Source organism: Grampus griseus (assembly GCF_964374135.1).
Source record: "Grampus griseus genome assembly, chromosome: 8".
NCBI lineage: Eukaryota > Metazoa > Chordata > Mammalia > Artiodactyla > Delphinidae > Grampus > Grampus griseus.
In genome coordinates, this window is record NC_139002.1 from 105,122,241 (window position 1) to 105,230,315 (window position 108,075).

General features: G+C 56.2%; 11 protein-coding genes across 15 annotated transcripts; 4 read left to right on the plus strand and 7 right to left on the minus strand.

Annotated features, from left to right (window-relative positions):
* Positions 1 to 797: 797 nt before the first annotated feature.
* On the plus strand, positions 798 to 6,431 carry RPS6KB2 (ribosomal protein S6 kinase B2). Of its 2 annotated transcripts, none has more exons than XM_082659154.1 (15): positions 798 to 946; positions 1,309 to 1,349; positions 1,446 to 1,566; positions 1,916 to 1,984; positions 2,524 to 2,671; positions 3,737 to 3,794; positions 3,910 to 4,010; positions 4,089 to 4,179; positions 4,264 to 4,354; positions 4,472 to 4,579; positions 5,124 to 5,186; positions 5,331 to 5,408; positions 5,492 to 5,599; positions 5,699 to 5,850; positions 6,021 to 6,431. In XM_082659154.1, the coding sequence occupies exons 1-15, from the start codon at positions 869 to 871 to the stop codon at positions 6,322 to 6,324; spliced, it is 1,611 nt and encodes a 536-aa protein (XP_082515280.1). In that variant the 5' UTR covers positions 798 to 868; the 3' UTR covers positions 6,325 to 6,431. The 2 variants fall into 2 exon arrangements, with proteins under 2 accessions (XP_082515280.1, XP_082515279.1); XM_082659153.1 differs by having other exon boundaries at positions 815 to 946; positions 5,699 to 5,811; positions 6,011 to 6,431.
* Positions 6,432 to 6,543: 112 nt separating this feature from the next.
* On the minus strand, positions 6,544 to 8,919 carry PTPRCAP (protein tyrosine phosphatase receptor type C associated protein). Its single transcript, XM_082660529.1, has 2 exons — positions 8,869 to 8,919; positions 6,544 to 7,393 (listed from the first exon to the last, which is right to left on the minus strand). Exons 1-2 carry the CDS (start codon positions 8,869 to 8,871, stop codon positions 6,779 to 6,781), a joined length of 618 nt encoding a protein of 205 aa, XP_082516655.1. The 5' UTR covers positions 8,872 to 8,919; the 3' UTR covers positions 6,544 to 6,778.
* Positions 8,920 to 9,261: 342 nt separating this feature from the next.
* Positions 9,262 to 14,661, minus strand: CORO1B (coronin 1B). Its single transcript, XM_082660600.1, has 11 exons — positions 14,599 to 14,661; positions 13,591 to 13,790; positions 13,069 to 13,191; positions 12,835 to 12,964; positions 12,487 to 12,668; positions 12,279 to 12,398; positions 11,481 to 11,585; positions 11,254 to 11,399; positions 11,015 to 11,072; positions 9,912 to 10,190; positions 9,262 to 9,738 (listed from the first exon to the last, which is right to left on the minus strand). Exons 2-11 carry the CDS (start codon positions 13,786 to 13,788, stop codon positions 9,613 to 9,615), a joined length of 1,467 nt encoding a protein of 488 aa, XP_082516726.1. The 5' UTR covers positions 13,789 to 13,790; positions 14,599 to 14,661; the 3' UTR covers positions 9,262 to 9,612.
* A 4,594-nt stretch (positions 14,662 to 19,255) lies between these two features.
* Positions 19,256 to 20,692, minus strand: GPR152 (G protein-coupled receptor 152; the record flags this gene model as incomplete). Its single annotated transcript, XM_082660718.1, has 1 exon — positions 19,256 to 20,692. Exon 1 carries the CDS (start codon positions 20,639 to 20,641, stop codon positions 19,256 to 19,258), a length of 1,386 nt encoding a protein of 461 aa, XP_082516844.1. The 5' UTR covers positions 20,642 to 20,692.
* Positions 20,693 to 22,709: 2,017 nt separating this feature from the next.
* Positions 22,710 to 25,513, plus strand: CABP4 (calcium binding protein 4; the record flags this gene model as incomplete). Its single annotated transcript, XM_082660133.1, has 6 exons — positions 22,710 to 23,066; positions 23,459 to 23,489; positions 23,571 to 23,714; positions 24,765 to 24,874; positions 25,225 to 25,372; positions 25,485 to 25,513. 6 exons carry the CDS (start codon positions 22,710 to 22,712, stop codon positions 25,511 to 25,513), a joined length of 819 nt encoding a protein of 272 aa, XP_082516259.1.
* A 6,100-nt stretch (positions 25,514 to 31,613) lies between these two features.
* On the minus strand, positions 31,614 to 36,517 carry TMEM134 (transmembrane protein 134). The gene is made up of 7 exons (XM_082661140.1): positions 36,288 to 36,517; positions 35,280 to 35,344; positions 34,720 to 34,809; positions 34,489 to 34,565; positions 32,342 to 32,386; positions 32,073 to 32,126; positions 31,614 to 32,000 (listed from the first exon to the last, which is right to left on the minus strand). Exons 1-7 carry the CDS (start codon positions 36,459 to 36,461, stop codon positions 31,918 to 31,920), a joined length of 588 nt encoding a protein of 195 aa, XP_082517266.1. The 5' UTR covers positions 36,462 to 36,517; the 3' UTR covers positions 31,614 to 31,917.
* Positions 36,518 to 39,370: 2,853 nt separating this feature from the next.
* AIP (AHR interacting HSP90 co-chaperone) lies at positions 39,371 to 45,742 on the plus strand. Of its 2 annotated transcripts, none has more exons than XM_082659309.1 (6): positions 39,371 to 39,518; positions 42,520 to 42,699; positions 44,033 to 44,221; positions 44,611 to 44,787; positions 44,889 to 45,022; positions 45,363 to 45,570. In XM_082659309.1, the coding sequence occupies exons 1-6, from the start codon at positions 39,420 to 39,422 to the stop codon at positions 45,433 to 45,435; spliced, it is 852 nt and encodes a 283-aa protein (XP_082515435.1). In that variant the 5' UTR covers positions 39,371 to 39,419; the 3' UTR covers positions 45,436 to 45,570. The 2 variants fall into 2 exon arrangements, with proteins under 2 accessions (XP_082515435.1, XP_082515434.1); XM_082659308.1 differs by having other exon boundaries at positions 39,387 to 39,518; positions 44,889 to 45,030; positions 45,363 to 45,742.
* A 113-nt stretch (positions 45,743 to 45,855) lies between these two features.
* On the minus strand, positions 45,856 to 59,516 carry PITPNM1 (phosphatidylinositol transfer protein membrane associated 1). Its single transcript, XM_082660541.1, has 24 exons — positions 59,255 to 59,516; positions 58,308 to 58,426; positions 56,604 to 56,818; positions 56,397 to 56,518; positions 55,969 to 56,193; positions 54,176 to 54,502; positions 54,003 to 54,098; positions 53,811 to 53,918; positions 53,030 to 53,091; positions 52,686 to 52,936; positions 52,179 to 52,368; positions 51,972 to 52,079; positions 51,578 to 51,735; positions 51,285 to 51,490; positions 50,661 to 50,831; positions 49,827 to 49,991; positions 49,450 to 49,598; positions 49,214 to 49,324; positions 48,660 to 48,776; positions 48,298 to 48,446; positions 48,062 to 48,211; positions 47,798 to 47,981; positions 47,376 to 47,504; positions 45,856 to 46,742 (listed from the first exon to the last, which is right to left on the minus strand). Exons 2-24 carry the CDS (start codon positions 58,383 to 58,385, stop codon positions 46,479 to 46,481), a joined length of 3,735 nt encoding a protein of 1,244 aa, XP_082516667.1. The 5' UTR covers positions 58,386 to 58,426; positions 59,255 to 59,516; the 3' UTR covers positions 45,856 to 46,478.
* Positions 59,517 to 60,723: 1,207 nt separating this feature from the next.
* CDK2AP2 (cyclin dependent kinase 2 associated protein 2) lies at positions 60,724 to 63,061 on the minus strand. The gene is made up of 4 exons (XM_082660839.1): positions 62,409 to 63,061; positions 62,003 to 62,103; positions 61,783 to 61,915; positions 60,724 to 61,253 (listed from the first exon to the last, which is right to left on the minus strand). The coding sequence occupies exons 1-4, from the start codon at positions 62,488 to 62,490 to the stop codon at positions 61,186 to 61,188; spliced, it is 384 nt and encodes a 127-aa protein (XP_082516965.1). The 5' UTR covers positions 62,491 to 63,061; the 3' UTR covers positions 60,724 to 61,185.
* Positions 63,062 to 68,264: 5,203 nt separating this feature from the next.
* Positions 68,265 to 73,340, minus strand: CABP2 (calcium binding protein 2; the record flags this gene model as incomplete). Of its 3 annotated transcripts, XM_082659612.1 has the most annotated exons (7): positions 68,265 to 68,290; positions 68,894 to 69,041; positions 69,153 to 69,262; positions 69,966 to 70,100; positions 70,961 to 70,991; positions 71,568 to 71,741; positions 72,302 to 72,358. In XM_082659612.1, the coding sequence occupies 7 exons, from the start codon at positions 72,356 to 72,358 to the stop codon at positions 68,265 to 68,267; spliced, it is 681 nt and encodes a 226-aa protein (XP_082515738.1). The 3 variants fall into 3 exon arrangements, with proteins under 3 accessions (XP_082515738.1, XP_082515739.1, XP_082515740.1); XM_082659613.1 differs by lacking the exons at positions 71,568 to 71,741; positions 72,302 to 72,358 and adding an exon at positions 73,176 to 73,340; XM_082659614.1 differs by lacking the exon at positions 71,568 to 71,741.
* Positions 73,341 to 79,269: 5,929 nt separating this feature from the next.
* On the plus strand, positions 79,270 to 81,830 carry GSTP1 (glutathione S-transferase pi 1; the record flags this gene model as incomplete). Its single annotated transcript, XM_082660719.1, has 6 exons — positions 79,270 to 79,286; positions 79,409 to 79,444; positions 79,877 to 79,983; positions 80,086 to 80,173; positions 81,189 to 81,478; positions 81,642 to 81,830. Coding segments are annotated over exons 1-6 (711 nt in total). The 5' UTR covers positions 79,270 to 79,285.
* Positions 81,831 to 108,075: the final 26,245 nt, after the last annotated feature.

Genomic DNA, 108,075 nt, shown 5'->3' on the forward strand with positions numbered 1-108,075 from the left:
CCAGCCTGGAGAACCTGAATTCTGTCCATGTGAACTCATATCTAGCCTCCCCTGTCCAACTGGAATGCACACCCAGACAGCTTCCAAAAATTAGAACTCATCCAAGGCCTGGTCTGGCCCAGTTCACACTCTCAGAGTCCCATCCAACAAGAATCCATCCCCAAATCTAAACTCACGGACTAGGTTTGGTGTGTTCATTATTGTCGTGTCACCAAACACGAGTTCGTGTGTCTGACGCACAGCACAAGCCCATAATTACGGGTGGATTAGTGAGACCCAAACCCTTTCCGGCAGGAATCTGTCAACAAAGCCCAGCAGTGAGCTGAGCACGGAGCAGTAAATGCTGACTTGAGGGTCCTCGAGCGGGAGGCACGTTAGAGACCGTGATGCAGCAGCCGGCTCCCTTTCAGAGGCGAACAGAGAGATATACTCGACCCGCCTCTCGCCACCACCCAGACAACCTGGCAGCGTAGGGCTCCAACAGGGCTGGGAATTGCATTTACACTCACACCTGCATGCACTTCGACTCTGCCCCGTCCAAAGTCAAAGTCGCCCCAGAACCAAAATGGTCGGCTTCCAGGAGGCCCTTGTCCTGTGCCACCCCGGAGGAAGCTGTGCTGGGAAGACTGAGGGGCCCGCGGAAGAAGGTTCGGCGGGCTTTAGCACCCCGGCACTCAGGAACTACCATGCCCGAGATGCCTTGTGACGGACGCCAACTTTTCTCGCCGCCAGCTCGCGGGAGGGGCAGTCTCTTGCGTCATCGGCGCGCGAGACCGCAGTCGCGGAATGATGACGTAAGGCCCGGGCCGGTCAGTCAGTCAGAGCGCTGCTAGGTAAGCACCTGGGAGCCCGCGGGGCCGGTGCGGGCATGGCGGCGGTGTTTGACCTGGACCTGGAGACGGAGGAAGGCAGCGAGGGCGAGGGCGAGCCAGAGTTCAGCCCCGCGGTGAGTGGTCCGTCCGGGCGCAGCTCGATCCCGGCTCGATCCCATCATCCAGGCGGTGGGATCGCTCGTGCGCCCCCCGCCCCGCCCCCCGCCCCCAGAGTGGGCTCCTCTCCTGCAGACCCCGGTCTGTCTAAGATCCCGGCCACTATTAGGTTCTGATCCTACCTTCACCCCCACCTGTCTTGCAGGCCCCCAGCCCTTCCCCTGCGTCTCCCTTTCCTGCCCTCGCCTCTCCTCCGCAGTCCTGGCCCATCGCCTGCCAGCTCCCATTCGTCACCCTTTCCACGCCTGGGCCAAGCAGTCCAGCTTGGGGGGAGGGAGCCTGGCACCTCCCTTGGCTCTTACCCCTCGGTTTCTCACAGGACGTGTGTCCCCTTGCCGAGTTGAGGGCGGCTGGCCTGGAGTGAGTGAGGGTTGTGTTGGGGGAGGAAGGAATGGGCTGGGGAAGGGGACCTGAGGAGCATTGGAGCTTGCGCCCGTTAACTTCTTGTGTCCACAGGCCTGTGGGGCACTATGAAGAGGTGGAGCTGACTGAGAGCAGTGTGAACCCGGGCCCTGAGCGCATCGGGCCCCACTGCTTCGAGCTGCTGCGCGTGCTGGGCAAGGGGAACTATGGCAAGGTACCGGCCCTCCTCCTTCCTCACTGGCCTCACAGCCTTAGTCTTGCTGCACCAAAGGGTCTCAAAACAAATTAGACTTATAGAGACTTCTGTGGCGGTCCAGTGCTTCCAATGCAGGGGGCGGGGATTCGATCCCTGGTCGGGGAACTAAGATCTCACATGCCCTGCAGCCAAAAAGTTAAAAGAAAAATAGTTCGACTTGTAAATCCTCTTAGAATCGGAGGATTTGAAATCTTTACCGCCCCACTCCTGGGTGGGCCTCTTGGTCCCAGTACCAGAGCTTCAGGGTAGGGCTTTTTGAAGATAGAATATGGAGAGGGAGGTTGATCCTGTCTCCCCTGCCCTGCAGGTGTTCCAGGTGCGAAAGGTGCAGGGCACCAATGTGGGCAGAATATATGCCATGAAAGTCCTGAGGAAGGTGAGTCATTCGTTCAGCCGGCAGATCCTCACCCAGTGGCTGCCATTCCCAATGTACTACACCGGCCTTTGGGAGACAGCAGTGAACGTAGTGGAGGGGATGGTCGCTATCTTGAGCACTTGCTTGTGTATTGTCAGTAGCAATTATATTGTTCTGCAGTACATTCTCAACCATGGGCAGTACTGCCTCCCAGGCAACGTCTGGCAGTGCTGGCGATGTCGGTGTACATTTCTGAGTCACGACTAGAGAGGGACTGCCACAGGCATCCAGTGGGTCGAGCCCAGGGATTCTGCTAAAGGTCTTACAATGCAAAAGACAGCCCCCCACAGCAAAGAATTATCTGCCCCAAATGTCACGAGTGCGGAAGTTGAGAAACACGGTGCTGCTGGAATAAACCAGTCCCTGGAAAGGATGGTTGCTGATAGCTGCAGAATTATGGAGAAATACAATGCGGTGATAGAGAATGGCTGAAGGGTAATGGCTGGAGGGACTGAGGGAGTCCTGGGGGCCCACCTTCTAACTGATCCCTGCCTCTGCAGGCCAAAATTGTACGCAACGCCAAGGACACGGCACACACGCGGGCTGAGCGGAACATTCTAGAGTCAGTGAAGCACCCCTTCATTGTGGAACTGGCCTATGCCTTCCAGACTGGTGGCAAACTCTACCTCATCCTGGAGTGCCTCAGTGGTATGAGTGCGGGCCCATCTGGGGTGTGGGCAAGGCCAGGGAACCAGCACAGGGAGCTCTGGGGGGAGCTGGGAGAGACGTGGTATGTAGAATGGCCAGGGGGGCCCCACCTCATCCATCCCTCTGTCCGTTCGTTCATTCATTCATTCATTCATTCAGCAAACGTCTGTCCAGTGCCTCTTGTATCCCTCACCGGTGTTGGGGGTGGATGGGAATGGTGGGAGTTTGTATAGATGTCCAGAGGGTTGTTTTGTCCATTTCCAGTAGCCCTTCATGTGCTGGTCCCCCCTTCTGTGTGCCCTGCATCCAGTCAGATCCCAATCCAGATGGTTCATTCTCTGCAGTGTCCTCTATCCTCTCTACTCTCTTGGGCGGAGGGGAGGCGTCACAGTTGTTTCTTAACTGGCCTCAAAGCCTCCAGCTCACCCTCTTCCTAGTGTCTCCTCCACCAACTTCCAGGGTCATCGTCTCAGAGCACGGGATTGCCCCCAACACTCCTACTCAGAATTCCATGGCTCCCTGCAACTGCCCGGATCAAGCCTGGCCTCCTTGGCCTGGTGTCCCCTGCTCGCCATGAAGCGATCCGGGCCTGCTTTTCCTACTGACCCCATCTGTCCCGATGAGCCCTGGGAGCTTCATTTCCTGCGCTCCATCTCTGCATCCCCTTTAAGTCTCACCGCTGCCAGGGACTTTCTCTGTCCCCTCACGCTGGGGTTAACTGTGTCCTCCTGTCTCCTCTGTGAAGGTTTTGGTAGGCTCTCAGGGCCGTTGCCTCAGTCTGGCACATTGGAGCAGCTGTGTGCGTGTCTGTCTCCCCAGTAGACTGAGCGTCCTGCGGGCAGTGGCTGGGGCTCCTCATCTCTGTCCCCAGCTTCACCCAGCACAGGGCCAGGCACCGAGTAGGCGTCGGTAGACGTTTGCTGAATTGAATTGAGTCCCCACGGCAGCTCTGGGAGGCAGGTAGGGCGGGAATTACGAGCCCCACTCTCCCCGAGAAGAAACCAAGGCTCGGCGAGCAGAGGAGCTTGGTCCCAGCACACAGCTGCTGACATGTTTGTGTCGCAGGCGGCGAGCTCTTCACACATCTGGAGCGAGAGGGCATCTTCCTGGAAGACACGGCCTGGTGGGTGTTACCTCCAGCCTCTCTCCTGAGGGGGTCCAGGGACCCCTCCCCGCCAGGGCCTGGCTCCACCCCCCCCCCACCCCCACGTTGCCTTCACCCTGTCCTGTCTCTGCAGTTTCTACTTGTCAGAGATCACACTGGCCCTGGGCCATCTCCACTCCCAAGGCATCATCTACCGGGATCTCAAACCTGAGAACATCATGCTCAACAGCCAGGGTGCGCATGTGTGGGGAGGGCTGAGCCCCGCGGGGTGGCCTGGGGTCCTGACCGACCCGCCCTAACATTCTTCCTCAGGTCACATCAAACTGACGGACTTCGGCCTCTGCAAGGAGTCGATTCACGAGGGTGCCGTCACCCACACCTTCTGCGGCACCATCGAGTACATGTAAGCGGCAGCCGGCTGGGCCCAGGGGTCGGGAGGACAGCCAGGCAGGGCTCGGCCTGACTGATGGTTCCACCTGGCCCCCAGGGCCCCTGAGATTCTGGTGCGCAGTGGCCACAACCGGGCGGTGGACTGGTGGAGCTTGGGGGCCCTGATGTACGACATGCTCACTGGATCGGCAAGTCCAGCCTCCTCGGGAGGGTGGGCATGGGGGCGGGAGGAGGGCCCCCTCCCGGGGCAGGGGCGGGCCCGGTGGGAGGCCCGCAAGGCTCCTCTCACCCTCTGCCTTCTCCAGCCACCCTTCACTGCAGAGAACCGGAAGAAAACCATGGATAAGATCATCAGAGGGAAGCTGGAGCTGCCCGCCTACCTCACCCCAGATGCCCGGGACCTCGTCAAAAAGGTGGGCTCCCTCCTGCCCTTGGTACGGCCCCCGTCTCTTCTCCCAGGCCCTGCATAGGCTCCTGAGTCTCCCTGGGCCAGGGTTGCTGGAGCTCCCCACTCCCCTTCCCCCACCTGTACGATGTCCCTTTGGGACGAGGAGCATTGGCTGTGAGGTGTGAGACGTCAGCTCTGGCGCGGACCAGCTGCCGACCTTGGCCAGGTCCCTAGTCTGAGTCCTAATCAGCGAGGCCTGCACCATGCACTAGCCGCTCTCCTCAAAAAGTCGGTCACTGGGGATCAAAGTGGGAGGCTAGGCACCCCATCCAGATTGTGAGTTGGATCCCCACGAATGTGCCCTGGGGTGATGCCAGCAAAGGCTTTGTGGAGAAGGGGCCATGGGACCAAACCTTGGAAATCCTGAGGGTGTCAGTAGGTGGAGACCACACTCCAGGGCCCCCACCGCAAGCCACGACCCCTTTCTCACCTTTCCCCACCCCCTGGGGCCACTCGGAAACAACCGGTACCTCCGCCCGAGACCCTCACCCCCTGCCCTTATCCTGCAGTTTCTGAAGCGGAATCCCAGCCAACGTATCGGGGGTGGCCCTGGGGACGCCGCTGATGTGCAGGTGGGTCTGGGACCATTACGAGGGGGCAGGGCTGAGCCCCCAAGGGTGTCTGGGTGCAGGGGACAGGGCCCTAGAGCAGAGGGGGTTTCTGAGGGAGCCATGGAGGGTGAAATGTTGGCACGTTTGGGGGCACTCTGCCCACAGAGGCACCCCTTCTTCCGGCACGTTAATTGGGATGACCTCCTGGCCCGCCGAGTGGACCCCCCTTTCCGGCCGTCCCTGGTGAGTGGAGGTCCCACTGGCCTGGGGGCGGATGGAGGCCCCTGTCCTGGACACCCCTGACTCTCCCCCCGGGGTGCCCACAGCAGTCGGAGGAGGACGTGAGCCAGTTTGACTCCCACTTCACGAGGCAGACGCCGGTGGACAGTCCAGACGACACGGCCCTCAGTGAGAGCGCCAACCAGGCCTTCCTGGTGAGGTCTGGGGGCCTGAGGGTTACAGGGACACGGGCAGGGGTGTGGCCAAGGAGCGGTGGACCCTGAGCTTCGCCTGGCCCCGCCTCTGCCCCCTAGGGCTTCACGTACGTGGCGCCCTCCGTCCTGGACAGCATCAAGGAGGGCTTCTCCCTCCAGCCCAAGCTGCGCTCCCCCAGGCGCCTCAACGGCAGCCCCTGGACCCCCATCAGGTACCGCGGGACGGGGGCCGTTCTAGCTTTGGCTCTGCCGTCAACCCCAGGGCTGCCTTGGCCGTCTCTGAACCAGCCTCAGCCTCTGTTTCTCCGTCTACCATGGGAACTTCTATGGCAGGGGCCGCCTGGGTGGGCACTTGACTGCATCCTGGCCCCGTGCCAGGAAATGCTGACTCTGCCTCGGTTTCCCCTGCAGCCCCCTGAAGTTCTCGCCCTTTGAGGGATTCCGGCCCAGCCCCGGCCCACCGGAGCCCCTGGAGCCCACTCTACCCCCTCTCTTGCTGCCGCCGCCGCCACTACCGCCGCCCTCGAGCACTGCCCCCCTCCCCATCCGACCCCCTTCAGGGACCAAGAAGTCCAAGAAAGGCCGTGGGCGCCCCGGGCGCTAAGAGAGTGGGTAGAGATGAGGGCAGTGGGACCCCGGGCCAGTTCCAGAGACCTGGGGCTGTGCCGAGGGGTACAGGAGCGAGTGTGCGTGAGTGTCTCTGCTGGGGGTGGCCGTGCCCCTGAATCATGAACACGAAGGACTGCAGACAACGGCTGCCAGTCGAGGGGGGCTGCCCCCCGGCCTCCCGCAGTTGAGCTGTGCCCTTGGATTATTAAAGTGTTCAATCATGGCACTGACCTGGTTTCTCCTTTGGACTTCTGGGGCAGGGGCGGATGGGGTCGTGCCGGGAGGAGTCCCTGCTAAGGGATGGGAGGGGCCGTGACAGGACCACAGAACGGCGGTGGGCCGGAGGGGTTTTATTTCAGATGGCTGCCCAGTGCCCCCTGGGGACGGATGGCCTTACTGGAGGGGCCAGGGATACACAGACTTGGGGACTAGAACTCGTTGCGGGGAGTGACTGTCTGAGGCTCTCCAAGCGGGGGTGTGGGTCACATGCACCCAGGGCAGGCTGTGTCCAGCCGTGGCAGCTCGGGAAGCAGAGGCACAGTGACCAGGATGTGGCGCCAGGGCTGGCTCCTACAGTGCGGTGACATGGAGGCCCCGGCTCCCAGCTGCCCTAGTGCTGTCGTCCCAGGCCGCGCTGCCGGCAAAGGCGTGCAGCTCACTCAGCAGGGCCTCGGCGCTGCCCCCAGAGCCCACCGGCCCCTGGGAGCCGAGGCCCAGACCCCCTTCGGTGTCATCGTCATAGGCTTCCTCGGCCGGCTCCGGGGCCTGCTGTGGGCTGGGCCCCTCTCCACGCTGCCCCTCTTCCTGGGATTCACGCTCCTCTTGGCCACCACCCAGGTTGCAGTCATCTTCCACGTCCCGCTCATCCTCCTGCCGCTCCGGGTCCTCTTCTGGCGACCCCAGCTCAGCCCGGAGCCAGCGGCCTGGCGGGCTGGCCCAGAGCAGGCGGCGAGTGCGGCCCCACAGCGCGGCGCCCAGGCGGGCCGGGTGGTAGTAGCCCCCCGAGTCCCGGCTCAGGCGGCACCAGGCCAGCGCCAGGCCAGTGGCCAGCAGCAGAAGCAGCAGCAGCAGCAGGACCACGGTGACTGAGGAGCTGGAGCCCGGGCTGTCCTCGGCGCTGCGGCCCGAGCCCAGGGCCCCTGGCAGGGCCAGCAGCGTCCAGAGCCCTAGGACACAGCGCAGGTCCTGGGGGGAGACAGGAAGGGGCTCATTGCCTGCGGTTGGTGGCCTCTTGGGTAAGATGGGGACAGTCAAGCAGAAAAGCCCTTGTCAGTAAGGCCTCTCCTGGCTCTGTGATGTCCGCCAGCGATGCGTCCTCCTGCCTCTCGCCTCCCTCTCTCCCACTGCACCACGTAAGCCGGCTCCTGCCTGGGGCCTGTGCACCGGCTGTCCCCTCTGTCTGGAATGCTCCATCCCCCCCGAGAGCCACATGGCTCCCTGCTCACCCTGGCTCAAGGCACCTCAGTGCAGCCTAAGCTGGCCTGGATTAGTACCCTGACATTCATCCCCACAGCCCAGCCCTGCTTTACCCTCCTACCCCCTCCCCGACACAGGAGATAACTGCCCGTTTAGTATGCTTATTCTTTTCTCTTCCCCCCAGGAAGATGGGGTTCTTTTTGGCTTAAGCACCTAAACAATTCCTAGCGCAGAGTAGGCGCTCAAGAAATATCTGTAGGGACTTCCCTGGTGGCGCAGTGGTTAAGAATCCGCCTGCCAATGCCGGGGACATGGGTTTGAGCCCTGGTCCGGGAAGATCCCACATGCCGCGGAGCAACTAAGCCCGTGCGCCACAACTACTGAGCCTGCGTGCCACAACTACGCGCCTAGAGCCCGTGCTCCGCAACAACAGAAGCCACCGCAATGAGAAGCCCGCGCACCGCAACGAAGAGTAGCAGCCAAAAATAAATAAATTAATTTAAAAAAATATATATCTGTAAAGACTCTGCCCCCAGGAGGAGGGGACGGAAGGGAAGGAAGGCACCTGCAAGGCTGGTGTTGGAGCTGGCTCTTCCTGAGGCCCAGGATGGGGGGACCGAGCCCGAGGCAACTGTGTAACCTCCATTTGGCCAGGTCCCAGGATGGGGGTCACTGAGACCCCTCTTCCTCCCTCGCAGCCACGGGGACTGCCCCATGGGGACTGCCCTAGCTGCAGCATTTCCGTTCAACTCTCCGTCCCTGGGGCCTCGGGCCTCGCAGGGCCAGGGGCTGGGGCAGGCGGGTGCAGCTGCCAGAGGAAGCCTGCGGTTGGAACAAGGCAGGTGGGGGGTGTGTGGGGGGAGGGGTGCCGAGATGTGAGCAAGCCTTCTCCCACCCCACTGTCTGCCCAGGCTCCAGGGATGCGAGTAGAGGCCGTGCAGAGTCCCAGCTCCCGAGCAGAGCAGGTGAGAGTCCACCTGGGGGTCTTGAAGGGGGGTCGGGCATGGAGTGGGGCACTGGGTAGCCACCTCCTGAATCTGAGGGAGGCCCAGGTCTGATGTGAGGTGAGAGGAAGGCCCAGCTTATGCCCTGGGCTCATCCCGGGTGTCTCGCCTCTGTCCCCTGCCTGGCTGCTCCTGCCCCCGGGCCCGCGGGGGGTCCTTCCTTAGCTTCTGGGGCCTAGACATTCCAACCCTGACCTCCTGTGGTCCCCACCCCAAGGACCCAGCAGGCTCCAGGCTCACCATCGGTCTGCTGGCCTCTCAGCGCCGGGCGCCCACCTCCAGCCCTGGCCGTGTGGAGCGAGAAATGAGCTTGCGCTCTCGATGCACCTGGGGTTAACTCGGCGCTTCCGCTTCCTGCCCACAACATCCCGCTCAGCCCTCCCTGCAACAGGACCCTCGTCGCCCCCCCACCCCACCCCCGACCCCGGGGCCTCTCAGAACCACCCTGATCCACACCAGATCCTCACTGGCCTCTCCCCGGGCCAGGATGGGGCTATGGGGGGCAGTGCGGGGGATGTTCACAGTCCCCCAGACCTTTCTCACATTTATGATCCATGGGGGCGCCCTATGTCCCCCCCCAGGGGTCCAGACTTCCTTTCCCAGTCCCACCCTTGCAGCAGAAGGGCAAACCTGGCTTTTAGAAAGAGAATTTTATTTGGAATGAAAATATAGAGCCCATCCCTCCTGCTTCCTCAGGGGAGGGAGCAGGGGGGCTGGGTGGGGGTGGGGGAGACGGTGCCTCAGAGTAGAAGCTCTCCTGGGTACAAAAACCCTCCCCAGTAACAATGCCCAAAGCCAGGCGGTGGCTCCAGCCTAGGCCCACAGGATGGCTCAGGGTGTGGACTGGTCCCTGAACCTGCCCCAGAAACCCTCAGCGGGGGCAGGGGCAGCCAGCCGGAGTCAGTGTGACCCGCCAGCAGAGGCTGAGTGAGAAAGGGGTGGGCGGAGGAGGTGAATGGGGAGTGTCATCCACTGGGCCCAGTTCTAGGCGTCTCCATTTTCCACGCGGCCGAGCTGCTCCTCCAGGCGGCAGATGCGATCCCCCTGCTCCTTGACCAGCGCTCTCAGTGCTCGCAGCTCCTGCATCACCTCCTCCAGCTTCCCAGCCTCCTGCAGGGACATGAGCAGGGGCAGGGGTTTCGGAGCTGCAGCCCTCCCCAAATCTACTATCAGGCAGAGGGGGCCTGAGGCCCAGAGAGGGGCAGTGAGTGGTTCAGGCAGGCACAGCAGACCTGGGCAACACCCGGGCTTCCCAACACCACCCTGAGCTGAGGGGCACCTACCCCGGCTCCAGCAAGGCTGCCGCCAGGGGCGGCAATACTGGTGAAGGCAGCAGGCGTGGAGGCCCCCGGGCGGGGGGAGCCAGGGGCCGCGGCGGGCCGGCTGTCTGATAACACGTTGCGCCGGTTGACCTTCAGGTCCCGCTGTTTGCTGGGCACGTAGGCTTCCCGCAGGGAGATGAGGATGGGGTTGGCATCCCGCCCGCTCACCCACTCCTCTGCCTCCAGGGCCGCCTCAGGCCCAGCTGTGTCGGGGTACAGATCATCCTGGAAGAGGTCCGACTGGGCCGGGGGGAGGTCTGGGTCAGCTGGGGCCCACCTGCAGGGTCCTCTCGTCTGGACCCTGAGTGGCCACCTCCTCAACACTCTCCTGGCCTCCAGGCTTGCACCCTGTCAACCCATCTTCCCATGGCCTGACCCCTAGTGACATTTCTAAAGCTCAAATCTGTTCTTTCACTTTCTTCTGGACACCACCGACAGCTCCCTCTGAAGATTCCCCCCACCTTCCCAAGCAGGGGCCACCTACGTGGCTCTGTGGGACTCTGGGAGCCACGTCTGTGCCCTGTGGACAGTGAGTTCCTGGGGCTGGCCCCGCTGAACTCGCCCTCAGCTCTGCTCCCTGGACGTGCCTGGCACGCTACCCTGTGCCCTCAGTAAACGCTGGCTGGAGAGAAACGAAGCACGTTCAAGGCTCTCAGCTGGGGCTCTGAGGCCGAGCCACATGTGGCCGAATCCCCACCTCACAGGAGCCTCCACTGCAGCCAGACTCCCCGCTCCTTTCCATTCCCACCTCTGTGCTTTCGCCTGGCTTACTACACACCCCTCATTGGAGGCCCGGCCCCAGCCATGCTGTTGCTCCTGCCTTGCCTCCTACAGGGAGACTCCAAGGCTGCCCAGTATCTGCCTCCTGTGGCTCACGCAGAGCGAGGCCTCCGTTCACCCTGTGTCTCATCCCTGCCTGGCCCTCGCTGGGCACGCTGGCATCTGTCCAGCCTGCTGGCTACACCCACTCGGCCATGTCCCATTCACGAGCCTCACCTTGGGCACCCCTGTGTGGTCTGTCTGCTAGAAAGGGAGTGGGTGGGCAGGGAACCAGGTGGCCTCACCTTTCGTGGCACTGTCATGACAATGGGCTCACACTTGCGCTCGTGCAGTTTGTAGAACCTGGGAAAGGGCGGGGAGGGAGGACCCATGGGTGGAACCTGCCCCCTACCAGCTCTCCCAGCTCCCTCTGCCCTCCCCTTCCAGTCCTTACCCTGGCCCCTCCCACAGGCTGACCCCTGACCCCGGGGCCCCTCTGGGCCGGTTCCTGCCCCCGAGCAGCTCCCTACATCCACCTTCTTACCGGGCAATCTCGCACTTGCTGACCTCCAAGCCCCTCTTGGGCATGCTGCCCATGCCCCTCTGGGGCTCTTTGCTGGTGAACGTGTTCAGGAAGTGGATGTAGGGGGACTCGTCTGTGATCTCAAAGTACCGGATGCTGGAGTCACCCTGCAGGGCGGGAGGGGCCAGGGGTCAGCACCTGGGCCTGCCTATCTCTTCCTTGTCCCCAGCAGCCCTGCCCAGCTCTACCTTGCCGCAGACGTAGACCACGTTGGTGTCAGGGTCGTAGAAGGGCAACAGAGCCCCGTTGCTAGAGTCCAACTCCTGCAGGGCCATGGGCTCCCCGAAGTTTTCCTGGCACATGGGTTGAAGGGCAGTCAGGCCAGGCCAGAACCTGCCCTCTCCCCTCACTGTCCTAACCCCTCACTGGGACTGGCCCCAGCTAGCCTCACAAGCTGGCTGGCACTGCCCCTACCACTGCCACCCTTTGCCCACACGGTGTAGCCCCGCCAGGCCCTCCTGGCTCCCCTCCCTCCACTCCCACGGTCCCATTTTCCCCGCCTACTCCAGGCCTTCAGACTACCGCCAGGCCACCAAGCAAGTACTGAGAAAGCCCCCACCACGCGGGAGCCAGGGGTGCCGGGCAGCGCTAGCTGCTGTCTCAGAGGGGCCCCCGGAGGTCGCCAGACAGAAGGTTAAGCCTGTGGGACAGAGCACATCACAGGAAAGGCTGGAAGCCTTCCTGGAGAAGGGGACCTCTGCACTGGGCCTCGAAGGACAGCCGAGTGTTAACAGACAAGCAAAGGAGGGAAGGGCCTTTCAGGGGCAAGAACACTGTGGGCAGACACGGAGGCAGGTGGAGGCGGTGGGGGAGGCCAGAGAGCAGGGGGCAGGGAGAGGAGAGGCTGGCAGGGCTGCAGGTCCTGGGTGCCTCAGGTGCCAGGCTGAGAACCTGGGAACGACAGGCCTCTCCAGGTGACCCCGCCCTCCTCGCCCAGGGTGGAGCCCGTCTTGAGGCCACCCGCTTGGGCCGGCCGGGCCACTCACCGGGTCCCAGAGCGCCAGCTGCCGCTCACTCATGCGGCTGAAGCCCGTGGTGAACACCTTGCCGTCTGCCAGGAAGATGGCCCGCATGGGCCGGGCCCCTTCGTGAGCCTTCTCCCGCTCCTGCCGGGGAGACGGAGCGGTCAGTGTGGAGCCCCAAGAGAGCCCCTCGGCCAGTCTGCAGCCATCCTCACCCTCCAGGGCCACGTACCGCCACCAGAGTCCCGCGGCGGGGGTCAACGATGCGCACGCTCTTGTCCTTGCACGCGGTGCAGAAAAGACTGCCGTTGCGGTTCCAGCTGACGTTGTAGATGAGGTCGGGGTGCAGGCTGTCCAGGCGGTACAGCTCCTCCGCCGTGCCCACGTTCCAGATGAGCACCACGTTGTCGCAGCCTGCCGAGCGGGGGGCCATCAGCAATGACCACCCTCCTGGGACCCGACCCGGCACTCGACCTCTGTGGGCCTCAACCTTCCTGGGTGTCAGACGGGCCTGGGAGAGGGTGTGGGATGCTGCGGAGCTGTGCGCATCGAGGGGCAGGGCAGGGGCAGCGGTGCAGACCTGCGCTCAGCAGCACGTTGCGGGCCGTCGGGTGCCAGGTGATGATGCCCACTCGCTTGCTGTGCCCCTCTAGCACCACCACCGGCTCCGTCAGAGGGGAGACCAGCCCGTTCTCCGGGATCTGCCACACCTGGGGAGGGGTGGGGAGGGCAGATGAGGCCCCTGCTTGGCCCCGCTGCCAGGAGCCTTGAGCCACATCTGCGACCCCCGCCCCATCACAGCCCCATGCCTCACCATGACCGTGCAGTCCTCCGAGCCGCTGGCGATGACTTCGTCATTGTGGGGACACCAGTCAATGTCCAGGACAGGTCCTGTGTGTCCGCACACTGTCGGGTAGGCCTTGTCAATGCGGCCGGTCTGCAGGCATGAGGGGGGCAGTCAAGGGGGACCCAAGATGCCCAGGCTCCATCTCTCCCAGAACTTCAGCCCTCCCCTCGGTGGACAAGGAATGATGTGGTTGGCCTGGCCCACAGGTGGCCCAGATGTGACTCTCACCCTGCCTCCTCCTGACCCACCTCTTCCTCACAGGTGTCACCAGATGAGCAGGATATGTTTGTTGCCTCTGACCCTGACTCTGTGGCAATAAAAAACAGGCTTTCCCTATCTGTGCTAACACCTCCCAGGCGGTAAATGTGGATTACGACAGCTGCCGGGCAGTGTGGGGATGGGCAAATTATGGGTTGTGAAGGGAGCAGAGAGACCTGGCAGATGCGACCAAGCTGGCTCCAGTCCCCTCCCAGCCCCGATGGGGCCCACCTTGCTTAGGGGGAGCACCAGGAAGGCGCCTCCACCGCTGGCCTCCACAATCACTGCCAGGAACTTGGGGTTGACGGCGCAGAAGGTGCTGTCCCAGGTGACACGGGACACTCGAATGTCCTCATAGCACTGGTCATTCTTGACAGGCTGCCCGAACACATGTCGGAATTTGCTCTGCCGAACCACTTTGCGGAACATGACTGCAGAGTGGAGAAGTGTAGGTCAGCCGCTGCCCATCCCAACAACCCCCAAGCCTCCCAGGGCTGCACGAAGGGAGTGGGGAGGATGCAACAGGGCGCCTGGGCCTGATAACCTGCCTGGCTCTCGGTTTCCCAAGTTACAGGATAGGGTCACAGGGCTGACCTGGCCGCCTCTCCCCAAGGGGGGATCTGAAGGCAGAAATGCATTGACCTCCTGCAGAACCACTGCTGAGTCCTGAGGGGCTCTGCTGGACGCTACCCAGGGCGTCTCCCCGGCCTCTGGTATGCGTGTGGAGGAGGGGGGAGGTGCCCGAGCCAGTGCAAGCTTAGCTCCTTGGTGGGTCCTAGTCAGTTCCCAGCAGGCTCCTTCCTGCCCAGGATTTGGAAGCAGGGTGATGGGGAGGACAGACAGAGGAGGCCAGAATGATCTCCGTTGTGGGTCCGCGCTAGGCCACAGTTCTGGGTCCCACGGAATGTGCAGTGCCTGCAGGAATGTGCAGGGAGCCCCAAGCCGGTCCAGGGGCCCTGGCAGGACTGGGCGGGGGTCGGGACGCCGCTCCCAGCCACAGAGCATCCCAGAGCGCCCTCAGAGCGGGGGTCCAAGGTGAAGCAGGAGCCCAACTTCAAGGATCCCGGTCTGGCAGGGGAGACGCTGAGCGGCCAGGGGGAGTTGGGACTGAGGGTGGGGCGCCACGGAGGGGAAGGGCTCTTCGGACTCGCGACCCCCACCCCAGCCCCCTGCGGCTCTGCCCCCGAAGTCCCGCCCAACCCCCCGCCTGCGCCCCCAGCCCCGGCCCGTCGCGCTCACCAGGGACGCCTGGAGGCTGCTGCACTGTCCTCGGGTGGCTCCGTATCCCAGTCTCTGGGAAGCAGGAAGAGGGAATCAGGAAGTGACAGAGGAGAGAGGGGCGGGGGGCGGGGCGGGGGCTCAAGGGGGCGGGGCCTAGGTCACGCGCGGAGGGGCGGGGCGGGAGGCTGTGAGCTGTGGCCTGGCAGGCCGGAGCCAGGAGTGCGGGGTCGGAGCCTCACGGGGCTCAGGGGCGGGGCCTGGGCGGGGCCTGAGAGAGCTCCGCCCCGCAGCCCTCCAGGTCCCTCTGGGGCAAAGGGTCAGGGGCAGCGGCAGGGGCCGGGATGGGAATGGGGCAGTGGTGCGGCAGCCTGGCGGCATACCCGGACCCCTTCCCCATCTTGCTCCTCCTGTCCGTGTCCTCAGGAGTCTCCAGGGTTGGGTGGAGCCCGCCCTCCCAATCCCCCACCTCAATGCATACTTCCCGGTCGAGTCCACCTCAACTCGAAATATAGTATCTATTCGGACAGGCGATATATTCACGTGCCTCAAGTTACAAAGGTACGTGCTCTTGGTACAATGTAAATAAAACAGTGGTGTTTTAGGGGGCGAGTGGAAGGCCCAGCCCTCTCATTCTCCCCGATGGACACCTTTGGGTCCTGCCTGGCCTCCTTATTAAAAAGAGAAATAGGGCCATGACCTCCAGACCCCTCAAACCTTCCTTGCTTTCCTCAACCATCTCCCACCGAGGCCTGGAGGTCTGTCCACAGATGTCTCCCTCCTCCTGGCCAGCTCCTGAGACAGGCTGGCCCACTGGATCTACCCCATCCCCATCCCACCCTGGCAGGCTTAGGTGTCCCTGTAGGTCCCACAGGCAGAATCTGCCCCCTCCAATCTGGCATTCTGTTTGACTCCAAAGTCCTTGCTTTTCCCACTGCTCCATAACCCCTAGGACAGGCCAATCCTTCCAGCCCAGGACCAGAATGTGGGTGGTTTGGAAAAGGAAACGCAGCCACAAAGCTTCCCTCTCTGTTGTGTCCCCCAGGCAACAGCCAGGAGTCTGTCTAAAGCCCACACCAGATCCCCTACCCTGAACCCTCTCCCTTTGCCCTTCATCACATCAATGACCCACCGTCATTGCCCCCTCCCCCACCTGTTACCTTCCTCCATCCTCCTCTCTTCATGTGGCCCAGTGACACTGACCCTCCTTATCCCTGAAATACACCACCTCCCTTCCCACCCCAGGGCTTTGGCACATCCTGTTCCCTCCATCTGGAAGCGCTTCCCCCACATCTTGAAAAGGCTCCATCCCTCACTTCCTCCAGGTCTCTGCTCAAATGTCACCTCCTCTGGGGGCCCTCCCTGACCATCCCCCTTACCCATCACTCTCTGGCCCTTACTTGTTCCCCCTGTACGTTCTTAATCACTACCTGATGTTATATTGTATAATTATTTTGTGTATTTGCTTTATTTTTGGCCGCACTGCACAGCTTGTGGGATCTTAGTTCCCCAACCAGGGGTCGAACCTGTGCCCTCAGGAGTGACAGCTCAGAGTCCTAACCACTGGACCACCAGGGAATTCCCTAATTATTTGTGTATTTGCTTTTTGTCTGCCTTGTCCCGCTAGGATGTCCGCAAATTGAGGATTGCACTTTGCCTTGTTTCCCACCGTATCCCCAGTTCCTAGAACAAGACCTAGCATACAGTATGTGTTCAATTAATGTATACTGAATGAATAAATGAACAGCAGCCCTGAATGTGGAATTGAAAAATGTTCATAGTCATAGCTCTCAATGTCTGGTGCCTATGAAGGAGAGGGAAGTGTGTCTCTCACCTGTGGAAGGGATGAATCTTCCAGAGGGTAACAGGAACCCAGCCCCATGGAGTGTGTTAGGGGTGAGGGGAGGGGCTGTGGAATGTTGGGGGTAAGCCCTCCCTTCATCCTCTCTGGCCTTGGGTGTGCATGTTTCCTCCGATACAAAACCCTCCTCTGTGGGCCGGGAGGAGAACTCCTCTTTATCTCACAAAACCCTTCATGGCACTGCTCTTTCTCCTGGATGGCAAGTACCCATTATGAGTGGGGTTCCCATCTGGGACCTTGGAGGTGGGGCTGGCCCACTCTCCAAGAGGTAGGGTTAGTAGCATCTTTTTTTTCTTTTGGCCGCACACTGCGTGGCATGTGGGATCTTAGTCCCCCAACCAGGGATGGAACCCACACCCCCTGCAGTGGAAGCACAGAGTCTTAACCACTGGACCGCCAGGGAGGTCCCCCAAGAGGTGGGGTTAGGAGTATGGACCAGAGTTGAAGGCAGGTGGCTGGCACTGAGGATTTAGTCCCTGATCTGCCTGCCATGTGAAAAAGCTTCGGGGTCCCTACCTGGGAGAAGGAAGAGGGGCACTCTGCAAGGGGGACATCAGTCCAGACCCTGCCCTAAGGAAGTATGCAGTCCAATGGGGTGGGGAGTGTGAAAGCATTTGGAAAGTGGAGGAGGAGGCTGTGTGGTGGGGCGGGGTGGGGGGGGGCAATGCCTGGTGGGCAGGATGCTGCCATGTGGGCTCTGGGGGGTCAGTGCTGTCCCAGGCCTGAGTGAGACCTGGGGGTGTCCACTGGCATAATTGAATGAGTGGCTAACAATTATTAAGCACTGTGTGCCAGGCAAGGATCTGAGCACTTCACAGGGATTAACACTTAGAAAATGGAACCATGATTACGATCCCCATTTTACAGATGAGGAAACTGAGTCTCAAAGAGGCCAAGAGCCTTGCTGAAGATCACACAGCTGGTGAGCTGTGGAGAACCAGGATTCAAACAACCTCTGAGGGGCACTAGAGGCCATGTGCTAACCCCACCCAAAATGGAAGCCTGGCTGAAAAAGCACCTAACAAGTGCTCAATAAATATTTGCTGGATGAATGAATTCAACAAATTTGTGCCTGTCCAGAAATCTCTCCCACCAGCCTCGGTGCCCACAATTGCAGGAAATGCTATGATTATGCTGCTGGTATCAGCAACACCACCACCCAGCATGCTTCCATCCCCGGGTTTGGTTAATGATCACAACAGCCACACTTGCAAAGGGAATGTTATCACCCCATTTTACAGAGGAGAAAACTGAGGCAAAGAGCGACCTGGGAACCAGAATCCAAATCTGACTGCACCACATCAGTCTGCCTATACAGCAAGCACCCCTGGGAAGGGTAGCACGTAAAATGTCATTGTCATTTACACCTACTGGTAAGGACATCTCTCAGCTTCTAAAGGTCACAACGCTGAGCTAATGGGAAAGGGTGGGGGGGGCAGGGGGGTGGAAGGGGAAAGGGTTCATGATTTTGGAACCCTGGGGATTGGGTAGGGTGAGTGCCAGTAGAGAGTGATGTGTATGAAAAGGAAGTGGTGTGGGGGGTCTGAAAATAGACCTTCAGCACTTCCTAGTTTTTCTAGCAGTGTCTGCAGCTTAAGAGGGAGGAGGTTGGCTCTGCCCTAGAGACACCGTGTGACCTCCAAGGAGCCTGTGCTATCTCTGGAGCCCCTGGTCCCCAGAGTTCTCTGCTGGGACATCTTCCCATCTCTGCATCTGGGCTGAGTGTATAGAAGGGGCTCAGGCTGAGGCAGGACAAGGGCACTCTGTACCTCCTCCTTGGTGGGGGATGGGCAGGTGAGCACTCGAACCCTTAAACGTAGCAGAACTTGAAGTCCCCTGGAGCTGCCCGAGGCACGGAGGCGGGCACATGCTCTCTCAGGCCACCTGGGTGTCTGCAGCCCAGAGCTGGTCATGGGCACCATGGTCTGCCCCGAAGTTCACAGGATCCCAGATGCTCAGGCCAGGTGGCACCTCCTCCAATCCATGCCCAGCCCCTGCAGGGACATCCCTGGATGTCCGTGAAGGAAGAGCCCCTGTTCACCGAGCCCCTACTGTGTGCCAGTTCCTGCCAGGCACCTCACACACTTTCTCATTTAATCCTCACAATGCCAGATGAAACAGGAGCTCGGAGGGTGAATCAGCTTGTCCAGAGTCACCCAGCACCGGATTTGAATCCAGGCTTGCTAGCTCTCGCCTCTGCGCCCACCACCTTGCTGAGGGAAGTCCTGCCCCAGCCCCACTGCCTGTTGGGTGCAGGGGGCTGGCAGAGAGGGTTTGGCCGTGCCAGGCCAGCTTGTGGGCTCCTAAGACCCTGGGCTCCTGATGAATGGCTCCCTTCTCTGCAGGGACTTCCTCTTCGGCTCCTCGCATCCAGGTTAGAGGTTGGGACAGGAAGTGGGGCAGGGAGGGAAGGATCAGGGGAGGTCAGATCAAGCCCGGAGAAGTCACCCTGCCAGTCTTTCTCCTGCAGGACCGAGGCTAAGGGGAGACTGTCTGTGGGGTCTGGGGGGCATCGGAGGGCAGAGCCCGGCAGGGCACCATCAGCTGTGGTAGCTCAGGGGACCGTTGGACCACCGTGTGTGGGCCAAGCACAGAGGAGCTTGCTGGGATCCGGCAGGGACATGACGCTCACAACAGACTGTCCGGGACTTTTGGCTGCTTCGTGTTCACGTCGCCCAAGTCCGTCTGCCAGGCCAAGGGGCTCGCTGGGGTTTTCCATGAGGACTTCCTCCACGGCAGCCGTCGTCCTCTGACCAGCTGGTTCCTCTGTCTCCCCAGCTCTTCTGCTGCCCTGGCGGCCCTGGCTTTCCCAGACTCTCACGTGGGGCCTGCACCCGGGGCCTCCTCCTGGGGGGCGCTGCTGGGGCTTTCTCCCTCAGAGGCAGCAGGTTCAGCCAGGTTCACAGGGGCCTCTGGGGTGGAATCCGTGGAGGGGGCAGAGGAGGCTTCGTCACAGGGGCTGGGGGCTGAGCTGGCCGGGGCTCCAGGGGCCTGGGCCTCAGGGCTTGCCTGTGGCTGGGCCCCAGCATCCGGCTGGGGCTGGGCCTCGTGGTTCTCCTGGGGCTGGGCCCTGGGGTTCAGCTGAGGCTGGACCAGAGAGTCTGACTGTGGCTGGGCCGCGGACTCCAACAGTGGCTGGGCTGTGGGGTTCACCTGTGGCTGGGCCTCAGCCACTGGCCCTGGTAGAGTCTGATCCCCAGAGGCCGCTTGGGTCTGTGGCTCAGCCGGAGTGAAGCTGCCCGGCCGCTCCTCACAGAGAGCTGCGGCAAAGGAGGAGAGCACGGTGTGCAGCAGGGCCCGGAGGTCGGCACTGGCCAGGAGGCAGAGGAAGGGACTGAGGCAGCTGTCGAGCAGGATCAGGTAGTCAGAGTAGACCAGGGCCTCCCAGAGCAGGTAGCCGGGGTAGATGTCCCACAGGAAGGCCAGGTACAGCAGCTGCGCCAGCTGGTAGGGCAGCCTCAGGACCACATAGGCTGACAAAATGGTCTTGGCCACGCGGGCAAAGCCTCGGCAGGCCGTGGAGCCGGGCTGGCGGCGGCAGGTTCTGCAGGTGGCAGCCTGGGTGAGCACGTGGCAGACGAGCAGCAGGAGGAAAGGCAGGAAGCCCCCCAGGATCTCGAGCATCCGCAGCGGCAGCTCCTCGCTGTCCCAGAAATCCAGGCAGATGACCAGGTCGTACCACCAGACGGCGGCCTCGGGGAAGACCAGCCAGGGCACACTGAAAAGGGTGGCCAGCACCCAGACCCCGGCACAGACCCAGAGGGGCAGGCGGGCTGGGCGGTGCCCAGGGTACCAGCGAGGGCACAGCACAAGCAGGCAGCGGTCCAGGCTGAGGGCTGTCAGCAGGAAGAGGCCGGAGGAGTAGGACACACCCCACAGGAAGTAGTAGAAGCGGCAGGCGGCCGTCCCCAGTGGCCAGTGCCCTCCATGCTGGATCTCCAGGATCTGGAAGGCTGCTGCCGCCAGGAACAAAAAGTCAGAGAGGGCCAGGCTGAGCAGAAGCAGGGCGAGCCGCGTGCCCGCTCCCTGCCGGGCCTGCGAGCCGGCCAGCCATGCCATGAGCCCATTGGCTGGCAGCCCCAGGAGCAGCAGGGCCACCAGGAAGACCGTGTCCCAGCCACCCTGGGGGTAGTCCTCATCGTCGAGCTCTGTGCGGGGCCCGTGGCCAGCGGCACCCAGGTTGATTTCCATAGCAGTGTCCATCTGAGGTCCCCAGTGTCCCACTAGACGTAGAGTGGGTGCCTGGTGAATCAATGAAGGCACGAATGACTGAAAAGAAGAGAGAGGATGCTGTGCATCTCCCTGCAAGTCGCTGTCCCTCTCTGGGCCATCATCATCACCTTTGGGGTAGTTGACCTTTGCCAGGGACTTTAAACAGATGACCTCACCTAGTCCTCATACAATCCATTCTACATGTGAGGAGAGGAAGGTTCAGAGGATCAGTGGCTTGCCCAAGGGCAGAGGTAGGAATGTGGGCACCAGGACTCTAACCATTCTGCTACACGGAATTCTCATGGCGTCCAAGCAGACCAAACCAGAGACTTTCAAATATATTTCAGTTAAAATATTATAGCAGAACTCCTATGTGAACTCAAACTGTGTGCTCAGGATAACGGAGGGAGAGCACTCTTAGGGCTCCAGGGAACACAGTCTAAAAACCACTTGGGAATTCTCTGGCAGTCCAGTGGTTAGGACTCCGCACTTTCACTGCCATGGGCCCCGTTTTCATCCCTGGTTGGGGAATTAAGATCCCTCCAGCCGCGTGGCATGGCCCAAAAAACAAAACAAAACAAAACAAAAAAACCCACTTGGTCAGAGCATCACAGGCTCCTTTTAGTCGGTATCCTGGGTTCAAAGATTTGGACTCCCCTGGCGGTCCAGTGGTTAAGAATCCACTGCAGGGGGCACGGGTTCCATCCCTGGTCAGGGAACTAAGATCCCGTGTGCCTTGTGGTGTGGCCAGAAAAAAGAAAAAAGATTCCAAGAAGGAAGGGCTCAGGTCCCCTGGGCCCATAGGAATCCAAGGGTGGACAGGGAGTCTGGGGCAGAGAGTGGCCCCCATTTGTCCCCTGGGGCGACTAAATAGAAAAGGGGGCAGGGGACTCAGCCGTGTGATGAGGATGAGGGTGGCTGGGTCCCAAGAGGCTCGCCGCCCTCACCCCACCTTCCCTAGATGGGGGAGGGTGGTTCCCTCTGAGGGTGGAGAAACTAGATGTCCAGGAAAGACTGGATCCTGCCACGTGGCCCATGGCTCCAGCCACTTGACCTTTTAGCCTGCTTGTCTCCCCACCTCCAGGGCCCTTACTCAGGCAGACCCCACTCTGCAAGCTCCAGCCCCTACTGGATCAGAGCCCTGGGCTCCCCTTGGGCCCGGTTGGTGAGGCCTGGCTTACCTGTAAGGTGCAGGCTGCTGGCTGGAAGGAGCAGGGCGTGCCTGCCTGCCCAGAGGTCCGGCCGTCCGCACGGCCCCACGCCGGGGCCTGATGCATGGCTCCCGGCGGCACTAAGGCGGCCGGTGTGAAACCCAAGCTGGGAGGACATCAATCATTCATGGGGCTGCTCGCTGGGAAACCCTAACCCCGGCCCAGTAAGGCCAAGTGACCAGCCAGGCCCCCCTATTCCTGACAGGGCCAGATGGCTGAAACCCCTCGCCCTGGGCCCCTCCAGCTCAGGGCAGGCTCTGGGTTCCCACAGGGTCCACCTCCTCCGAGGTCACCCTCAATCATCTGTGATTCAAGGCCTCTCTGGTCTGGCCTCTCTTCCTGAATTTCACAAAGCCTCTGCTCCGGCCAGGATGTCGCCCACGTGGGGGCTGCGGTGGGCACCTCATCCTCTCCTTTCCCACCTCCCAGCCTTTGCCCACACTCTTCCTCCTGCTTGAGATGCTTCTCCGTGTCCTCTTAGCTAAATCCTGCCTGTCTCATACAACTGGGCCGTCTTTGACGCTTCAGCGATATTGCCTCCGTTTTATAGATGAGGCAACTGAGGCTTAGAGAAGTGAGTTTGCTGGGTCTCCCAGCTCATAAGCCGCAGAGCTGGCGTCCAGAGCTCACTGCAGCCAACATGTCCTGGCACTCTGTGCTGCTGAGGATGGTCCCCCTGACCCATCTGGCTCTGCCTTGGCCACCCCCAGGCAGAGGGCTGGGATTAGCGCCTGGGCTGCCTGCCTCACTTACCCTAATCCCCCTCAGGGCCCGATCCCTGGCCATCAGCTCTCAGGCTGCGGGTACATAAGCAGCTTTATGGGTCCGGAGAGGCAGGGGTGCTCCGCATGGCCACAGAGCAGGTGAGGGCGCAGCATGGCCCAGACCCACCCCCCGGACCCCAGCAGCCCCCTGTGGGGGTCATGGCTTCCAGTAGTGGTGCTGAGGGGCTCCCCTTGACCAGGAGGAAAAGCAGCAAGAGGACGAAGGGGCTCCGAGGGTCCCGGAAGGGCACTGGCAGCTCTGGGGAGCAGACCCTCACGCAGGGCCCCAAGGCCCTGGGGGGCAGCGAGGACCCCTCCAGGACTGGAGACGGGCAGGAGGGGCCAGCCTCTCGTCGCCAGTCCCACCGGCATCGTCCTGCCCCCCGGCACGATCCTGCTCAGAGGACATACGGGCCCCTGCTCAACCGCATCTTTGGGAAGGTCAGGTGGGGCTGGGGCAGGGCTGGGGGGCCTGGGGGTGAGGTTGGGGACTCATGGGCTCAGGCTCAGCCCACCCTGCCCCTTATACTCAGGCCTCCTCCAGTTTCTGCTCCAGACTCAGGAGCCTGGGCTGAGGGGGTAGAGTTTCTGCAGTTTGGGGGTGGCCTGGGCAGTGGGCAGAGCCAGACCCCAAACCCAGGGATCTGAGGCAGCGTGGGGCCCCAGAAGCAGGAAGGGGGTCATCTCTTCTCCTGGGGCCTGCGGGACTTCAGTTGCCTTCTCCTGCCCTTGTGGGATGGGCCCTGCCAGGCCAGCGTGGGCTGGGGCTGGAGGAGGAAGGGCGGCCAGAGCCCTGGCCGGCCCCAGGGACATGCTGGACTGTGCCCCTGCAGGACCGCGAGCTGGGCCCCGAGGAGCTGGATGGTGAGTGGCCCATGCTGGCGAAGGTGGGTGGGAGGCGCCCCCAGAGCCTGGCTGCCTGTGCCTGACCTCCCTCCCCTGCAGAGCTTCAGGCTGCCTTCGAGGAGTTTGACACGGACCGCGATGGTTACATCGGCTACCGGGACCTGGGCGAGTGCATGCGGACACTGGGCTACATGCCCACGGAGATGGAGCTCATCGAGGTCTCCCAGCATGTCAAGATGCGAAGTCAGTGCTTGACCACACCTGCCTGGGGGCGGGGCGGGGCAGGACGGCGAGCCACCTGGGCGGGTCCTCTCTCGGCCTCGTGGTTCAGGGGAACGAGAGGTGGTGGGAGGCGGCTGTGGGGTGAGGCCCCGGTGACGGTGGCGTGAGGGGGTGACAGTTTCCAGGACAGTTTGACATTGGCCCCCGGGGGCACAGGGGTCGAGGGTGACAAGGAAGGAACCGGGTGACCCAAGAGAGCCCCTTGGGGCTCAGGTCGAGGACCCCCGTCTCTGACTGAGGTAAAGTGGTCCATGCTGGTACCAGCCACCAGGGCTGTCTCTGTCTCTCTCTCTGACCCTCCTGAGGCTCCTGAGAGAGCCTCCTGAGGTTCTGTGAGGCCGAACGTGACAGACCCTGGCCATGCCTTGCGATTAAATGTCTGATGGGCTGCCCTTGTGTGATTATCATTAGCCAATTTGTCAAATATCAGATTCCTTTCATCCCAGAACTCCCGCATTTGCTTTTTCTTTACAGTTTCCAAAATGGGATGTGATGTACAATTGACGTGAATATTTTCGTGTCATGCTTCTTTCTTCTCCCCAAAGCTGCTAGTTGACCATTGGTGCTTTTTATGATTGACGGCACCTTAGAATCCAGGGACAACCTGGGGATGCTTCCTGGGGTCTTTGCTGCCACCCGTGGGGCTCCGGCACTTTACAGCCATGAACCCCAGCCCCATCAGCACCCTGTCCCCAGATGAGGAGGGAGGCTCTGTAAGTCACCCAAGGCCACACCATCAGTGGCAGAGCCAGGGGGCTTTGAACTTGGGGCCTGTCTGGTTCCACAGCCTGGTCTCTTTCCCCCACACCCGGGGCTTCACTGAGAACACCTGAGCACTTTGCCCCCATCGGAGCCCCGGGCTGTAGCCTCCTACCCCCCCGCCCCGCCCCTGCCCAGGGACGTGGACACCGGTGTCCTTCCTGGATGCAGAGCCGGGGAGGGGCTGGCCCTTGTGATGCCCCTCCTCGGGCCCCAGCCCTCACCACTGTGACCCTCTGCCTGGGTCCGCAGTGGGTGGCCGCGTGGACTTCGAGGAGTTTGTGGAGATGATGGGCCCGAAGCTGAGGGAGGAGACGGCGCACATGCTGGGGGTGCGGGAGCTGCGCATCGCCTTCCGCGAGGTGTGGAGCGTCCAGATGGGCGGTGGGTGGGTGGCTGGGTGGCATCCTTACTGGCTTCCCCCCCAGGAGGCCAGGGGAGACTGGGAGCCTCAGCCTCTGGAGGCCCCGGGCCCTGCAGCTGGTGGGACTAGGGCTGGGGAGGGGTTGGAGAGGGTTTGGCTCACTCCCAGCTGGGGGTCCACCCAGGGAGCCCTCCTGGGGCAGGGAGCCCACGGCCTCAGCCTGGTAGAAGAAGGAGTGTGTGGACGGACGAAGGTGTGGGCGTCCAGGCACAGGATGTGGCAAGGTGGAGGCGGGTGCAGGCAGAGGCAGCTTTGGGTAGGAAGGGCTGAGCCCTGCTGGAATCCCAGTTTGACAGGGACAGGGATGGGCGAATCACGGTGGCAGAGCTGCGACAGGCAGCACCGGCTCTGCTTGGGGAGCCACTGGTGGGTCCTGAGCTGGACGAGATGCTTCGAGAAGTGGACCTCAATGGGGACGGCACCGTAGACTTTGATGGTGAGTCTCCTACCTAGACAAACGCGCATCCCTCCGGCTCCCAGGCTGAGCTCAGTGTCTCCTGGCACGGCTGACCTGGACTGGCCCAAGCCCTGCCCCTTCTCCCCCGCAGAGTTTGTGATGATGCTTTCTACCCGCTGAGGCTCCAGGAGGGAGACTGTTGCCCCTCTGGCCTCAGACGCCAGCAGGGTTCGTGCTGCACACCCTCCCTACAAGGCCCCAGGATGAAAGAAACCCAGCAGCCCCAGGCTTCTTTTGCTCCTGATACCCTCTGGCTGGAGAGCTGGCTTGTGATGTCACCTGCCCAGCCTCATCCTCACCTCCCTTCCACCCGAGCTGCCTGGAGGAAATGTGCCCTCAACCACCCATCATTCCCCGGTGTGAGCAAGGTTTGAATCTCTCCAGACACTTGGGAGGTAGGGAGCTCCCTGGCACTGGCAGCATTCAAAGACGGGTCAGTGTAGGGCTTGGTTCTGGTAACACGGTGAATTGAGAAGGTGGCTGGACACCTCCCACTCTTTATATGTGGAAATGTTTTGGGTTTTGTTTTTATTTAAAGCTGAACGTGAAAGAGAGGGATGACCCCAGGTACCAAAGACAAAGAGAGAACCCAAAGCTGGGTGGTGGGAAGGAGCAGATGCCATGGGGGCTTCAGAGGTGGAGAGGTTTGGGAGCCTGGGCTCTGACACCCAGGCGGGACAAAAGACCTGTAAGAGGCTGGGGAGCAGGGCATGACGTCAGTACACTCCAGCGTCTCAGCGGGCTACCCTGTTCTTGAAAAGGCGACCCAAATATACCTCCACCCACCAGCCTGAGAAAGTGATGAGGTACAGATGTTCAGGACCTTGAGTGGAAAAAGTTACCCCAGTGAACCTGCAACTCAGGTGTGCATGTCAAGCAGGAGTGCGGTCTATCTCTGTGGTGTGCAAAGCAGAAGAAATAGGAAAAAACTGCTGAGAAAGGCACTCTTTCAACCCAGGGCACATAGGACTTAAAAAAACCCAAACAACCCTGTCACTTCTGAAGATGAACTCATGACAAAGAGTTACAAATCACATAAGGAAACAAATCACCATGAGGGAGACTAGGCAGATGCGGTAAACAGAAGAGTCAGCACCCAAAGTGTAAATCATAAAACAATGTAAAAGAGGCCATTAAGGAAACGCAAAAACAAACAGAAAAAACTGAGGTAAAAGAAAGGAGACCGTTATCAGTAACAGGATGGTACGAAAACAGAACAGAAAGATTTAAAAAAATAACCCAAAGGAACTTCTAAAAATAGAGGATATAGCCATTGGAATGAAAAAACATCAAGGGGTAAAGTAAACAGCATATTGAACACAATTTAAGAAAAGATTAATGAACTGGAAGCTATATATGAGAAATTACCCATAAGGTAGCATTGAGGAATGAAAGACAGAAAATATTAAAGAGTAGTTAAAAGTCATTAGGAATCTCAGAAGAAGAAAATGTAGAGAACAGGCAGGAGGCAATATTTAAAGAGATGATGATTGAAAAACTTCCATAAAGACTTCCACAAACAGGGACTTCCCTAGTGGCACAGTGGTTAAGAATCTGCCTGCCAATGCAGGGGACACGGGTTCGATCCCTGGTCCAGGAAGATCTCACATGCTGTGGAGCAACTAAGCCCGTGCGCCACAACTACTGAGCCTGCGCTCTAGAGCCTGCATGCCGCAACTACTGAGCCTGCGTGCCGCAACTACTGAAGCCCCCGCGCCTAGAGCCTGTGCCCGCAACAAGAGAAGCCACCACGATGAGAAGCCCGCGAACCACAACAAAGAGTAGCTCCTGCTCTCCGCAACTAGAGGAAGCCTGCGTGCAGCAACAAAGACCCAACACAGCCCTAAATAAATAAATTAAAAAAAAGAATTCCACAAAGGCAAGAGTCTAGATTGAAGGAGCACGTTGGAGCCAGAGAAGGATATATAAAAGTAAATGTATAGGGACTTCCCTGGTGGCGCATTGGTTAAGAATCCGCCTGCCAATGCAGGGGACATGGGTTCGATCCCTGGTCCGGGAAGATCCCACATGCCACGGAGCAACTAAGCCCGTGCGCCACAACTACTGAAGCCCGCGTGGCTAGAGCCCGTGCTTCGCAACAAAAGAAGTCACTGCAATGAGAAGCCCGCACACCGCAACGAAGCAGAGTAGACCCCGCTCACCGCAGCTAGAGAAAGCCATGCACAGCAACAAAGACCAACGCAGCCAAAAATAAATAAATAAGTTTTTTTAAAAAATAAATGTATATCTAGATGCATGCCAGTGAAACTGCAGAATACAAAAGGAAAATCTTGTAAACAGCTCGAGAAAGAAGTCAGATTACTTACCAAGGATTAGCAATTAGACTCTCCAAAGACTTTTTTCATTGACAACAACACATGCAAGAGGAAAATGGAATAAATTGTTCAACATGCAGAGGGAAAAAAAATGCCAACTGAGAAGCCTGTACTTAGCTCATCTTACTCAAGAATGAAGATGAAATACAAACTTTTTTCAGCAAACAAAGGCTGAAAGTTTTCCCACCCACAAACTCTTGTTGAAGGGATGGCTTCAGTGGGAAGGAAATTGAAAGCAGAGTATGTACTAAATAATAGGAGAGAAATCAGTAAACATATTGGTAGATCTAAAGAAGCATGAACTGTAAAAAATAATTTGGGGGATTTTAAAACCAGGAGGGACTAAAAAAAATAATAGACAAAAATAAAATGGAAGATGGGAAGGGATACTCTAGACATGCTTGTTTTTCCTAGAGGAGGACAGATTCATTGATTAACTTTAGATTTTGTTAATCATGTAAGGGTAACCATTAATATAACAGAAATAGAGATAGAATGTTCCATTCTCTATAGTCAAATCAACAGAGGAGGAAAAGGGAGAAAGTGAAGAATTCCTCATTAAGCTAGCAGAAGGCTGGGAAAGAGGAAAAAAGCAAAGAAAAACAAAGTCTACAGAAAACATTAAAACACAAGGTAGAAATAATCCTTAAAACAAAACAAAAGAGGGCTTCCCTGGTGGCTCAGTGGTTAAGAATCCGCCTGCCAACGCGGGGGACATGGGTTTGAGCCCTGGTCCGGGAAGATCCCACATGCCGCGGAGCAACTAAGCCCACGCGCCACAACTACTGAGCCTGCACTCTAGAGCCCGTGAGCCACAACTACTGAGCCCACGTGCCACAACTACTGAAGCCTGCGCGTGTAGAGCCTGTGCTCCGCAACAAGGGAAGCCACTGCAATGAGAAGCCTGCGCACTGCAATGAAGAGTAGCCCCCGCTCGCCGCAACTAGAGAAGCCTGCGCACAGCAACGAAGACCCAACGCAGCCAATAAATAAATAAACAAATAAATAAATAAATAAATAGGGGCTTCCCTGGTGGCGCAGTGGTTGAGAGTCCACCTGCCGATGCAGGGGACACGGGTTCATGCCCCGGTCCAGGAGGATCCCACATGCCGCGGAGTGGCTGGGCCCGTGAGCCATGGCCGCTGAGCCTGCGCTTCCAGAGCCTGTGCTCCGCAGCGGGAGAGGCCACAACAGTGAGAGGCCCGCGTACCACACACACACACAAAAAAAAACAAACAAAAAAAAACCCATATATATATATATATATATATATATATATATATATATATATATATATATATATAAAGGCAGATACCAGGCTCTTCCCACAGCTAAGTGCACATATAAGAGACACATTCAGGATTTCCCTGGTGGCGCAGTGGTTAAGAATCCGCCTGCCAATGCAGGGGACACGGGTTCGAGCCCTGGTCCGGGAAGATCCCGCATGCCACGGAACAGCTAAGCCTGTGTGCCACAACTACTGAGCCTGCGCTCTAGAGCCTGTGGGCCACAACTACTGAGCCTGCGCGCCTAGAGCCCGTGCTCTGCAACAAGAGAAGCCACCGCAGTGAGAAGCCTGCGCACCGCAACAAAGAGTAGCCACCGCTCACCGCAACTAGAGAAAGCCGGCGTGCAGCAAAACGCAGCTAAAAATAAAATATAAATTAAAAAAAAAAAAAGGACACATTCAAAGCATAATGACAGCTGAAGGGCTGAAAGTGATGGCTTGGAAAAAGACTTACTAGGGGAGAATTAACCAAAAGAAAGCTAGTATAACTACAGACATATCAGACAAAATGGGCTATGGGGCAAAGAGCATCAGGGATAAATTGAGTCACAATTCACTAAGGAAATCTAATGTTCTTAATCTGTGTGCAACTATTAATGCCTTTTCCAACTAAAAATAAATCATATTTAGAATTTGGGTATTCATCATTTCCTGAGGATGGTGTTGCTGTCAATCCAACTTGGATTACATAAATTAACCAGCAAAAATCAAGCACATTGGTCACATTAAAACTTTAAACGTTGCGATTCAGTGTTCTGTCAACATGTTCATATGGACCAAGGGTTGGCAAACTTTTTCTGTGAAGGGCCAGACAGTAAAGATTTTAGGCTTTGGGGACCATATGGTTTCTGTTGCTCTGCTGTAGTAGTTTGTATGGCTGAGCAGCCAAAGTCAATACAGAGTGTGGCTGTGTTGGAAATTCGATAAATAATAATTTAATTAAACTTGACTTATTGACATCAAAATTTGAATTTTATAAACTTTGTGTCACAAAAGCTTATTATCCTTTGACTTTTATCCCAACCATTACTAAAATGTGAAAACCATTCTTAGTTTGGTGGCTATATTGGGCCTGTGGGGTACAGCTTGCTGACCCCTGAGATAGTCTTATAATATGGAGAATCACCACTTTTGGGATCACTTGCTGTTTAGCTAAGATTGTGAAGTGACAGAAAGTTACGAGCGTAGTAGCAACTCTATGTTAATTGCTAATTTGCCCACTTTCAATGAATGGTGTTCATAATTTTTCTTCTTTCCATGTTTGTTCTGATTTTATCTATTGAAATGTAATTTTATGTCTGATTAATCTGATAATACAAACTGTGGGCTTATATTCTGTATCTTTGTTTTTTTATTTCACTTTTTTAGTTTTCATTTTACCTTACAAAATTATTGGTCCATGTTGCATTAGAAATGAAAACTGGTCCCCAGCTAATTTGAGAATCACTCATTTAGGAGTTCCTGCATCTAACTGGTACCCCCCAAAAGTGCCTTGATTGGTGGCTGAGGGTGGGAAGTCTGGCTGGGCCAGGACATCAGGAGCGAGAGCGGGGGTCTGGGTGCTCATTCTTTCAACAAAATCACAGAAACCTAAAGGCACTGTCCTGGCCGCTGCAGATACCGTGGAGGCCGAACACCTTAATGGCACTCGCGTCTCACTGGGGGTGGCAGACTGTAAACAAGAAGTATATGAACAGGGTCTCCAAGGCCCACACTCGTTCGGCCAGCCCCTCAGTTGGTCAGCTGGGGACCAGACCAGCTTGCTGACCCCCACCCCCTCTGAGGCACAGAAGCCCTGGGTTGTGTTCCTCACTCTGCCCTCAGCCAAGCCAGTCTCTCTGGGCCTCAGTTTCTATGGAGGGTGACCAGAAAGAACCTGTGTCAAGCGCCTTCTAAGAATCTGATAAATGGTAGCTATTATGACCTCAGCTTTCAGGGTTCTCAAAGATTCTGTTTCCTGGTTGTTGACATCCTGAGATGCTTGGACCTTCCAAAATTCTGCAGTGGTCTGTTTCCAATGTTCTGTGGTTCTAAGAGTCTTTGATCACTGAGGTTTTCTGTTATACAGGCCTGCTTCCTATGTCCTTTGACCCCTACTTCTCCCAACCTCTGGGCCTGGGAAGTAGGGCAGTGGGTGGAGGAGGCTGGGCTGCTGCGTCCTGGTGGCCCACATTCAGAGCCGGCTGTGGCAGCCCAGGGCCCCAGAGCCAGGCTGGAACCAGGATACCAGCCTCCAGGCCCCAGGCCTGTGTCATCTGAGTGCCCTTGGCCAGGGCCACCAGGGGAGGCACCAATGCTGCCTCTCTGAGTGGAGACAGGGGCAGGACTGACTCTGCTAAGGACTGGGAGGGAGAGTCTCCTCCAGGCTTGCAGGGTAGAAGAGCCCCAGGCCCAGCTCTGCCCCTGACGTGCTGTGTGACCTTGGGCAAGTCATGGAGCATCAGGACTGTCATGTGTACCATGGGGAGACGGACAGTCCTAGAGCCCTTCAGCCCCAGGGTCAGTCCTTTTCTCAGCCTTTCTGAAAGGGGGCTGTGGCCAGGCTGATGCGCTGGTCAGGGCAAGTGGGAAGTAAAAAGCAATTGTGGGCTGGAATTAAGCATTACCCTTTTATTAGCACAAAACACCACCAACCCAGCAGCCCCCCAAGAATAAGTTAAGGCACGGAGCACGGAAGGGGCGACTTTCCCAGGCCCAGGTCGTGGCCTGAGGCCCACTGCCCCAAACTTCCGGAGCAAACTCCTGAGGGGACTGGAGCCTCGAGGGTCCCGCAGGGTCTTTTCCCTTGAGATGAGGGTACCGAAGCGGGCGCGGGCCCCAGGGGCGCCCCTAGGGACGCGAGGAGGCCGCGCGGGGCCTCTCGGCGCCGACGATGGATCCCGCCGTCTGCCGCCGCCTGCTCACTTCTCGAAGTAGGGCAGGTAGAAGAACTGGAAGCCCCGGTGGCCCTTGAGCGCGCAGCAGATGAAGGTCACGTGGTAGACTGCAGGGCGGGGTCTGTCAGCGCCGGGGGCCCGCCCCCGCCCCGCCCCCGCCCCGCCCCGCCCACTCGCACCTCCCGGGACCAGCAACAGGAAGCCGGGCACGAAGAAGATGGCGCTGGAGACACCTACGAGAGGGGAGGAGGGGCCGGGTCAGGGCAGGGAGGCTTCCGGGCGGGACTGCGGGGTCACTGCCTGGGCAAGTCTCACTCTCCGAGGTAAAAGGGGCCGTTTTCTGCCGGGAGGGCGCTGAGCGCTGCGGGAGGTGGAAGGGCTTGCCGAGGGCCTCTGGGCACACGAGGGGCGTGACCGCTGCCCGCGGAGGTAGGAGGGGGTCGCTCACCTGGCGAGGGGGCCACCTCCAGTCCCACGCCGGTCAGGATCAACACTGCACACAGATGGAAACACGAGGGTGAGGGCAGGAGCAGGGGGCAGCAGCTGGTGGCAGGGTGGGGACCTCCACCCGCAACCCCCAACATGGCTTAGGCCTGAGGAATGGTGTCCCCCACCTAAGCTGAAGGTCCCCTGGGCAGAGAACCGCCAGGGGAAGTTCACCAAGCTCTGTGTTTTCAGAGCAGGGCACCTGGCAGGCCCTGGGAAATGTCTGTCCCTGCCCCCATGGCCCTTTCCTAGTGGAGCAAGCAACAAGAACCTCCAAGCTACAACCCTGGTGATCAGACAGCTCGGGAGCCTGGGGTATCAGGAAGAGCTTCTTGGAGGCAGTAGCATCTAAGCTGAGCAGGGACAGCAGCAGCAGTAGCAGTTACCTTTTAGTGACCACCTACCAGCTGCTGCCAGGCACTGGGCTAAGTGTGTTACATGCAGGGCCTTATTTAATTGCCACCTTGACTGAGACAGATATTACCATCCCCATTTCACAGCAGAGGAAACTGAGACACAGAGAGGGGAAGTAACTTGCCCTGCATTTAGAAGGTGGAGGTGATCTGACTCCAGAGGCTTTGCTATGGGCATGGCACAGGCAGAAAGGGAGAGGAGTATTCCAGATGGAGGGAACAGCCTGGCAAAGGCCCAGCGACTGGAGGGAACTCAGGGCTTTCTAGGAACTTCCAGTTTTTGGCGAGACAGGAGAGGCAAGAGTCCAGGCTTGAGGAGTTTGGCAGGATCTGTAGGCCCTGGGGAGGGATGTGGACTTTGGCTAAGGACAGTGGGCACTGGGGAAGCTGGGGTGGTCATAGCTGGATCACTTTTTCAGATGCAGAGAGAGTCCTGGGTCCCCAGTTAGAGGATGGGATGGCGGGGGGGAGATGGGGGACCGTACAGCACAGAGGCTTGAAGGGCCACCATGGACTGTTGTGTGGTTTGTGCCCTGCACAGAGCACCTCAAAAAGGGTACAATGGGGGCTGAAACTCACTCCCTGTACCCTGGCTTAGGGCTGTGGGCTCTGCCCACTCAGAGGAGGCATCTTTTTCTAATTCCTGCAAAAGGCCTTTATGGGCTATGGTGGCCCACAGGCCTGGCAACATCACTGATGTGGGTTTAAATCCCAGCTCATCTACTTCCCAGCTGTGGCTCTTCTGCAGCGTCCGTGTCCTTACTTTTGAACTGGGATAGTAATAATGCTTGCCCTGTCAGGTGTTGAGGATGAAATGAGATAAGGCAGGTGGCCAGTGCAACTCGCAGGTGTTGGGGAAGCCGCAGCTCCCTCCCCTGCACACAGACACCCAGAGCTGAGGCAAGGATGCTGCTCAGCTTTCCAGCTAGGGGACTCTCACCTTCCTGGAGGAGGGAGAGCAGGTGCCACAGTTGGGCCCTCCCTAAGGGCTCCCCTTGATCCCAACCCTAGATCCCTTTTGGGGACTCTGACTCCTCAGCCCCACAGAATGAGGAGCGTGGGAGTTAGAAAACAGCTGGCTGTGGTTTCTGCCTGCTCTGGGCCTCAGTTTCCCTATCTTGAGTATCTTGGGGGTGGGAGAGAGGTCCTTATCAGCTCTCAGACTCCAGAGGAGGGGAAGTGACAGGTGCCCTGTGGATTGGGCTGGCAGGGCACTCTGCAGTTCTGGCCACTGGGCTGGGCATATCCCTGAGCACTGCCCCTACATATAGGTTCTGGGTTGTGGCCCTACCTCTCGCTTGCTGTGTGACCTCTGTACGGAAGGAAAATAAGCCTGCCCTGCACCTGGCTCGAAGTAGACAGAGAATAAATAGTAGCTGTTACTCTCTGTTCCCTGATGGATTAAACAGGATAAAAAAAAAAAAAAAAAAGGAAAAGTTTGGAGCATGGAACCACGTTCCATTTTCAACTATGTGTGATTTCTTGACTCTGTGACCAGGAGGCTGGACCTGCCCCTCCCAAGGCCTCAGCTTCCTAACCTGTAAAATGGGGGTGGGGTCACGGCAGCCAGCTGCGTCCTCAGGATGCTGGGAGGCTCAGTGTGCCAAGGGGGATGCGATGCAGAGCCCGAATGAAAGGAGGGTGGACCCTACCAAGGGGTAGGCAGGGTATGCAGGGGGCCCTCGGGGGCACTCACCCAGCCCCAGCAGGAGGAGCAGGAAGGAGGCCAGCACTACCCTGTGGTTCTTCTGGATCAAAGGGTGTTGAGTCCAGCTGGATGGCAGCAGAGCAAGAGGGGTGTGAAAGAGGCGACAGGAGGCCCACCCCTCCCATCACCATCCCCCACCCAGAGAGCCAAGGGGAAGTAGTCAGGGCTGCCTGTACTGGGGCAGGGGCCCCAGGTGGCAGGAGCAGGGCAGGGTCTCACCTGCAGCAGGCATTGTAGGAGCGCTGAGTGCTACTGCTGATGGTGCTAAAGGACCACTGGGAGCTGCGGATGGATGTTCGGCCAGAATCCCTACAGGACAAATGGGCCCGGCGAGGGGGCAAGGGGAGGTGAGCAAGGGGACCCTTTGGGATAGGAGTCGTGATGGCATCCTGGGGGATGGTGCAGAGACTGGAACTAAGTGCTCCTGCAGAATAGGGGGCACTGAGAACGGACGGGGTGAAGAGGAATTCAAGGGCTGGGGGTTTCTGCAGGACTGGGGGTTGAGGAAAGCTGGGGATTCCTGTAGGACAAGTGACCTGTGACAAGACAGGGGCCAGACCAGGCTGGGGGTTTCTGCAAGATAAAGAGCCTGGAGGGGTGCGTGGGTGAGGCTGGCACTAGGGTAGGGTGCAGGACAGGGGACCCCGTGTAGGAGTCTCTCGTAGGACAGGATGTGAGAGGGCTGAGTGAGGTGAGCTGGAGGACTGAGCAGGGGCCTGGGAACAGGAGACAGAAGCATGGGGCTAAGAGTACGGGGTGGGTCCCCACCTGGCCCTGACCTGGTGCCGGCTCCCCCATCCGGCTCCGGAGAGGTCTGGGTTCCATCCTCATCGTTCTCCAGGTTCTATTCCAGAACACAGGGCTCAGAAGGGTTACTGGGCTCAGGCCCTTCCTCCCTCCCCTCTGGTGGAGAGGAAGAAAGCGAGCGCACACAGCTGTTTGCCTGGACACACAGCTGTTTGGTCGCTTGACAGCTGCTCCCTCTGCCTTCCCCGAAGAACGGGTTTGATGATTCACAGAAACTGAAACCCAGGTAGGAGGTGGGTGCTGGGGGCTTTGGCAGGGAGGAGCCAGCAGGGGCTGGTTGAGGGTTCCCAGGGCCAGGAGATCTCCCAAGCTTGGGAATCAGGGTGGAGTTGTCAGGATGGTATTTCAGGGGCCCAGTGTGGAGGCCTTGGATTTGCGGTGCCAGGGAAGGGCAGGCCAATGGTTTCCAGGTTTGGGGCATAGGAATCTAGTTCAGGTTGCCAAGAAAAGGATTCTAGAGTTGGTGGAGGTCTTCTGGGAAAGGGGGATTTCCAGTTTAGTGGGAGCCAAGGCATGGGCAAGGACTCATCATGTGAGTGGGGACCTCCAGCTCTGGAGGGAAGGATGGGGTGGGGACTTAGAACAGAAGAGGGGGTGCTGGTTCCCGTTGGATTATCTGGCCTGGGGCTCAGGGGAGTCCTTCTGAATATGGACAAAGTCTGGTTCAGGTACAGAAGAGTTCCCCATCCCTGTGTGCTAAGGGGAGGGAGGGTCAGTACCCAGGATCGGTGGGGACTCCAGGTTGGGATCTCCAGCTGGGGGTGAGGGACGAGCTGCCAAGTCTGGGCTCTAGGCTCTCCAGTAGTGGCTGGGGACCGAAATCAGAGCTGAGAGGGTCTGGGCAGTGATTTGGCTCCGGGGGGCGGTCTCCCGCTCCGGCTGAGGCCTCTAGTCAGATTCTCCCGAGTTGGGGTTCTCCAGGGTCCGGCCTGGGGTCTGCCCAGACCCAGGCGGGGGGTGAGGTGGGCCGGGCGGTTCACCTGGTAGCGCAGCCGGGACTGCTTGTCCTCGTCGGCCACCTCGAACCGGGCCCGGCGCTCGAAGTGCAGCGGCCCGAAGCGGGCGACCCCGCTGGACTCAGGCCCAGGGCCCGCGTCCTCCAGGGACAGCTCGAAGGCGTCATCGATGCTGAACTGGGGCCGGGCGGCACTCATGGCCCCGGCCCGCTCAGACGCCCAGCACCGTCGCCATCCGCTCCCGCCGGCCCCACCCCCGCGCGCAGACCCCGCCCCGTGCCGTCGTCTAGGTTGCTCGACAGTCCGGCGCCCTGGTCGAGGCCCCGCCCTTACGTAACGGCCCCGCCCCCGCCCGCCTTCAGCAGGCCAGAGCTGCCGAGCGCCGAGCAGACTAGTGACCGCGCCTTCTCTCGTCCGGACCGAGCTGGGCTCGCCGCGCCGCCCAGCGGCCGCCTCGGCGAGCGACAGCGGGTGCCTCTCTCGGAAGCAATCCCTGGGTCTGTACAAGGGCCTTGCAGGGGCTGCCACTCGCCAACCTTTCAGGCCCGAGTTGGAGCCGTCTGCATCCCAGCCCGCTCCTCGAGTGCTGAGGAGACTCCTGGGGACCGTTTCCCCACCCTTACTCACCACGGCCCTGCACGGGAGGGGGATTGTCGCCACCGTGCAAATGTGGAAAAAGGCTCAGAGAGCTTATGTGGCTGGCATTCTCCTCCAATTCTGTCTCCACGCAGACGGCAAAGTGGTCTTTTAAAACATCTGATCCTTTTCTTCTGTTAGTCTTAAATAAAACTTTTTTTTTTAAATTAAAGTATGCTGCCAAGTCACTCCTCTGCATAAAACCATCCCTTGGTTTTCCACTGTGGTTAGAATAATATGTGAACTCTTGACTAAGGCCCACAAAGCTCTGGTCCCTGCCTACCTCTCCCAATCGCATCAAGTCCTTCTCTGGCCCTCTTTCATCTCACTCAGCCACACAGGCCAAGCTCGTTCCCATCTCAGGGTCTTTGCACGTGCGTGCTTTTTTCTATGCCTGGAAAGCACTTAACCTTGCTCTTTCACAGGGGGATCTTTTCATCATCGGTGTTCCTGCTCCAGTGTCACCTCTCAGAGAAGCCGTCCCTGACTATGCAATCTAAAGTCAGTTTCACATCACACAGTGCTTACCCGAAATTACCTTATTTTACACTGTCTTATTCACCACTGTGTCCACTGTGCCCAGAACAGTGTTTGGCACTAAGTAGGTCCTCAATAAATATTTGTGGACCACATGAATGAGCGCTTCGCCCAAATCCCAAATGCTTTCAAGTGCGAACTGGGATTTGAACTCAGGTCCACCTAGCTCTAGGGGTGCTCATCCTCCTGCACTCACCCGACCCACTTCATTTTATGACCTCGTGTACAGAGCTGAGTCAATCCTGCTTCTCAGTTTATGACACATCATCACTATGAGCAAGGCCCCTCTTGAGTTACGTTTATTTATTTTCCCTCCTTCTCTCCACCGTTTTCCTCCTCCCTTTCGTCAGATCCCACATCAGTGTGCTCAGTCAGCTGCCTTGAATTCTGTCTGGCCCCCTACTCCACATGGCATTGGCTCGTATGTGGATGTGTTTGCAATTTAAAAACATGGAGTCATGTATAAAACTCATTCTATTTACATTTTTTTTTTTTTTTTTTTTTTTTTTGCTGTACGCGGGCCTCTCACTGTTGTGGCCTCTCCCGTTGCGGAGCACAGGCTCCGGACGCGCAGGCTCAGCGGCCATGGCTCACGGGCCCAGCCGCTCCGCGGCATGTGGGATCTTCCCGGACCGGGGCACGAACCCATGTCCCCTGCATCGGCAAGCGGACTCTCAACCACTGCGCCACCAGGGAAGCCCTGAGGTATTTTTATATATACTAGTGGATTTAATTAGCTGAACATTCATTTAGGATTTTTCATATTTATATTTATTAGTAAAATGGGTGTATAATTTTCTTGCCTTATGGTATAGTTATCTGGTTCAGAATCAAGATTAAAATAGCCTCATAAAATATGTTGGATGGCTTTCCCTCTTTTTCCATTTTCTGGAGCAATCTGTATAGGATACAGACTACTTGTTGCTTCAGAATTTGGCAGAAGTCGCCTGAAAAACTTCCTGTGTGGGTAAAAAAAAAAAAAGCTAAAAACAAACAAAGCATGTTTCCCTTTCACCCCAGAGGTTCCACCTCTCTCAGGGGACTTTTTGGGGGGGGGGGAAATGAACCAGCATAAATATCTGAAGCCCTTAGCACGTGGGGCAAAGGGGACGGACAATAATTCTTCGCAGTTATGAGGATGGAATGAAGACAGTGCACAGGTCCCAAGACATTCCTTTATTCGGTTACCTAAACCTCGAAAGTGGGAGCAGAAAACTCTTACAGCTATTCTTCACAGCTAGTTTCCAGAGGCGGAGAGAAATGTTGTACTACCCCCGAAGTGCCTCACTTCTATCATTCCTATATTTCCTAATACTATGTGCCAGACACCGCGGAGGATTCCATGGTGACGACACATCCAGCCAGGACCCCACAAGGGACTGTCAGTCTCTTGGGGAGTTTACGGTTCCCACAGGAACACAGAAACCCTCCTTCCTCTCTTTCTTACTCCTAGTTTTACTTATTTATTTATTTATATTTAAAGAGAAAAATCCAGGATGCAAAAGTCACGACTATTGTGCTAGGTATGCTAAAAGAAAAAACCCAGAAAGGAATACACAAAAATAGTAGTTTTAGGGGGTGGCGTTACCGACGGGCCCCCAGCCCCCGCTCCATCCTAGTTCTGTAACGCTGTTATACTGTTCCTACAACTTAAAATAGAGTGGCACACGGCCACTTGGGAGGGCCCAGTCTATATCAGTTCAATGACACAATTGCTAGGGACGCCCCCGCCCCGCCCGGCCGACTCTGGCCCCGCCTCTCTCACCTCCCCTAGACAGTCTCAGGCCCCGCCCCTGGTCAGACCCGCGCGCTCAGCCGCAGCGCAGAGAACCAATCACTGTCCGTTTCCACGTTCAGGCCCTTTACGGCGTCTGCCCTTAGCCAAAATGGCGCCAGCTCGGAAGTTGCCGAAGTTGACGAAGCAGGTCCGGAAGCTGCCGAGCGAGTCCGGAAGTTGCCGAAAGAGAGCAGCGGGGAAGGAGGATGGCGGATATCATCGCAAGACTCCGGGAGGACGGGATCCAAAAGCGTGTGATAGAGGAGGGCCGAGGAGAGCTCCCTGACTTTCAGGATGGAACTAAGGTTCGTGTTTATCCCCTTCCCTTAACCGTCCGTGGCGCGGTGCGCATGCGAGGCGGGAGGAGGCTGTAGGCGAGAGATTGCGCATGCCCAGATAGCAGTGGTCGGTGACCCTACCTCTCACATGCCGAGCTCGACGCTGATTGGTCTGGATTTAAGTAGAGGGTGAATTCGGATGCGTCTGCGCCCGCCCCCTGGCTTGGCCGTGTGGCCACATTGGTTGGGGAGGCCGTCAGTCATTATAAACAGGTTGCGGGAGGTGCGAGGGTTGGCCCTATTGCTTGCACAGACCCAGCGCTGGAGAAGACCCTAAACCGGACACTTGGGCTCTGGGAGGGGCCCCTGGTTTGCAAGGCTCAAAATCTATAGACGGAAGGGTCTTCTGAAAACACAGACCAGCTCCATTTCTTAGATGGGAAAATCGAGGCCCTGGGACGACGCACCAACCGAGAGAACAAACAGGCCCAGAGGTTGGGTCTGCCAGACCAGAATCCTTTTGGCAGCCTTCCGAGTGCTCTTCGTGGCATTGCTCGGGACAGATAAGGGCTGGGAAATAAAGAGCCTCCCATCTTCCTCCTTTGCACATCCAGGCCCCCACCTCCAGCCTCTCCGGCCCCTTCCCCCAAACAATGTACATCTCCAGGCTTACCTGCTTCTGCTTATGCAGTTCCCTCCTCCTGGAGGGCCTTTCCCTGTTGCCACTTGCCTGTAGAGTAAGGAGCTTCCTGGGGGCAGCCCCTGTGCCCAGCAGAGCAGTCACATAGGACACGCATCTTGAGCGAATGAGTAAAGATCCTGGCCCCCAAAATAACTGAAGTGACATACCTTGTTGATGACTACAACAGTTTAACATTTAAAACATACTGGGGCCGGGCTTTCCTGGTGGCGCAGTGGTTGAGAGTCCACCTGCCGAAGCAGGGGACGCGGGTTCGTGCCCCGGTCCGGGAAGATCCCACATGCCGCGGAGTGGCTGGGCCCGTAAGCCGTGGACGTTGAGCCCGCGCGTCCGGAGCCTGTGCTCCGCAACGGGAAAGGCCACAACAGTGAGAGGCCCACATACCGCAAAAACAAAACAAAACAAAACATACTGGGGCCACCAAAAGTAAGAGCTACTGCGCCGAGATCCAGCAGGTAAAGATCCTAGCCTCTCTCAGTGTGAGTGATTTGAGGCAGAGCTGCACAGCCCTAGTGATCAGTGATACCAAGAGAGATCCTTTCCCAGATGCGAGAAGGGAGGTGGATGTGGGTGGATTCCCCCATGGGCTGGGGGGTTGGTGGCCTTGAAGAAGGACCTGGCAAGGGAGATCCTGGATGGAACAGACACCAGCTGGAGAGAACACTGTAAAAATAGTGAAGATCTGTGAACAATGACCCTGAAGGAACAGGTACAGGTAAATTAAAAAACCAATCACCAGCATTGATTGAGGGCTCAGATGAGCACCGTGCTAAATGCTTCACAAGTTTATTTTCTTTCCTTCTCACGAGAGGAATAGGTACTATTGTTGACCCCATTTTACTGATGTGGAAACAGAGCTCAGAGGAGTGGCTAGGGGTGGTGGCAAAGAGTGTGGGTTCCTCTAACCATATCCTGTGGAGGGTTCAGTGTTTAGACCTCTTCTCTCTTCACTCTCCCTGAGATGATCTCATCCAGGCTCATCTCTTTTAAAAAACTCTCCATGCCTGGGCCACTCCCAGATGTCTATCTCTAGCCTTCCCTCTCCTTTAAAGTTGATATCCGGCTCCCTACTCACCATCTCCACCTGGATGTCTGGTTGGCACCTCAAACTTCACCTGCTCCCCCCAAGCCTTCCCATCTAAGTTAAGGGCACCTCCAGCCTTTTGGTTGTTCAGGCCCAAAACCTCCCAGTCTCCATGGCTCCTCCTGTTCTCTCACTTCCCACAGAAGATCCTCAGAATACACCGGTGGTCTGACCACTTCTCACCACTTCTGCCACTACCACCCTGGTCCAGGCCGCCATCATCTCTCTCCTGGGTTATTGCAGTAACCACCTTCCTGCTTCTGTCCTCCCTCCGCTCCAGCCTGTTCTCATCCCAGCAGCAGCAGAACCCACGTCAGATCATGTCCCTCCTCTGCTTGGAGCCACCCGCTGGCTCTCAACTCAGAGTGAAAAAACAAACTCCTCACCACTGCCTGCAGGCTCTGTGGGGTCCATCCTTGCTGACCTGGTGACCCCGTGATGCACAACTCCTCGCCCTTGTTCACTCTGCTTCTGCTACACTGGCTTCCCATTTTGTGAGCACCCCACACACTGTCCCTCTGCAAGGCTTTTGCACCTGCTATTCTCTTGACCTAGAAAGTCCCCACCCCTTCCTACCCCAGCATCTGCCTGGCTTGCTTCTCCCTTCAGATCTCTGGGGTTTTTTTGGCCACAAGCACAGCTTGTGGGATCTTAGTTTCCCGACCAGGGATCGAACCCAGGTCCCGACAGTGAAAGCACTGAGTCCTAACTACTGGACCGCCAGGGAAGTCCCTCAGATCCTCAGATCTCTGCTTAAATGTTGTCCTCGCAGAGACTCCTGCCCCCTGAACTCACCCTGCCTTACCCTGCTGCATTTTGTTTTCTGACCCATAGCACTTAGCTCAACCTCACACAGCACATGTTGAGGCCCATCTCTTTCCTCTAGAAGTTCCATGTGAGCTCCACGGGGGCAGGGACTTTTGTCTGTTTTGTTCACTGCTGGGCCTAGCACAGAGCTCAGGCATGTAGTAGGTGCTCAGTAAATATTTATTGAAAGAATGATTAGTGCCAGACTGCTTGGGCTCCTGTCCCAGCCCGTCCACCCACTAGCCATGTGATTTGGACCCCTTCCCTCTTGGTGACAGTATCCTCACCTGGGTGGTGCGGTAAAGCCAGGTGTAAGGTTGGGCGGTGACCCCTGGGAGAGCCCTGTCCCTTGTGCCATCTGCAGGCTGCGAGCTGGGCTTGTCCTTGGGGGATGGGGGAAGGCTGTGCCCTTGTCTGATCCCATTTGCGGCCCGCAGGCCACGTTCCACTACCGGACTCTGCTCAGTGACGAGGAGGGCACCGTGCTGGACGACAGCCGCGTGTGCGGCAAGCCCATGGAGCTCATCATCGGCAAGAAGTTCAAGCTGCCCGTGTGGGAGACCATTGTGCGCACCATGCGGGAGGGCGAGATCTCTCAGTTCTGCTGCGACGTCAAGGTACCCGATGCCCTGTGTCTGCCTGCATCTGTCTGCCCGCACCCAATGGCTAGGCCACCACCGACTCCCTCCAGGGCACCACACCACCAGGACACTGGCGTCCTGGCCCCTATTCCACCTTTTCCTCTCCCTTAGCCGGACTGCAGCCAGGGACTGGCTCTCAAATGCAATGACCCACACAACTCCTTACTTCAAACCCCTCTGGCTTCTGGTCACTGTCGAGCTAAAGTGTAAGCCATAGATGCTCACATGGCCCTGCAGGGTCTCCCTCCCACTCACCTCCCTGTGTTTCCATCCCTTTCTTGGCCAAGATCCTCCCTCCCACTTCGAACTGAATTCCTGGGTCACCACCCCCAGGAAGCCTTCCCTGACTACTGGTGGTTGACTTGAACCCCATCTCTGGGTTCTCCAGCCCCTCATGCTCTGCATGGCCAGGATCTGGTCCTCTGTCTGCATCTAAGCTACTTCAGGGCAGGGATTGGGCCTGTTTACCTTCAAAGTGCGCAGTGTGGGCCAGCCCAGAGCCAAGACTCAGAACACATCTGCTGGCTGGATGAATGTTAGCCGAGCAGTCTGCCCTGTGCAGGGTCAGTGAGAGGAGCTGGTTAGACTGGGGTGAGGGTGGTCTGGCTCCCACCATCCCAGCAGATGTTCCTAGTGAAAGGTCAAAAGCTAGGTCCCCAGGAATTCCCTGGCGCTCCAGAGGTTAGGACTCAGCGCTTTCACTGCCGTGGCCCCGGGTTCAATCCCTGGTCGGGGAACTAAAATCCCACAAGCCTTGTGGCCAAAAAAAAAAAAAAAAGCTAGGTCCCCTATGCCTGAGGGTCTCCCCTGAGGGTCTCCCCTGAGGGTTTTGAGGTTGCTGCCCTAAACCCACCTCGGAGATAGGCCCTGAAAGGGGTGGGGATGGGGCAGCACAGAAGAGACGCTGGGAACAGAATGTGGAGGGACCCCAGTGATGGGGGGGAGCCCAGCTTGTGGGCTGCAAGCCTGGGAGAAGGAGGAGGGGCGGAGGTAAGAATTCCACTGGGCTCGTAAGGACAGGGGAGACCGGTTGACAGCGGGAGTGTGTGTTTGTGTGGAGGCTGGCGGGGTAGGCGCTTGGCTTGGGTTGGTGGCCAGAAAGTGTGGCAGGAGCTGAGGCCCGCACCGGGCTGGAGGGCTGGGAGGCTGGAGGAGTCCCGAGGGAAACGCCCTCCTGTGTTTCTGCTGAACCAGTTCCTGCCCCTCTCTGGGCCTTAGTGTCCTTTCTCAGGTGGTGATGGGGGCAGGGGGCTGGGCCTCTTGGGCTGGTGGCCAGCCAGCCCATTGGTGCCCACTCACCCTCCGGCAGCATGTGGTCCTGTATCCGCTGGTGGCCAAGAGTCTACGCAACATTGCAGCTGGCAAAGACCCCCTGGAGGGCCAGCGGCACTGCTGCGGCATCGCCCAGATGCACGAGCACAATTCCCTGGGCCACGCCGATCTGGACGCCCTGCAGCAGAACCCCCAGCCTCTCATCTTCGACATCGAGATGCTTAAGGTGAGGGGCCACCAAGCTCCAGGCACCTCGCCAAACTCCCACTGCCCAGCTTCAGAGCGGGTGCTGGTCCCACCTGCCTGCCCAGAGTTGGTGGGCCCACTGACTGTTGGTTGGGCTTGGGGTGGGGCAGGCACAAGGACACCTTTGTGGACCCCCTGGCAGTGTCCTCCCCCTCCTTCAGGTCACTGCAAGGGCAGGGATTTTCACCATCTTGTTCGCTGCTCTATTTCTAGAACCCGGCACAGTGCCGGGCCTGTAGGAGGTGCTACATAAACAGTTGTTGAATGGTCAGAGAATGAACAAGTGATTCTGTTTCCGGTGTCCAATGTCCCAGGCCCGGCCAGCCCAGAGGCTGGCCCTCGGCCCTGACTTGGCCTACACCCCGGCAGGTGGAGAACCCTGGCACGTACCAGCAGGACCCATGGGCGATGACGGATGAGGAGAAGGCAAAGGCAGTGCCGGTCATACACCAGGAGGGCAACCGGTTGTACCGCGAGGGCCGTGTGAACGAGGCTGCCGCCAAGTACTACGACGCCATCGCCTGCCTCAAGAACCTTCAGATGAAGGTGCCGCTTGGAGGCTGCAGTGGGTGAGTGGAGGGGCTGAGGTGGGGCCAGGGGGCCCAGGTTTCAGCACTTTTGCCCTCTCCCTCCCCCCACGCCCCCAGGAACAGCCTGGGTCCCCTGACTGGATCCAGCTGGATCTGCAGATCACACCACTGCTGCTCAACTACTGTCAGTGCAAGCTGGCGGCCCAGGAGTATTACGAGGTGCTGGACCACTGCTCCTCCATCCTCAACAAGTATGATGGTGAGCACTGCGCGCTGGGCCGCCAGGGTGGGCCAGCGGGTGGTCCGTAGAGCAGCCTCCTCCGTAACCCCTGGGCACCGGGGCACGAAACTGAGCCTTTAATATCACCCCCACTCTGAAGTCCCGTGGGAACCCGACCAAATATCGCCCATCCAGGCAGGACCATGGGCCCTGTTGCGCCAGTGAGATATGAAAGGGGGTTCGGGGTGGAGTTGGCCTCCGCATGGGCTCCGTCCCATGATGGGCCCCTGGTGCCAGAAGTCAAGCTAAGTAGCTGGCTGGTCCCCCCTTCGTGCCCTTGTGTGCCTGCTGCCCACTGGCACCCCCTGCAGACAACGTCAAGGCCTACTTCAAGCGGGGCAAGGCGCACGCGGCAGTGTGGAATGCCCAGGAGGCCCAGGCTGACTTTGCCAAGGTGTTGGAGCTGGACCCCGCCCTGGCGCCCATCGTGAGCCGTGAGCTGCGGGCCCTCGAGGCAAGAATCCGGCAGAAGGACGAGGAAGACAGGGCCCGCTTCCGGGGCATCTTCTCCCACTGACAGGGCCCTGCTGGCCCAGCCACCCTGCCCAGCTCACTGCTGCTGCTAGCAGCCCCCCCGCCCCCACCGTATCATGCTTCTCTGTATATAAAGGCCTTATTTATCTCTCTCTCTCTCTCTCTCTGGGCCTGCTGAGCCGATCCATTGGCAGAGCTGGGGTCATCACCCCTCATTTCCTGGTCCTTGGGTGGTTTGGGGAGGCAAAGAATTGGGGTTCTAATCCCAGCTCCCCATTCACCAACTCACATCTTTTTGGGCCTCAGTGTCCCTGACAGAGAAGTGAGGGTGGTCTCTGTCACAAAGGAAGTGTTTCTCGCTGGCCAGGGCTAAGCTGCCTGGAAGCTTTCAGTCTTAACGGGGAGACGAAGCAAGTGCAAGCCAGGGGGCCTAGTGTCCGGGTGAGGCAGGCTCCCCTCCGATCCCATGGCCTCAGCTAATGCAGGCAGAGGTTCCAGTGAGAAGCCAAGTGTGGCCCCTGGGAACTGAAAGGCCAGCCCAGGTGGTGAGCGGAGGGCGGGGGTAGGCTGGCTCTCCAGGCCCCAATCCTGGCCCTGTCCTCTGACCTGCTGCATGACCCTGGGCACATCCTGACTCCTCTTTGCCCTTCAGCATCTCTCTTGAACTGGAAACTGGGGGCTGGGCTGCCCTGTGATGCCAAGCAGGCGGGCGATCAGGTGGGATGCAGATGGTGTTTATTTTCATGGATTTACACACACTGGAAAAGCCTCTGGGCCCTTGCTGCTCCCTCCTCCCACCCCCACGGCTGGGTCCCCCAACATGAAAGGGAACTAACACCGAGGGGCAAACAGAGATGCAGGATGTGGGGCTGGGGGCCCAGCCTTCCACATGCGGCCACGTGGGCCTCTCAAGTGTGTGAGTAAATAACCCAAGTCCAGCCACAGTTTGGGCCTCACTCTTCGCCGTCTAGCTTGAGGCTGATGCTTCGGGCCTTGCCTCGCGCCAGGGTGGTGGGCGGCGTCCCTGGGCCCTCCCGCTCTGCCTGGCTGGGGCCCCTCGAGCGAAGCAGCTGGCTCTGTTTTCGGAGGAAGTCCACAGGGGCAGCCCCGCCATAGCTGCTCTTGGCCAGGGCGGCCCTCGAGGGTCCCACGGGGGCATGAGGGTGGGAGCTGGCCTCCAGTTGGCCCAAGTGGGCCACATAGCCATCTGACAGGAACTGCGGGCAGAGGTGGGCAGGGATGAGGGGATGGCTGGTCTCAGGCCCACACACTGCCCTCACCTGTCCTCCCCAGGGTCCTGGGCAGTGCTGGCTGCATTATAGGCCTGGCACAGCCTGACCAACCCCAGGCGGAGCCAGGGCACCTTTATTCCTGGCTCTGCCTCTCTCTGGGTCTCATCTTGAGTTTCCTCATCTGTAGAATGGGATTTTGGAGGAAAACAACAGCAACTAACGTTTAGCAAGCACTTGCTTTGCGCCCAGCCCCGTGCACGCTGATCTGCAGTAAATCACGTGCTCTTCATGATAGCTGTTGAGGTCTGGTCCATCTTATCATTTCCATTTTGCAGATGAGAAATTGAGGCTCAGAAAGGTCAAGGCCTATGCCCAGGACCGTGCCAAAGTGGAACCAGTACTCAAGGTCTTGAGCATAGTATCAATCCTGGCCTGCCCAGCACCTCCAAGCTGCTTGTGACCCCCATCCTAGGAGGAGCCCAGGTTCCCTGATGCCAGCCATCCTTCTCACAGCCGCCTGCCTTAGGTGCTTCTTAACACATGGGTGGTCCTTCCCGCCCAGACCCAGGCTCCCACTCCCCAGCTGGCTCGCAGTCCCCACCTTCACTTGGTCCTCACCTGGCACTGCGCCTGGAGCTTCCGCACAGCGCGGCCCACGATGTAGGTCTGGCCCGGGGGTAGGCCCAGCGCCGCATATACGGCCACATCTTTGGGGGACCCGTAGCCGGCCACGATGTTCAGTTCCACCTGTGGCCAGAGAGGCCAATCAGCAGCCCCGGGGGGCGGAGTCGTGAGGCAGGGGGTGGGGTCTGGTGGGCATCCGGTTCAGAATGTTTCGGGTCGAGGCCATATGGTCTACCTCACCAGGTCCGGGTGGGGTCGGGACCGGCCGTATCTCTCTAGTTGGCCCCAAGGACAAGGGGCCCCTGGGACCACGAGGGCCTTGGCGGTCTGTTAGGTTCGGGGGCCGATGGGGGTGAGACCGGATGGGCCTCCTCCCAGGGCGACGGCGGGGACGGGACCCTCCCCAGCCGCCGCACCTCCTGCACCAGGCTCTGCAGAAACACCGCCTTCTGGCGCAGCGGGTCGTGGGTGAGGCCATCGCAGAAGGAGACTACGCCGTGGGGGAAGTTGTGCTGTGACAGCCAGGCCACCACGCGGTGCTTCTGCATGTCGGGCCGGCCCGTTACGTACACGATCAGGTAGCCCGCGTCCTGCCAGTGCCTGCAGGGTGGGGCGGCGGTCAGCTCCATGCACCAGGGGTGGAGACCAGTCACCACGGCGAGCCGGGCGGCCGCTCCTACCTGACCACGTCCACGGCGCCGGCGCGCACCTTGGGGTCGCTGCCCATGATGGAGACGCTGGCGGTGAAGGAGCCGTCGATGCTGAACACCACGGCCTCCGTGCTGCGGGCCACGACCGTCAGGCAGCACTCAGCGTACGTGTGGTCGCCCCTACGGCCCAAGGGCTGCTTGAGCGACATAGGGGCGGGGCCCAGAGGAGCCCCACCCCGCAGAGGCCCGGCCCACCCCGCGCTCACCTGACCACCATGCGCACCGGGTAAACACCGATACCCAGCGCACGCTCCACGGGCACCGGGAAGGTGAGGCGGCCCGAGCTGTTGGTGACCTCGGTGCCAAAGTGAATCCACTTGCCTGACAGCGGCTGCGTCATGATGTAGATGTCCACCTAGCAGGCAGAGGGGGTGAGAGGGTCCCCCCGACGCTGAGCGGAGGAGGGCCGAGGCGGGCCTGTTGTTGGGGGAGGACGGGGTTGGGGGCTCAACCTAGTGTGACTGGGAGCTATCCGTGGGACAGGAGGCAGCACCCGGACCTCCCGCTTGGGGCGAGTTCGGCCCGAGGGCGGCCGGTCTACCCGGGACTGAGGCCTCTGTGTCCTGACCTTCTCTCCGGTGAGCGTGACCACGTCCAAGGGCCCGTACATGAAGCGCCCGTTCAGCACCTGGGGGCGGCCCTCGCACACCACCGTGTCGCTCGCCCGGTGGTTGGAAGTGACGTTCTGGTGGGAGGAGACGGCGTGAGCCCGCAGCAAAGAGGTGACAGGGATGCGGGAGGTGCTGGTGAGGGGGACCCGCTGTCAGACTGGGGTGCTCGGCCTGGAGGAGGCGGGGTCGCTGCGAGAGAGGGGCGAGGCCCGAGGGGTGGGCGCTTTTGCTGACCCCGATCTGAGGTCATGAGGGCCTCTGTGTGGAGGGCGGTTCCGAGGGGCCGGAGGCATGACAGGTTGGGGTGCAGAGGATGAGGAGGTGGCGGGATGGTTAAGGGAGGAGACCAGTTGGTACCCAGGGGCGGGGCCGAGGCATGAGGAGGTGGGGCCAGGACCCAGGACCCAGGGTCAGCGGGCGGGATTGGACCCCGGCAGGTCTTGAGGGGCGGGGATCCTGGGGAGAGTAGGCAGGGCCTCGCTCTTGAGGGCTCGAGGGGCAGGGCACGTACCCGGATCTTGACCTGGGTGCGTTTGCGCTGCCACTTCTCCCTGGGGAAGGCCGGGCTGTAGATGGACGGCTCCTCGCACTCGGCCAGCTGCGGCTGCTCCTTCTCCATCACCTGCGAAGAATCGGACCAGCAAGGCCACGTGAAGGGGGGAAGGGTGCCTGGGGCTGCCCCTCCCCCAGCCCACGGCTCCCTATCATTGTCCGGTTCCCCCTCCCACCCCGCATCCCTGGGCCCACCTGGCGCAGGATGAAGGCCACCACATCCGCCGACTCCCAGTAGCTGGCGTGGAAGAGGTGGGGCAGCGAGACGGTGGGGAAGGCGGTGAGCGCCTCAGGGCAGTACAGCGAGTAGTCAATCCGCTTGGTCCCCCACCAGCGCTCCAGGACTGTACGGCCACGGCGGGCAGTGAGTCAGGGGTGGCCTCCCACCCCATGCCCACCCGTCTGGCCCCTAATGCTCTTCCCTCCCTCTTTTCTGCCAACCCTGCTGAGTCTGGAGTTGGGTGCTAGGGCGCACTCATCCCAGAGCAAACGCTTGGGGCAAGGGTGTTTCAGCTGGGCTTTGAAGGTGGAATAAGGATTCCCTGCCCAGGCTGGGTGGCTGGCTGACTTACTCTTAACCACCTCACTGGTGGTGCTGGGGGCAGCTGGCTGGGCTGGCAGATCACTGCCTAGCTCACTGCCCTTCCAGAAGGCTCCGCTGGTAGAGGTGGGCGTTGAGGGCACCAACATCTCCAGCTCCTCCAGAAAGAGGCCTGAGTGGGTCTGCAGAGTGTCAGCTGTGGGTGGACGGGCGACCTCAGTGGCGGGCTGGGCCAGGCCACCCTCCTGTTTTCCCACCCAAGGTTCCAGGACAGCCTGGCCCCCATCCCTCCCCCATCCCCCCTGCCAGCCCTCCCTGGTTGGGTCTTGGCTAAGGCTGAAGTGCCCCACATCTGGGTGGAGGTGAAGGGTGGGGGCAGCCTCTCCTGTTAGCTCACCCCAACAGCCAGCCGCATTCCTGCCAGCATGACTGCCGCCACCACCTGGACCCAGGCCCACTTGTCTCATGGGGCCAAAGGGCTACTCACTCGCATGCACATGAGTACACACCCCAAACCAATACACGAACACAAGTGCATGCGGAGACACAACGCATCCCTACACACAGACACAGCAGCCCCTCTCCCCGCCGGCGGTGGGCGGCTGCTCTCAGTGTCACCACCTCCTCCCTTCAGCCCAGTTGTCACCACTGCCCCCAACTTCTGGGCAGAGAATGTTAGAGGGTCTTGGGGATCCAGACTGCCCAAGGGGCCAGGGGAGGGCTCCCTGGTCCTGGGAGTGGTGACATGAGAGAGTACCAATGATGTGGGAACTACCTCATGTCTTCTTGGGAGAGGGGGGCCCACACCCATCCCTCACTGTTGGTGCCGTCCTCTTTCTCCCCTTTATCTTGGTTGGCGGCATACCCAGCAGCAGGGATGAGCCGTCTCCCAGGGGGAACTTCTGGTAGCGCGGCACAGCCAGTGGGGCGATGGCCTGGAACTTGGGGGCCAGCAGGGGCTCAAGGCGGGAGGCGCAGGGGTCGGCCGCATGGAAGAGGTTGTAGATCTGCTCACAGGCTGGCCGCATCTGGGCCACTGGTACCCAGAAGATAAAGGGGGGAGGGGATTCATCTGGGCATACTGGGAGGCAGGGGTTGTGGGAAGCGGCACCCTGACATGCTGTGTGACCCTGAACCAGCACTTCCCAGACTCTACTCCCTGGGAGGTCCCTGGGAGTGCTTAAAAGTGAGACAGGTCTCTCGGCTAAAAAGAGATCAGAGCCTTCGATTTGCTGATGTTCAAGATGAAGCGTTCCCCATGCCTGTTGGACCCCCTCTCATGAAAGCATCTGTGGGTATGCGTTCCTCCTGGTGCCCTTTGGGACACTTGGCCTTGGCAAGTCCCTTCTTTCTGGGCCTCAGGTTTTCCCTCTCTAGCCAAGCCATTTATTTGTACAGTGGGGAATGGTATAAACACCCCCATTTCAGATGAAACAAAGCGGAGATGGGGGAGGGGCAGGTGAAGCCCACCCCCACCCTGAGGGCTCACCCTCCAACGTGGGCATCACGGTTTTCCGCAGAGCCAGCACCAGGCCCAGAGGGGAGCCAAAGAGGAAGAAGCCGGAGACCTTGAAGTCAAGGCGGGTGGCACTGGTGAGACCATCAGGAACCTCAGAGGCGGCAGCGGGTGGACAGGAGGCTGTGCTTGCCCGTCTGGGCTCCCCAGAGGAGGTGGCTGAGGGGACCGTCTGCAGGCTGGGGGAGGGCGGGAGGGTGCTCAGTGCTGCTGCTTCCGCAGCCCAGCACAAGCCCAGTTTGGGGTTGATGGGGCAGGAATGTCACCTGTTTTGAGAGCCCTCGGGCTCAGGACTGGCCATGTCGCTGTGGGTGTGCTGGGCAGGCAGCACTGAGGGCTCTGGGCTGGCCCGGCCCAGTCCCTCCACCCCATCTGCCAGGGGATCCCGCACTGGGCCAACCTCCGGGGAGAGCAGCTCATTGTTCTAGACGGAATAGGGGACAGAAACAGCCTTAGGACTGGAGACAGTCGATTTCTACTTATTTGGAAGTGAGGAAAGAGGCTTGGGGGTTGGGCAGGGACTTAAACAAAGAGTAGAGCCCCAGAGGAGGTGGAATGAGGCAGCAGGGGACAGGCCGGAGAGAGGTCATATTCCAGGGGCAGAGAACTAGAGCCGGGGAGACACCGGCCTCCTGGGGAGGCAGGTCCAGCCACACTGACCATGCTTCCGCGGCGGCTGCTGCTGCGGCTCCCAGTGCCCGCGCTGGCGCTGTGGCAGAGTGCATCAAAGCCCAGGATTCCACCGACGCCATCCCCAATCAGCACCACCTGGGTGGAAGGGCAGCGCCATCAGGAGGGGCTGCAGCAGAGGCAGGAGGATGGGGGGCTCCCGCAGCAAGTTCCCTGGGAACATCCCTAACTCCTGACCTGCCCGCAGAAGCCGACACCCTCAGACGAGCGCAGGAAGGCGGCGTAGGCCTGGTTAGTGCGGGCAATGACCGTGGCCACAGCGCCCTGGTATCGGGAGGATGAGGTGGCCAGCAACGGCAGGGCAGCCAGTGGAATGTGGTCCTGGGAGCGGGACAGGCTGTCACCGTCATGGCTGTAGGGGCTCAGGCTGTAGGAGGAGGGGGTATAATGGATGGGTGGGGGGCCTCCAGGCCCTCCACTGCCCCCTCTAAGTCCCCTTGACCTGTTGGCAAGTCCTAGCACTGGAGGGCCTTTGTGGGGACCGTCAGTATCCCAGAGGCCTTTGTGATGGAGCCATTGACTAGAAACTGAAATCCAGCTGGGTAGGTGACTAGCCCAGGTGTTTGGCTTCCTGGCCTCCTCCCCCTCCCCCCATGGGGCCTCTCTGGTCTCAGGAGCCCCCAAGTGGCTGTCCACACCTTGGGGACCCTGTGTGTCCCCCACCCTCCCATCCCTGACCAGTACTTGGAGACAAGGGCATAGGCAGCGGCGCAGATGGGTGGGCAGGGCACCAGGCGCAGCGCCACGTGGCCCAGAGCCTCGGGGAAATGGACGCGGGTGATGGCCTCGAAGGCCAGGCTTAGCGTCTGCACATCCGCCTGCTTGGAGCTGGTGTCTCCAGGGCCTGAGTCTAGGATGTTGCCGCTGTGCAGGATGAGGAAGAGGGCGTGGACTGTGCATGTCTCCGCCCCCAGTTCCCCCGCTCCATCCGGGCCCTGCGGGGCACAGGGGGGGTGCCAGGGATGTCAGAGCAGTGGCCTGGCCGGTGGGTGGGCAGAATGAGACGCGGGGTGGCCGACCATACTCACTTCTGGGTCCCTGGGTGCTCGGGCCCCGTCCCCGATATCTTTGGTGGACTCGGTTCCAGGGTCTGCAGGATGGGGAAAGCCAGTGAAGGGGACTGAGGGGTCTGTGGGGATCCCCTCATCTGGTACTTCAGGTACCCCTGCTCTGCTGTCTGCCTGAGCACCCGCCCTCGCCCCCCATCTTCCTCTGACCTTCTCCTCTCACCCGACTCTCCCAGGTCATTTCACGTTTCTGCGTCTTTGCACATGGCCAGTCCTGCTGCTGACAGGCATGCGTCTCCGCACAAGCCCTGTTTGCCTGGAAAATTCCTTCTAATCCTGCCCTGTCCAATATGGTAGCCACTAGTCACATGTGCCTACTTAAACTGAAATGAATTAAAATAACAATACCAATTTCAGTTCCTCAGTCCCACTTGCCACATTTCAAGTACTTGCTAGCCACATGTGGCTAGTGGCTAGAACATTTCCATCATCTCAGAAAGTTCTTTTGGACAGAGCTCGTCCAATCCTTCAAAATCCAGCTTAGACATCACCTCCCACGTGAAGCCTTCCTGGACTCCGAATGAATTCCTCCATTCTCTGTGCTGTGTCTGAACCCTGAATACACGCCCCACATCCATCCATCCACCCATTATCTGCTCATTACTCGTCTGTGTATTTAATGAGCACACTTTCTGGACTGACATTCATCTCAGGACCCCATTAAACTTAGGAATGAGTTGTTCTCCAAGTCCCCACCGCATACGGAGTGCTGGTGGCTGGCAACTGGATGTGGGATCTTTACCTGGCGCCCCTTCTGCCTCCATGGGGCAGGCAAAGGCGTCGATGAAGTCATTGGAGTTCCACTTGGTCATCTCCTTGGGGAAAACCTCGTCACTGTCCGAGAAACCTTCTGAAGGGACGAAGGGCTGCGTCATGGTTTGGCGGGAGCTGCTCAGGGACCCCCCCCTTCCCCTAACAGGTCTGGGGTGCTGACCGTGGGCATCAAAGAACTCCTCCTCAGAGCTGTTCTCAGAGTCTCGGGCGATGTTCTGCATGCGCCACTCGGACAGAGTCTGGGGAGACACGCCCCCTGCAGGGCCACATTGGCCTCAGCCTGGGAGTCCAGCCTGAGGGCCGCTCCCTCCCGCCCCTCTGCCTCAGCCTCACCTCCATGCTGGGACGAGTAGGAGGAATGGGAGGACGAGGACCACTGCTTGCCGAAGCTGGCATCGGGCGAGGCATCGGGGCCTGGGGGCACCTCGGGCCCATCGGGGGTGCCAGCACGGCTGGTCCCAGCCCGGGCCTCAGTGCTTGGCTTCCCGGGGGGCTGGGCCTCGGGCCCCTCACTGCCTGTGTTGCACTTGGCCATGCGCTGTGCCAGCATGCGGGCCGTCTCTTCCTCCAGTGCCCGGATGTCAGCCATGCTCAGCTCTGTCCACTCGTCCTGCCAGCACCAGGCCTGGCGGTGGGCCCGCAGCATCACCCGACGCAGACCTGTAGGCGCCCAGGCATCAAAGCCATGCCCTCCCCACCCACACGCCCCAGCCCCGAGTTTCCCTGCCACTGCAGCCACATGCCCAGCCCGTGAGTTCAGGTAATGGCTCCCCTGGGCACACCACCCACCCAGGGCCACAAAGTATGGCAGGGTGAGCACTGTCCGGGAGACGGGAGTGGAAACTGGCATTTGTCTTCCTGCCCCACCTCCCTCCCTGCCCACTGCCTCTTTTATCCCTCTGGACACCCCAACTCTGAGCGCTGAGCCCACCCCGACACCCTGGGAAGCTGGGAGCAATGCTTGTTCTTTCAGCTGGCTTCCTGCTGATTTCTTCACAAGAGTTAACAATTAAGGCGTTGATAGTTAATGAAATTGTTGATGGTTAATGAAGGTGTTAAGAGTTAATGGAAGTGTTGGCACTTAATGAAGCAAAACATGATACCCATTCTGGGATATTTTCATCCTAAGCAGAGGACTAAACTTAGAGACTTCAATATCTAGGAAATAAAGTCATAATGATTGAATTATTGTTATAAACTTCTGGAAGGAAATACACCAGAATCTTAATAGTGGTTACATGTGGGTGAGTTCCATTTTTCTAATTTGTGCTCTTTGGCATTCTTCCAAATTTAAGATACGGTGCCTGTATTACTCTCTGAGTCAAATTTCCTCATCTGTAAAATGGCAATAATAACTGTCCTTACCTTGAGGGGTGTTGGGGGTGTTAAAGGAGATCTTGCATGGGAAGTGATTAGCAAAGAATTGGGCATGTGGTGATCAATACTAGCTTTTTACTATCTGGCCCAAACTCTTCCTCATTTACCGAAGGGAAAATTAAGGCGCAGAGATGGGAAGTAGCTCCCTGGAGGAGAGTTTCCATGAGGGTCCGTGGTGGAATGGAACCCAGGTCCCTGGACACCCCCATCCTTCTACCTGCAGGTAGTCTACCCTCAGACCTGGGAGGTGGGGCAGGGCTGAGCCACAGGAACTGTGGGGTTAGTTTTAGGGGGGGCATGAAACAGGGCCTCCTGGATAACAGGGCCAAAGGATGGGACTCGGAGAGAGCGACAGAGTCACAGCTTTGGCCTGCACTCCTTAGCGTGTTGCAGGTTAGAGCTGGTGACCCGCCTGAGAGCCTCTAAGTCTCGCTTGACCCACAGAACACTGGAGAGTCTTAGAATTTTAATGGATGAGAAGCAGCATCTCTGAATGTCAGAACCGGCATGGACCTCAGAGATCACGTTGTCAGCTCCTTGCCCGCCTGACTCTCACCTGTACCTCAAGGCTAGGCTCCCCCAACCCCTAGCTAGGCTGTGCGGCTCCCCTCTGCCTCAGTGCCCACCACATCAAACGGAAATGACGGCTTTATGTTTCTGTGTCCCCAGTAGACTGAGAGCATCCCTGGCTCAAACGCGCGGCCTGGTGCATGCCGAGTAAATAGAACCTCGCAAGGCTGGGCACTCACCGACATCGTGGATGAACTGCTCAATCTTGGCCTGCATGCCCCAGTAGCGGAACTCAACCTTGCACAGCTTATAGGCGCACATGAGGGGCCCCGTCTGGGCTGCTGTGCGTGCCCAGTCATCAGCCAGTGGTCCTCGGCCTGTCTTGGCCGAGCGGTACAGCCGGGGGTCTTCTTCCGCTTTGTACTCGCCTGGGGCCACTGCATCCCGCACAATGTCGATGGTATCTGGGGGGGTTCCGGCAGCGCTGAGCAACAGCAGCCCCCTCCGGCCCCTGCCACTCCTCCCACACCTCGGGATTGGGGGGGCAACTTTCCATGCACAGGAAGCCTAGACCGGGAGAGAGCTGGGACTTGTCAGAGGCCGCCTGTTGAGGTGGCAGGTGTCCTGAGAGGGGCTCCACGGTCCCCCCGCTGGCTCCAGGCCTCACCCAGGATGCGCTGTCTCCGCTCAGCCCCACTCAGGTTGAAGACATTCGGCTGCTGCCCCCCATCAGGCAGGTAATAGGTCTCTATTTCAATGGAGAATTTCTCCACAAAGGGGCAGGTGTACCTGGGCAGAGGGTGGGGGTGAGGGTCACGGCTGTGCCCACCAGTGCTGTTCCCCTCCTGGCCCCAGACCTGCCCCACCCACTCACCGGGTGCGGGTGTAGGGATAGGCATTCCAGGATTCCTCCTCCACCTGCAGGGCGGCCTTGGGCAGCAGTGCCCGGAACCAGCCTGGGATGTGGGAGCCCACGTGGTACACCTTGTGTGTGTACTGCCCACTGCCACCGGGCCCATCCGTGTAGGGCCGGTTGGCCAGGATCTCCACGCCACTGCCCTCACCACTTGACTCTTCTCGGCTCTTTTTCTGCAGCCCAGGGCAAGAGTAGAACGGGCAGCTCAGCCCCAGATCAGCTCCTGGGATGGGATCCCGAGCTAGGCCTGGTCCCCTGTGTAGCTCTGAGGCCCTAGTCCCAGCTGTTCTAACTCTCTGAAACCTGACCCTGGTCCCCTGTAGCTCCTGGGGTCAGTATTACAGCCGCTGTCCAGTCCCCTATGGGGTTCTGCAAGCCAGGACTCATTCAGTCATTCAAGTATTTGTTGTCTGCTCTATTCCAGACATTGTTTGGGATTATGTTAATTGGGATCTGTTGATGTACAGAACACAGACCCCTGCCTGCCCCTGTGCAACGTATGTTCCAGTGGAGGGAGATAGATAACACACAGAAAACAAAAAAAAGCAAATTAGAAGGTGCTAAGTGCTGTGGTAAAAAGAAAGCACAGAATAGGGTAAGGCGGATAGGGCTGGGGGTTGCAATTTTGATGGGATGGTCAGGGAAGGCCTCATTGAGAAGATAACATGACCTTGATCTGAAGATGACCTGGGGGAAGGGAGGGTGCTGAGCAGGTGTGAGGTGGGGGCACTATTTGAGGCAGAGGGGAAGCCAGTGTAAGCTCCTGAGGTGGGCGCATGCTGCGTGTGCTGCTGGCACGGGGCCAGGGTGGGTGGGCTGGAAGAATCCAGGAGAGTAAAAGGGGCCCCCACCTTTCTAGGACCCCAACACCAGCTCCTGCCACACCCCTCCTAGTCGGAGAGCACTCAGATCCCGTCCTTACATAGCTCTGGAGTTTGAACCTGGCCCACTTAACCCTCTGAGGCCAGATCCCGGCTCCCTTGCCTGCTCAGACTCTGGTCCCACATTTCTGGGGAGCACGTCTGGAACGGGCACCAACCCTCTCCCCTCCCTGAGAGCCTGCTCTGGCTCATTCTTCCCGACGTCCAGGGCCTCTACCCCCTTCCTCTTAGCCCAGACCTCAGCATCTGGGGTCCCTGCCTGCTCCTCTCTATGACAGATTTGGGGCCTGATCCTCAGCCCATCTCCCTGACCGCCTGGGGCTGCCGAGGTCCTGCCAAGGCCCTCTGGGAACCCCTCCCAGTCTTTCCCTACCACCTGGGACCTGCTCCTCACTTTCTGCCTCCCGCTCCTTTGCATCCTCCTGCGCTCCTTTGCTTACTCCCAAAGGATTACACATTCTAAGAAGGATTAAAGGAGGTCAGATGGGGGCTGAGCGCCCAGGAGGGGCTGGGCACTTGGGGTGGGGAGGCACCACTAGGCCGTTCTGCCGCTCTTCCCACAGACTTTAACCACCACCACCCCTCCCCCACATCCGACCGGGGAAGCTCTCTCTCCTCCTCTGGCCTGAGCCCTTCCAAGCCCCAGAGCGGGACTGGAGGGGAACTGAGCTGGGCCCAGCCCCTGGTCCCAGGTGCGGCCTGCGCGCTCCTGCGGACACCCAACATGAAGCATACCTCCCCCCACCCCGCGCCTTGGTCGCCTACTTCCCACCGCCCTCACCTGGATCATGTAGAGCTGGGCCACCTGGTACTCGTCCAGGCTCATGGGCAGCAGAATGTGGTACTCCTTGATGAGCATCCTGAAGGCGCTCGGCCGGCAGTGCGCGGCCTCCGCTCCCGCTGGTGCAGGACACCGCGCGGCCGTCAGTGCGGGGCGGCGGCGGCGCGCGGCCCCGAGCCCTGCGCGAGGGCCGAGGGGCTCGGGCCCGGCGACCCCATGCCCGGGCTCGCCGCAGGGGAGGCAGAGGCGAGCCCAGCTCTGCAGCCAGCGCCGCGGGGGGCCGGGAGCCTCGGCGAGGCTGAGCGCTGACCTCTTTTCCGCGCAGCCCCCGCCCCCCGCCCGCCCATCGCCACGGCAACCGCGCGCTGACGCTGGCCCCCCGGAGCCGCGGGCTCAGGCCGGCGGGCTGGCTGGCCAGCCTTGCCTCTTCGGCCGCGTCCGCGTCCTAGCCCCTCGGAACGGCATCCCTCAGGGACCCGCCCCCAGGAACCCCCGGGCCCCTCCTTCCGGGCCCGCCTTCCACAACCGGCCCCTCGGGGCCCGCCCATTGCATCCCTTTCCCCGAGTCGGTCCCGTGTCCCCCACTCTTGGACGTCCACTTAGAACCTTGTCCCCTGGGGTGTCTCTATGCGGAGCAGCCCCGTGCACCCCTCCTCAGCATCTCTGTCAGTGTTCCCCACCCCCCGCCCCCAAACCTACCTTCAAAGACCAGATAACTAACACCTCCGGCCGCTAGACCTGCCTTCCCCACCCTGGCCGGCAGCCCAGTCCCCAACTCTCCCCTTCCCAGCATCCTTTCTGGACCCCCGGCACTTGTCTACGCAGCCGCCCCAACATCCTTCCCGAGGGCTGACCCCTCTTCGGGCTGAGGCAGAAGTATCCCACGGGCCCCCGCCCTGAGAGACCCCCTCCGTCCACCTGCGCCCCGGTTTCGCCGCAGCCCCTACCTACACCTCGCACCCACTGAGCAGGCGAGAGGCCCCCGTTGTCTCCACTTCCTTCCACTCCCCGGCGTCCCCGTCCCTCGCCGTGCTCTTGGCCCGCCCGCCAACGTCCCGGCTCACCTCTAGTTTAGGGCGGGCGCCCCTCACCCGTTACGGGCTGGGGCGGACGGGCGGCGGGTCAGAGCCCCTAGCGCCCCGAGCCCCGGCCTCGGATTCCAGCGGTGGCCGGACCCCCTGGAGACGAAGCGCGGGCCCATGGCCCCGACCTTCCTCCAGGTCTGCCCGCCGGTGCCCCTGCTGTCCCTCCCCGTCGCCCGCCGCGTCACTGCGGCCGCCCCGCCTCCTTCCTGGGCCCGGCGGCCCTCCCCCCCACCCGGGCCGGGTCCGGGCAGCCCCGCCCGCGGCGGAGGAGGGCGGCCCCATTCTTCCTTCCCCTAGGCGGCGGGGGAAGAAGAGGCCCTTCTCCACAGGCTGGCGCTTCTCAGTCCCGCTGTATTCTTTGGGATCCCCAAAGCACTCTGGGTTCCCACCTCCACCCTGGCCCAGCCCTCCTGTGTGCTATGGAAATATGACAGAGTCCCATTCCCAACTTCCCAGGCCCTTGGATCCTGAGGCCCAGGGCGGGGGAAATGCCTCCCCGTCCAAAGTGCAGCCAGAAGCTGGTCTCTGACTTGCCTCTACCTAGCTGGTGCGGTTCCAGTGCCCCAGACCTCTAGGGTCATTCTGCCACACACACAGGCAGAGGCCTGCAGTCACTCCAAATCTTTGCGCTAGTCCCTGAATGGGGACCCGTGGCTTTCCCCACCTATATCTTCTGGGTCCACAGTCCGGTCAATGGCCACCAGATCCTGCGCAAAGGCTGAGACAGCCTAGGGTTGGGCTCGTGGGACCACACCCAGTCAGCTACAAGGCACTGGGACAGTGTATGGCAGCACCGAGCTGGGTCTCACCCATGTTGGAAACCAGTTCTCTCTCCTTGACTGTTTCTCAGGTCCTGTGGGGAGGGAAGCAGCAATGCTCCCTTTCTTTCCTCTCTGAGGACTCAGAGATGGGGTGTATTCAGAGCCTCCAGGGCTGATTCCGAGCTTAGGATGTTAGGGCATTAAGGCATGTGAGGGTGTGGCTTAAGTGAACTGGCATTTCCACCAGCTAGGCACTGCTAGTCCAGGGAAAGAACCCTCTAGGCTCAGGCTGGAGACAGTGCCCTCCAGCCGTGGAGGCAGCCAAGGCCCTGCGCTGCCCCCTGGTGGCATCACGTGAAGGAGGGCAGGGCGCTCGGCTACTGGAGCTCAACCCTTTCCACTACTTACAGCTGGAAGGCTGAGGGCCAGAGAAGGGCAGGGTTCCACTCAAGGTCAATGGACAGTGGAGGCAAGGCAAAGCCAGGCTCCGTGGGCCTCTCTCCCACCCACTGCACCCCACCTTCCGCCCATCCAGGCTTAGCAAAAGCACCAGACTCAAAAACTACGAGCTGAGAGAACAACTCCAAATTATCTTTTATTCATACAAAAAGGGCATATTTAGCAAAAGACACACTGAGAAAAGAGTCGCCACGGCCCAGGAGACAGGGCAGGGAGGCGACAGGCCTTCTGAGGCCCTGCTGGGGAGAAGGGGTCTGGGAAAAGTGGTGAGAAGTCCTGGGTAAGTGCTGAGTGGTGGGGGCCACAGAAAGGAGGAAGCTCCAGTTGGATCAACACTGTTGGCAGGTCATGGGTGGGATTCACAGTGACCTCGCTGCTAACTCTTTTGGGGGTTTCCAGTTAGTGCTGCCGACTGGAGCGAGAGCCGCCCACTGGTTCCTGGAGGGCACCCACCAAAGGACACAGAACAGGAAGCCCAGGATGGGAAGTGCAACTCGGGGTGAAGGCCAGGGAGAAGCAGGTGCTCTGCAGTGGCCAGGAAAGGTCCAGATGCTGAGGCGGAGTCGAGTCCTGTTACGTGCGGGCATTCCGCTCTGTCTCTGCCAGGCACTCTCTGACTAGCGCCCGGGCATGGATGATGCCTGGGGTGTGGATGCGGAAGTAACATACAGGATCTCAGCGACCCTCCAAGTCCCAAGTTCACCCGCCAGTGAAAAACACCCTCCCTCTCCATCCCCTTCCCTTTCAGTAAAAGGGACTATAATCTAATGAGGGGCTGGATGAGATTAGAGGTTTAGAGGTTAATCCTCAAATATGCCCTGTTGAAATACAAACTCCCAGGTCCTTCCCTGGAAATTAACTCAATGTCAATTCAATTTAAAACGCCTCTCTGGGGGACTTCCCTGGTGGTCCTGTGGTTAAGACTCCACGCTCCCAATGCAGGGGGCATGGGTTCGATCTCTGGTCGGGGAACTAAGATCTCGCATGCTTTATGGCGTGGCCAAAAAAACACACAAAAAAACCCAAAAAACCCCGCCACTCTGGATAGTGATCCTGGCCCGAGTCCAGGCTTGGCTCAGGTGGCCTCCAGATGTCTTTCCTTCCCTACCTAGTGAAGCACTGTCCAGTGTTTGTCTCCCGGGCAGGGGCGGTGGGCCTGGCTTCACTTACCTCTCTTCAGGCGCTCCATGGCGCTCTTGCTACCAGCATAGGTGGGCCGGATCTCTTTGCCCATCTCCTCTATGACCGACAGCAGGTCGGTGTAAGTGCTCTGGGAGCCCTGGGCGCCAGGTGGTTTCATTGCCTATGTCAAAAGAGAACAGGGCAGTGAGCTCAGGCCAAGAAGGGGCCCCCAGTCCCCGTCCATAGGCAATCCCTCGGCTCCACTCACCTGCACATAGCCCATGGAGGGCGGTCCAAAGTCGTTAAACAGTGGTCTGAAAGGGGCAGCGGCTCCTGGCACCGAGCCCGACGGCGATGGGACACTTCCGGCTGCAACATGCGCCAGTAAGAGGTCAGCGTGGGGCAGGGACGCCTCGCCCCGACGTTCCAAGCCCCGGACCAGATTCGCCCGATTCCCTCCAAAGGGCTTCATTCCAGGCTGCTAAACTTCAGGACAAACCCCTCCCCCTGCGCTTCACCAACAAGCCCTTACGTGACCACGCCCACTTCACAGGCCAGCGAACTGAGGCTCAGCGAGGGTAGGCGGCAGGCCCAGTATTGCAGAACTCAGGCCGTCTTCTCTTCGAGACCTCGACCGCCCGGGCAGGCAAGCAGGGGTGGAGCTGGATCCTCACCTGTAGGGACCGGGGTGCCGGGCCCAGGGGTGCTGGAGCCGGGGGTGCTGCTGGGGGCGGGGGCGATGGGTTTGTAGGACATCCCCAACTCCTGGGTGCGGCAGACGCCGGCCGGCCGCTCCTCCCGGGTTGGCTGCCTGGCCGCTCAGCCGCGCTCTGATTGGCAAGCCGGCAGCACGCCCCTGGTAAATAGAGCTCAGGCCGGAAGGGCGGGCGGGCACGAACGCTCCTTCACTCCCGATTGGCGCGCGAAGATGTCACTCGGGCCTTCTCATTGGCCGAGACCGGCCCCAACAGGCCGCAACCGCTGCTGATTGGTCTCCGCCTTCCGGACCTCGCACCTGTCTGCTTCGGATTGGGCGGTGGCCGACGCCCTCCGCAATTGGCGAGTTCGCGGCCCGGGCCGGCGCGCTCTCAATCCGATTAGTCCCAAAACCCGAGAGGCGGGGCCTCGGAAGCCTGGACCTGGGTCTGGTCCACCGCGGTTCGCGCCGAGCCGGGCTTCCCGGGCTTGGGTGCCGCCCTCGCGCCTCACTCACGTTGCTTCGTACGTCAGCTTCCCGCTGCCCGGTCCCGGTCCAGCTGGGCTGCTGTCGCCAGCGCCGCCGCCGTCGCCGCCGCCGCGCGCGCGCGCGCGCGCCTTTCCTCAGCTCTGAGTGCCGGAGGACGCAGGGCTTTGACGTTCCCAACCCTGCGCCCCACCCCGTGCGCTTTTACGTCACCTTTCACCGGTTCAGCAACCTGTCCTCGATCGGCGCATGCGCCCTCCTGAGGCCTCCGTCTGTTCCCATGGCAACGGGTCCGTCACCAACGCTGTTGATGCGCCTCTTCCTCCCAATTGCCTGGACCTCGGGTCTAGGCTGGTGTAAGGTCCAAGGGCGACCTCAAAGGCTCCTCAACCTGCACCCCACCCCCCACCCCCCTAAGGCCCCACGCCGGTGCCTCATAATGACAATAGCAGGAACAGCTAACCTTGAATACTAAACTGCAGGCCGGGCCCTGTACCATGCGCCGTCCTGGATCATGGACTACAGCACCATCTGGAGTCAGACTGACTGTTCGAATGTCACACCACCTCAGCTAGCGATTTGCCCTTGGGCAAGTTACCTCAATAGGCCTCAGCTTCCCCGTCTGTAAAATGGGGACGCTAATAATAACTATCTCTTAGGGTTGTTGTGTGGATTAAGTGAATATTCATAAAGTGCTTACTGTTTCATTCTCCTCTTAAGCATTTGTCAAAGAGTGAGCTTCAATCACGAACATTTTTTTAATGATTTAAAAAATCATTTAGGAGGTCAGGGGATCCCAGGATGGAATGCAGAATATGGCAAAAGAATCAAACTGTATCACAAATGTATGAAACAGCTTCAGTGAAGGGAGTGGGGGAATAAGGTGCTAGTCTGAAAATGAGGGGTGTCTGTAAGAAAAAGACTAAAAGCACTGCACATAAGCACTGGACCCTAGTTGATGACGTGGTTTCCCATGGGGGTGCGGGTTAACAATTCGGAAACCACTACACATGTACACTGGAATCAAAAATTATGTCAGTGTAGAGTGGATGATTTCTCACTGTTGGAATGAGAAGTTACAGGTAAGCGAGGAGGAGGCGGCTAGAATGATCCATGTGGTAACGGATTAGAGTTGGAGGTATCAATAGGAACTCATGTTTAGCTTGATATAAATACAGTTGGTTACATACAGAAATATTTTAAAATTTCTATGTTCACAGGTGAGTATACATATATATCTCATCACTCTATCAGCTGAGAGGGCCTAGAAGCAAGCTTGCACCCAGATCTTGGTTTCGAATACCATTCTCCAATAAAATGAAGCAGGGTTCCTTGGAGAAATGGCAGATTCTAGGACTGGGGCAGGAATAGACAAGATGATTCCGAAGCATCTAGTTGTGCCAGAAAGTAAGAAAATGCTAAAATGAAATAAAAACCCCCAAACCCAAACACCCACAATAATGGCGGTATGTCAGAGGGACACAGGAGCCAACTGAAAGAGCTTCCAATGGCCCAAGGTAGAGCAATTTGAGCAAGAAAATAAAATAATAGTACTAGATTATAACTTGTATAAAATAAATATCTATGAGTCCATATTGATGTAAAAATGATTGCGCAAATAAATAAATGGAGAAGAGACAAACTTCCCGGACAGAAGAATTTCAAGTAATTTATGTAGAAACTCAGCCCTTAATGAGGTGAATTATAATGCTCCACCCCGCTTAAGCGCGGGCCGTGTATAGTGACTTCCTTCCAGAGTATAGTATGTAACAGGAGAAAGAAAAAGAGTAATTTTACAGTACAGAAACCTGACAAACACTACCTTAAGCCAGGTGATCAAGGTCAACAGCATCAGTGATATCATGTTGATAGTATGCACCCTTCATATGTTGGGATGAGAACCCCATTCTAATCGTGAGAAAAACATCAGAAAAATCCCAATTTAGGGACATTCTATAAAATACCTGACTGGTCCTCCTCAAAACTGTCAAGAGGGACATCCCCGGTGGCGCAGTGGTTAAGAATCCGCCTGCCAGGGCAGGGGACACAAGTTTGAGCCCTGGTCCGGGAAGATCCCACATGCCGCAGAGCAACTAAGCCAGTGCGCCACAACTACTGAGCCTACTCTCTAGAGCCTGCGAGCCACAACTACCGAGCCCGCGTGCCACAACTACTGAAGCCCGCGCACCTAGAGCCCATGCTCTGCAACAAGAGAAGCCACGGCAATGAGAAGCCCGCGCACCGCATCGAAGAGTAGCCCCGCTCGCCGCAACTAGAAAAAGCCCGTGCGCAGTAACGAAGACCTAACGCAGCCATAAATAAATAGACAAACAAATAAATAAAAATTTTTAAAAAACTGTCAAGATAATTTCAAAAAACAAGGAAATTCTGTAAAACCATCATGACCAAGAGAAGCCTAAGGAGACGTGATGCCTAATGTAACATGGTGTCCTGGATGGCACTCTGGAACAGAACAAGGGAAAAAGTGATAAAATCTGCATAAAATGTGGACTTCAGTTAATGTGCCAGTATTAGTTCATCAGCAGTGACAAAGGTACCATTCTGACGTAAGATGTTAATAGAGTGTCGTGGTTAATTTTGTGTGTCAACCTGACTGAGTTATGGGGTGCCCAGACCTTCGGTCAAACATGATTCTGGGTGTGTCTGTGAGGGTGTATCTGGATGAGATTAACACCCATTGAATCTGTGGACTAAGTAAAGCAGATGGCTCTTCCCAATGTGGGTTGAAGATCTGAATGGAAAAAAAAAAAGGCTGAGCGAGAGGGAACTTTGCCTGCCTGACCTTTGAGCAGGGTCATCAGTCTTCTGCTCTCAGACTGGAACTTACAACATTGACTTTTCTGGTTCTTGGGCCTTCGGGCTTGGGCTGGAACTGTATCACTAGGTCTCCTGTGTCACCAGCTTGCTGAATGAAGATCTGGGGACTGCTCTGTGTCCATAATTACCCAAGCCAATTCCTTACAATAAATATCTTCACACACACACACACACACACACACACACACACCCCTCCTATTGGTTCTGTTTCTCTGGAGAACCTTGACTAACACATAGGAGAAGCTCGGTGTGGTGTATTTAGGAGCTCCCTGTCCAATATTCAAAATAATTCTGTAAACCTAGAACTACTCTAGAGTACAATAAGTGGATGTAATATCTTCATCTGGGTGATGGTTACCCGGTGCATACACATGGAAAAATCCACTGAGCTTTACACTCGTATACATTACTGAATGTATATTATACTCCAACTATTTAAAGTGGACTTACGGTAAAAATCTCAGCTGACAGCTTCTCTTGGAAAACCAGAAGATGCCGTAGCTCCAGCCTGCTCCAGCTGGCAACAGTCAGTGGAGTTGGGTGGCAGGTGCCCCCTTTAGGCGGGGAAGGGGCTCTTGGCTTGCACAGTCGCTGCCTGCTTCCTGTTCCTCCCAGGCCTGCTGCCTGCTCCAGCTGTGTCTGTTTGGAACTTCTGAGCTAACAGCCTTTCTGGGGTGGGAGGGCACGTGTGAGATTTGGGGGAACTGTGGGCACTTCTGATGCCAGCAGACACACGGCAGCCAATTAAGGTCATCCCCCCAACCATCCCCCCTCCCTTGCTCCAGGCACAGGGCCTGACAAGCTGGGGCCCGTGGGAAGGTGACCTTGAGCCTGCTCTGGTCTTCCCCTGGCACCTGTCCGTCACTCTCCCCAGCCCCTGCAGAGGGGACAGACCTTTCAGGCAGCAATGCCATCTGTGCCGGCCAGTGGAGGGTGGTGGGAGGGAGTGTGGGCCATGGCTCCCGGACAAGCTGCAGGGCTGGGGCAACTCCTCCTCAGCCCCAAGCCTGCCAGACTGGCAGGAGAGATCACCCAATTGAGGATTAAGCATTAATTGTGATCTGCCAGGCAAGTGGTGCTGAGGCTGCGGCAGCCAGCCCTGGCACCTCGGGGTCCAGGCTCCAGGCTGAGCAGAGTGCCGGTGGCTGCCCGCCTGCTCTGTCTTAAGGCCACCTTGTTGGCAGTAGCCATGCTGAGGACCAGCCACGGGCACTGCAAGCTCCTCCCCCTTCCTGACCTGGACATCAAGCCCATCACGCCTCCCGGCAGGTGGGAACGGCGTCGGGTCAGGCAGTGCTTGAGGAGGCTGAGGCCTGTCCTGGGTCTGCTCTGACCTGGAGGCGTCCTTTCTTGTTGGCACTGTGATTTTAGAGTCCCCAGGCCTGGGTGAAGTCCCACCTCTGCTTCATCCTAACCTGTGTGACTGTATGCCAGTTCCTCCCCGGAGCCTTCTGGTGCCAGGCAAAGGGGCCAGCTCAGCCTGGGGGCAATGAGGGATCATGACCAGTTTCTAGAGTGTGACAACACGCAAATGGCATTTCAGGAAGAAAAATCTGGCAGCACGCGCTGCATGGCCTGGAGGGGAGAGATGGCAGTGGAGCTGCGTGACCTCTAGCAAGTCACTGACACCCGGCCTCTGGGGTTCCTCAATATGGCACATGGGGTTACAAAGACCGTGGCAGGGCTGGAGTGAGGAGATGTGTCATGTGGTCTCCCCGGGAGGCAGACACTAAGCTGAAGTTAGGGACGCAAAAACGAGGACGCACGGTGAAGCAGGATTGGGCAGACAGCTTCCGATTCGAGGCTGACCTGACCACACCTCGGCTAACCTGGAGGGGAGCTCGGAGCGGAGACCACCTATGTGCTCGGTCAGTGGCTGGGGGCTCCCGGGAAGAGTGAGGTATCAGCCCCAAAGCTGAGGTATGTCCTGAAGAGGCCTGTCAGCTCACTCACTCCTCACAGCCGACCAGCAAGTTCTTTTTTTGGAGGGAGCACCGCGCAGCACCCTTCTAAGAGGAAATGGGATGGAGCTTGGGAAAAGCCCTCAGGCACGTGCTCCTCTCATGTCATCCTGGGTCCGGTAGGAGCCCTTCACAGGATGAGGGGCCACCGCGCACCCAGCTCTGGGAGAAGCAGGTTGGGTTTACTCATCCGGGGACGTTTCCCAACACTTGCTCTGGGCTGGGTGCAGGATCCGGGGAGGGCCCCTACCCACCCAAAGTTCACAGTCGAGGGGACTTCACTTTTGGGGGCCAAATACCTGCAGGGTGAACAAGTGAGTGGTGAAAGCTGCTCAAAGATGCTTTATTGTCAGAGAAATAGAGACGGGCGAGGGGGCTTGGTGGACGAGTGGGGGTGGAGGTGAGGGCAGGCAAGGGCATTGCACACAGGCCGGGGCAGGGAGGAGAGGATGAGGGTCCCAGCTGGAGGCGAGGGGCTCCGGGAACACACTGGCAGGCAGTGGCTCTGGTGCCAAGTCCTGTCTGCTGCCTCCAGCTTCTGTATAGGCTCAGCGAGACATCATTCGCACAAACTCTGCCAGGACAAAGCCAACGTTTTCTGGTCTGCTCTCTGGACTCCCCAGGAGTGAGGCTAATATACTGGCCTTGAGGTGGGAGGGAGTGTGGTCAAGACAGGGCGTGCAAGGGAGTCCCCTGAATCTGGTAGGGAATAGGCCAGGAAGAGGGGCTTCATCTTACAGGGAAAAAAAACCAAATCTTGTAACTGAACCTATTTTCCTCTTTGCTTTGGCTGCTAGGAAGCCAGGAACACTCTGGGGCCTACCTTGGAGAATTTCTACACACTGATTTTCCTTGGCTTCCTATTCTTATTTAATCCTTTTTTCCCTCTTTTGGGAATGAAGCATAGAGAAAGAGCTGGGTTCTGGGTAGGCTGCCCGCATGCAGATCTTGACTCCATCCACTTCTTTTGCTAAGCACTCACGCTTCCCTAAGAACTGACTTTCTTCTCCTGCTTATGGGGATAAGAGTTCCTTCCTCCCGGGTTTTCGTGATGATTACCTAGGAGAGGACACAGGCGTGCTTAGCACAGCGCCTGGCACACACGGATTAAGGCTCTTCCTCCGTTAAAACCCTCCCAGGGCGAGCGGTCCTGAGCTTGGTGAGCGGTGGACGGTACCTTCAAAGTCGACCAGGCCGTCCCCGTTGAGGTCAATGTCATGGAATATCTCGTCCACCTCCCGCTGGCTGAGCCGCTCTCCCAGCAGGGCCTTCAGAGCCGCCCGGAGTTCACCCAAGCTGATGCAGCCGTCCCTGTTGGTGTCGAACTGTGGCGGCGTTGGTTGCGGCATCAGGTCACAGACCGAACCGTTCATTCGTGCAGCCCCTCACTCACAACAGACAAGCAGCCCCGCCCCCTCCAGCCCCGGTGACCCCACCTCCCGGAAGGCGTCCCGCAGCTCCCTGACGCCAATCATGTCCGCAGTCTCCGCCAGCAGCTTGGGGCCCATCAGCTCCAGAAAGTCGTCAAAGTCCACCTTCCCGCCACCTGGGGGCCACGCCCATCAGAGACCTGGGACCATCAGAGACCCCTGCCCAGCCCTGGCGCCCTCTGCCTTTTGTCCTTCCCTTCTGGCCTGTGTCCCTCTCCCCTGCCCCACTAAATGGGCCTTTCCCTCCCTCTGGGTCTCACAGGCTGGGTTATCTGTGTCTCCTGAGGGCTTTTCTTAATTTTTCTGAAGAGTTCAGTTGGGTTCAAGTCCTGGCTCCAATGATCTGACTTTGTGACCTTAAGCAAGTCACTTAACCTTTCAGAGACTCAGTGTGGAGAATTTCTACACACTGATTTTCCTTGGCTTCCTATTCTTATTTAATCCTGTTTTCCCTCTGTTGGGAATGAAGCATAGAGAAAGAGCTGGGTTCTGGGTAGGCTGCCCGCATTCAGATCTTGGCTCCAACCACTTCCTTTGCTGAGCACCCACGCTTCCCTAAGAACCGACTTTCTTCTCCTTATGGGGATAATAAGAGTTCTGCCCTCATCTAAAAAGTGGGCATGATGGTCCTTGACTCACCCACATCCTAGGGGATGGTGAGATTCTCTGGAGGCAGAGAGCTTGCCTTGAGAATGACCAAGGTCCCGAGCTCTGGGGGCCAACCTGTGTAGACACCTCTGTTCCCTGGGCTGCCCAGCTGCCCTGGCCATGGGCGTGGCCTCTGGAGAACTGGGGGTGGGGCAGGTCTCAGGCACATACTGATTTGCTGTGAAATCTCGATGAGCTCCATCTCCGTGGGCATGTAGCCCATTGTCCGCATGCAGGCTCCCAGCTCTCCGTAGCCGATATAGCCGTCCCGGTCTCGGTCAAACTCCTGGAAGGCGGCCTGCAGCTCTGCCAGGCAGGGCAGAGTCAGTCCTTCCCCCACGTCACCCTGGACCCCATCCTGGATTGGACCTTCTCCCCTTGGTCCAATCATTTCCTCTTTCTAAACACCCATTTCTCTTTGCTGCCTCAGGGCCTTTGTACATGCTATTCCTTTAATTCATTCTGCAAATATTTAAGGAACATCTGCTATGTGCCAAGCTCTGCTCTAGGTACTGGGAATATGGCAATGAAGAAAGAAAAAAAAGGAAAGAAAGAAAGAAAGAAAGAAAGAAAGAAAGAAAGAAAGAAAGAAAGAAAGGAAGGAAGAAAAGAATGAATGAAAAAGAGAGGAAGGAAGGAAGGAAGGAAGGAAAGAGGAAGGAAGGAAGGGAGAGGGAGAAACAAATCCTTGACCTCATGGAGCTCACATTCTGGACACTCTCCCCTCCTCTTTGGTCCTTAAGTCACCTAATCAAGGAGGTCTTCCCTCTCAGTTCAGTCCCCTCTGGCCCATTTGTTCACTTCCTTGAGAGCACTTAGCACCATTTGTACTTGTAGTTGACTTATTGACGTCTGACTCCAGAGGACACAGGCCATATCTGTCCAGTTTGTCACATTTCCCAGTGCTCAGCACTGGGCCAGGCACACAGTGGGCACCCAGGAAGTGTTCGCTGAATGAACAAATAAAAAAAGGGGACCGTGACCCACCTGGCAAGTGGGACCAGGGAACTGACAGCTGGGGGTTCTCTCAACCCCTCCCTGCTCAGTCTTGTCCCCATATTCTCGCACGGATCCCCTGCGGCCTTCCTGCTCCTCCTGGAGCCTGCTCAGGCCCCCACCCAATGCCCCGCACTCCGGAAATTCTAGTTCTTTCCCCAACCCTTTACCTTCAATCTCCTCTGGCCGCAGCTCCCGATCCTGAGGGGACACAGAGGGGTTAAGAATTCCCTGGACCCCCCAGGCACCTGCATCCCTTCCTTCTTGTCCTTTGGGGCCCCCTACAACATGCAGGCACAGGACCAGCAGCGACACTGCTCCGACCTATTCCTCCCACCATTCCTGTTGATGGACCTGGGCACCTGGCCCCTCTTCCCTGTTCTCCGTGCCCACCCTCCTCTAGGGCCGGAGCTCCATTAGCCAGAGATGGATCTGGGGTTGGGCAGAACCTTGGGCTTGGCCATGGGGGCCTCAGTGTCAGCATATGTCCCTCTTGTTCTCTCTGTCCCTCTCCTGGAAGCCCTGTCCCCTCCCTGACCATCCTCTTGGTGGCTGTCTCTGCCATTTCTCTGGATTGCTCTCGGCCCCCTCTTCTTTCTTTCCTGGCATGTTTCCCTGGGTCTCCCCCGTGTTTGATCCCATGTCTGTTTCTCCACTCCTCTCTGCCCCTTACACCCCTGGGTCTGTGTGCTTTGCTCTGAGATCCCCACTCAATCCTCTCCCTCCACTCAAGGAGAAGGTAGGCACGGGCGGCAGGCAGGTGGTGACCGTACATACGAGCTGGGTGGCGGTGATGCTGGGCTGCAGGAAGACGCAGGCAGGCCCCACCAGGCTACTGAGTACGGAGTAGCAGCCCTGAACACCCGGCCCAGGGCTCCTCTGCTCCTTGGGGCTGGGGCCCAGGCCATGGCGGGACCCCCTTGGCGGGGAGCCAGGCCACTGCCAGCAGTCCTGCAGCAGAGCCGGCCATGAGCTGGGACAGTGACCCCTCTCCCCCCTCCCTCACCAGCCTCTCCCGTCGTTAGAACCCAGCACAGAACAGTGGACCCTCACCATCAGCAACACTCTATGCTGGAAGGGTCCACCCCCTCACTGTTCAGTTGGGCAAACCGAGGCCCAGAAAAGGCAAGAGACTTGGCCACGGTCACTCAAAAAGCCAATGGCAGAGTGAGACCCTGAGCTCATGTGCTGAGTCTCCCAGGCCAGGACTGACTAGCAGAGGGCAAGGGTGGCAGCAGGGATGGGGCAGTCGAGTGGGCAGCTGGGGGCCCTGACGAGCTTTGGCAGGGGAAGCCCAGTGGCCTACAGGAGCCAAGACCAGGATGGGCCAGAGTCTGGGGGCTGCCAGGGAAAATCTCGGTCTAGGGTGGTGGGAACCCACCCCTCCATCCCCCAGCTGCGCTGTAACCCCAGCTCAGCCTCTCACAGGGCTCTGCACCACCCCCCCCCACCAGAACCTTTCAGGGTCCAGCCAGCCTCCTGGCCTTGGCTTTCCCCCTTGACACTCCTACCTTAGGCCCCCGGTGTTGGGGCCGCTTGGCAGAGTTTCCCATGGGCCCTTGAACCATGCCAGGCCTGGAGTCCCGGGGGTGGCCCAGGGCTGGGCCTCAGAGGATGCTGTGGGCTCCCCCCAGCCCCCAGCCACTCCCAGTGAGAGTCTGGGAGCACTGCAGGGGATTTTCCTAGGGTTTTGTGGGGAGATTGGGCGTGGGTGGGCAGGCGGGGAGCCTTGGGCACAGGGGCTTGGGTCCTAATCTGGGATTATCTCTGAGCATCTCTGCTGGTGAGGGGGGCCACTCGGGGCATAAGGCCCCCCTGGAAGGCACAACCTCCCCATGCTCACTCCTGAGGGTCTTCCAGACACTCCCTCTCCAGGACCCTATCCACCCCCCACTACCCCTAATCTCTTCTAATCAGGAGAGATTTAATGTCTTCAGAAGCAGGGCCCGGACCTGGGAGGAGGAAACCAGGTGGCTTCTGTGCTAGAGCAGGCTGGGTCATCTCTCCCCAGAACAGCAGACCCAGGAAGGCCCTGGCCCTCCCTGTCGGACCCTTGCTCTCACCCCAGAGCATCCACCCAGCCAGCCTGCTCGGCACACCTGCCTGGACCTGCCCCCTGCCCCTTGTACTTGGGCAAGGAGCCGAGGGCAGCTGACTTTGGGCTCTGTGGGCTGGAAGCAGGCCTCAGTGAGGGCAGAGGTGGGGAGGGATGCCAGCCTGGGCAGCCGAGTGGCTGCTGCCCCCTCTGTCACTGTGCACGTCCGAGGTCCCCTCCCTGGGCTCAGCCCTGGGTTGGCCCAGTGGGCCGCGGTTGGGGTCTGGCATCCCCACTGTTCCCTCACGACCCCCCAGCTGAGGATGGCTCCGCACCCCGGCCCCCTTTACCTGCCCGTAGGCGGCCTGCACCTGGGTCTCCAGCTCCTGGAGGAGCGCCCGCCGTCTGGTGGCTGCTGGGTTGGCAGGGGCCTGGCTAGGCCCTGGAGTGCCCTCGGAGGGGCTGGGGTCCCCCGTGGGGAGGCTGCCATCTGCCGGGCCCTGGGGAAGGGCCATGGAGACAAGGGCTTGGCACCTCCTGCTGGCTGCGGGGCACTGCCCCACTCCGCTGTCCAGGGTCCTGCGGAAGGACAGCTTAGTGGGCAGCTGTGGGTGTGGTTCCCCACAGGGTCCCTGCTACTCTTCTCCCTGTTCCTCGCTCCGCGGGCTGATGGCCCCCAGGTCCTCCAAGGCTCCTGTCTTTCCTAGCTCCCCAGGCCCCTCACACAGCCCCTCCCTGAAATCCTAGCCTTCCCCTGAGCTGCCGCCCTCATGCTGGCCACAGGCTGCGCCCCGGGGCCCCTCCGCATCACATCGGCCTCTCTGGTTCCTGGGCTCTGCGTCTCCCCACATCCTCTTCCACCTCTGATTCTGTGTTGTTCTCTGTCCCCCTCTGTCCCATCTGCTCCATGGGTGTCTCTCTTTGTCCGTCTCACCTGCCCTCCCCTCTCCACCCCCTGCCCTCTGTTGACAATATGTCCAGCTGTGTCTCTGTGGGTCTCTCTGCCCACTCATGCCCCATTTCTTTGTCACTTCCCTCCCTCTGTTGTGTGAGACTATTTCTCACATTGGTCTGTCTTTCTGTCTGTCCATCCTTGCCCTTCCTATTCTCCCCACCATCTCCCTTCCCAGGAAGGCTCCTGGATTCTGGAAAGACCATCCCCCCCAAGTCCTGCCCCAGACCTCCCCCCTTCTCCCCACCCAGAGCCCCGGGGTACCTCTGCACCTCCCACTTAGCTTCTGCTAACCTCGTAGGCCAGGCAGCCCGCCGTGGCCTCTTGTGCCCCCTTGTTATGCCCCGGCCTACTTACCGCGCAGCTGCCTGCCCCTCACCTCTCCGAATGAGGTCAGTCATCCTGCCCCGGCCCTGCTCCAGGCCCCTCATGATTTATTCACCTGCCCCCCGCATCAACCTTTGTCCAAGGGAACCAGATCCCACCAGGCACCTGCCATCTGAGCTGGTGGCTCTGGCCTCTTTCGGCCACTCACGGCCATCCATTCACGTATTTCTTTTGCAAACATCCGAGGTCTGCCGGGATCCAGCCCCGGGCCGGCTGCTGGGGCCACATGACAGACCCCGTCTGCCCTGAAGGCCCTGCTCTCAGTCACATCTAATTCAGAAAAGGGCCAAGAGACAGCCTCCAAGTGCTTGGGGGCACAGACTCAGGCATCAGCAAGGCTTCCTGGGGGAGAAGGGGGGATGGGCGGCATTCTAGGCGCTGCCCACCAATGTTTAACTTGGCCCTGGGCAAGCGTCAGCATCCCCGGCAGGGATCAGCTGTGAACGGGCACCGGCATCCAGCAGGGTCTGTGGGTGGAAGCCCTCAGGAGGGAGGCAGGGGTGGAAGTCCCTGGAAAGGGTGATGGTGGCAAGAGGCTGGAGGAAACTTCAGAGACTGAGTCTTCAGCAAATGTCGGTGAAGCCCCTGCTGTGTGTGTTCCCGGGTGCTGGGAACCAGTCCCTGCCTCAGGCCGGCTGTGGAGGAGCAAGGGCAGGGGAGGGCCCGACAGGCAGTCAGGGGGACACTGCGGTGACGGGGGCTGAGGCAGTGACCTGTGAGCCAAGGTCAGAGGGATGAAGGGAGTGACCGCGTGAAGACGGGTGGCCATGCAGGCAGAGGGGACATCTTCCACAAAGCCCTGGGCAGGGCTGAGGGTCTAAGGAAAGGCCAGGGCTGAGAGGCGAGTGGACGCCGGCCGGCGGTCTAGGGTGGGAAGGGCTCGTTGTGACCATTCACGTCGATCCTCTGGAGACTCAGCTTCAGCATCCTTCAGCCCCTCTGCACCCCGGGTCACGTCTCCTCCCGGAGGCCAGGAGTGCACTGCACCCCCGGAAGCACAGCAAACATCCCTCAGAGACAGGGATGCTCCTGTTTTCTGCAAGGTCATACAAAGGGCCTGCAGGCCTGGCTTCACCCCATGCATTTGCTGTGTGACCCTAGGCAAGATATTTCACCTCTCTGAGCCTTAGTTCCCTTATCTGGAAAGTGGAGGTGGACCTAGTATCTGTCTCATGGTGCCTTTGTGAAAATTAAATGATAAAAGGCCTAGCAGGTTCCCAGCGCATAAGAAGCGTTCAAAACATGGTGGATGTCACATGTGATGAAAGATTCCACGTCTAAATAACCATCTAAGAAGGTGGGGAGTGTTGAGAAATGTGTGTCCCAAAGTATAAGCCACAGGAGTGGGAACTGTAACTGGTCAGGGAATAGTGGGCAGAAGTATTTTCAATGAAGGAGCAAAGCCTTCGTGTCCAGCTCCAGTGTCCAGGATGGCCAGGTGGATCAGTGGTGGACAAATGAATGGACGGATGGTTGGGTGGATAGGTGGGTGGTTGGATGGGTGGGAGGCTGACTTGATGGATTGGTGTTTGAATGGTTGGTGCTTGGAAGGATGGATGATTGAGTAGCCGGATGGATAGATGGACAGACGGACGGACGGATGGATGGATGAATGGATGGACAGGTGGGTTGCTGACTGGATGGAAGGATAGGTAGGTGATGTGACAGGCTAGTGGTTAAACGGTTGCATAGACAGATGGACAGTTGGCTGGCTGGATGGGTGGGTGAATGAAAAGATGGATGGATAGACAAGTCGAGGATGATTGGGTAGGTAAATGAGTAGTAGGTGAGTAAATGGAGAGGTGGATGTCTTTTGTTCGTTTTTTTTTTTTTAATTTTTATTTATTTTTGGCTGTGTTGGGTCTTCATTGCTGCGCACGGGCTTTCTCTGGTTGCGGTGAGCGGGGGCTAGTCTTCGTTGCAGTGCGCTGGCTTCTCCTTGCGGTGACTTCTCTTGCTGCAGAGCATGGGCTCTAGGCACGTGGGCTTCAGTAGTTGTGGCACGCGGGCTTCAATAGTTGTGGCTTGCGGGCTCTAGAGCGCAGGCTCAGTAGTTGTGGCGCACAGGCTTAGTTGCTCTGCAGCATGTGGGATCTTCCCAGACCAGGGCTCAAACCTGTGTACCCTGCACCGGCAGGCGGATTCTTAACCATTGCGCCACCAGGGAAGTCCCGAGAGGTGGATGTTTTGATGGACTGCTGGTCTAATGTTTGGTTGTTGGATGGCTGAACGATTGGGTAGATGGGTGTATGGATGGACAGATAGATAGGTGGAGGTAGGTAGATGGCTGGGTGGATGGACTGCTGGTGTAGGTCTTTACAGTCTTCATTCAAAGAGTCCATTAGGCTGGAGACCATATCTTATCTATTTCAGTGTCTCCCATGATGTCCAGCCCACTCATTGCTGAGACACACTAATTAATGTGTGAATAAAGACTTTTTCTTTATTCACCTATCCACCCAGGAAGTGGGGGCTTCCCTGGCGGTCCAGTGGTTAAGACTCTGCGCTTCCAATGCAGGGGGCTCGGGTTCGATCCCTGGTCGGGAAACTAAGATCCCACACGCTGCACAGCACAGCCAAAAAAATAAATAAATAAAAATAAAAACAAAACCCAATAAGAATTTCTAAAAAAAAAGATGTGTCTATTTATCTCCTCCTACTCTGAGCTGAGCTGTGATTGCTCTGATGGCAAACGACGTCTCCTTCTCTACTCCGTTCCCTACAAGCCAAACCCAGGCTTGGCACCTGGTAAACACCATACACAGATCCACATTGAGACACCACTTCACACTCACCAGGACAGCTAGAGTGAAAACAGACAGACAATCACAACAGGTGAGGATGTGGAAGCTGGAACCTTCACATGCTGCTGTTGGGTTTATGAAATGGTGCCGCCACTTTGGGAAAGAGTCTGGCAGCTCCTCAGAATGAGTTACCGTATGACTCAGCAACTTCAGTCCTCAGTCCATACCCAAGGGAATTGAAAACGTCAGTGCACACAAAAATTTGTACGCAAATGTATACAGCAGTGTTACTCATAGTCAAAAAAATGAAACAATCCAAATGTTCATCAGTGTATAAATGGGTAAGAAAAATGTGTCTATCCAACCAATGGGATATTATTTGGCCATAAAAACGAATGAGGTACTGACACGTGCTACAACACAGATGAAGCTTGCAGACACTCTGCTAAGTGAAAGCAGCCAGACGCGAAAGGCCACATAGTGTATGATTCCATTTACATGAAAAATCCAGAAGGGGCAAATCCACAGGGACGAAACAGGTTAGTGGTTGTCAAGGGATGGGGGAGTGGGGTTGAGGAGGGATGGCTAATGGGCACGGGGTTTCTTTTCGGGGTGATGAAAACGTTCTGAAATTAGTGGTGATGACTGCACAACACTGAATATACTAAAACCCACAGAATGTACCCTTTATAAGGGTGAATTTTATGTAGCAATAAAGCACTTATAGATATTTTAAAACCCACCAAAGACAGGTGCCGATATATACGAGGACTGGAGGTGGGGGTTGGACACAGCGAGGAGTCTGCTCCATTTGGCTTCTCAAGCTGTGCTTCTGGGCCCCAGAGCAGGAGGCCATAGGGTGGCCACAGAGCTAGACCACAGGCTGGGCCGGTGGAGCCAGAGGGCTGTGGGTAAAAGCAGTCACTGAAACACCACAGCACAGCATCAAGCCAGCCTGGCGGACAGCTTCTCCAGGGGACCTGAGGAGTATCATAGCTGGAGGGTGTGTGAGCTGGCAGGAGGCCGGCCCGCTGGATGGCAGGGTGCCTCCCACGCTCCCAGGTCTGGGATGCTGGTGCACAAAAGGAGCGCATGCGTGCTCCAGGCCAGAGCAGGTGGTGGAAACTTTCTGAACCTTGGTGTCCTCTTCTGCATAATGGGAACAGGAATCCCTCCCTCCCTCCCTCCCTCCCAGGGTGTGATGGAGATGACGTGAAACCATTTATACAAAAGCTCTTTGTAAGCTGCTAAGTGCTGGGTAGATGTTACTCCAGCTGTGAGTCAGGGATAGATCCTGGCTCCTGGGCCACCTCCCGCATCCCCTTCCAGCCCCAGGCAGCTGTGGGCTCCAATGAGGCTAAGAAGCGTTCCTGATAAACTGCGTTTGGTGTTTTCCCATGATTGCGGTGGATACTTCTAAGCCTGGACACCTTCCTCTTTCCTCGTGGCTCTGACAGGAAAACCAGGCTGAGACGGGCCAGGCTCAGTCAGGTCCCAGTTCCCAAGGAGGACCGCCCCCTGCCACCCCCCCGCCCCTCTGGTACCAGGAAGGGGCAGCCAGAAGAGGGCTGTGGGTGCAGAGGGGACCGCAGGGAGACAGGAACGGGCTCTGCCTGGAAGGACGCAGCCGTCCCAGGTCCAGGAGGTCCTGCTCATTCGTCTGTCTCTTTCCAGCTGCCGTATCCCCAGGCTCAGGCTGTATTTGAAGAGTACAGAGCACTTCGACTCAGTCAAAAAACGGTTTGGAGACTACAAGGCCTTGCAGAAGAAAGAATGAGGGTTAAAAGTGAGGCCCCTGAAGCCAACCAGACCTGTTTCCTAGCTGTGTGACCTTGGGAAAGTCGATCTGTGCTTCAGTTCCCTCCTCTGTAAGATGGGATCTGAACAGGACCAAGTCTTAGGGTTGTAATATGTGTAAAGTTCTCGAGGCAGCCCTCAGTCCCTAAGGGTTTGCTATTATTATCAAGGAGAGAGGATGCGGAAATGGGTGTTTATTGAAATAAACACCATTCAAGCCAAAACCATTTACGGAGCACCTACTGTGCGCTGGTGCTGGGGTGCTCAGTCCTGGCCCTCTGGGGGCCCTGAGGATGCTGTGTGTTCGGGGGCGGTGAGCAGGTGTAGCGACTGTGTGCTGCTAAGTGTGGGTGCCTCTCGTAAAGCCACTACGCGTCAGGCAGGGTGCACCCCAGCAGAGGGCTGGTGCGCCCCTCCAGCCCTGCTCCACCACACCCACACCTCGCCCCGACCAAGATCGAGATCCGCTCGGTGGTGACTTGGCGGATTCCTGGGGTGGGGCTCGGGGTGGAGCAGGACCTTAAATACGAGGCCTGCGGGTCCTCCCCACTTCCTGCCGCACTTGCACTCCGCCGCCGTCAGTGAGTACGGTCTGGACCGGGTGGGGGGAGGGGCGGCTGAGACACCCCCTCTCCTAGCAGTCCGACCCCCAGACTGCCTGCGGGGGTCCTCCTTCATCGTCCTGTCTGTCTGTCTCTCCTAGTGCCGCCCTACACCATCGTCTACTTCCCGACCCGAGGTGCGGCCGCTGCTCCTCTAGGAGGGCGAAGGGCACAGACAGGGGTCCCAGCAGGACCTCCAGTCTGGACAGCCCGCGGCGGAGGCGGAGGCGGACGCTGAGACGGAGGCGGGACCCCCCCGGGGGGCGGGGCCGGGATCTCGGGCTCGGGCCTCATCCTCTCTGGGGCCAAGGGTGGGGCGCTCTATCCATCGTCTCTGGTCCCTTCCTGGGGCGCTGTGGGCTGGGTCAGCCTCCCTGTCCTCCCCCCCGCCCCCCCGCAAGACACGCCGGGGGCTCCACCCTTTCTCCGCGGTCCATCTGCTCCGCAGCAGGCTCGGAGGCTAGAGTTTGTCCTGTCCCTGAGTCCAGTTCCCATACTCCTGACTTCCCCAGGGCGCTGCGAGGCTGGGGTCTCTGCCCAGCCCCACACCCCGTCCTCCCCTCCCCCAGGGCGCTGCGAGGCCCTGCGCATGCTGCTGGCCGACCAGGGCCAGAGCTGGAAGGAGGAGGTGGTGACCAAGGAGTCCTGGTTGCAGGGCCCACTCAAGGCCTCCTGTGTGAGTGGCTGTGCTGAGGCAGCATTTGGGCCTTTACGGGGCAGCACGAGGGTGCGGGGCAGCTGAGCTCAGCGTCCCTCACCGAGCCCTTCCCCCTCCCAGCTGTACGGGCAGCTCCCCAAGTTCCAGGATGGAGACCTCATTCTGTACCAGTCCAATGCCATCCTGCGACACCTGGGCCGCTCCTTTGGTGAGTCCTGAGGTTAAAGGCAGCCCAGTCCAGAAAAGCACCTGAAGGGTCCCGCCAAGATGTCCTGGGGCCTGAGTTGCTGCCACCGGTCCTGTGGCTGGAGGGCAGGCCACGTGGCCCAAGAGGAAGGGGCAGGGCCTGGGTTAGGAGGGCTCTGGGTTATTGGGCTGGGGCTGCCGGTCCCCCCGGGCAGGGACCATACAGGTCTGGCTACCCTCTAGCCAGTCAGCACCACATGGGTTCACTGTGCCTGTTTCCTGGATGACAGCTCAGAGGCAGCCACCAGCCGCCCCGTGTGTGCTGCTATAGGCTAGAGCCACTGTGGGTGTGCCCAGGAGCTTCAGAGTAGACCTCCTGCCCGTTTCTTCCTGCTCTGGCCTCACCTGAATCTGGAAAACCCATGCACACAGTGAGCAGGCCTGTGGCCTGTTTCAAGGGTGGTGGGAATGTGGCTTAGGGAGGTGGCTGCGTCTTCATTGGCTATCTTGGTGGGGAGGGGGGTGTCCCAGGAGGACAGAAGACCAGTGGGATGAGCCAGGCCCAGGCCCACCCTAACTTCTGCAGCCCCAGGGTGAGAGGACAGAGGCCTCCAGCCGCGGCCTGCTTCCCCGTCTCTCGCCCCACGCTCTCCTGCACTCCGAGGGACACACCAGTCTGCAGAGCCAAGTGCTGTCCAGGCCCCGCAAGCGGCCACTCCTCTGGCCTAGGGAAGCATGATCAGAGGCTTGGCCCACACTTGCAGGGGGACAACCTGGAGGAAGGGCTTGGGGCGATGTGGGCAGGGAATTTCTGACTCCCAGGGACCCAGGGTGTGGTCTCAAAGACAAGCATGGGCTTCTGCTGGGTGTGTTCCTTGGGCTCGTGGAGATGGGAGCAGCAGAGTTGGGCAAAGACGACCCTCCAACGCAGGGGACCTGGTTTCCCAGCCCTGAGGCCTGCAGGCTTTTGGGGGAGAGGGGAGCAGCGGGGCCCCAGCCTGGACAGAACCTGACCCTCTGCCTGGCCGCTGACCCAGGGCTCTACGGCAAAGACCAGCGAGAGGCGGCGCTGGTGGACATGGTGAATGACGGTGTGGAGGACCTCCGCAGGCACTGCAGCCGCATCATTCATCGCGGCCACGTGAGCAGGCCGGGCTTGCACTCAGGGCCGGCGCTGGGGGGCTGCCCGGGCCGCCACGGGCAGCGCTCCCTTTCACAGGAGGAGGACAAGGCCCAGTATGTTCTGGAGCTGCCGGGGCACCTGAAGCCTTTTGAGAGCCTGCTGTCCCAGAACCAAGGGGGCCAGGCCTTCATCGTGGGCGACCAGGTGAGTGCTGGGTCCAGCCCGTTGTAGGTCCATTTCTCAGAAGGGCAAACTGAGACCAGAGCAGGGACCTGACTGGTTCACTGGAGTAGTCAGAGTTCTGACCCCCAGTAGCCCCCCTCTCTCTTGACCCCATTCAAACCCCCTCCCGCCCCCTGTCCTGCAGATCTCCTTCGCAGACTACAACCTGCTGGACCTGCTGCTGAGTCACAAGGTCCTGGTCCCCGGCTGCCTGGACTCCTTCCCCCTGCTCTCAGCCTACGTGGCCCGCCTCAGCGCCCGGCCCAAGCTGCAGGCCTTCCTGGCCTCCCCGGAGCACGTGAACCGCCCCGTCTTTGGAAGCCGCAAGATATGAACCCGCTTGGCCTCCCCTGGCAGACGGGCTGCCCTTGGGACCAATAAACACGGTGAGAGGAAAGCTGTGCTGTGCTCACTGAGGGACCGGGTGGCCACAGGGGGCCCTCTGCCCCTTCCCAGGCTGCGTCTCGGAAGGTGAGGGCTGGGCTGGGCCCTGGAAAAGCCGCAGGTCCCCAGAGCTGCCGGGAGACAAAGAGGAGTTCCAAGTCCAGAGAGGAAGATGAGATCCCAAACCTCAAAGATCTACCCTGGACAACTTCTTGCAGGAGGGGGTTGACCCCCCCCCCCCAGGGGTACTCATGGTTATGGCAACCTGGGAACCATCTCCATCTGGGAGAAGGGCCGCCGTGCAGGGAACAGACAGTCCCTGACGTCTGTGTGATGAGTTCTGTCGTCTGCCACAGGCAGGGCACTTGGTCTCTGCACACTCAGGTGCTGTGCACACGTGCCGCTTGGGAGTGACACACACGCTCAGGTGTTTCACCCGAGTGAGTGTTGATGTTGTCCATTCTCTGTGTCCCCCACAGTCACCTGCAGGCAGGGCCCAGGTGTAGGGCTGAAGGCAGACCTGGGAGCTCTGGGCTCATCATGCTGCTTGGGAAGCCGGGAGTGGGGGGGGGGGCGCGGTCAAGGGTCTCCTCCAGCTCCCAGAGCCTCTGTCAGCCCTTGGCGGGAGCACCCTGCCACCTGCCCGATCCCAGCCCATCTCTCCCCTCCCGAAAGACTGTGACTGCCTCCTGCCTCCTGTGGCACCGTCAGCCTGTCCGGCCCCTCCCGCTGGCTCTTTGGACAACGTGGAGTCAGATAATTCCAGAATGCCTGGCACTCCCAGTGCAGAGCTCTCATGGCTTCTTGCTGCAAAGTCCGCAGCCTGAGGAGCCCGCCAGGCCCTCCTAGAAATGAACTCTTCGGTCTCCAGAACATTCCCCACCCCCTTGCCCGGTTCACCCTTAGAGCTGCTCTCAGCTCTCCGGACAGCCCAGCCCTCCCGCCCCTGCCAGCCTTTGTCCCTGTGGTCTCCTCCGGCCCCCCACTCTCCCGCCACCCCCATGGCCACGCCCCTTCAGCCCTCAGCTCGCTGCCCCTCCGCTGTGGCCAGGTGCCCTGGGCACTTCCCCTTCTCCTGTAGCTCCACTCTGTGGAGTCTGGCCTGCCCAGTGGTCTTGGCTCCAACCCTCCTCCTTTGAGGTCAGAGAGCCGATCAGGTTAATTTCTGTCTCCCCCGCCCCCAGGTGAGGTGCTGACTCACCTTTACCCGTCAGGAAATGGGTGTGCAAACACCAGCAAGAGCTGCCTCTTTGTGTCTGGGACACTCTACCTCCATGGGGGAGGCTGCAGGGCCTCAGTAGTGCCCCCCTCACCCCCATCAACTGAGCCTGTTTCATAAGGGTCTCCTATCACAGGCCTGTCCCAGTTCACAGACCTGGTGGCCCTGCTCCATTCTGGCCCCATACTGGGGACTTCTCACACTTAACCCCCTCAAGGGAGGAAACCCAGACTCATAGAGGGAAGGCAGCTTGTCCAAGGCCACACAGCTTATCAACGGGAGAGCTGGAATTCAAACCCAGGGCTGAGGAACTCCTAGGTGGTCCTCGGAAAGGGAGGAAGGGAGGGGCCTGGGGCCGAAGGAGTGGGCAGGCGGCCATTTTCAGGAGCAAGAGTGACTTGGGCCCAGGCAGGTGCCAGAGGCTCCGGCGGGTGGGCAGCGGCACTGGTGGCCACTGTGGAGGCCTTGCCTGCCAGGCCAAGGACTTGGAGTTGACCCCGGGGCACAGGGGTCACCGCAGGCTTTTGAGCAGAAAGGAGGACTCTTAGAAATCTGAGCCTGTCAGCGCTCAGGGAGCCTCAGGCATCACCTAAGTCTACACACTCACCTTACAGACAGGGAAGCAGAGGCCTGGAGAGCGGAATGACTTCCCGGGTTCATGGGCAAGTGAGTGGGTGGGCCGTGGGGATGTCCTGGGCCTGATGCTCCTGGTCTGGGTGCCTGGCTGCCCCTTAAAGGAGCCTCTGCCTGAGACACTCCAGCAGAAGCCTGGGGAAGAGGGTCTTTTGTGCATTAGATTTTGGGGGCTGGTGGGCAGTTTTGGTTTCTTTGGGTGGGAAACCCCCAGGAAGGCCCACTGGTCTCCAAGAGGACAGCATAGAACCTGAGCCCCCATTGCCCTGGAGGCAGAGATTGGGCCACGGGGGTTCACGGCACAGGTAGAGGGGACAGTGGCCAAGCGAGTCCACAGAGCAGGCTTGGGGGACACGCAGGCGTCCTGCAGGTCTCGGGACAGTGGGAGGAAAGTTACTCTTTTGAAAACTTCCTGGGGCTTCCTTGGTGGTCCAGTGGTTAGGACTCCACGCTTCTACTGCAGGGGGCGTGGGTTCGCTCTTTGGTCAGGGAACTAAAGTCCCACATGCCGTGCAGTGTGGCCCAAAAATAAATTTAAAAAAAAAAGAAAGAAAAAAACCTTCCTGCAACCAACTGCTTCCACATTCTTTGGGGTGACTGGGCTGAGTGTTTTTGATTGTGCGGCTCCGTGACCCCAAGAAGGTGGCTAGAAGAGGCCCCTGCCGCTGAGAGGAGGGACTCCGGGGACTGGCAGGGCCCCAGTTTGGGCGTCTGGTGTAAGCTGGGGCAGCAAGGATGGGGGTGATGAGATCACCAGGTGGGGGAGAGACTGGGAGCCCCTCCAGCTGGAGAGGTGACAAGTGACCCCGGGACTGAGCTTCCTCCAAGCAATGCCCCAAGCATTTTACGTATATTTACTCATTTAATCCTCACTAAAGAATCCACCTAGTGGATGCTATTAATATCCCCATTTTACAGATGAGGAAATCGAGGCAGGGAGAGGTGAAGTAACCTCCTCAAGGACATGCAGCTGCTAAGGAGGCCAAGCCAGGTTTCGAACCCAGGCTCTCCTGATTGCAATCAAGTCAAAGCCACGGGAATTTTAGAAGCAAGAGTACAGGTCACGTCCAGCCACTGGCCTGCTTTGCTGTTTGCTTTCACGGCTGAGAGGCTGGAAACCAGCTCCGCAAACATGCGGAGATGAAACCAGGGGGAGCGTGAACACCTGGGAGGCTCCACTCACCGACCCTATGGAGACGTTTACCCCCAAGAACTGCTGAGGGTTTGTCCAGGAAGTGCTTTCGGCAACAAAACTTGAACTCCACATCTTCCCATTGGAAGACTTTGTTTGGACCGGGGGTGCCTTTGCATCTCCAGATGGGATCTTCCACAAGGTCAGGAAGGTAGCCCAGGATCCCGCGAGCTTTGCTTGCTGTCCCTTCAACCTATTTGCATGAGCCGTGTTCTTAAGAGAAGCACCCAGGGGAGAAAATAAAATGAAGACTTTTGGCTCACCCATCGGCCGCACCCATGACTGGTTTCTGGCTCAAAAGGGTGTCAACAGTGAGAAAGTGGTGGCTTCTCAAAGGTTCAGGCTCAGTACGTTTAAGTGTTCAGATAGACCTACGGGTTAGGCCACACCTATGGAAAGTTACCATTTTGAGAGTTTGCGCAGTGGCTTTTTCCTGTTATTCCAAAAATAGGGCAACTGGGACTTTGGCTCATAAATTCGACCAAGGCAGAGTTAGACACACAACTGGGATGGCCGCTCAGCTCTGACCTGGCAATGTCCGTGTGCATCTCCTCCTCCAGCCCTGCCAGCCCCCATCATCCCCTGCCGGTACCAGGCCCTGTCCTCCAGACACATGTGACCCGAGCCCAGCTAGTCACCAAGCCCCAGCCCCAGGCACAGTGCGTGGTCCAAGGTGTGAGCCCTCGCAGGGAGCTGGGCCCATCAGAGTCCCTCCCGACCCAGCCTGGACAGCGCTGGCCAGGCGCCAGGAGCTCCCTCTGCGACCAGAGCTTGCTTTTCTGTACAAGAGTCTGTGAGGATGTGACTTTGGAGCAGACTGTGGGGTTGGTTACAGCTGAGAGAGTGGAGCGTGTGTGCGTGTGTGTGTGTGTGTGTGTGTGTGTGTGTGAGTGTGTGTGTGTGTGTGTGTGTGTGTGTGTGTGTGTGTGTGAGAGAGAGAGTGAGAGAGAGAGTGAGTTTTTTTAGGCCACAGTTCCAGTCCCCGAGAGGCCAGATCCACTCTCTCCTTCCCCTGGTTTGTTTATGTGACCCCAGACATAAGTTGAGTTGAGTTTCTGTGACTTCAGCTGAAAGAGACTGTGATAGTTTCCAAATATGTACACAAACCCCTTGACAATTTTCCCCTCAGAATTTGGAACCAATCTCCTGCCCCTTGAGTGTGACTGGACTTAGTGACCTGTTTCTAATCACATATGTGGAAGAGATGGTTGCGGGATGTGCAGGACGAGGTCGTGGAAGGTTCTGTGGCTTGCTCCTGACTCCCGCTCTTGGGTCACCAGACACCCATCGTGAAGACACTCAAGCAGCCCTGGTGATAAGGAACTGAGGCTTCGTGCCAAAGCCAGCACTAAATCACCATCCATGTGAGCAAACTGTCTAGAAGGGACTCCTTACCCTGCCTTGCCCGTTTCTTTCCATGGGAACCACAATAAAGGCTTCTGCCCACAGTTCCCCATCTTTCTCTGCCTCTTGATCGACCCTGGTGCGGCTTCAGGCCGCCAACCCCCAACCCCAGCGTGGCAATGCCTCGCTCTCCTGGGATCTGTGAGAAACAAACTCTCTTTTCGATGGTAGTTGCCTCTTGATCTGTCGGCCTCGTTATACCTAATCATAAAACCTATATTTAAAACAGAGACCCTGGGCAGCAGCTGCCCGGCCAAACCACTCCCAAATTTCGGACTCAGAAATGGAGATAATAAATGCTTACTGTTTTAAGTAGCTGAATTTTGAGGTCATTTGTTAGGCAGCAATAGATAACTACTACAGAGTTGGTACCAGGCCAGCACCTTCCAGCCCCAGCGTGGGATGAACGTGGAGCAGATTTTAAGCTTCACAAAGCAAGGCAGGTGCTCTGAGGTTTAATGAGCTACTTTCCAGAGGTTTTCTGGTTCCTTTGGTTGAGGTTTGGTGTCTTCTCTGAGGCCACTCAGAAGAAGTGTTGATTAGTGCTCGGGACAAAGGCACATCCTTCAAACAGGAATCTTTCCTTTGATGATCCCAATTCCTCATTGCAAACCCAGCGTGGCCAAACACCCCCATGTACATTCCAATGATTAGTTTTTCCACGCAGCTCATTCATGTTGAAGAGCAGCTGATGAGCTCGACCTGCCCCTTACTTGCTGTGTCATCCAGATCTTGATACCCCAACAAGAAAATACATCTAAGACATTTAGCTCAGTGCCTGGCCCATAATAAGTGCTCAATAAATGGGTGAACACAATTTTTGTAAGAACCCAGCTCTGCAGATATTATTGCCACCCTTAGCTTCAGGGCTATCTCAACATCTTGAGAAAGTGGCATGTCTTCTTTCACCATATATTTTGTACAAATAAGCAACTGAACAAGACGAAAAAAAAAAACTGATGGTCAGTTGACCTCTAGCAAAACCTGAAGTTTGACATTTTCAGCCAGTCATCGTTCTGCACTTGTGTGTAGAATGAAACAAAGAAATATTACTCCGTTGCGATTTTCTCTCCAAGTAAAGATTTTTAAATCGAGTTTTTTATTATTCAGTTTTTAAGATCAACACGTTATTTAAGAATGAAAACCAAATGGATTGTTCTAATCACAACAGGTTGAAAAGCTATCTTCTCATAGACAGCCCTCGATAGGTGATTCTTCTGTTTAAATAGTGTATTAGTCAGTGTTCTCCGGAGAAACAGAAGCAGTAGGAGAGATATACATAGACAAGATTTATTACATGATTATGGAGGCTGAGAAGTCCCACAGTCTGTCGTCTACAGGCTGAGGCCCAGGAAAGCCAGTGGTGTGGTTTGAAGGTTTGAGAGCTGAGGGCTGATGCATTGCGTTGGCCAAAAATTCATTTGGGGTTTTCCGTAATAGGTTGATTTTTTTTTTTTTAGAAGATGTTGGGGGGTAGGAGTTTATTAATTAATTTATTTATTTTGGCTGTGTTGGGTCTTCGTTTCTGTGTGAGGGCTTTCTCTAGTTGTGGCAAGTGGGGGCCACTCTTCATCGCGGTGCGCGGGCCTCTCACTATCGCGGCCTCTCTTGCTGCGGAGCACAGGCTCCAGACGCGCAGGCTCAGTAGTTGTGGCTCACGGGCCTAGTTGCTCCGCGGCATGTGGGATCCTCCCAGACCAGGGCTCGAACCCGTGTCCCCTGCATTAGCAGGCAGATTCTCAACCACTGCGCCACGAGGGAAGCCCATATATTGATTTTTTGCCCAACCCCAATATTATAGATTCCAGTCCAGCTCAGAAGGCGTGAGAACCAGGAATGCTGAGGGCAGGAGATCGACGTCCACCTGAAGCGATCAGGCAGGAAGTGAATTCAACCTTCCCCTGACTTTTTGTACTAGGGAGGCCCTCAATGGATCAGATGAAGCCCACCCACTTTGGGGAGAACCATCTGCTGGAACATCTGTCCTTCCCCACACACGGCATTCCTACACCTGAACATCTTTTCTCACATAGCGAAGTTCTTCCATGACTGCCCCGATGCCCTCTGACCTAGAACACCACTTGGTCTTCCTACAAGGGTTGATCCCAGCAGCCTGGCACTGGCCTGAGCTGTGTTCAAGTGACCAATGCAGCCGCTCAGCATTCGCTCTGGTCAAGGTGTGAGATGCACAGATTGACAGTGTCACTTTGTAAACCAGCAGTTTGTACCAGCTCTCAAGGTGGCCCTTGCTGCTCCACTCTATGCATCCAAAGCACTGCCTGGGCCTCCGGTTTTCAAGGGCACATTTTATTTTGTGTTAGGATGCTCGTTTACACATCTGCTTCCCTGTTCTATGATGTGGAGCCTTTGGAGAGAAGGGGCTGCATTATTATTATCGTCTTCTTCTTTTCCCACATTTATTTTTTTTTTTAATTTTTTTTTATTTTTTGCGGTACGCGGGCCTCTCACTGTTGTGGCCTCTCCCGTTGCGGAGCACAGGCTCTGGGCGCGCAGGCCCAGTGGCCACGGCTCACGGGCCCAGCCACTCCGCGGCACGTGGGATCCACCTGGACCGGGGCACGTACCCGCGTCCCCTGCATCGGCAGGCGGACTCTCAACCACTGCGCCACCAGGGAAGCCCCTGTAGTAGGATATTTTAACACACTTCTCTTAGTAATTGATAGACCAGGCAGAGAAAACAATCAGAATGATATGGAAAAGCCAAACAACCACAGAATACACTTTCTTTTCAAGCACACATGCAACATATACAAAATCAATTGTATAGAAATGTCAACACATTCAATGTATTGACATTGTAGAGTCCATTGCCTGCGCACAATGCAAGTGAGCTAAAAGACAATTCCAAAAGAAGAAGTAGGATCTCTGTTGTTATGGGACTATTTCGGAAGCTGAGAGTAATCTGATTTATTCATTGTCTACCGATTTATTTATTTGTTTGTTTGTTTTAAAATTTATTTATTTATTTATCTGGTTTTGGCTGCTTTGGGTCCTCGCTGCTGCACGTGGGCTTTCTCTACTTGCAGCGAGCAGTGGCTTCTCTTGCTGTGGAGCAAGGGCTCTAGGCGTGCGGGCTTCAATAGCTGCAGCACGCTGGCTCAGTAGTTGCAGCACTCGGGCTCTAGGGCACAGGCTCAGCAGTTGTGGCGCACGGGCTTAGTTGCTCTGTGGCATGTGGGATCTTCCTGGACCAGGGTTTGAACCCGCATCCCCTACATTGGCAGGCGGATTCTTAACCACTGTGCCATCAGGGAAGTCCCTCATCTACTGATTTAAGTGTTAATCTCATCTAAAAAAAATACCTTCAGAGAAACCTCTAGAATAATATTTGACCAAATATCTGGGTACTGTGGCTTACTCAAGCTGACACATAAAATTAGCCATCACAAATATATACCTAGGAGTGGAGCTTCAATAGTTAAGACAAACAATGTTTCAGAGTGGTTGAGTCATTTTAACACTCCCACCAGGAAAGGACGAAAATTCCAGTTGCTCTGTATCCTTGCTAACACTTGGACTTGTCAGTGCTTCAGAGTTTTCTAATGAGTGTGTAGTGGTAATCTAAAGTTATTGTGGGGACTTCCCTGGAGGCACAGTGGTTAAGAATCCGCCTGCCAACGCAGGGGACGCGGGTTTGAGCCCTGGTCCAGGAAGATCCCACATGCCACAGAGCAACTAAGCCCGTGCGCCACAACTACTGAGCCTGCGCTCTAGAGCCCGCAAGCCACAACTACTGAAGCCCCCGTGCCACAACTACTGAAGCCCGCGCACCTAGAGCCCGTGCTCTGCAACAAGAGTAGCCCCCTGCTCTCCGCAGCTAGAGAAAGCCCAGGCGCAGCAACGAAGACCCAACGCAGCCAAAAATAAATAAAAAAATTTTTTAAGAAAATGAAAAAAAAAGATATTGTGGTTTTAGTTTTCATTTCCCTGATGACTAATGATGTCACACATGTTTTCTTATGCTTGAGGGTTGTGTAATATTACCACATGGTGTAATCAAGACAGAAAACACTTTTTTTCCTTAATTTTATTGAAGAATAGTTGATTTACAATGTTGTGTTAATTTCTTCTGTACAGCAAAGTGATTCAGTTGTACATACATATATTCTTTTTCCTTATGGTTTATCACAGAATATTGATTATAGTTCCCTGTGCTACACAGTAGGACCTTGTTGTTTATTCATCCTATATATACAGCAAAAACTTTTTTTTTTTAACTTTGAGGGTTGGACTGTGAAATATGGACACAGGTGGCTAGTAATTTGCTCCCCCTTCAAACCAGTCTTTAAATATTTAGTCATCATGTATTTAGTTGGGCCATATAGAAGCTGCTTTAAAAAAAACAAAAACAACATTGTTTATAGAAACAGATTCACTTTCAGGGGCTGAAAAAAAACCCTTGTAACCATTTCCTACTTCTCTGTAGTTCTCATTCTTGCTTCAGGTTGTGTACTAATTGGATATAATTTCAACTGAAATTACAAAGCCTTCAAAAAGAGCGGCTGAAACAGGCTAGAAGTTTTTTCTCACTAGAAGTCTAGAGTCATCTGGACAGGTCTAGTATCCGCTGTCCGCGGCGTTAGGGACCCAGGCTCCTTCCAGCTGACTCTGTCACGCTAAGGCTGCTGTCCTGTCTCCTCTGAGTTCCAGCCAGGGGAAGGGAGTTCTCTGATCCACACCTACTGGGGAGGCACATTCTAGGGTTTACAATGTAGATGATAAAATAAGTTACTTGCGGCCAACACCCAGCACAACTCCATGCAGCTTTTGGTTTGCAATTTCTGACTTTCAACTGACAATGACTTCTAGTGAAAATGCCTTGCAAAAATACTCAGCAAAGACAGGCAATGTTATCAAGAAGTTCTTTTTTTCTCCTTTTTCAGCGCTTCAGGGGGTGGGCCAATTCATACTTAACCAGTTATTTAAGGAATCAAGGTGGGGAGTATACTGGCTGCTCTATAACTGGTTGATTCCAGTTCTGTTTTATATAATGGCCTCCGGGGAAACTCCTGGTGGCCTCTGCCTAGGCCCTGCTCTGATTGTGGTGACAAGTCCCTGGTTTGACAGCGGAGGTTCTCCTACACTCTACCAAGCATCTCGTGAAGCCCGCAGATGTGCCACCCACCACAAGGGTGGAGGGCTCACTCCTAATACTGTCTCCTCCCATTTGTGTTAGGACGATTTTGACTGCAAGCCACAGAAACCCCACTCAAACAAGAGCGAATGTCTTGACTCGCCCGCTGGGAGGTGATGGATGCTTCTGACTGTAGGCATGCTGGCTCATCTCCAGTTCCGTCCCACTCTCCCTGGCTCCCCACACCTGCTCCCTGGACCACTCCCCCAAATCAGCTGCCACATACATGTCCTGGTCTCGGGCTCTGCCTTCTGGGGAGACGCAGCCTAAGACAGCAAGGGCTAGTTACAGTAATAGTTTCTGTGAGTTTTTCCAGTGTTGGGGGTAACTTCTGTGGACATTTATTGACACAATCTTTCAATGCACAGGGAGGAAGATATAAAGCAGGTTCCATGGGCTTAGGGACTCTGTCTCATCCCCTGCTGAGTTTCCAGTGCCTTAAACAGTGCCTGGCACTTAGTAGATGCTCAAGAAGTAGCTATTGAAGGAGTAGGGGGAGGGCGGTCCTGTGGCTCTTGGCGGCGTCCTCTGGTCCTGTCTCTCTGAGCTAAGTTTCTTCCTGGGGCGAGCCTTCCTCCAGGCCACTGCACTCCCTGGTTGTGCCTCAGGAGGGTGCCAGAACCTTGGCGTCTAGAGAAGAAGGGTGCTCCCCACTGCCCAGGACCCGCACCTGATGGTCCCTGGCTGGGGGTCTGAGGGTGTGTGTCAGGAAGGGGCAGGGAAAAACCTTGCCTGGGCCTGAGTCCTGACCCCAGCTTCTCCCACACTGGGATGGAGCTCATCGGTCCCTGGCAGGCGTAGGGATGGCTCCTGGGTGGTGTGCACTCCCTGGCATCAGCCTCGGGGAACAGAGATCCTGGGAGCAGAAAAGCCATCTGGGAATATCCCAGGATAGGGGGGAGGGACAGAGGTCTGGATCCTGAGCTGGCCCAGTGGGCTCTGACCACCTTTCCTCTGCTAAGCTGGTCAGATGCGGGGAGAAGAGGCTGCGGCGCTGCCTGGGTTGGAGGGGCGTGTCTATCTGGTGGCAGGGCTATTATTATTAATTTTTAAAATAAATTTATTCATTTTATTTATTTATTTTTGGCTGCGTTGGGTCTTCATTGCTGCGCGTGGGTTTTCTCTAGTTGTGATGAGTGGGGGCTACTCTTCGTTGCAATGCACAGGCTTCTCACTGCAGTGGCTTCTCTTGTTGCAGAGCACGGGCTCTAGGCTCGTAGGCTTCAGTAGTTGTGGTGCGCGGGCTCAGTAGTTGTGGCCCGTGGGCTTAGTTGCTTCACGGCATGTGGGATCTTCCCGGACCAGGGCTCGAGCCCGTGTCCCCTGGATGGGCAGGCAGATTCTTAACCACTGCGCCACCAGGGAAGCCCCAGGGCTATTATTATATTTTAATATTTATTTATTTATTTATTTATTTTTATTTTTATTTATTTTTTTTTTATTATTTATTTATTTTTTTTTTTTTTATTTTTTATTTTTGCAGTATGTGGGCCTCTCACTGTCGCGGCCTCTCCCGTTGCGGAGCACAGGCTCCGGACGCACAGGCTCAGCGGCCATGGCTCACGGGCCCAGCCGCTCCGCGGCATGTGGGATCTTCCCAGACCGGGGCACGAACCCGTGTCCCCTGCATCGGCAGGCGGACCCTCAACCACTGCGCCACCAGGGAAGCCCTATTTATTTATTTTTTGGCCATGCCACTCAGCATGTGGGATCTTAGTTCCCCGACCAGGGATCAAACCCATGCCCCCTGCAGTGGAAGCGCATAGTCCTAACCACTGGACCACCAGGCAAGTCCCAGGGCTATTTTTGCTGCTTTCTAAAGCAATGTGCCTTCGGCCCGCACCTGCCCCGGAGCACGGTGGATGCCAGCATCCTGGCGCTGAGGGGACACAGACCCTGGAAGAGCCTCGCTGCCACCAACTGGCCCTGCTCCCGCAAGGCTAGAGATGAAAGCCCTTCTGGGGTTTCCAGCTGCTCCTGGAGGGGAGTATTCTGAACGCGAAACCGCTGAAGGAGCTCACCCAGGTTATCAGGTTGCGCTGGGACGCTACAAATGATGTGAGCAGGGCCCTGGAGCACCAGGAATCCAGTCCCAGCCCCTCTCAACCCTCTGGGGAGCATTGGGGTAGAGCCACCTTCCCTTCATGCCCTGGTGAGTGGGGGGTCAACTCCCTGGCTTGGTCTTTGCTGGCCTGAGCCCTTGGTCATGCCTCACACGGCGGTTGGTAGGCACAGAGTGGCACTGGATCAGCCCAAGAAGGGGAAAGAGGCCAAGGGCTTTCCCCAGCATCAGCCTGCTCCTGGGCCCCGGCACCCCCATGCAAAGTGGAGCTCCCAGCCCTGAAACGGGCCTTGTTGGCCACTTTCAGCGAAGCTCGCACCCGAGGCCTACCAGATGCTGGGCAGTCACAGTGACAGGCCAGTGCTCAGCCAGGCCACTGGGCTCCTTTCCCCATGCGGGGGCGGCTGAACCCACTGAGCGAGGGGTCCAGGGCCATCTGGGCCTGCCACTCCCATCCCGAGCTTCCTCCTGGGGCCTGGCCCACGGAGGTGTCAGCCCAGGGTGCTAGGTGCTGTCAGGGTTGTGGGAGCAGAGAGGTGCTCCTGGGTCCCAGACCTTCGACTTTCTTGCTTTATTCCCTGGTTTGGCTGGAGCGAAACTTCACATGGATTCCTAAGAAAGGTGTGGAAGGTAGCTTTTCTGAGACCTTCCTATCTAAAAAGTCTACCTTCCCTCTTAACCCATCACTGGTGGTTGGCCAAGCGTACATTCACAGCTGGGAGTCTTCCCCACCCCTACCCGGGAGGCCATGGCTGTGTGGTCTTCTGACCTCCACCCTCAAGGGGTGGGGGAAGCCCAAGGCCAGTCTGATTTCACTCCTTTGTGGGCAGCCCGTTTTTTTTTCTGTCTCCAGGGAAGCTTTTAGATCTTCTTTTCACTCTGGGTGTTGTAAAACTCCTCAGCCATGGTTGTAGGCGTGGGTCTTTTTTCTCTTCATTTTCCTGGATCCTTGAGGTCTTTCGATCTAGAGAGGCATGTCCATTAGCTCACAAAATTCTCTCATCTCACTTGTGCGATAATGTCATTTTCTCTGTTCTCTCTGTGGGTTGGATGTCTAAACGCTTGGTTTCATTTTCCAGGTCTCATCTTTTTCTTACTTTTACTTCTTTTTAAAATGTCATAAAATGTCTCTTTATATTGCAACCCTTCAGTTAGACTTTGGTTTTGGCAATCATTTTGAACTTCCAAGAATTCTTTCTAGCTCTGGTTCTCAGTTTTCCTCTCTGGGGAGATGCCGTGCTGCCCTGCCGAGAAATGTTCCCTTCTGAACCGAAGGACTTACTCCCCAGCCCTGTGCAGGGTGGTGGCGAATAGCCCTGGGCGTCAGCCCTCTTCGGAATTGCTTAGGAACACATTCCCCTGCCTGAGTTCACACCTCCTTCCCTGTCCATATCCAGTGACTGGTTGACAAACAAGTATAAACACCCAACCTTTGTCCCAACTCAGGACAATTTTCCAGAACCACCCATGGGATTGGCTCAGACCTTCACTGATAACCCCACTGCTGCCCGATTTATCCCTCCACCCAATCCTGTTTCCTTCCTCTCTCTCCCGTGGGTGTTGACCCCAAGAACTCTCCCTAATAAACCTCCCCCATGCCAAGCTCTGCTTCCTGGGGATCCCAACCTGTAACAGCTGGTACCAAAAGTGGCCCGAGAAAGAGACACTCAGGGGAGTTTGGAGCAGGGTCACCCATCACCCAGCTGGCAATGAAGATGCGTCACACTGGTGGCAGAGAGAGCCTGGCCCAGGTAGCAGAATGACTGCTGTACTTTAACTGGGGGAAGAGGGAAGCAGTGGAAAGGAAAGGAATGCACAGGCTGGTGAGGTAGATGAGGCATGTGAGAACTAGGAAGGCAACTGTACCTACAAGGATGGTGGAATTAGGTGTCCATCGCTAAGCCTGATGGAAGCTTTGGGAGAAAGACAGTGAAAGGCTGAGAATGATGAATCAGCATGAGAAGCTAAGGGGTGTGAAGGAAGATAGCTAGGCTTCCACCTCCCTGCAGAGCTGGAGGGCAGGGTGCCAGGCCTGGGACTTAATCCTGAGAGCAGCTCGGCTCTAAAGAGGGTACAGTTTCCAATGAGGCAGGTCTGCCGTGCCCAGGTCAGGAGACTCTGCCATACGGCATGGCAACATCTGGGCTGACACCCCCTGCCCCGCAGACTCTTGAATCCCCAGCTTCCCCTGAACCCTCAAGCCAGAAGTGGCCCATCCCTCCCTGTTAAGGGCTAATGCTCACCCCCACGCCTACCCCACTTGCTTGAAGAAGATGCAAACAAGACAACGTGCGGCCCCCCAGCCTCTCCTGACCACTGTGCAAATAACTAGGCTAAGTCACCATACGACCTTGTGGGGACAGGCTGGGCTGAGAAGGGAGGAAAGAGACCGCACTGAAAGGATCTGGAAACCCAGCCAGCATGTACCAGGAGAACGTGCCAGGGAGTGGACGGTGATCAAAGGAGGGCAGAACACACCGTTGGACCAAGGAGAGTTTATTGAACAGTTCCCAGGGTTATAGGACTTAATTTCTAGCAAGGACACCATGAAATGGGGCAATTAAGCTGTTAGTGTGGCTCTTAGTAGCAATGTCCACAGTAAGTGAGGTAGAAATGCCAGGATTGCCATGGTAGACGGTGGGAGGTACAGGTATAAGGCTCAAAGAAGTAGGTACGCAGAATTTCCCTGGTAGTCCAGTGGCTAAGACTCCCTGCTTCCACTGCAAGGGGTGTGGGTTCCATCCCTGGTTGGGGGGAACTAAGATCCCTCATGCCGCATGGTGCGGTCAAAAGAAAAAAAAAAAAAGAAGTAGGCACGCAAGCCTGGATATTCTATGTAAGGCTGGAAACCCCACATTTACCAAAGCTGTAAGGCGTGTGCTGTCAAGAGGGCCTCACCATCCCTGAGAAGCAATGCCTCTCTGCAGGCCAGGGCTGACGGTAGGAGAAGCTGTACAGAACTGGACTCCCTGTGGCAATGGGGATGAAACAATGTAGCCTGAAACAATGTAGCCAGGTGGGCGCTTACTGCACCAGAAGGAAGTGGGAGCAATTATTGTAAAAGAGAGCAGAATCAGATGGCAGCACAGGCCCTAACCATAGAGAGATATGTTTGTTTGTTTTTTCACTTCAGAGCAGTAATTTGGTGTCATGGTGATAAAGAGGGAGAAGATAGAAAATATCTTAGCATTTCTCAGTAGACAATGTCTCCCTAAATAAACATAAAATATCAAAATGCAACCGTGGCTCTGACTACTGCTGGAGCTTCTGATGCATTTCAAATTTAAGTGCAAGGAGAGAATGAAAAAGTCCTTCTGGACCTGTGGTTTTCAATTGTTGGAGATTGTGCACCCCCAGGGGACATTCGGCGCTGTCTGGAGACACTCTAGATTATCCCAGGGAGGCTACTGGGTAGAAGACAGGGATGCTGATAAGCAAACTGCAATATACAGGGCAGTCCTTCACAACAAAGGATTATCCAGTCCACAATGTCCAGAGTCACATTTGAGGAGCTCTATTTTAGACCAACCCTCTCATTTTACATATGATGAATCTAAGGCCCAGGGTCTCAAAAGTCTGGAAAGAAGTGGAATTTTCCCTCCCTGCCTCACGTACACAATAGGTTATGCTCCGAACAAATCTTACAATCAAACTATTGGATCTAAACTGCAGGAAACACATAGTTCTTACAGGAATCCAGGAATCTACCAACATGATCACTAACTTCCTTCCATGGAAATGTTAAATCTCATGGCTTTCCTTCTGTGGAAGAAAAAAATGACCAAGAAACAAAAACCAAAGTGGTCTGATTTTATTTTATTTTTTGGTAACATCTGAACTCTTATTATTTCTGTTTTTTTTAATTGAACTATAGTAGATTTAAATATTGTGTTAGCTTCAGGTGTACAGCAAAGATTATATATATATATATATATATATATATATATATATATATATATATATATAGGGTTGGCCAAAAAGTTTGTTCAGTTAGTAAATACATCATTCAATAAAGTTCTTGGTAAGGGACTTCCCTGGTGGCGCAGTGGTTAAGAATTCGCCTGCCAATGCAGGGCACACGGGTTTGATCCCTGGTCCGGGAAGATCACACATGCCACGGAGCAGTTAAGGCTGTGCGCCACAACTACTGAACCTGCAATCTAGAGCCTGCGAGCCACAACGACTGAGCCTGCGAGCCACGTCTAGAGCCCTTACTCCGCAACAAATGAAGCCACTGCAATGAGAAGCCCACGCACTGCAACGAAGAGTAGCCCCTGCTCGCCACCACTAGAGAAAGCCCACACGCAGCCACGAAGACCCAAAGCAGCCAAAAATAAAATAAAATAAAATAAAGTTCTTGGTGAAAATGAAAAATGTGTCTTTTATTTTTACTTGAAACTGAACGATCTTTTTGGCCAACCCAAAATATATGTCCTTTTCCAGATTATTTTTCAGTATCCCTCCTACCCGCCCTCTCCTTTGGTAACCATAAGTTTGTTTTCTATATAGAGAAATATTTTGATGATTATTAGTACTCAGTGCTTCTAGGGGCAAAACAAATGGTCAGCCAATATGATTATTGCCCAGTCTGGACCACCCGAAGAAATCAAGAGTAGGTGATGGGGGCTGTGGACGGTTGGCCCCAAAAAGGTCACACCCCTTGTCCAGTTTGCAGACCTGAACCAGTTTTCAGACCCAGATTCACTGATGAAGGGCAGACCCGACCCCCAGCTCCTGAGCGGAACCTTCAGCGGGACCCACCCAGGCATTTGGAACACGGCAAGGAATCCTTGAATTTTAGGAGGAACCCTGGCTGTTCTTGGAACTCTGAATTACAAGACAGTAGAACCAGTTTCTTGTCTCAGCTGTGGCTGGTCCAAATGTTGGAAACGATATGATGCTTGCCAAGTATCCCCACATATGCGTGACGTGCTGGACCACCCACACAGGACATGCTAAGAGACCAACTAACCTATTTGGCCACCGTTAGCTCACCACTCATCTCAAGCCCATAAAATTGTTGAGGGGAAAGAGACAGAGAGTGAGAAATTCTTTGGAGTATATCCCTGGCCCCTAAACCTTACTCTTGGAGGTGGTGAGCAAAGAGAAGCTAGAATATGGTAGAGGAGGCTACTCCCTCCCACCTCCAGCTTCCAAGCCAGGGTCTGACCCAAGCTGGGGTTCAGTGAAGCTCCAAGTTGGATGAGTTCAGGACTTTGAAGATGACAGTGGACCAGACCATTCAATGACCCCAAGGTGCCTGGAAGAGCTTTTATGACTTCAGAGTTAAGCTGTGGATGTGCCCTTGATTTCTTCCAGGGAGAGAGAAGGACTCCTTCAATGGAACGCGTTCAGTAAGGGTGGGAAGAAAGAAAGCTCTGCCTGCTGGCACCCAGAGGTGTGCAGCTAGCTCAGAAACCGGGCATATACTCTGAGGTGGTGAGAGGACTGCAAGGGGTGCCCAGCTTAGCCTTGGGAGATGTTCCAGGAGCTCTCAGTGGCTCCCACCCTGGACTGGAATCACCGATAGTGCCTGGATGGCAGGGAGGTGCTGGGCGTTGAAAGGGGATGATAGGGCGTTGCTATGGTGGACTCCATGGCAACTCTCTTGGTGAAGGTAAAATTGATGACACTAGAAGTCTAGCTTCTCCAGGAAGCTGGGACTTAGGACCTTGGTCTACGTCAGGGGTTGGCAAGACTTTTCTGCAAAGGGCAAATAGCAAGTATCTTAAGCTTTGAGGACCACATAGTCTCTGCTGCAGTTATTGTTTCTGTCCTTGTAGCACAAAAGCAGACGTAGATACTATATAAATGAACGAGTGACTGGCTTCCAATAAAACATGCATTCGTAAAAGCAGGTGATGACCTGAGGTCCATAGTGGGCCAAACTTTGGTTTAGATGGTGAAGGAGCACATGCTGTGCGTTCCCTCTCTGATACGAATCCTGAAGAAACTTCAAAGAGGAGTGAGAATTTCAGGAAAAAACAAAATTAAACAAAACAAGTGAGTCGTACCCCCTTCAGGAGAATGATAGCTGTTTTGAACTTGTGTGTGTCTGTGTACAGGGCGTGTGTGTGCATGTGTGCCTGTGCATGTGTGTGTATTCATATAGATGCATGTGTGTGGGTGTGTATTCATGTGTATGCATGTGTGTAAGTGTGTGTGCATGTGTAGGGTGGGAGCAGGGGCTAAGTGTGGCTGGAGGGGCAATAAAAAGATATCCAGGGCTTCCCTGGTGGCGCAGTGGTTGAGAGTCCGCCTGCCGATGCGGGGGACACGGGTCTGGGAAGATTCCCACATGCCGCGGAGCGGCTGGACCCGTGAGCCATGGCCGCTGAGCCTACGTGTCTGGAGCCTGTGCTCCGCAACGGGAGAGGCCACAACAGTGAGAGGCCCGCGTACCGAAAAAAAAAAAAAAAGATATCCAAGGGGAGCAGTGTGCACTTTGTTCTCACCACTCCTGGAGTTATCAGGGTTGTCAGTGCCTTACCCCAGTTTTAGTGCAGGCTTCACCAGGGTTATATCAGGGCTGCAAAACTCTTGCTGGGTGAGGCTTTGGGGAGAAGAGTGGACCCTTCTGGCCTTGGGCTTTCTCCCTTCCATGCTTCCCCACAAGCCCCCCGGGGGGCACTCATTAGAACCTGGAAGCCACCCCTATCAATGTGCTTCCCCAAGGATCTGAAGGGAAGCTCTGACCTCAGATGATAGCAAAGGAAAGGAAGTTGGCTGTGGTCTGGTGGTGCCTGGGGCTCATCTCCTTTGCTCTCCTTGAAACCATAGGCTGGCATATTACCAGACAAAATGACAAATTCCACCAGGGGACATGATCTCACAAGCCCTGGAGGAGACATCCCAGAAGACAAATAGATCATTTGAAGTAGAATTAGTGGACCACACAGACAGAGAATACACATAATAAAAATATACAAGGATATAAGAAAAGTTACTGGCATTATGAAAGAGGAAATGGCAAAAAGAAACAAAGAGAAATATTATTATATATAAAAACAATCATTGAGAAAAGCCATAAAAGATGGGGTAAATCATATGATGAAGGATGAAATAATGAGGGAGAGATCAGGTAGAGCATTCTCTCTGAAAAGCTAAAAAGGAAAAAATATAAATGACAGTGAAGGAATACAGATGATAGAATAGAAGGACAATTATCCAGAAAGTACAAGTCCCAGAAGGAGAGAAAAATAAAGATGATGATGAGGAGGGTCTTCCCTGGTGGTCCAGTGGTTAAGACTTCACGCTCCCACTACAGGGGGCATGGGTTTGAGGGTTCGATCCCTGGTTGGGGAACTAAGATCCTTCATGCCACACAGTGCAGCCAAGAAAAAACAGATGGAGGGGAGGAAATCTTGGAAGAAATAATGAAGATACATTTCTCAGAATTAAAGAAAAGAAAGTTGATCAACATCAAGCTAAAAGAGCTGAGTACGCCAAACCAGAGAGCTAGTTTGGAAACCAAGAGCGCCAAACCTAGACAATTAGAGTGAAATTAAAGGATATCTGAGGTGAAAAAAGAAAATTATAAAAGCTTCCAGAGAGAAGAAAGAGATCATTTGCAAAAGAACGTGATTCCATTTGACATAGACTTCTCAGTAGAAACAATGGATGAAGGTAGACTAAATAACAATATTTTTTAAATGTTAAAGGAAAAAAATTGAACTTGGAGTTTTATGTCCAGCCAAATTAGTATGTAAATATGAGGGTGTAATGGCAACATGCTCAGGCATGCAAGGCCTCAGAGGGTTTGCTACATGAAGTTTCATAGTGAAAATGCTTTGGGAGGAAGTGCTTAAGTAAGAAAAGAAACATACAAGAGATGTTGCAGGGCATGTGGAACCAAGGATGACTGAATAACTTTATAAAGTTTTTTTGTCATCTTTTTAAAAAGCTAGGGACAAAGAAAAGAAAAAGAGGTCATATATCCATTATAACCCAGAATTAAAGTTCTAGGTAATATCAACATTATGGGGGAAAGGAGGACTAAGAGTCTTGGTGTAGGGAAGGTATAGATGTTGATACTTTTATATACCCTTACTGATTTCCTAAACTTATCAATATTTATATCTTCCTCCTACCAAGTCTCTTAGGTTAAGAGCAACTATCATAAGAACAAAAGGAAAATGTGTTTAAAAATATCAAGCAAAAGAAAATAAGATGGCAAAACTAAATCCTAACTCAACAGGAATTACAATAAATGTAAGTAGGTTATATTCACCAATTGAAACATAACATCAAGTTAGATTTTCTTTTAAATATTTAATAATAGTTGTCTAAAGATACTCTCAGTATTTGTCAAGGTAAGCTAATCGATGGTAACAAACAAACACTGAAATCTCTTTGGCTTAACAAAATAAACGTTTCTTTCTCCCTCACATCACAGTCTAATGTAGATTGAGCTGCAATTCTGGGGTGTTCTACTCCAGGCAGTGACTCAGGGATCCAAGCTTTTTCCATCTGTGGTTCTACTGTTTTGGGGGGGCTTTTTTGGGGTCCTATCAATCACCAAACCAAAGAATAAAGAAAGTGACAAGTAACAAGAATGATTGTGTGGGAAAAAAAAGAAAAAAAAAAAAGAATGATTGTGTGGGACAATTTATAGCCATGCCTAAAGTGGCATACATCACTTTTGCCCACATTCTATTATCCAGAACCCAGTCACATGGCCTCAACCTAACTGCAGTGGAGTCTGGGAAATGTAGTTTTTCAGAATACCTAGGAAAAAGAAAGGAGATTCGTGTATATATATGTAGTTTATTCTATACACATTTAAAATAAAAAGTAAAGCTGTCTTCATTCACAGATGACACAATATGGAAAACCCTACAACATCTATAAAAAAACCTGAACTAATAAATGAGTATAGCAAGATCACAGATTATAGGGTCTATATACAAAAAACAATTGTAAGTCTATATGCTAGTAACTAAGATTATAAAAGGAAATTTAAAAAATTCCAAATTTTAAAAAAGCTTAAGAAAGCTACTAATTTTAGGGCTTCCCTGGTGGTGGAGTGGTTAAGAATCCACCTGCCAATTCAGGGGACATTGGTTCGAGCCCTGGTCCGGGAAGATCCCACATGCCACAGAGCAACTAAGCCCATGTGCCACAACTACTGAGCCTGTGCTCTAGAGCCCGCGAGCCACAACTACTGAGCCCGTGTGCTACAACTACCGAAGCCCGCGCACCTAGAGCCCGTGCTCCGCAACAATGAGAAGCCTGTGCACCACGGTGAAGAGTAGCCCCCACTTGCCACAACTAGAGAAAGCCTGCGCGCAGCAACAAAGACCCAACGCAGCCAAAAGTAAAAATAAATAAATTTATTTTTTAAAAAAGCTACTAATTTAAAAAGTGAATTTTACAAGGTAACATAATACAAAGTCAATATAAAAAAATTTATTGTGTTTGTATATACTAGCAAAAAAATTGGAAAATAAAATTTGAAATATATCATTCACAGTAGCATCCAAAAACATTAAATAGAGATAAATTTAACAAATTTTATGCAGGACATGTGCTATGAAACTACAAAACATTGCTGAGAGAAATTAAACAAGATCTAAATAAATGAAGTGATGTACCAATATTGTTAAAATGTCAGCTTTCCCTAAATTGAATTAGAGATTAAATATAATCTCAACAATAATCCCAAACTGATTCTAAAATTTATATGGAAAAGCAAAGGAACTAGAATAGCCTGAACAAGTTTGAAAAAGAACAAAGTTAGAGGACTCACATTTCCTGATTTCAAGCAGTTATAAAACTACAGAAATAAATATAGTGTGGTATTGGTGAAAGGACTGATATATAGATGAACGGAACAGAATAGAGGGTCCAGAACTGGACCGACACATATATGGTGAAGTGATTTTTGGTAAAGTTACAAAGGCAAGTCAATGAAGAAAGGATAGTCTTTTCAACAAATGGTGCTGGAACAACTGGACATCAACAATTGTACATATGCAAAAAAATGAACTTCAACCTCTACTTTACATCATTTATAAAATTCAGAATGGATCACAGACATAAGTATAAAACCTCAAACTATAAAATTTCTTGAAGAAAGCGTAACATAAATCTTTCTGTGTTAGGCAAAGATTCCTAAGATACAACACCAAAAAACATGATCCATAAAAGAAAAAATTGCTAAATTTTACTTCATCAAAATAAAAAACTTCAAAATTAAAAAAAAGCCTCTGTTAAGAAAATGAAAAGGCAAACTATAAATGGGGAGAAAACATCTGCAAACCTATACCTGATAAGGACTCATATCCAGAGTATATGAGAATTCTCAAAAGTCAGTAATAAGAAAACAAACAAAGTAAAAATGAGCAAAAGATTTGAACAGACACTTCAACAAAGACGTATGGATGGCAAAAGAGTACACGAAAAATGTTCTATATTTTCATTGTAATGATGGCTTTTGTCCAGTTCATAAAACTGTGTACTCAAAAGGATAAACTTAACTAAGTGTAAAGCATCTCTTCATATAAAAAAATTATAAATGTTATGTTGTGTGAAAGAAACTAGATACTTACTGATTGACTGCCTTTAGGTGAAGTTCAAGAAGAGCCAAAACTAATCTATGGTGACAGAAAACAAAGCACCATTGTCTACAGAGTGTGAGGGTGAAGTGGAAGGGGCCCAGGGGACTCCCGAGGTGGTGGGCATGTTCTGTAACCTGATTGGCTGGTGGTTACATGAGTACATGTATTTATCAAAATGCATCATATTGAGGGCTTCCCTGGTGGCGCAGTGGTTGAGAGTCCCCCTGCCATTGCGGGGGGCACGGGTTCGTGTCCCGGTCCGGGAAGATCCCACATGCCGCGGAGCGGCTGGGCCCGTGAGCCATGGCCGCTGAGCCTGCGTGTCCGGAGCCTGTGCTCTGCAACGGGAGAGGCCACAACAGTGAGAGGCCCGCGTACCGCAAAAAAAAAAAGAAAGATCAGAAGCAGAATTCTCATTATTTGCATATGATGTGAGCATTCATTTAGAAGGCCCTTTGGAAGCAACAGACTATTAGAATCAATAAGATTTCAGCAACATTGCTAGATAGAAACCTACAAAATCAATAGTATTTCTAGAATTTCTCTGCATCTCTAATACCCAATTAAGAAATGGATCTTAGATACGTTGCTAGATACAAAGTATCTGTAACATATAAGAATATGTAAAACCTCTTGGTAGAAAATTTTAATAAAGGATATAGAAGAGAATCTGAATAAGCAGACAAATAGATCATAATGTAGGGTGAGATGACAAAGTTATAAAGGTGTGAGTTCTCTCCAAATTCATCTGTAAATGTGATGCAGTCCTAATCAAAATTCCAGTTGGAGTTTTTGGAGAAATTTGATAAATTCACAGTAGCATTTTTAGCGATGAATAAAGACCCATAAACAGCTAAGAAAAACTTCAAAGAAGGAGGAAGAGGAAGAGGAGGAGGAGGAGGGAGAGGGGAAGGGGGAGGGGGGGAGGAGGAAGGAGGGTGTGATTTTTCCCGACCACATTTATAAGACCGTAGTGATAAAAAACAATTATGGTACTGGCATAGGAACAGACAGACATGGAAGAGAATAGAGAACTGACGGGCAGACCCAATACCTTCAGGAGCTTAACATGTAGGTCAAAATGTTCAGTAGATGATGTTGGGGAAGTGGATTCCTACCTGACAGCACGTGCAAGGTGGCCTCTAGGTGGATTAATGGTGTGAATGTGAAAGTAACTTGAAAAAGTTAATAAAAGACAACATAGGAGCCATTTGTTGTGATTCAGGGCAGTAATTAAAGACTTTTTGTTTTTATTATTAATCCCCAAGCTATGCTACCTAACTAGAAAATATTGCCTCTTATAAGTTACATAGATATAAATGTTCCATATATTCTCTCCTATCATTAAAACATGCAGTAATAAAAGACTTTTTTTTAAATTTATTTTTGGCTGCGTTGGGTCTTCATTGCTGTGCACAGGCTTTTCTCTAGTTGTGGTGAGCGGAGACTACCCTTCGTTGCGGTGCGTGGGCTTCTCATTGTGGTGGCTTCTCTTGTTGTGGAGCACGGGCTCTAGGTGCGTGGGCTTCAGTAGCTGTGGCACGTGGGCTCAGTAGTTGTGGCTCACGGGCTCTAGGGCTCAGGCTCAGTAGTTGTGGCGCACGGGCTTGGTTGCCTGCAGCATGTGGGATCTTCTCAGACCAGGGCTAGAACCTGTGTCCCCTGCATTGGCAGGTGGATTCTTAACCACTGAGCCACCAGGGAAGTTCCCAGTAATAAAAGACTTTTAAACAAAGTTTCGAAAGCACAAAACACAACCACTCCACCGCCCCCTCCCCACCAAAAGCCTCCTGATGAATTTGACGACACTGTTTGATGAAAGACACCTAGGACAAAGTAAAGAGAGAGGGTGGACAGAATCGGAGAAGGTATTTGTAATGTTTGAAGCCAAAACATTAAAATCTCGAATAAGCAAAGAACTCCTGCAAATCAACAGGAAGTAGGCAGCAAATCAACTAGAAAATGGTCAAGATATGAAGAGGCAATTCCCAGAAGAGGAAAACAAAATCCAAGGAGCACATGAAGAGCTGATGCAAAATCTTAGTAATGAGAGACGCCATTTAGAACAACTTTATACCAATTCGACTGGTGAACATTCCAAAGCTGCTAATGCCACGTCTTGGGGGCATGTGGGGCTGGAGTGAGTTGGAAGGGTAACTGGGCTGTGGAGTAGGCTGGTGCAGCCGTTGGGGAAGGCCACCTGGCGCTACTTATGCAACCCAAGTGTTCACATACCTGGGATGCAGCAGTCCCACTATTCCCACAGGAAGTGAGAATGGAATGTGGGGATAAAGGGAACATAGAACTAACTAACTAACTAAACAAATGGTGAGGGCAGGACCAGCACGGACTAGCAATGACAACGGACTAGAATCTGAGGAGCATGCATGCTACACACACACACACACACACACACACACACACACACACACACACACACACACACACACACACACACACACACACACACACACACACACCCTGTGCCGTGGTCCAGCATGCAGGAACAGTCCAGGACTGCCCTGCAAACTTGCTGTGGGAGGACAGAGGGACAAGACAAGCTAAGATGAACCCTGGAGGTCTCTGATGGTCCACAGGGCACAGGGATGGAGGGTGTGAGTAGGCAAATGCTCCTGCACACCCAGGGCCATCAGGGAGGTTGAGTTGGGCTAATGTCTACTCAGAGCGATGGGAAAGGGACAGAGACCTGGAGCTGCGGCCACAGCAGGATGGGTGGGGGAGGGGAGCACCCGTCAGGGCCACCGCCCCCTCCTCCACTTCCCCCCCTCCCCTCCCTCTCCCCTCCCCTTCAATTGCCCAGACCTAGCACCCTGCCTACACAGGAAGACGCTGAGGTCTGGCTGTCCCTGTTAGGCCCTGGAGAGCTCAGAGGAGAAGGCCTCAGTGCTGCCTGGTGAGACTTCAGTTCCTAGCATTTTGCGTGTGTGTGTGCAGGTGTGTTTGAATGTGTGTGACGGGGTGTGAAAGGGTTGTGTGAGTGTGTCTTTGGAGACGGGGGCGTGTTGTCTTTGTCAAGGCTGTGGAATTTGCTGCAAAGAGAGAATGTAGCAGGAAGGGAACTGTTCAGGTTATATTTTTGATGTAAAATTGCAACTGTTTCTTTGCTTTATTTTGTTCTTGGCTCTAGGTAGCTCATTGAATACCAGACGTTCAGAACTGGGGAAGGCAAATTTCAGGTTGCTTTTAGCTCAGGTCAAAGGAGCAAAGGAAGCTCTTCTGGAAGAAAAAGAGGAAAAGGGGTTTGTGTGTTAAGGGATAAAAAGGGTGTTGGCGGGACCTGAGGGAAGAGGTTTGTGAATGGGGGAGGGGCAGAGACTCTAAGTCCTGGGCCCTGGGCGGGAACCTGGAGCCTGTTCTAAGGCCCAGGCACTTGCTGCCGGCTTGGCCCAGCCCTCCCTGCGTCCAGAACCGTCGGCCTCAGAACAGTGCCTGTCCTTGCCTGTACCGCCTTTGCCTGCACCAGTCCCAGAGGGTGCAGTCAGGAAATGATCGTTTCATTATCCACTTAGAAAGTTATCAATTGACGGTGTTTTTCAAGCTTTGCATCGCCCCTGAAGAATCACTGCTGGGGTGGGAAGGGCTGGGCGGTGTAAGAGATGTCAAAAGTGAAGAAAGGAGAAGGGCACTAGTCCTTGAGCTGGAGTGTGGATCTCCTGACTCCGCCGAACTCCTGCCTGGGTTTTCTTTCTGCCTCTGGACGCCCCCTCCTCCCTGCCAATCCCACAGACGCCTGGACTCACTAGGTCCAACACGGGACATACGATGTCCTCCCAGTGACTGCCTCTCCTCCCGGGTCCCCATCTCGGTCTCCCTGGAGGCTTCCTTCCCCACGCAGTCACCAAGTCCAGAAGCTTCCACCTGGATGTGTTTGGAGAACTTGCCCAGGGCCCAGCCCAGGCCCCACCTGGGGCCTGGCTCCCCCGCAGTCTCAGCCGGCTCAGTCAGCATTG

Bases quoted from the DNA above. Each gene is read 5' to 3' on its own strand.
- RPS6KB2 (XM_082659154.1), top strand. From the start codon at position 869: ATGGCGGCGGTGTTTGACCTGGACCTGGAGACGGAGGAAGGCAGCGAG. The intron at 1,350-1,445 runs GTGAGTGAGGGT...TTGTGTCCACAG, and splicing joins TTGAGGGCGGCTGGCCTGGA to GCCTGTGGGGCACTATGAAG. The intron at 4,180-4,263 runs GTAAGCGGCAGC...CCTGGCCCCCAG, and splicing joins TGCGGCACCATCGAGTACAT to GGCCCCTGAGATTCTGGTGC.
- CORO1B (XM_082660600.1), bottom strand. From the start codon at position 13,788: ATGTTCCGCAAAGTGGTTCGGCAGAGCAAATTCCGACATGTGTTCGGG. The intron at 12,965-13,068 runs GTGAGGCATGGG...ACCCCTCCCCAG, and splicing joins CGGAGGACTGCACGGTCATG to GTGTGGCAGATCCCGGAGAA. The intron at 11,073-11,253 runs GTAAGAAGGTGG...GCCCTTTCCCAG, and splicing joins AGCAAGTGCGAGATTGCCCG to GTTCTACAAACTGCACGAGC.
- TMEM134 (XM_082661140.1), bottom strand. From the start codon at position 36,461: ATGAGTGCCGCCCGGCCCCAGTTCAGCATCGATGACGCCTTCGAGCTG. The intron at 35,345-36,287 runs GTGAACCGCCCG...GTTCTGGAATAG, and splicing joins AGTCCCGGCTGCGCTACCAG to AACCTGGAGAACGATGAGGA. The intron at 34,810-35,279 runs GTCAGGGCCAGG...TTTGTCCTGTAG, and splicing joins GATGGGGGAGCCGGCACCAG to GGATTCTGGCCGAACATCCA.
- AIP (XM_082659308.1), top strand. From the start codon at position 39,420: ATGGCGGATATCATCGCAAGACTCCGGGAGGACGGGATCCAAAAGCGT. The intron at 44,788-44,888 runs GTGCCGCTTGGA...CCACGCCCCCAG, and splicing joins TCAAGAACCTTCAGATGAAG to GAACAGCCTGGGTCCCCTGA. The intron at 45,031-45,362 runs GTGAGCACTGCG...CACCCCCTGCAG, and splicing joins CATCCTCAACAAGTATGATG to ACAACGTCAAGGCCTACTTC.
- PITPNM1 (XM_082660541.1), bottom strand. From the start codon at position 58,385: ATGCTCATCAAGGAGTACCACATTCTGCTGCCCATGAGCCTGGACGAG. The intron at 48,212-48,297 runs GTGAGCGCGGGG...CTTGGGCCGTAG, and splicing joins CCGGTGCGCATGGTGGTCAG to GGGCGACCACACGTACGCTG. The intron at 47,505-47,797 runs GTGCGGCGGCTG...CTCTGGCCACAG, and splicing joins TGCAGAGCCTGGTGCAGGAG to GTGGAACTGAACATCGTGGC.
- CDK2AP2 (XM_082660839.1), bottom strand. From the start codon at position 62,490: ATGTCCTACAAACCCATCGCCCCCGCCCCCAGCAGCACCCCCGGCTCC. The intron at 62,104-62,408 runs GTGAGGATCCAG...CGCATGTTGCAG, and splicing joins CGGCACCCCGGTCCCTACAG to CCGGAAGTGTCCCATCGCCG. The intron at 61,254-61,782 runs GTAAGTGAAGCC...TCCACACCCCAG, and splicing joins CATGGAGCGCCTGAAGAGAG to GCATCATCCATGCCCGGGCG.